Source organism: Bos grunniens, chromosome 8 (assembly GCF_055505025.1).
Source record: "Bos grunniens cultivar Pamir isolate PY7600 chromosome 8, Bosgru_T2T1.0, whole genome shotgun sequence".
Classification (NCBI taxonomy): domain Eukaryota; kingdom Metazoa; phylum Chordata; class Mammalia; order Artiodactyla; family Bovidae; genus Bos; species Bos grunniens.
In genome coordinates, this window is record NC_141172.1 from 5,225,574 (window position 1) to 5,369,752 (window position 144,179).

General features: G+C 39.0%; 1 protein-coding gene across 2 annotated transcripts; it reads right to left on the minus strand.

Moving 5' to 3' along the window:
* Window positions 1–15,010: 15,010 nt before the first annotated feature.
* Window positions 15,011–51,193, minus strand: HPGD (15-hydroxyprostaglandin dehydrogenase). 2 transcript variants are annotated; one of them, XM_086414716.1, is made up of 7 exons: window positions 51,072–51,193; window positions 50,679–50,802; window positions 48,015–48,121; window positions 36,663–36,759; window positions 22,030–22,106; window positions 18,721–18,884; window positions 15,011–16,731 (listed from the first exon to the last, which is right to left on the minus strand). In XM_086414716.1, the coding sequence occupies exons 1-7, from the start codon at window positions 51,162–51,164 to the stop codon at window positions 16,593–16,595; spliced, it is 801 nt and encodes a 266-aa protein (XP_086270842.1). In that variant the 5' UTR covers window positions 51,165–51,193; the 3' UTR covers window positions 15,011–16,592. The 2 variants fall into 2 exon arrangements, with proteins under 2 accessions (XP_086270842.1, XP_086270843.1); XM_086414717.1 differs by lacking the exon at window positions 18,721–18,884.
* Between the last annotated feature and the right edge of the window lie 92,986 nt (window positions 51,194–144,179).

Genomic DNA, 144,179 nt, shown 5'->3' on the forward strand with positions numbered 1-144,179 from the left:
ACCATCTGCAGTGATTTTGGAGCCCAGAAAAATAAAGTCTGACACTGTTTCCACTGTATCCCCCATCTATTTCCTATGAAGTGGTGGGACCGGATGCCATGATCTTCGTTTTCTGAATATTGAGCTTTAAGCCAACTTTTTCACTCTCCACTTTCACTTTCATCTAGAGGCTCTTTAGTTCTTCTTCACTTTCTGCCATAAGGGTGGTGTCATCTGCATATCTGAGGTTATTGATATTTCTCCCAGCAATCTTGATTCCAGCTTGTGCTTCTTCCAGTCCAGCGTTTCTCATGATGTTCTCTGCGTATAAGTTAAATAAGCAGGGTGACAATATACAGCTTTGACATACTCCTTTTCCTATTTGGAACCAGTCTGTTTTTCCATATCCAGTTCTAACTGTTGCTTCCTGACCTGCATACAGATTTCTCAAGAGACAGGTCAGGTGGTCTTGTGTTCCCATCTCTCTCAGACTTTTCCACAGTTTATTGTGATCCACACAGTCAGAGGCTTTGGCATAGTCAATAAAGCAGAAATAGATGTTTTTCTGGAACTCTCTTGCTTTTTCCATGATCCAGTGGATGTTGGCAATTTGATCTCTTGTTCCTCTGCCTTTCCTAAAACCAGCTTGAACATCAGGAAGTTCACAGTTCACATATTGCTGAAGCCTGGCTTGGAGAATTTTGAGCATTACTTTACTAGCATGTGAGATGAGTGCAATTGTGTGGTAGTTTGAGCATTTTTGGGGATTGCCTTTCTTTGGGATTGGAATGAAAACTGACCTTTTCCAGTCCTGTGGCCACTGCTGAGTTTTCCAAATTTGCTGGCATATTGAGTGCAGCACTTTCATAGCATCATCTTTCAGGATTTGAAATAGCTCAACTGGAATTCCATCACCTCCACTAGCTTTGTTCATAGTGATGCTTTCTAAGGCCCACTTGACTTCACATTCCAGGATGTCTGGCTCTAGGTCAGTGATCACACCATTGTGATTATCTGGGTTGTGCAGATCTTTTTTGTACAATTCTTCTGTGTATTCTTGCCACCTCTTCTTGATATCTTCTGCTTCTGTTATTCCATTTCATTTCTGTCCTTTATCGAGCCCATCTTTGCATGAAATATTCCCTTGGTATCTCTAATTTTCTTGAAGAGATCTCTAGTCTTTCCCATTCTGCTGTTTTCCTCTATTTCTTTGCATTGATTGCTGAGGAAGGTTTTCTTATCTCTCCTTGCTATTCTTTGGAACTCTGCATTCAGATACTTATATCTTTCCTTTGCTCCTTTGCTTTTCGCTTCTCTTCTTTTCACAGCTATTTGTAAGGCCTCCCCAGACAGCCATTTTGCTTTTTTGCATTTCTTTTCCATGGGGATGGTCTTGATCCCTGTCTCCTGTACAATGTCATGAACCTCAGTCCATAGTTCATCAGGCACTCTATCAGATCTAGGCCCTTAAATCTATTTCTCATTTCCACTGTATAATCATAAGGGATTTGATTTAGGTCATACCTGAATGGTCTAGTGATTTTCCCTACTTTCTTCAATTTAAGTCTTAATTTGGTAATAAGGATTTCATGATCTGAGCCACAGTCAGCTCCTGGTCTTGTTTTTGCTGACTATAGAGCTTCTCCATCTTTGGCTGCAAAGAATATAATCAATCTGATTGTGGTGTTGACCATCTGGTGATGTCCATGTGTAGAGTCTTCTCTTGTGTTGTTGGAAGAGGGTGTTTGCTATGATTAGTGCATTTTCTTGGCAAAACTCTATTAGTCTTTGCCCTGCTTCATTCCATATTCCAAGGCCAAATTTGCCTGTTACTCCAGGTGTTTCTTGACTTCCTACTTTTGCATTCCAGTCCCCTATAATGAAAAGGACATGTTTTTTGAGTGTTAGTTCTAAAAGGTCTTGTAGGTCTTCATAGAACCGTTCAACTTCAGCTTCTTCAGCGTTAGTTTACTTCATGGCAAATAGATGGGGAAACAGTGGAAACAGTGACAACTTTATTTCCTCGGGTTCCAACTGCAGATGGTGACTGCAGCCATGAAATGAAAAGACACTTGCTCCTTGGAAGAAAAGCTTGACAAACCTAGACAGCTTATTAAAAAGCAGAGACATTATTTTTCCAACAAAGGTCCATCTGGTCAATGCTGTGGTTTTTCTAGTAGTCATGTATGGATGTGAGAGTTGGACCATAAAGAAAGCTGAGCACTGAAGAATTGATGCTTTTGAACTGTGGTGTTGGATAAACTCTTGAGAGTTCCTTGGACTGCAAGGAGATCAAACCAGTCCATCTAAAGGAAATCAATCCTGAATATTCTTTGGAAGGACTGATGCTGAAGCTGAAACTCCAATGCTTTGGCCACCTACTGTGAAGAACTGACTCATTGGAAAAGACCCTGTTGCTGGGAAAGATTGAAGGCAGGAGGAGAAAGGGACAACAGAGGGTATGATGGTTGGATGACATTACCGACTGGATAAACATGAGTTTGAGCAAGCTCCAGGAGGTGGTGATGGACAGGGAAGCCTAGCCTCATGCAGTTATGGAGTTGCAAGGAGTCGGACATGACTGAGCGGCTGAACTGACTGATGCTTATGTTTCAATGATACTGTCTCTGTCCCAACCTCTCCTTCTTGGCACTCTGTCCCCAAACCTGTTCTCTGTTTCCATCTCCATTGCTGGCCTGCAAATAGAATCATCAATACCATCTTTCTAGATTCCATACACATGTGTTAATATATAATATTTGTCTTTCTCTTTCTGACTTACTTCACCGTATAATAAGCTCTAGATTCATCCACCTCATTAGGACTGACTAAACATCCATGAAAGGTCCCCCACTGCCAAAATAAATTGCAGATCACTTAGAATGAAACACAGGATGCTTCACACCAGCTTTCAACCCTATGTTTCATCCTGAACTCATAAGGAACTGCTTACAGTTTGTTGAACCAACTATGCACTTTCCCTCTCCTTGGAACATCTTCTGCCAAATTCTTGAAAATCTGTTAAAGTTGGGCTCAAGAGTCTTCTTTGTTACAAAGTCTCTCCTTTAAACAGTTTCCATTATAACTTCCTCATCTATCTGGTACATAAATCTGTTACAACCTTTATAATCTGGAATTGTAATTTTTTTCCTCTGCATGCTTGTTTTCCAAACATGATTGTGAGCCCCTTGAAGGAAAACACGCAATTTATTCATCTTTGCTGGCTTGCTTTTTAGGGCTGTGCTTGAAACAAGGAAGTTATCCAATAAATATATGTAACTGAGAGTAGATCTATTCATATTCTTGGCATTTACTATATTAAATGTAATTTAAATTTTAAAATTCACTCAGTGGATATCCTATTTCAGAGCTCTGAGAAAATTATTTCATTTTCCTTACAAATTTCTCTTTAACAGAGCATTATATTAAAGTAAAACAAGTTTGTCTCTTTCTTGAGATAGAAGGACAGGGAAGAATAGAAAAGTCCTTTACTGCTTTAATGTTTAACATGCAGGTTGAAACATCTTTAAAGTAAGATTTGTCACAAGCTGAAACACAACAGGGTTGATTGACTATAAGTTAAACAGGAGAGAGTTAAAGAAAGATTCGTTTTTCACTTTACTGATATTCGGTTTTGTTGTAGAAGGGGAGAAAGGGCTTCCCTGGTGGCTCAGCGGTAAAGAATCTGCCTGCCAATGCATAAGATGCAGGTTGGATTCTTGGACTGGGAAGATCTCCTGGAGAAGGAAATGGTAATCCACTCTAGTATTCTTCCGGGAAAATCCCATGGACAGAAGAGCCTAGCGGGCTACAGTTCATGGCGTCACAAAGAGTCGGACACTACTTAGTGACTAAAACAACAAAATGGGAGACCATCAATAGGGATGGACTTAGGGAAGCTTTAAGAATTCCTCTGGGGCTGACTCAGCCTCTTCTCTTCTATAAAATGCTTCAGGAACCAAGAGAAGGTCAATGAAACAAAGATACTAGCATTTGCCTTAGAAACCTCTACAAATGAGTAGCCTTTTAAAAGAGAAAATTTTAGAACTAGTTACAGATGTAGAGAACAAACTTATGGTTCCCAAGGGGGTGGGAGTGATAAGTTGAGAGATTGGGATGAACATATATACACTAACACATGTAAAATAGATAATAATGAAGACCTATTGCATAGCACAGGAAACTCTATTCAAGAATCTAAGGACCTATATTAGAAAAGACTCTTTTTAAAAAGAGTGAATATATGCAAACTGATTCACTTTGCTGTACATCTGAAACTAACACAATATTGTAAATCAACTACACTCCAATAAAAATTATTTTTGAAAAGGGTTGGAAGTCTGCCATTTCTCTTGGTTCTGGCTTTCCGCCCAATCAAGCCACAGGTTTGCGTGTCTGTGCATGAAGAGCTTGACAAATAGTGTTACTGTTCTTAGTTTATTTTTTTTAAGTTTTAAATATTTTACAGCAATGACAAAAAAAAATAGGACTGTTTGGAATTTGGTAATTGTTGTTAGTCACTCACCACAACTTATAATAAGAAGAAAAACGTAATGGGAAGCAGAGATCACACAGGGCTCTGTCGTCTGTGTGTGAAATGATGCTGAGTGACAGAGCAACCCCGCAACGCTGGCGCCTGACTTGTTTTAGATGTTTTAGGCACAAGAAGAAGGAATAGTCAGGGATCAAGTCCTATCTTGGATGGAACATATTGGATTATGACTGATAAGCCCTCGTCACTAAACAGGTCAGGTAAACCAGCAAGTATTAACAGTAAGCACTTTATGTGATAATCATCTAACCAGTGAGGTATTGGGAACCACAGAAAGGTATTCAATGCTGTGATTATAAGAAAATCTTATTCATTGTTCAGTTGAATCCCAATTCATAATGATGGCAAACATCTGTAGGCAGACAACTAGATTCAGAAATCTATTCCTTATGTTTTTATACTAGGCTAAATATGGAAACCATATTTTTCTGAAATGTATCCAAAAATTTTCCCCAAATTACCTTAAGACTTCCATTATTCCCTCCCTCTTTTCCCAATTTTAAAATTCTTTCACTTGCAGGAATTCTATCTGAAGCATACCCCTGGCATATTCTTTTACTCTCTTCAATATGATGGAGATTTATAGATGAGGATAAAAAGGAAAGAGAAGAAGCAAAAGCCAGGGTGGGGTCGGGGTGGGTTTGAGGAAGCCTATAATTTGATAAGGATGAGCCCAGATAAGGCAGGACTGATTAGTAATGGTTTGATTGAGAAAAGTCTGGAATGTTCAGCTGGAGATCTGGATTTTGTGCCTCTGGAAATAGGAGGCAGAAGAGTCTGAGCTGGGAAGTGACCCAAATGGAGCATGTGTTATGTTACACACTCAGTATAGGACTTTGGAGACTTGAGAGCAGTTAATGAGAAAAATAAAAGTAAATTAGCACATGTAAGATATTATGAGAACTTGATTTGGGGCAGTTGAAGTGAATCAGAGGGATGAGAGAAACAAAAGATCATAGACTAGAAAGATCCAACTTTCTGACTCAATTTCATATTCATCCCTATAAAACCCTAGGGGTCTGTGCTATTCCTACAAACTTACAACATCCCCTCATTGATAAGATACAGGAAGAGGAAGCAACCAAAAAAGATCATTTTGCCATAATACTTGAGCAACCATCAGATAAGGATGATAAAATTTCCTTAAGAAAACCGATGCTCAAAACATCCTTCTTTCCAAGGAACCCTCCCATTCCCATGGGCAGGAAGAAGGGAGCAGGCCATTCATCAACTAACATTTTGTGAGCCTTTTGCCACAAAATCTGAATAAAATAATCTTTGTATTTATCCAGTCAGGTGGCCATTATGACGTCCATTTAAGAACATCCTGCCAGAAGCTGAAAGTAGACACTTGGCTGTATGATGGGGGTAGGAGCCACAGAAGCAGCCTGTGTGTAGGGCTACAGAGTTTTGGAAAGCCTCCGTATGTGAAATAAATAGGGGAAACCAGACATTTAAAAAAAGTTAGAAAGGAAGCAAACTAGTGCAGGAAACTCATAACAATCTTTTGTGATTAAGAAAAGTATTACCACGGATCATATTTACTTTGTATACACTTTACTGCAAAGACCATTGCATAGTGCACAGAATAGAAATAAAGTTTAAAAGAGATATAAAACTCTTTTGGTTCAATTTCTCACTTAGGTAGAAATGCTGTGCACGAGATTTATAATGGGGGGCTAGTGGGCATCAGCTTCAACCATCTCACTGAGGAATGAACTGTCTGCTTCCAGGGCAAATGCATTCGATTTGCTATTGTTGTTCAGTCGCTAAGTCGTGTCTGATTCTTTACGACCCAAAAGACGTCAGCAAGGCAGACTCCTCTGTCCTTTGCTATGGCTCAAAGTTTGCTCAAATTCATGTTCATTGAGTCAGTGATGCTATCTAACCATCTTATCTTCTACCATCCCTTTCTCCTTTTGCCTTCAATCTTTCCCAATTTTGAAACAGTCAGGTTCAAACTGGTTCTATGTCTGGTTCTGTTACTTCTTGACTCACATACAGGTTTTTCAGGAGACAGGTGAGGTGGTCTGGTATTCCCATCTCTTTCAGAATTTTCCAGTTTGTTGTGATCCACATAGTCAAAGGCTTTAGCATAGTCAATGAAGCAGAAGTAGGTGTTTTCCTGGAATTTCCTTGCTTTCTCTATGATCCAATGAGTGTTGGCAATTTGATCTCTGGTTCCTCTGCCTTTTCTAAACCCAGCTTGTACCTCTGGAAGTTCTCGGTTCACATACTGCTGAAGCCTAGCTTGAAGGATTTTGAGCATAACCTTGCTAGCATGTGACATGAGCACAATTATATGGTAGTTTGAACATTCTTTGGCATTGCCTTTGTTTGGATTGTAATGAAAACTGACTTTTTCCAGTATCCTAATTCTGATGGTACCTTAAATCGCGTCCCTTAGACTTCTACTTATTTACAGTTCTGTTCCCTGGAGAAAACTTTGTCTATTCTATCTTCCTGACAATAACTCAAGTGAGAATTTTGTCTTAACCTCAGAGGGGAACCAATGGAGGTTGTAAAGAGAAGTGTAGGATGACATATTAGGATTTGCACAAACACCTAATATTGTTCTATTGGGTTCACCATTATATGTACTGTTTTTTTCTTCTTTTGTTTGGACTTATCAAATAATTATTATTAAAATTTCTTCTCAGTTAGATTACCAGTTATATATGATTTATCATATTTTACCCTAGGCATGCTTGATTTGATATCTAATATTAGTGGTTTTAGCAAATTTTAGAAAATATAAATACCTTAAATCTATGTACTCCTTAACATTTGTGCTTTCATATATTTTCATTACAATTTTAATATGATAATTTCACTGATTTAATTTAAATATTAGACCAGATTTAATTATTATACTAACCAACTTGTTGATTTCTGCCATTGTTTTGATGTGGAAGAATTTTTTTGCTAACTCATTGAGAATTTTTGTGTTTATGTTTATTACAGAAAAAGTGTTATTGGTCTATGCTTTTTAAGATAATATCTTTGGCAAGTTTTGGTGAAAATTAATAAAGAAAAACCTCAGGGACTTCCTTGGTGGTCCAGTGGATAAGACTCCATGCTTCCAAAGCAGGAATGCAGGGGGCAAGGGTTCAATCCCTGGTTGGGGAACTAAGATCCCACATGCTATGTAGTACGACCAATAAATAAATAAAACAACAATAACAAAACCTCCTATTAAAAAAAATTAAATTAAAACATAAAGAAAAACCTCACTAAGTCAGAGTCAGGAAGCTGGGGGTGGGGTGGGGTGGGGTGGGGTGGGGGGGTGGAAACTCTCAGGCAGTACCACCGGATGTCAATTACAGGAAGAATCGTTAATCACACATCCCAACAGAAGAATCACCAACAGGAAAGAACCCTCAATCACAGGCCCCAACAGGGAAAGATGTGTGTCTCCTATAGGAAACTGACAACCCCAGTAACTCAGTCAGTGAGAAACCGTCATCACCCTAAACATTCACTTTTCTCCAATAGACTTTTGTTCAAAACAATCCCTTTCAACTTGCCCTTTTCAACTTTCCTTTTCGTTGTGTTGGACTTGCCAACAGCTTTTGCCATAGCTTGTTTTTCCCAAATTGCTGTTTCTCTGATATTCCTGAATAAACCCAATTTTGCTGGTAAAATAATCAGCTATTTCATTTTTAAGATCAATATTTTGAAATCAAGGTTAAGTTGGAATTGACCTCTGGAAGAATCAGTGTAATGTTGGAATTGCTTCCTCCTTAAATATTTGAGAGAATTAACCAGTGAAGTCATCTGAGTAAAGACTTTTTTTATGGGAAATATTTAATTATAGATAAATAAATTGGCTAGTTTGTGATCCCTTTAGTAGTTATCTGACTAATCCAATTTTCTTTCCCTTCTTGTGTCCATTTGAATAAGTTGTATATTTCTAGGTGTTTTCCCATTTAATGTAAATATTCCAATTTACTATTGTAATTTGTTAATAATATCCTTGTACTATCTTTTCATTTTCTAAAGAACCTGTTTTTATTCCTAAAGTTTTATTCGAGAATTTTCATTTTATTTTTAACAGTGTGAAGTGTTTTACTCCCGTTTCACCTAATTTAAACTTCATCGACAGAGTGCTATTGAGTGAAAGAGTAACAGCTATAGCTAACAGTCTTTTGATAAGTTTCAGTTTATTAGTAATAGTCCTGGCAGGAAAGAAATGGCATTCTCTCAAACTGGGCAATTTGAAGTGAGTTTAGTAAAACAATTATTTATAAAGTTATCTGTGGTGTTCAGGGAAACCACAAGGGGTGCGAACTGCAGTGGATTGTTACCAGCCTTAGGCCTGGAGGAGAAGGAAGAGAATGGTCACCAGGACCCATGCATTGTGTGGAGCTGGGGGTGGCGGGGTGGTGGGGAAGGACTCTCTGACAGATGCTGACACCAACAGCTCAGGAATGAAGCCAAGGAAAAGTAGCCTAACCTCACTTTCTTTGGTCTTCCAACCTGTTTTGAGAGCCTCCTGTTGACTGGACCAAATCAGGTGCGGACAGGCAAAGGGTTGTTAGTCTTTATATATATCAGCAACCTAGGATGGCAAACAAGACATTCAACACATTTTGGATAGCCATTCTGTTACACTTCTCAGCAATTGGGACACTCACAGACTCCAAGCAAAGGATAACAAATCCTTTGGCAGGAAAACTGACCTTTCTTTACTTTCAATACAAATTGAAGGAGGAAATAACTGAGTTGTCAGTTAATAGACTTCAAAACAACACTTTTTTGAGGAGAGATTATTGCATGCTTTTGGAATAAAATTCAGAGAGAATTCAAAGACAACAAAAGTCCTTTTATTCCCAGCTATTTATTTACAAAGTTTCTTAAATCTTGAAATTATAATAGGAATAGATTTGATACTGATGCTTATTTTATCTACAAGTACTGTTTATATCTATTCTTGCATACATGAATAATTTCGGGGAAAATCTCAGTTTCCATATACATTTCTAATGTATTGTATTTTTTGAAAGTGGACTTGGATTTTTAATATTTTTAAAAGATTATATATATTAATAATGATGCATTGTGCTTTTAAGAATAATTATTACTTATAAAAATTTAATATACTTGTTATTAATAATTTTAATGTTACCAAATCCAAAGGAAATTTTTTACCATCTAGAGCCTTATATGCAAAACAAAAGTTAATTTTTAATTTGTGTGTGTGTGTATTTACACTTGTTGCAAAGAGTGATGATCATATAATAATCCCCAGGAAAGAATTCTTTAGGATAAAATGCTATAGAAGATATGAGTATAAGCTAAACAATTAAAAAAAACATAAAAATTATGAAATTTCCAAAAATATTTATTCTTGAATTTTAGAGCAGATGATATGCATAAAGTGGTCATGGTGCTTATTTTTCCCATTGGATATTTTTAAATGCCAATATTTAAAATATGCAAAAGTACATACTTTGTAGTGATTTAAACTTGTATATTTATTCACTTAATAATAATAATAAGAGAATAAACCAATTCACTTAATAAACCAATAAGAGAATTGGTTTATTATAAAAAGATATAACTCAGGAACAGCCAGATGGAACAATGCACAGGACAAGGAAAGAGAAAATGGTGCACAGCTGTTGTGACCTCTCCAGCCTTCTCTCTTCACATTTCCATGTGTTCACCAACCTGGAAGCCATACATCATATATTTTAACTTAAAACTGAGAGCAATATGGCAGAGATGGCTAGCTCTTTACCAAAGATTTATACCCCTCTTTCCAGGGAGTAGTGTTTTGCTGGAAAGTGGGTTCTCTGGCCAGGGTTACACTTCTCAGTTGCACCCCCACCTCTTGCATCTGGAAGGGGGTGTCTGAGCGAGTCTTCAAATGGTTTGTGGCTTGGAGTGCATAAGAAGCAGGTGCATCTGGCTACTCCATGAGTAGACTCTGAGGCTCCGAAAGATGCTGGAGATGGAGGATGGGAGGAAGCTGAATCCTTGACTCAGCCCCTTGGAAGGCTGCCCACTCCACAGTTGTATTAAATCTTTCTGAGAGGAACTCTATCTTATCAAGCCCCCCCCCAGTTTGGGGATTTATCCCTTATAGCTCTGAACACTGCTGCTGCTGCTGCTGCTAAGTCGCTTCAGTCGTGTCCAACTCTGTGCGACCCCATAGACGGCAGCCTACCAGGCCCCGCAGTCCCTGGGATTCTCCAAGCAAGGACACTGGAGTGGGTTGCCATTTCCTTCTCCAATGCATGAAAGTGAAAAGTGAAAGTGAAGTCGTGTCCGACTCTTAGCAACCCCATGGACTGCAGCCTACCAGGCTCCTCCATCCATGGGATTTTCCAGGCAAGAGTACTGGAGTGGGGTGCTGTTGCCTTCTCCAGCTCTGAACACTACCTTAGCTAATTCACTCGGTAGCAGAAGTAGAGCTGCCAAACACAACAACACTAATCAAACAAACCCGAAACGTGTGTCATTGACTTAGCAGGTAGATGGTGCTGCTGCTCAGCTGTGCTCAGCTGTATCCCACTCTTTGCGACCCCATGGACTGTAGCCTGCCAGGCACCTCTGTCCCAGGGACTGAACCCGTGCCTCCTGTGTCTCCTGCACTGGCAAGCGGATTCATTACCACTGTACTACCTGGGAAGCCCCTAGTAGGTGGATACTTAAGACTACAAAACTGAAAAATCCTGTGAAGCAAAGATGAAGCATCTGACAAGTATTTTGTCTTCCCTGACTCCTCAGGCCGATTTCTAGATGAAGAGGTCAGGAGATGGAATGCTAGTGATATCTTTTGGTGCATTCTGGTTACACTTAGCAAGGAATAGAACTAGGAGGTAAGTTCAGGTTGGTTTAGGTTGGTTAGTTTATAGTAAAAACGAAAATAAGGGAGAAGAGAGAATCCAGAAATGTGGAGCCTTTTGGGTTGAAAACTCAACTAGTTTTAGACTCCGAAAATGAAAAGGTCCGATTCAGAAATGTTTTCTGCATTAAAGATCCATTAATGCGGAGTTCTGCCACAAAATATAAGTGTTGAGTTCCCTCCAAGGTGGCTTACCTCAATGTAGCTGCACTTATATTGAAAGAAGAGAAGGAATGGGGAGAAAAAAAAATTATCAGGCTGGAGAATTATGATTATTAATTATGAATAAATATATTTGGGCATTTTTCATACAACTGAAATCAACTGGAAGCAAATAATCAGAAGCCTACACAGTTTTTCAAATTGCTCAGCTAAAGAAATCACAAGCCAGACTTTTTCAACCTTTAACTATTTAAGACTGAAAAAAACCCCTCAGGTTTTGAAACTTGCATTGACAGGATAGCATGAGTGAAAACTATACCACTTCCTAGAAGATCTGGTACCAAAAAAAGAAAAACCAAGAAGCCAAAAAACAAACAAACCATGGAGGATAATACAGGAAAAAGAACTCCCCTTAGGGCAAAGCCAGAGTCCACCTCACTCTCCCCCTTTTCCAGCACAATGATAAAATCATTTAATTACGAATTGACTTGTGGTTTTGGGGTACGGGGAGGATGGGGGGAATGGATAATTAGGGAGTTTGAGATGGTCATGTACACACTGCTATATTTAAAATGGATAACCAACAAGGACCTATTGTACAGCACATGGAACTCTACTCAATATTATGTGGAAGCCTGGATGGGAAGGGAGTTTGGGAAAGAATGGATACACGCATATGTACGGCTGAGTCCCTTCGATCGTATCACATTGTTAATCAGCTCTACCCAAATACAAAAATAAAAAAATTTTTAAAAAATCGTTATTCTCAAATTGAAGACTGCAGTCAAGTCAAGAAAGTTCCCCACTTTGGGGCAAAGATTTCACAGTGCCTGCTTGCAGGGTTTACCATGCCTACTGACCAGTGATCCCATTCTTCCCTTTTCTAAATGAGAGATTTGACTGTAGATTTTCTCTCTGCTCATGACTATAGCGTGTGTGCACAGGCCAGATAAATTGTCCCAGGATCATGAGAAGCCATAGAATCTTAATGGAAACATCAGTGCAGCTACTGGAGATCTGAATTCGAGTTGGATACAGTAACTGCATAGAATTTTAGGATGTTTCTCTGGAATGGGAGTGAATGTATTCAATGTGAGGAACAAGGGATTTACAGACATAGCAGATGTGGCAAAGACAAAAGATGTATTTGTCTCATAAAAATTCATGCTCCCTTTCTATGGTGTAGAGTTGTTTCTGGGAGGCATGCGTGTGTCTGCATCTCCCAGCATCTTTCGCTTTCAGGCAGGGCTTTTCCATTAGTTCTCATCAATGGGCTATGAGTAAAAATAATCACTCTTATTTCTGGGTTGAAATGTTTAAGAAGCAGGGATACCTTCTTCATTTTTTCTTTTCCAGTCCACTGGCTGGATTTGAATGACTCGAGTCCTACACGGTGGGGCGACAAGGCAGAAGCAGTCTAATCCACCTCATGGAAACATGCTTACTGAATATCAACACTGGACTCTTGTGTGACCAAAGGAAAACAATTCTATTATGTTAAATCATGAGCTTCGAGGTTTATCTAAATCCGCTGCTACTCATACTAGATAATTATAATGGACACATAGTTCTAAAAATTATTTTGTGGCTATAGGAACAAATATATATTTATATGTCTCTCCCTGTATATTTCATACACATATGAATTTAAGGACAAACAAAAATTTACTTAAATTTATACATTTAGATTTTAGAAAATGGTGCCTGACTAGCATGCAATTACTTCAGGGCAACCTAAATCTAAGAATTTACCAGTTTATCCTTTTAATTTAAACCCAAGAGGTTAAACATAAAAAATGTGATAGGATTTAATAAGGCAGGCAATGTGTTTTAATTATCATTGTATCCTTGGGGGCTTCCCTGGTGGCTCAGATGGTAAAGAATCCACCTGCAATGCAGGAGACCTGGGGTCAATTCCTGGGTTGGGAAGATCCCCTGGAAGAGGGCGTGGCAACCCACTCCAATATTCTTTCCTGGAGAATCCCCACAGACAAAGGAGCCTGGCAGGCTGCAGTCCATGGGGTCACAAAGAGTCTGACATGACTGAGAAATTAAGCACAGCATAGCACATCCTTCACAGCATCTATACAGTGATGGAAAGACAGTCTTTTTTGAGTATAAGATAAAGAAGACAAATGCTTTTATGGATTGGTGATAGGAATTAGTAGTAAATCCATACATCATGCAAGATGACTGCAGGGTCACTAGCTATTGTGGAGCTAGGCCCCAGAACATCACATCATTATAGTCTTATAGAGTTAGTGATATCTTTGGGCTTCCCTAGTGGCTCAGATGATAAAGAATCTGCCTGAAATGCAGGACACCCAGGTTCTATCCCTGGGTTCCGAAGATCCCCTGGAGGAGGGCATGGCAAACTGCTCCAGTATTCTTGCCTGGAGAATTCCACGCCCAGAGGAGCCTGGTGGGCTACAGTACATGGGGTCGCAGAGAGTCAGACACGACTGAGCGACTAACACTTTCACTTTATTCATGGCTCTTAAAAACAACTTTTAGTTGGTGCTAAGTGACAAGCTCAAGTCTATAGCAGGGACAATATCAGGGAAAATATCAAATGTATTTCATGCCTGTCATTTGTCTATTTATTCTCAAATCCATTCCTTTCCACTACACTGCTCAGTTCTGTATCACCAGGGGCTGACCCTGCAAACTACGTGCAAGAAAAAGCTATTCATAAATGATACTTAATTTGTGAAATGCCTTAAATTTTTATTAAATACGTACACTGTCAGACCTTTTCAGTGTCCTAAATTTATACACAGGGCAAAATTAAAAATTATCACATAATCACTTCTATTTTAAATGTTACTGCTGCTGCTGCTGCTAAGCCACTTCAGTCGTGTCCGACTCTGTGCGACCCCATAGACAGCAGCCCACCAGGCTCCCCCGTCCCTGGGATTCTCCAGGCAAGAACACTGGTGTGGATTGCCATTTCCTTCTCCAATGCATGAAAGTGAAAAGTGAAAGTGAAGTCGCTCAGTTGTGTCTGACTCTTAGCGACCCCATGGACTGCAGTCTACCAGGCTGCCCATCCGTGGGACTTTCCAGGCAAGAGTCTGGCGTGGGGTGCCATTGCCTTCTCTACAAGTATATAAAATTATGTTTATATGGGACAACTAAGTGTGTGAGACATTTCAGAGTCATTATCCAATCTCTTAATCTTTTTTCAGTACCCATACATTTTTAGTTTTGCTACCTTGGGAGCCCTACTTCACTTACTAAGAAAAATTTGTTCAAAAAATTTATTTACATTAGGGTTTTCACTGAAAAATTCCATTTAAGATTTCACCACTCCCTTCCCTGGAAATTTAATATTTATTTTTCTTAACCAGTATATACAGCACCATATAACATTATGATTTATTTAAAGTTGTTTATAGAACAAACATTTTAATGTAAAAATAATCTTAAAAAATAGAACACATTCTTTTCAGTTTTACTCAGTATTTGGGTTTAAATGTCTGCATAGTTTATTGATTTAAAAACAATAATTCAAAGCACAATGTATAGTGAAGGCCACCAGTACAAAGACTTCTCCATAAATTAAAAGCTTAAGCTACAGCTTTGAGCATTACAGTGGAAGACAGAGTAAGATAAATGATATTCCTCATACCTATATCACTAACTGGTTTGTTACCGCCACAAGTTATGAACACGATTGTGCCTAATTATACAACTTAACTTTTCTTAGATTTTCACTGATGTTCACTTCTTGGTGTTTTTCAAGTATGTGGACATCTAGACAACAGTTCCTCATATTCAATCCACTCCTTAAAAGGGAAGGTAACAGATCTCTATGGCAGAATTAAAACAGAGCCATAATCTGACAACTCACCAATATCTCTAAGAAATCCATACTAATCTCACATGGATAGATTTTGCTCCACCTGGGAGCTTAAGAGCTAGCAGGCAGAATGAGGTACTTTTCAATATTTCTACAAGGAAATGATTGATTTGGAAATCTTGCATGTCATTATTATTAGCATTAATTATTGCTTGCAAATAGCATTACCCGAAGCAGGTGCATTTAATGATCCTGTCTTAAAATACCTGACAGGGAAAATGGCAAAATACCACAGCTATTTTTACCTCTTGTTATTATGGCTTTGAAAACACAAAAACATCTTCAGTTGAGGCTGTCACAAAATTGGTTTCTTCTCAACATCTCTACATAGAACACTGAGTGACTCATGAAGATTAGAAGAAAAAAAAGTTTTACTAAAAGCAGGCATTTTTGAAATTGGCACAAATAAAGAAGGAATCTGAAAAAAATTACATTTGTATTTCTTTCTTAACAAGTGTGTCTTAAATACAACATTTTAGGAGTACTAACTATGCTTTTTTGCTATAGCTATTAAAAGTTTCATTCCTGAGATTTTTGGAGTCAAAATTTTTAAAGCAAGCACAGAGGAAAAGATGTTTTCACCAGATGGAAGGGTGAACTGTAGATCAGCACCCCAGCCAGTTATTTTTTTTTCATTTTTCCATACATTAGCTTTTTCATTTGGGATATATTCATACAATAATTTACTCCTTACCTACTGGGCCTACATATGCCATGTTCTCAAAGAGCTGAAAGATGGTGCATAAGTAAAAGTTATTGTTACTAAATATTTGCCATTGTAGGTACCTTCCTTCTTTTAAAGTGTGAACATAGAGACAAAATGAGCTTTTTACATCTGCTTTGACTTAAATAACAATTCAAGTATCTCCTTTAAAATGAAGTTCTGAAGAAATTAACATTTATGAATCACAAATTTAAATATATCTTCTGAAAGGCAGAATATTCCTGGAATATCCCTTGTTTAGACTATAAAGATCAAAACCTAGCTTTGGTTCATGTCATATTTTTGATAGTTCCTCATTTTTTAAAGTCTATATACTTAACTAATCATTTAGAGAAAATGAACATCACATGCGTGAAAGGAAGGCTTAAAACAGTAACATTTCACTTAAAAAGCTATATTCAATAGAAGATGGAGTATGTCATTTGTGCTTATTTTCAGTTAAAGCTGACATATAAGATGTTCACTGCATTTTCATGTGAAATGGGCTTGTGTCGTAATCTTGAAAATGAATTCCCTTAGAAGTTGTGATCTTCATAATAGCACCATTCAAAGCATCATCCTCGATGAGTGTTATTAATCCATTGGCAATCATTGAAGGGCTAAATATAAAGGGAAAATCAATATTTTAAAATTAAAGAATAAGCCATAATTGTCACATCACTTTGAGTTATTTTTGAAGTATCTATTACCTTTAACGAATAATTGGGAAATGTATGTTATGCAGCACTGTTACCTGAGTTTTTAATTCAATGAGATATTCACTGAATTATAAATTTCTGTAGATGTCCACACCTAAACTTCTGTTATTTTGATAAGAAGGATTCATAAATTTATCCTTATTATTTACATTGAGTAAATGATTATTTTCCCAACTTTAGCCTACAGAAGAATTTAGGCCTATCAGAAATATTCTTAGAGTAGAAATTTAAAGAATTGTCAGTTTAGTTACTCAGTCGTGTCTGACTCTTTGCCGTCCCATGGACTGCAGAATGCCAGGCCTCCCTGTCCATCACCAACTCCCAGAGCCTACTCAAACTCATGTTCATTGAGTCGGTGATGCCATCCAACCATCTCATCCTCTGTCGTCCCCTTCTCCTCCTGCCTTCAATCTTCCCCAGCATCAGGGTCTTTTCCAATAAGTCAGTTCTTCGCATCAGGTGGCCAAAGTATTGGAGTTTCAGCTTCAGCATCAGTCCTTCCAACGACTATTCAGGACTGATTTCCTTTAGGATGGACTGCTTGGATCTCCTTGCAGTCCAAGGGACTCTCAAGAGTCTTCTCCAACATCACAGTTCAAAAGCATCAATTCTTCGGTGCTCAGCTTTCTTTATAGCCCAAGTCTCACATCCATATATGAAGACTGGAAAAACCATAGCCTTGACTAGACGGACCTTTGTTGGCAAAGTAATGTCTCTGCTTTTTAATATGCTGTCTAGGTTGGTCAGAGTTCTTCTTCCAAGGAGCAAGTGCCTTTTAATTTCATGGCTGAAGTCACCATCTGCAGTGATTTTGGAGCCCAAGAAAATAAAGTCACTCACTGTTTCCACTGTTTCTCCATCTATTTGCCATTAAGTGGTGAGACTGGATGCCATGATCTTCGTTTTCTGAATGTTGAGTTTTAAGCCAACTTTTTCACTCTCCTCTTTCACTTTCATCAAGAGGCTTTTTAGTTCTTCTTCACTTTCTGCCATAAGGTTAGTGTCATAACATATCTGAGGTTATTGATGTTTCTACCAGCAATCTTCATTCCAATTTGTGCTTCATCCAGCCCGGCATTTCTCATGACGTACTCTGCATGTAACTTAAATAAGCAGGGTGACAATATACAGCCTTAGCGTACTCCTTTCCTGATTTGGAACCAGTCTGTTGTTCCATGTCCAGTTCTAACTGTTGCTTCTTGACCTGCGTACTGATTTCTCAGGAGGTAGAATTGTAGAAGGAGAAAGAATTTTAGAAGGAGAAAGAATTGTAGCCAACATTTGTTGAATGTCTATTATTTATCTGCTGCTGTTTTAAGTAACTTCCATTTATCAACTTGTTTGTAGACTTTTCAAAGTCCTGTAAGCTTGTTTTACGATCACTCCTATTCTACATGTGGGAAAACTGAGGTACCCAGAGGTTGACAGGTAAGTTTGTGGTCGGTGGTGGAGTCAGGATTTGATACCGATGACTCCATCCTGTGAAATGTCAACTGCTCTAACTCAGACATGGTTAGGAAAGTGGTTGAAGTTAGGGGGCCACATGAAATGTCACAAAGGGTATATTTAAACATTGCTTGAATTCAGGCAGATAAGGTATCACTTCTTCGAAAGACAATTAAACATCACCTTTAAAAAAAATACTTCCTTATGGCTAAAGGTATTAATAATGCATTCTCTACATCTAAAAACAAAATTCATGATATATAACTAAAGTCTATTCAGAAACCCAGAAAAAAGTTTTTTTGCAGAGATTTTGCCAAATCAAAACTTTGAAGCTTGCATGAGTTTCTCAGATGTAAAAGCTAATTTTTTTCCCTTTTGATTGCTCATGTTTAGATAGCCCTTTGCTTTGTCATATTAAAGGAAGATAGGTATAGCTTTACTTACTCCAAAATTCCATAGTATTTCATCATATCCTTGATAGGACCCATGTATTCTATATATTTCCCCATGTTTTCTTCTTTTTCAATGGATTTGAGGATGGGTGTATTAACAAAGCCTGGGCAAATTGCGTTCAGTCTCACACCACTGTTCATGAGATTAGCAGCCATCTGTTAATTGGAAGTAGAAGGTTGCAGGTTTCAGGAGTTTCATAAATGTATCATGTAGGATAAACTGATAATTAAAGCTAGTTAAAAGACTCTGATGTGAAAACCGCTAAACAGCTATCCTTCTAGCTCTATAAAGATGGCTCTGGTAAGGCTGATTGATGGCAGAAAGTAAAGGAATACAAAACTAAAGTGGTAAACTAATTCCCAAAAGCCTCACTTGATTACTTTCTAAAAAATTCAGTATTGTGCACTTCTGAAAATACTTGATTATCTAAAGTACTCTTACCTACTGAACACTGCAGGAAGCTGAAGGTAAGAAGCTAAGGCTTAGGTGGAAAGATGTATCTGTATGACTGAGCCCCTCCACTGTCCACCTGAAACTACCACAACACTGCTAATCAGCTATACCCCACCACACACATAAAAAGCTTAAAATAAAATAAAAAAAGAAGCTAAGGCTTTAGAATTGATATCCCAAGTTTTCTTTGAAATGGGTTGTATTAAAGTATTCTTACTTGCTTAAAAATACATTTAGTGGAAAATTTTAGGACTTTGATTATTCTAAAGACATTTAGTAATTGACACTATCTGGAAGACAATTTTTAAGTATTTTCAGACTAACATCTTTTGGCTTAATTTTCAACCTATAGATTTTATCTGAACTATTTGTAAAACAAAATGTAAGTCGTTTGTAGATTCTTTTTTCTTCCTTGCTAAAATTTACTCTTAAGACCTCAAATCAATACTCACAGCACTTTCAAGTTTATCTGTGGACAAACACAGAGTAGAAAGAAATCTGAGCTGCCTGATGTGGACTAGGGTCAAACAAAACGATGCTCTGCTTTCTCGTTTCAGCTCCTCTACCATAAACACGCATCCTTTTCAGGGTACTTGCCCAGGTTTTTCTCATCTTTATGCTTTTTGTTGGTGATTTTACTATTTGAAATGCCCTCAAGGCATAGTGCTGAAGTGCTGTCTAGTATTTCTAAGTGCAAGAAGGCTGCAATGTGCCTTATGGGAGAAAATACATACATTAGAGGAGCTTCCTTCAGGTGTGAGGTACAAATGCTATTGGCCATGCTATTAATAATACAATACATATTACACACAATACATATTAAATAAGGGGTCTTTAAATATAAATATACTTAATGCTATTGAACAAGACATTGTGACAAGTTCCTTGCAGGAACTTAACCCCAAATTTCCCTTAAAAGCAATAGTTCAGTATCCTCTAATTCAGTGTTTGCAAGTGATTTTACAGAACATAACTAATGAATCATGAGCATCAACTGTACAAGTTCCAGTCTTGTAACTGTAAATGCAACATTTCTGGTCTTTGCTTTGATTTACTTTGCTTCCCTGGTGGCTCAGCAGTAAAGGATCCACCTGCAATGTAGGAGCTGCAGGAGACATGGGTTTGATCCCTGTGTCAGGAAGATCCCCTGCAGGAGGGCATGGCAACCCATGCCAGTTATTCTTGTCTGGAGAATGCCATGGACAGGGGAGCCTGGCGGGCTACAGTACATGGGGTCGCAAAGAGTCTGACACCAATGAAGCAACTTAGCATGCATGCATGAATGTACTTTGCTTTGTAATGTGTTCATTAAAAGTTGATTTAAAGATTAAGACTTTGCAAGGTAAAATTTCCAATCAGTTTCAATTAACAGTGTGACAGCTGCTCATCTTCCTTTTTTACTGAACATTTACCATTCACCATCTGCTTTCTCTATGCCTATCATTTCTTGCTATTAATGATTTCCTCGTCATCAGGCCCCTCTCTCTGTCTCAACTAGACTAACCACTACAGAGGTCTCTCAACTGCTCTTTCGTCTTCTACTTTTGTCCTCTCTCATACATTTTCTTTGTTTTGTCTTTTGGCAGCACCACATGGCTTGAGGGATCTTAGTTCCCTGACCAGGGACTGAACCCTCACCCCTGGCAGTGAGAGTGCAGAATCATAACCACTGGATCACCAGGAAATTCCCATACATTCTCTAAATAGTAGCAAGAATGATCCTCTTCACATGGAAATATAATCTTGTCTCTCCTGTGCAGAAAAGACCCAATGACGGCTATACTTAGAATAAAGTCCAAGTTCATGACTTTGATCCATAAGTCGCCTTTGGTCTGGTTCTTGCTTACACCTCCGATCAATCATCCTTCTACTTTACCCTTGTTCATCAGACTCCACTTAAGCTGTACATTTGTTTTCAATTATTATAAAAAGGTACATCATACTATCAATGCATGTGGTCAGTTACGGCTAAAATATTTTTCTAAGCTCCTCACACATTTACCCTATATCTCTATGGGGAAAGAATCCTTGACAATGCTACCAGGTAAAAGCTAGCCTCACCCCTTTCTCCATCCTCCAGGCTCTGACTCATTTTTACCATATCGTCAAGTAATGCCTTGAGCATTTAAGGAAGTCTTATAGTTAATGGTTTTTTAATTTGGAGTCAATTTCAAAAATAAAGGCTATCTTTTTGTTTTTTTAATCCTTAAGGATTTTTTCAGTAACCTGTGTTTAGAATCTACTTCATGTTAAAATAATCTACTCTATAGTTGGTCCTTTATGTTACCTGGAAACTATTTTTAATAATAAATAAGGATGAGATGGTTAGCTAGTATCACCAACTCAAAGGACATTAATTTCACTATTTCACTAGTATCACCAACTCAAAGGACATTAATTTCACTATTTCTGGGAAATAGTGAAAGGCCAAGGAAGTCTGGCATGCTGCAGTCCATGGGATCACAGAGAGTCAGATGTGGCTTAGTGACTGAACAACAACACTGAAGTATAATTTACTTTTCTATCTTTAAATGTATCAAAAAAATTTTTAAAGCAAATTTTGTTGTTTTTTTTTTTTTTCATAAAAATGTAAACATACAACACACTCTACCTGCACTTTTTCTGCCCCCTTTTTTTTTGATCATACCATGCAGCATGTGTGATCTTAGTTCCTTGACCAAAGATTGAACCCATGCCCCCTGCATTGGAAGCGAGGAATTTCAACAACTGGACCACCAGGGAAGTCCCTAAATGTACTGAATTTTAACTCTGTTCCCCTCTACTTTATAGAGCTCATCTGTCACATTTGCCCAGAAAGAGAAAGAGAGATTGTGGCTGTGTTCTCACCGCTGCCGAGCGTGTGAATCCAACTATGCCATGTTTTGAAGCACAATAAACAGGCTGCTGTGCAACAGGCATGAGCCCTGAAACAGACAAATAAAAACCAAAAACAATTTTATTTAAAAAAAGCAGACAAACCTCAACAATTGCTGTGAAAATAAATAATCTGTGCCTGTTCCATTTTAAGATTAATCTTAGAGAATACTCTAAGGTCATCATTGGACAACTTTGTAAAACTCACTAGTCCTAGCATAATATACTTCTAGCATGACCTCTGCTCTATTGTTCTGAATTTACAGTTGGTAAGTTACAGCCTAGAGATACAGGCAAGGGTGATATAAAAGTTTATCTGCCTCCCTGACAAAGTCAAGAAAAGTTGACCTTATCTAAAACACCAAAAGAATCATCTTGAAATCCAGTAAGTTATTATCTAATTTTCAGTTTTTAAGCCTGGATTTTAAAAAGTGTATATTCTACATTTTTTAAGGCTGAAGGAATTTAGATAGCTTAAGCAGGATTTGGAGGGTTTTATTTGTCTTCATTTTAAGTTGGTCAGCGTTTCTCTGCCCTGAACTGCCCTGAAAGATGCCTCTAAGTGTTGAAGAAAATTAAAAATTAACTTCTTTTGATTCGGAGGTAGCAGATGCCTAGATCTCATTCCATGACTTAGGAAAAGAAAACCAGAAACAAAAATGTTTGATCCTATTTTATTTCCTTTCATAATTACATGCTCAACAACAGAATTCAAGCAATTTTACAATTGGCTTAATTTTCCATAGACATGCAATAGTAACTGTTCAAATATATGATTAAATTCACAGTCCAGGAAAAGATAGCATTGTAGCATATATAGTATCTTTTCTCGCCTACCTCCCAGCCCAACAGCACCTCCCACCCAAAGAAACGAAAAAAGAAAAACAAACTTTACTGTAGATATTTGTACTATCAAACATTTTTTTTTGAAAATTTTTTTTCTGTTTTATGGGAGTACAGCCAATTAACAATGTTGTGATAGTTTCAGGAAAATAGTGAAGGGTCTCAGCCATACATATACATGTATCCAGGAGAAGGCAATGGCACCCCACTCCAGGACTCTTGCCTGGAAAATCCCATGGACGGAGGAGCCTGGTAGGCTGCAGTCCATGGGGTCGCTAAGAGTTGGGCACGACTGAGTGACTTCACTTTTACTTTTCATTTTCATGCTTTGGAGAAGGAAATGGCAACCCACTCCAGTGTTCTTGCCTGGAGAATCCCAGGAATGGGGGAGCCTGGTGGGCTGCCGTCTATGGGGTCGCACAGAGTCGGACACGACTGAAGTGACTTAGCAGCAGCATTCTTCCCCAAACTCCCCTGGATGGGAGGGGATTTGGAGGGAGACAGTAGGTCCTTGTTGGTTATCAATTTCAAATATAGCAGTATGTACATGTCCATCACAAACTCCCTAACACAGGGAGGCCTGGCATGCTGTGATTCATGGGGTTGCAAAGAGTCGGACACGACTGAGCGACTGAACTGAACTGAACTGAACTATCCCTTCTCCCATCCTTCCCCCGAGCAACCTTAAGTCCGTGCTCTATGTCTGTGAATCTGTTTTCCAAGTAAGTTCACTTTTATTTCTCCTAATTGTCAATTCTCTATCTCAATCAACAGTGAAACTTAATTACAGCCATTTTTCTATCTTGGCTTTTAACTTCCTGAGCTAACGTGCTCTATCATTTTTAAAATTTGTGCCTTCTCCAAATCAGGAAGCAGTAATCCCTGATTACTATAATGTTATTACTATCAAATATCATGCTACTACTACTAAATGATTCTGCTGAGACGTGCTCACCTCCACCCAGCTAACTAGTCCCAGAACACGACGGATGGATCATGAGCCGGTTATGCCAAAGTTCAGCGAACCTTAACCACTTCCTGGGTGCCTGCCAGGTCTCAATTTATGAAGTATGTTTGCTCAAGAGCAGTTTAAATCCCTGGGATGGTAGATCACACAGAGTGCATCCACCCAGTGATCTCAAAGCATGGAACATGTGGTCTCCTTTTCGTTTTGTTTTTGTTCAGTAACATGTGCAAGTTAATTAAGGTCTTCAGTGTCAGTCAACAAGAAAGAATTAATGATTCTTTCACAGATGTATTAGGCATTCAGGTGTATTAAGAGATCAAGATAAAGCAAATAAACAGGTACAGTCAGACACTTCTTCTCGTTCTTGTAAGTTAGTTACTGTTCTACTGTCTCCCTCAATGTTTATGAGGCCAAGGCAATGGTTGAAGGTGGTGTTCACAGACAGCAGGAAATGCAGAGTGAACCTGAATCAGAGATGAGCTAGTTGACAGCCACAAAACCCAGAAGGACTCTGTTCACAGATGTTGTCAAAGATGAAGGTGGAGTGAATTTCTGTTACATATGTGGGAGCAGTGAACTTCCGAACCCAAACTAGTTCTAAGTGTCACAGCAGTGAAGGAGATCTAATATTGTTGTGTTGCTTCTAAGGAGCAAGCTGCGAAACGCACTTTGCTTTAAAGGTATATTGGAGACGCAATCAGAATTTGTCTGCATCTTTGAAGTGGCGCTTGGTCTTGTAACTCTCCTAGCATTCCAGTGATATTTTCACTGTGATCCTGCGAAATGTTTCCTCTTGCTCTGCTTTCACTTTCTGGTATTAGATCAAAGGCTGCATAAATCCTTTTCAGACATTCAAAAACCAAACATCCTTTTAAGATATTTTTACAGCTTGGTGGTATAACTGGCATAAAATAAACTGCACATATTTAAAGTGTGTGGTTTGATAAGTTTTGACATATGTCGACACCCACGAAACCATGACCACAATCAAGATAGGAACACAAACATCCCCCAAAAGTTTCCTTGTGCGTACTCTGTCATCCCTTCCTTCTGCCTTTCCCTCCCCTCTAAGCAACCACTGATCTGTTCTGCGTCACTATAGATTAGAAGTTTATATAAATATAAGCACACAATGTAAACTTTTCTATCTGGATTCTTTCAGGATAATTCTTATGGGATTCATCCCATGTTGTAATGTCTATCAATAGCTCATTTCTCTTTCTTTCTTTTTCTGAATAGTATTACACTGTAAGGGTATACCTATCAATTGCGTATACCTTGCTCTTTTGATAGATATATTCAGTTCGGAGGATGATAAAAGAAAGAAAATTCTATTTTTCAATTATTTTATTTAGGCAAGTTGTAGTTAACTTAGTTAAATAGTTTTTCTTTATCTCCCACTACATGCAGATTTTAACTATTGCTTTTTACGTTTCGAACAGCTAAAGATCCTACAGGGTTTTGTCCCCAGCTTGCCAACTGACTTTCAATGTTGACATTTGCTCTTTCTCCCTCAGTTTGCTGCTTTGGAAAGGAAGGCTAAAGGGAGAGAGAAAAGTGTTGTTTTTTTTTTTTTTTGACAATGACTTTAACTGAGGTTGAAATGTTTCAGAAATCCAACATTTTCTCTTGGATCTCACGATCCAAGTATAAACATTATTTCTGTTGCAGTCAACTTCAGTGTTGGTTAACCATACTCTGTTACTGACCTTAGACTCACAGCACTAACATATACTCATATATGGTTTCTACATGCTTCACATAAAAATCTGTTCTGAGGCTAGAAATAAGGGTCAGCACAGAGAATTGTTCAGGGTGTGTCCAATATGACTCTGGGATCACCACTCACATGGTAGTTTGTAGAAATTGTGCCCCACAGAGTTCCTGCAGTTTATAACCTGCACAACCATGCACGGAAGCCCTCTGTGGTAGAGGAAGATGAACCAGTGGAGGTAGGAAGAAAACAAGTTAAGCATCGTGTCATAGAAATTAAAGATGGAAATATTTTAAGAAGCCTATATTGGTTACTTTTATCAAGTGCAGAATCGAAAGAGAATCACTTTTCTTTGAGATATTAACAAGTCTCAAAATCTCTCATCTAAAAATTGTAGCTGTCACCCAAAAGTAAATAAAAATAAAAAACTGGTGCCAAAAAATCCATGATGAACAACAACAAAAAATCAAACTTAAATAAATAAAAATAGTAGCCCTCTTGGTTTCACCTCTCTCCAGCTACCTCTGCGTAGCTCCATAGTTCACCCTAATCAGGCTTTCATCTGACCAATCCAGTCAAACAGATCTTGTGGAGGTTGCCAGTGACCTATGTCTGCTAAGGCTAAGCCTTCATCTTCCTGGACACTTTCCTCAGCAGCAACCAACACAGTGAATTAAGCTCTCCTCAAAACACTTCCCTGCTTTCGCTGGTGTCCTTCTGCCTCACGCTTGCTAGCAGTTCCTCCTCCTCCTCAACCAGACCCAGGAATAGGCTGGAGGACCCAAGAGCTGACCTTGGCCCTCTCTGCCTTTTAAAATAATTTTTTTTATTTATTTATTTTTGGCTGCCTTGGGTCTTCCTTGCTGCGTGGGCTTTCTCTAGACTCAGAGAGTGGGAGCCACCGTCTAGTGTATAGGCTTCTCACTGCAGTATCTTCTCTTGTTGCAGAAATTGGATCTAGGTGCATAAGCTCTATGGTTGCAGCTCCTGGGCTCTAGAGCATGGCTCAAAAGCTGTGGTGCACAGCTTAGTTGCTCCAAGGCATGTGGGATTCTTTCTAGACCAGAGGTCAAACCCATGTGCCTGCATTGGCAGGAAGATGCTTTACCACTCACTGAGCTACCAAGGAAGTCCCTCTCTTTCTATGCACACTTTTCCCCTATGTGACTTTATCCACTCTTGTGGATGAAATTCATTCTCTCAATGTCTCTTTCATTCTCCCTCTCTCACACAAACACACATGATTTTTAAATTTAAATTCCACATTTCCAGCCAGGATCTCTTCCTCTGTCTCGAGACTTCCCATTAGTTTTCTTCCCTTAAAACACAGTGTGTGCTAATTCAAAAGCTTTTATAGGAGTGAATTCATTTTAGAAATATGTGTTTGGTACCAATTAGGTGCCAAATAGAATGAAAACATGTTTTAAATTGTTAGTTATAAATGTATAAAAACAAGGGAAGGATCACCATTTGACCAGAATGTCGTCTCTTATATTATTTAACCATTTAAAAATGTCCTTTTAATTGAATTTGTTGAGAGGAATTACAGGAGTTTGGATCTGGGGTGCCAGAGTAGCTGATCTCAAATCCTGAATCCACCACAGTGAGCTCTACCTTTGGAGGGGTTACTTCTGGATACTGTGGTGTTTTCCTTGTGTGAACTTGAGGAGTAATAGTAGCCATTGTGAGTCCTAAATGAGCTAATTTACACAAAATACTTAAAACTGTGCGTACCACATAAGAAGTTCTACCTACCATTTGCTGTTATTTTTCTATAAATGCAAATAAAATTTTAAGATGAAACATCTCAAAGTCTTGTTTTATTAATTAGTTTACCTGTTTCTCCACAGTGCACCTTTTTATGAAAATGTATCTTTTACACTAAAATGCCACAAATCTGGTACAGGATCCTAACTGGATTTGGTTTCTGACCCTTGGCCAACTGTGGACTGTTGCTAATCCTAATTCAAAAGTCTTTACAGAGTGCCTTCATTTAAGAACTATGTATTCTCAGTAACTTTAAATACAAAGGATAATGAAGTAGTATTTCAAATATGCTCTGTTGAAATGCGTAAACCAAACCGGAGGGCCCCTTGTGCAGGGGTAGGGTAGAACTTTGATATTCAACCAGCCAGATGACCCCATCTGACTTCACAGGGAGTTCTGCCAGTATAATGACTGCAGGCGCAGTTGCTGGAATGAATTTAGATATTTTAAAATCTTGCAAATTAATTCCCATATGCACAGAGAGATTCTTTTGTCTTCATGTTAAAGGATTTAAGAATAACAAAACAAGGATTGTGACCAGGAGAGAACAGTCTCTAAAGAAATGTCATTTTGTTGGACGTTGTGGGGAATCCTCAATTGTGCTTAAAAATAGATGTCTTAAATTATAAAAAAGTTAGGAAGAAACTTTTAATGCTTATTTATTCTAGGCCCAGCACTGTGCAAGTTTACTTAAAGAACTGCAAAATGGCTCTCTCCAAAATAGAACACGTCTAATTAGTAGCAGGCTTATGTCTGTCATAACTGAGATTAAGAAAAATAACATCAACAAAGCAAGACATTCTATCCATGAAACAGAGAAATATTTTCTACAACCACTCAGGATAATAACACCAAATGACACAAACTGATGGAATAACGATCAAAAAATGTTTAAATACTTGGAAATTAAACATGCAGTTACAGAATAAAGTCATTCATAAAGATAAAATATCATTTCCATTTCCACATTAGTTCTTCTACCTTTAACACTCTTTCTACCCATATTTACAAAAGATAGCTTCACTATCTACATTTCACGGAGAGTACAAAGCTCAAAAGCACCATTTCACTGGTGCAAAAAACTGAAATATGCTCAGATGGCAATTGTACTGAATCCATGAACATACTTGCTTTTAAGTGGATAGAAACCATGTAAAATAAACTATACAGAAGTGTTAAAGGAATTCGACTTAGGAAAGTAAATTCAGAGTCTAAACATACTGATGTCTTTGCATGATAAACTTTGGGCTCAGCAGCTAACTCTTCACATTTTCTACCCATCTCACAGTGTCTACCTATCTCTCTGCATTTGACCACCACTTCTCTAATAGAAGGGGAAGCGAGAACTAGTGAGAATGCATTTATCTATGTTTATGCAGAAAGCTAACTGAAGTAACTGGTGGATGTCTTCATTATATGATCTTTCACACAGTAGAACACCTTATCTGATGCTGCTATTTCCCCCTCAGTCTCATGCCTGCCATTAACAAATCATGCTTTGAAATGTGCCATGACATAAAAAGTGGCATAAATTTTCACAAAATGACTACATCTTCATAATAAAAATCTTTCCAAAAGGTAACTTCAGTAGCACTTTCCAGGGATTGTTAATTCTCAGAAAGTTGCCCCTAATATCCCATCAAAATGCCCCTTCCTAAAAGTTCAGTTATTGCCTATGCTGGGTTTAGAGGAAACCAAGATGAGCTTTTTAAGCCACTCGAAGAATGTCCCTGTGCAAACTTGGGGGCCAAGGACTGGCATCATAATTGCAGGACCCGCCCCAGAGTAGAATTTACCTCTAAACAAAGGTAATATCTTTCATATTGAATTCTGAAAGACTATTCATTTCCTTAACAGTCTTCCCCACCCCCAACACACTTGCTGCTGCTGCTGCTAAGTCACTTCAGTCATGTCTGACTCTGTGCGACCCCATAGACGGCAGCCCACCAGGCTCCCCGGTCCCTGAGATTCTCCAGGCAAGAACGCTGGAGTGGGTTGCTATTTCCTTCTCCAATGCATGAAAGTGAAAAGTGAAAGTGAAGTCACTCAGTCATGTCCAACTCTTCGCGACCTCATGGACTGCAGCCTACAAGGCTCCTCTGTCCATGGGATTTTCTAGGCAAGAGTACTGGAGTGGGGTGCCATTGCCTTCTCCGCCCAACACGGCTAGGAAATGCTAAATTTTTTATCCATTTCTCAAAGGCCAATATATAAATATTTGACCTTTCCTACTGACTCATTCTAGTGTGTGTCTTCTTAATAATTTTAAGTCATAAGACAGCAAAATGGCACCATGAAAATGTTCTTTGGTACTAAAGGAGGGAGGTGGCTCTTTGGATCAGTGAAGATCCAGATAATGCAGAGTCATCCATTGTACAAGATACACTAAAATCGTTGTTGTTCAGTCTCTAAGTCGTGTCCAATTCTGCGATTCCAAGGACTGCAGCATGCCAAGCTTCTTTGTCCTTCACTGTCTCCCTAAGTTTGCTCAAACTCATGTCCATTGCTTTCTTTACTAATTCTCACCACTTTAACCAAGTTATGCAACTTGTTCAAGATGAGTTGTTCAACTATAAATTGTAGATAATTAAACAGGCTTCTATTGTAGGGAACTGTGAAAGTTAAATGTGACATTGTACAGCCAATGGTTTATCACAATGCCCGGCATTTGTGGATATGACAGGAACTTGGCATTTGCTAAATATGTTAGTTCCCCTTCTTTAAAGCAAGAAGAGTTACAGAGGGTTGTACCATGTGATAACCTGAAATTTCTGGTCTGTTGTGACATTGCAGCCCAAATGCTTCTCTTCAGGCCATGTGAATCTTAAAGACTTTCACTGCTTATTATGTTTCTGCTTCATCTATGCCATGATAACTAATGGGTTGGCCAAAAAAGTTTATTTGGGTTTTTCCATAAGACGTAACAGAAAAACCCAAATGAACTTTTTTGGCCAGCCCAATATTTAGTGCTACATACTTACAAGAGACACTGACATATAGCTCCTGGGGTATAAAGTTTGCTTTCATACCCCAATACCTTTCTGTAGATGTTCAACACGTTTGGTTAACTTGAATGTGTTATTTAAAGTGGTAACCTTAGCACTTTTACTGTAACACAACAAATTATATTGTTCTAGATATGACATGGAAGAAAAGTTATGACCAACCTAGATAGCATATTGAAAAGCAGAGACATTACTTTGTCAACAAAGGTCCGTCTAGTCTAGGCTATGGTTTTTCCTGTGGTCATGTATGGATGTGAGAGTTGGACTGTGAAGAAGGCTGAACACCGAAGAATTGATGCTTTTGAACTGTGGTGTTGGAGAAGACTCTTGAGAGTCCCTTGGACTGCAAGGAGATCCAATCAGTCCATTCTGAAGGAGATCAGCCCTGGGTACTCTTTGGAAGGAATGATGCTAAAGCTGAAACTCCAGTACTTTGGGCACCTCATGCGAAGAGTTGACTCATTGGCAAAGACTCTGATGCTGGGAGGGATTGGGGGCAGGAGGAGAAGGGGACGACAGAGGATGAGATGGCTGGATGACATCACTGACTCGATGGATGTGAGTCTCACATGAGTCTGAGTGAACTCCAGGAGTTGGTGATGGACGGGGAGGCCTGGTGTGCTGCAATTCATGGGGTCGCAAAGAGTCGGACATGACTGAGCGACTGAACTGAACTGAGATATGACATAACTCAAATGGGTATGTCACTGGGCTAGTATTTAGCTACAAAAATTCTAAGATACCCAAATATTTTCACAGGACTCTTAATGTTTTCAATTCAGTGATATGACCTTCATAGTGTCACTCACAAAATGCCACTGAGTGCCTTATTTCTGAAGCACATAGATCACCTGCAGGAAACACCAAGACTGTGGTAGCTGAGCAGCCGGGAGCAGGTTTGGTGGGCTGATTCCTTTTCCTATGACGACTTCTCTTTTCCCACTATTTGAGTAACTAAGTATAAAGAAGCATACTTGACTCCTATTGGATGTCTTGGGCTTCCCAGACAGCTTATTAGTAAAGACCCACCTCCCAATGCAGGAGGCATGAGTTTGATCCCTGGGTTGGGAAGATCCTCTGGAGGAAGAAATGGCAACCCACTCCAGTATTCTTGCCTGGAGAATCCCATGGACAGAGAAGCCTGGCGGGCTACAGTCCACAGGGTCACAAAGAGTCAGACACAACTGAGCACTCACGCACACATATATGGGATGTCTTATGGGAGCAGAGCTGTTTGATTATCTGCATTAAACCAGACTTTGCTCTTCTCTGATGTTCAACTTTTCTTGCTTAATAATTAAGGATGAATGTGGCAAACTGAGTGCAGGTTTATATATTAGATTTATAGATGAAAGCTCATACAGAAGAGTCTATGTGGTTAACAGAGATTGGAACAACTTCCCTGGCTCCAGACTGGAGACACCTTTCCCTCAACACAGCAAAGAATCACTCTCTACTGTAACTACTCCTCTGTTTGTTAAACTTATTAATTGCATCTGATATTCTGTCTGCGTCAGTGGTCATTACTCATTAACTCCTCTGCCCAAACCAGTGTGTCAACTTGAGGTTTTACTATGACACTAAATGATTCCACTGGATCTGGACACGAGATCATGGGATGGACTCTGGTTGGACTGAATAGTACCCATTATTCCTTCAACAGAGAGAGCAGTAGGGGAAAGAGGAAAGGTCTATAGGGAAGGAACATCTGGAAAACACAGGAAGCAAGCACTAGAACTACTTTTCCTATGATTTCATTTGTCAGTTATATCTCATATAAGCTGAGAAGTAAAAACAAACAAACAAAACTTTGACTCTGGTAATTCTCAAAGACTTTTTTGGTCAGCTGACGTCTGCCAACATGCTCTGACTTCAAGGGCACAAAATTTTTGATACTAATTCTGAGGAAAGTGTGAAGATGTGAGACAGCTACAATTTATTCTCTGCTATACTATTACAAAATCTTGTATTTTTATCAAACTGATTTCATTAAGGGAAGATCAGAGGCTCATAATGAGTGGATAAAACACAAAACAGTACATTTTTATTCTTTCTGAGATGAGAGAACCTCAGTGTCAAAGCCAAGGGTCAGAGGAGGGCTAGCAGGGGTTGCCCAGATGGGTCAGAGGCAACAAGGAAATGGTGTTAGATGTTGCAGGTATGGAAGATGGGCATTATGAAGGTACCCAGACAAGTGTAATGGACAGAGATGAACTAATGAACCATCACCAGGGGAATTACCCTGCTTATCGGGAGGAATAACAGAGGGAGAATCATTTTGGATTGCTCTGATTTTCACTAGATTGTAAGAGTATCAGAAAGTAACTCAAAGGCAGAATGGTATCCTCATTGAATTTCCATCCATTCATTGCTTTGTCTACATGACTAGCAAAAGATTCACACATGCTTCCCAATATTAACTCCGGGATAATGAATAAGAGTTCATTAACACTCAGGATAAGAAGTGTGACAAACCAAGCTCTTAGCCAAGAAAGGCAAGTGGACATCTAAATTGCTCTTCTGTTTGGCATGTTTTGACTTGTGACATTGGTAATCTCCCCACATGGTTCCAGGGCTTTACTCTGTGTGTGTCAAACAGGGCAAAAGCTTAAGCTTTCACTGAAGGTTGAGTAAGTAGTCCTGAGATTAAAATAGTGCCCAGGAGTCCTGAATATACTGGGACATCACACTGGCTTAATTAAGCTACAGGACTTCAGTTTCTCTTTCTTTATAGTTAGGCTAAGAGAGACATGGAAACAGACACAGATTTAACAAACTTATAGACAGAAGAGATAGAAAATCTCCTATCAGGCTGCTATTATGAGAATTCCAACTCCCAAGCTTCCTTGCATGTAAGATTGTGCAAGATACTTATTATGCTCTCCAGTCTAGGCTCCCTTATCTTCAAGATGGAGATTATAGAAACTACTGCACAGGGCTGTTGAGAGAATTAAATGAGATAAGGACTTCCCTAGTGGCTTAGTCAGTAGAGAATCCACCTGCAATGTGGGAGACCTAGGTTCGATCCCTGGGTTGGGAAGATCCCCTGGAGAAGGGCATGGTAACCCATTCCAGTATGCTTGCCTGGAGAATCCCGATGGACAGAGGAGCCTGGTGGGCTACCATCCATGGAGTCACAAAGAGTCGGACACGACTGAGTGACTAAGCACAGCACAAGGTGTCCATAGTATTTAGAAGAGTATCCTGTAAATGGTGAGTGCTCAGTTAAAGTTAATTGCTGTTATATGTTTAAATAATTTCATTGGATAAGAGGCAGTACTACATTGCATTTCTCTACTCATGCTCTTGGGGGAAATTGAGCCTCTTCTGCTACAGAATCTCTCCCAGAGAATCCTATATTGTTCAACACTGAGGGCTTCTAGTCCTCTTGAGACTGAAATCAGTGCCTCCAATGATACAAGGTCAAGGGTCTCCCACTATATGGCATTCATGGTTCTCAAAGTGTTACTAGACCTCTTAACTTTAAGAAGGAATTCATGGAATTACCTTTTGATTGCCACCATAGGTTCTTTTCCACGTTTATATTTTAATAAACTATTAAACATTTTTCTTAATTCTCCAATCATTTATATATTTTTCTTAGGATTTTATTTCAAAGGTGTATAGATTTAGCCTTGACAATTTCCCTTTAGGATTCCAGTCTCTGAGAATCTAAACTTCAGCCCTCTCTAGGATCAAACATGTCTTTTAAGTACTTCCCATGCTTTCACCTTTTTCTTGGACTTGAAATATTATAATTTGTAAGTAGATGTCACATTAGGAAAACTAACCAGATTACCCTGAACAGTTTATATAACTATATTTATAATAACTCCAGAGATGTCATTTTTGTCTTGAAGCAACACAGAAAATGAAATGCTAGTTTATTTTTGAGAATCTCTAAAGAAGGAGATGTCTACATTTCTACTTGGGTGAAGTTCACAGTGGTTTAAGCACTATCTGACAATGATTCCCAATGGAATGAGAAAAACGCAGAGCCTCAGACAGGTATGTGATCACAGGCACCTCTAATGCTGATGCTTGCAATGGTACTAGAGCTGAGAGGTGGAGAACAGGAAGTGGGCACACTGTTCTGCCATTACCACAATAACTGAATCCAACCTGATGACTGAAGAAAGTCTCGTTTTTGGACAGATAGTTTAGACTTGGTGTCAATATTGGTCAGGTTTCTAAAATTTCATGACTCCACTTGAACTATTCAAGAACCATTCATGATGATTTTCCTAGAATTTTCAAAGTGAAGTCTTTTGCTCCAAAAGTTCCTGCCAAAAGGATTATAGCTGCTGCTGTGCTGTGCTGAGTTGTGCTCGACTCTTTGTAATCCCATGGACTGTAGCCTACCAGGCTCCTCTGTCCATGGAATTCTCCAGGCAATAATATTGGAGTGGGTTGCCATTTCTTATTCCAGGGTATCTTCCCAACCCAGGGATCAAACCTGCATCTCTAGTGTTTCCTGCATTGGCAGTGGGTTCTTTACCACTGTGCCACCTGGGAAACCCTAATGGTTTATGGCTTATACCAAGTAAAATGATATCAGCTGATCGCAAGTCACACAGCCCTGAATAAAACACAATTTGAATGGCATATTGTGGAAAGAATGATCAGCTCTCTGCTGATGTCCACCCTTAGGCACACAACTTGCTTGCATTTCCTAGACTCCCAGCTTCAGCCAGCCTGGTTTTCCAAAAGGCTGCGTACAGAAAAGGTTTCCTGCAGCGAGCATCTTGCCCTAGGTTGATCCAGGAGTGAGGAATAAGTTTGTGCTATATTTAAGCCACTACCCATTTGGGTCTATTTATGAAAGAAGTTTAGCACTGGAGGGAGGTGGAGTATGGCATCTCAAAGTATGTCACCTGGGCATAAGGGTGACTTTTGAGCTAAAGGCACTTGTAAAACAGCAGGTGCAAGGGAACACTTTAATTTCTCTTTTCTTCCTGAAAACAGGACACAGAACTTCCATGTAAAAGATGCTGTCCCAGTCCCAGGAGGAAGGAAACTTTATCATCAGAGACTGGTGTCAAGGAGAAGAGACATCTATACAGATCTTGTTAAAATAACTCTTATATTTCTTGAGTCTCCTCAATATTTTAGTTACTTTCCTGCAAATGCCTCGCTTCACTCAACCCAGTTTACAAACACTGAGGTTTCACCATTTCTTTGGATCTTCATTTTTCCCCTGGGGGCTCTCGTGGACATGTGAGAACCTGTATGCTTTGCTCCTCTGCTGATCTATCTTATGTCAATTTAATTCTTGCACTGGGCTAGAGACACTGAGAAAGAGATGAAGTTTGGTTTCCCCCACAGTATATCCCAACTAACTATATATGCCGTATTTTATAATTATACACTCTTACTACCATCACACATGAGTAGAGATACCTTAACTTCATTTTAGTCCTTTTTAGTTCAACAAAGGTGTTTTTACAAACTTTACTGTTTAGGAATCTCACAATAACCTTTGACAAATAGCAATGCTAGGAAAATATATATGTATAGTCAAAGCTATGGCTTTGTCAGTAGTCATGTTTGGATGTAAGAATTGTACCATAAAGAAGGCCGAATGCCAAAGAATTGATGCTATTGAATTAGGATTCCAGTCTCTGAGAATCTAAACTAAAGTCCTCTCTAGGATCAAATATGTCTTTTAAGTATTGCCCATGCCTTCACCTTTTTCTGGAGAAAAAGATCTTCTCCACCTTGTGCTGGAGACTTTTGAGAGTCCCTAGAACTGCAAGGAGACCAATCCAGTTGATCCTAAAGGAAATCAACCCTGAAATTTCATTGCAAGGATTGCTGCTGAAGCTGAAACTCTAATACTTTGGCCACCTGATACAAAGACAACTCATTGGAAAAGAACTTGATGCTGGAAAAGATTGAAGGCAAAAGGAGAAGGGGGCAGCAGAGAATGAAATGGCTAGATAGCATTATTGACTCAATGGACATGAATTAGAGCAAACTCTGGAAGACAGCGGAGGTCAGAGGAGTCTGGTGTGCTACAGTCCTTGGGTTTGAAAGAGTCAGATACGACTTAATGACTAAACAACAACATGTTTCTTGAAAACAGCACTGTATTAAGTAACTTTAAAGTCACAATTTAAAACAAAAGAAAGAAATTTTGAGTTCAAACTTTTGATATTATGAAACAGAAAATCCCATAGAACCAGTAAAAAGAAAAGTAAACCAAGTTGCCATTTCAAACCTGAGTTGGTAATAAATACACTTTGAAGAGATATTTCTGTGGTCCAAAAGACCAATAAGAAATCATTATTAACATCATAATTGTCCTTACCTGCTAACGAGGACATATTAATAATGATGCCACCTTCGCCTCCATTTTGCTTGCTCATGTAATCCAAGCCCAGGTAGGTTCCACTGATCACAGAAACCTAGTCCAGGGGCAGAAATAGGAAAAGCAACAGAACCATTATATTTTATGATATAGTCACACCCCAATGTTTCTATTGCTATCTCAGACACTGATGGAGATTCCTGCAAAAGTTATCAATGAAAGGTTATGAAATGGCTGTATTTTGGTTTTAAGCCAGTAATTAACTCTTTTGTTTGCCTAAACTTGTAGAGCTCATCACATTTCTGCAAAACTTCACTTAGTTGCCCAATTTCTGAGATTTTATGATAAATGTTATATTGCAACAGTATCTTATTAACTTTCATTAATTCATAGCATCTTCAAGAATTCTATATATTCTTTTTCTCTTCTAAATCGTGGATACAAAATTTATTCACCCTGTTTAGCCCATAGTTCTCTTGCCCAGGTATTCTGTGGCACATCCATCTGCTGTTTCATTCTCTTGCCTCTTGGAATATATCATAGTGGATACCCTTGATTGCCTGTATAGTTCTCATTTCCTTCTTTTTTGTATTTGTATCTACTTCTTCATGTAATACAAAGGAAGGCAGTCTCCCTTGCTTTAGTGCAGACAGTGGTTAATCTAATTGAGTCACAGAAATCCCATTCACCTTGCCTGTGACTGGTTTAGGAGATAAAAGTGACCCATTTCCCAGCCAGTAAGACCAGAGAAGGAGTCAGCCGCAAGTGGGGTCCAGATTGGGGAGGGTGATGAAGGAGGATGCTACAGAGAAATTTTTCAGTGCTTTTAAGAAAACCAAATGATTGCATTACTCCTTTTTCATTGCTTTGTACGCAGGGAATGGCAGGGACATTACTTTGAAAAGCAGAGATATTATTTTGCCAACAAAGGCTCAGTTCAGTTGCTCACTCATGTCCGACTCTTTGCAACCTTGTGGACTGCAGTACAGAAGGCTTCCCTGTCCATTACCAATACCCCAGAGCTTGCTCAATCTCATGTCCATCCAGTAAGTGATGCCATCCAACCACCTCAACCTCTGTCATCCCCTTCTCCTCCCACCTTTCCCAGCATCAGGGTCTTTCCAATGAGTCAGTTCTTCGCATCAGGTGGCCAAAGTAATGAAGTTTCAGCTTCAGCATCAGTCCTTCCAATGAATATTCAGCACTGATTTTCTTTAGGATGGACTGGTTGGATCTCCTTGCAGTCCAAGGGACTCTCAAGAGTCTTCTCCAAAATCACAGTTCAAAAATATCAATTCTTCAGTGCTCAGCTTTCTTTAGAGTCCAACTCTCTATCCATACATAACTACTGGAAAAACCATAGCTTTGACTAAATGAACCTTTGTCAGCAAAGTAACATCTCTGCTTTCCAATATGTTATCTAGAATGGTCACAGCTTTTCTTCCAAGGAGCAAGTGTCTTTAAATTTCATGGTTGCTGTCACCATCTGCAGTGGTTTTGGAGCCCCCAAAAAGAAAGTCTCTCACAGTTTCCACTGTTTCCCCATCTATTTGCCATGAAGTAATGGGACCAGATGCCATGATCTTAGTATTCTGAATGTTGAGCTTTAAGCCAACTTTTTCACTCTCCTCTTTCACTTTCATCAAGAGGCTCTTTAGTTCTTCTTCACTTTCTGCCTTAAGGGTGGTGTCATCTGCATATCTGAGGTTATTGATATTTCTCCCAGCAACCTTGATTCCAACTTGTGCTTCATCCAGCCTGGCATTTCTCATGAGGTACTCTGAATATTAGTTAAATAAGTAGGGTAACAATATACAGCCTTGACAGACTCCTATCTCAATTTTGAACCAGTCTATTGTTCCAAGCTCGGTTCTAACTGTTGCTTCTTGACCTGCATACAGATTTCTCAGAAGGCAGGTCAGGTGGTCTCATATTCCCATCTCTTTAAGAATTTTCCAGTTTGTTGTGATCCACACAGTCAAAGGCTTTGGCATAGTCAATAAAGCAGAAGTAGATGTTTTTCTGGAACTCTCTTGCTTTTTCTATGATCCAACGGATGTTGGCACTTTGATCTCTGGTTCCTCTGCCTTTTCTAAATCCAGCTTGAACATCTGGAAGTTCACGGTTGACATACTATTGAAGCCTGGCTTGGAGAATTTTGAGCATTACTTTGCTAGCATGTGAAATGAGTGCAATTGTGTGGTAGTTTGAACATTCTTTGGCATTGCCTTTCTTTGGGATTAGAATGAAAACTGACCTTTTCCAGTAGTCATGTATGGATGTGAGAGTTGGAACATAAAGAAGGCTGACTACTGAAGAATTGATGCTTTTGAACTGTAGTGTTGGAGAAGACTCTTGAGAATCCCTTGGATTGAAAAGAGATCAAACCAGTTAGTCCTAATGAAAATCAGTTCTGAATATTCATTGGAAGGACTGATGCTGATGATGAAGTGCCAATACTTTGGCCACTTGATGCAAAGAACCAACTAATTGGAAAAAACCCTGATGCTGGGAAAGATTGTAGGCAGGAGGAGAAGGGGATGACAGAGGATGAGATGATTGGATGGCATCACTGACTCAATGAACATGTGTTTGAGCAAACTCTGGGAGTTGGTGACGGACAGGGAAGCCTGCCATGCTGCAGTCCACGAGGTGGCAAAGAGTTGGACATGTCTGAGTGACTGAACAACAACAATGGCTGGAATGAAGTTATAGAGATAGCATCCTTAAGAGGGAACCACCATGAACAATGGCAGATGGGAGAGATGACAGGGACTGTCCTGATGATATCACAGAGCTGCAGCATCAAGCAGCCCTGACTCAGTGTCCTGTGAGATCACATAGCTGTTTCACCTAGACTGAGTGGGGGATTATTGTTCCCTGGACACATGGTCTTCAGTAATGAAATCACTTAATTTTGTTCATCACTCTTGCAGCTACCTTTTTGATAGCTTATTCTTATTACTGACACCCACATATAGGCACCTTTTCGGTATTATTCTAACATTTAAGAATTAATTGGCACTTCCATGGTGGTCCAGTGGTTAAGAATCTGCCTTGTAGTGCAGAACACACTGGTTTTCCCCCTGGTCCTGAAAGATCCCACACGCCACAGAGCAACTAAGCCCATGTGCCCAACTTCTGAGCCTGTGCTCCATGACAAGAAAAGCCTGTGCACTGTAACCAGAGACAGCCCCTGCTCTCCACAGTTAGAGAAAGCCTGCGTGCAGCAACAAAAACCCAGCACAACCAAAAATAAATAAATAAATAAGAACTAACCACTATCAAAAGCAACTTGTGACATGCAACGTATTTGAAACCTTACATTCCCTTTTAGATTTAAGAACGCCTCTCCCTTCCAACTTAGACTTTTAAGAGAAAATTTCCTTTTGACATCTTAATTCCTATGACTTTCATTTTTCACAATACTGCAAAGAAAACAATGTAACAGAGAATGGGATAACGAGTCTGAACCTGAGGGCATATATTGATGGTAACCTTCTTTTTATTTTAAAAATTCCTTGTGGAGTTTTCTTGACAAGCATCCAGAGTTGCCTCTATACCTAACAGTAGTTTTAGCACAAAGAAGTAAACTGAAGATTCTATTCACTCAAGCCATACATCAGTGTGATATTAAGCAAACTCAGGGAGAATGCATAAAACTTGCACGTGATTCCCTTTTAAAAGGAAAAAAAAAAAACCTTCAGTGGTTTATATAAGAAGGATTAACAAATGTACATGGCTGGAATTACTGAAGTCAGATTCTGTGTGTTTCTGACCAGGTCTCTAGCATGTCTGAACAGAACCTCTGTTTATGTGTATTGACACTACTCTTTTATTCTCAGGTATTTACAGCTTTGCTGACACCTGTTTTGGGTTTTCAACATCTACATGAGGCAGCCAGATAGAAGATTGGGGAATGTTTTTTTAAAAGCCAGATTTATTTCCTGGTTTTTGATGGAGGAGGAAAAATAATGGTCGTGCCATCTATTATCAGGTTAAGAATTGAGTAATTTTTCAAATGAAAGTATTCTTCAAATAAATCTACAAGAAAAAAACCTTAATGTTTTAGCTGAACATATATGATATTTTCACCTCTTTTCCTTTACTATGACAATCTCTTCCACATCCCAGATCATATATTAAGGAAAATTCAATGTCTAATTTTACGTGTGGTTAGTCACTAAGTTGTGTCCGACTCTTTGCAAACCCATGGACTGCAGCCTGACAGGTTCTTCTGTCCATGGGAATTCTCCAGGCAAGAATACTGGAGTGAGTTGCCATGCCCTCCACAGGATCTTTCCAACCCAGGGATCTAACCCAGTCTCCAGCATTGCAGGTGGATTCTTTACCAACTGAGCCACCAGGGAAGCCCTAATTTTACATAGTGAGAATAAGTAAAAACTTGACTATTGACAAAATAATCTAATGAGCACATGCTTACTCAATATTTTTGGTTATGAAGAGAGAATTTTTATATGTATACTGAAATTACAATTGTTTAGTATTCCAAATCTTAAAGTACTTTTTTTCATGAATTAAGGCATTCTGTAACTTAAAAATCACTCTCATAAATCCCCCTATCCTGGAAATAATTCTCTAGTAATAAAGATAAATGGATAAATGAACTTAACTCCTCTCATTAAGCATCATGTCTTCTATTATACACACATATATGTATAGATAGGCTTCCCTGGGGGCTCAGCAGAAAAAAAAAACCACCTGCAATGCAGAAGACCCAGGAGATGTGGGTTTAATCCCTGGTTTGGGAAGATCCCATGGAGGGGAGCATGGGCTTCCCTGGTGGCTCAGACAGTAAAGAAGAATCTGTCCGCAATGCAGGAGACCTGGGTTTGATTGCCAGGTCGGGAAGATCCCTGGAGAAGAAAATGGCTACCCACTCCAGTATTCTTGTCTGGAGAATTCCATGGACAGAGGAACCACAGAGTCACAGAGTCAGACACAACAGAGCAACGCACAGACACATATATGTATATATGTTCCATTTATATTTGTATGTGTGTGTGTGTTTACTACTGAAATTTTCTAATCTGTTATTTCCTTTATCTCATTTCCCTCCACTCTGGAGTTGCTTTCAGTTTATTTATGGTTCTTGTGCTACATAGTAAGTAAAGCAATTATAAAAAATTCTGTCATATAATCATAAAACTCTACCTTTTAGGTTCTTGTTTTTCCTCCAGTCAGTTTTCAAGGGATACTAATAGACATGATCATTTTTTCTGAAATCTATTTTCATCTTTTTTTTCTTCCATGTTCAATCTTTCAAAATTTCTGCTTATTTAGGGGGTAAATATGATTTTGTTCCCCCTTGCAGAAGCTACTTATAATTCAGGAAGCCTTGACTAACTAACTAAAATAGTTCTATAGGATCTTTAGATATGATAGAGATGCAATAACAGAAAGTAGTTATTAATTTAAGTTGTAATCAGCATGCTTGGGAGCCAAGAAAAAGGAGTATGCTTGACAACAGGGTTTCAATCTGTTTCCTCAACTCTTCATTAGAGGCAGAGTAGAGCAGAAAAGTCTACCTCATTTAGAAATGAGATGGTGGGAATGAAGAAAATGTGACTTCATACAAATTATGCTTTACTGAAGTTTAACCAACTTTAGAGGTAAAAGGATTATTTTCATCTTTTCCCAATCTGGGAAATACAAAATCAGAAAAATGAAATAAAAATTCATAAACTTTAAAAAATATTTTATTTATTTTACTTTTATTTATTTCTTCGGCTGTTCTGGGTCTTAGTTACGGCATGTGGGCTCTAGTTCCCTGACCAGAGATCAAACCTCGGCCCCCTGCATTGGGAGCATGGATGCTTACCTATAGGACCATCAGGGAAGTCCCAAAAGTTCATGAGTTTTAAATTCAGGTATAGAACAAATCCTTTTAAAGAATCCCCAGTGATAGCCATCAATTTTATTTAATTTTTATTTGAATATACTAGTGGAGTCAATACAAGTTAGTCATATGCCCAAATTAAGTCCTAAGTCCCACCCAAGTGTGAATGAGTTATTTAGGTTTATTAAAGTTTCAAATAGTGAAATAAATACATTACCAAATGACTTAATCAGTATTCAAATACTTTATCAGTATTAAGTCTACCTCTGCTCAATGGCCAGACCAACAGATAGTTATGTAAAAATTATTTCTTTCCTGAATGTTCCTTGTGAGTCTGAGCAGCTATAAATAAGGCTCCTGTGGCTGATTTCAGTCTGAAAAGGAAGGACAGAGAAGTCTAATGGGAAAAAAAAGACTGGGAAGAGGTTTACTGGAGCTCTTGTGTGGGACACATGGTGAGAACCACTGTCTGAAGAATGAAGAAGGGATAAATTTGGTAAGGAATAAAAGTGGAAGGATAGACGATACTGTTTGCAACACTGATGTAATAGGAAACCATACAAACATTGTACTGAACACAAAAATGAATATCTGTGTCTGCAAAATATCACAGGATAGCGATTTATTTTTCTAATACATTTTAATTGAACATCTACTAAGCATACAAAACAAAAATGTTCTGCCTTGAAAGAACTTACAGCATATTATCATACGTTGTACATGTATCAAAATAATTCTAATAAAATTTCAAAAACTGATACGCCCTATGAGGATAAGTTATGTTGTATAAGCTTTCAGAAGAGGGAATGATATGTGGTGAGGTTCTTTAACTAACTGGTGACTCTCTGACATGGACAAGAATATGGAAAAAACATGGAAAAGACCACACACAGAATTGTAAAATTCAAGGAAACAAATTATATTCAGTGCAGAATTGAAAAAAAAGTATTATACACTAACCACACACAAATATTTGCATTCTACTACCAGAGATAATCAAGTTAGGAGGACAATGATTAGTCAGACTCTAATCTACTCTTGCAATGCGTATTGTAGGTAGCAGTGAAGGAACTTGTTTTTAAGTTATATATGGGTGACAAAGGTTATAGCTTGTTCTCTTTCTGTAACATTAAACAAATGTCATCAGTCTCTGGAGTTAAGCTAAGGAGTGGCCTCTGTCAGCAGACTTCAAAGAAAAGTAAAGGCCAGCTGAGTTTCAATGAGGAAGAATCCTGGAGAGTGAGCTATAACCAAAGGGGACAAATAAAATTCCCGTCTTCCAGAATTCTCTATTTGCAGATACTGCAAGAACTTCCCAGCTTGGAGCAGATGTTTATTCACCTGTGTATTTATTATAATAAAGCAAACATGCCCTCTCTGCTGGATGAAAACAGATCATTAGAATCCAATCCTATCCCCCCTGTGATATCTCTTCACTATTTTCATGTTTCTTTATATTAACTCTAATCATTGCACACGTTTTCTGACAGCTGATTTCTCAGAGAAAAGACACAGTAGATACCCATTATGAATGAACTGAATATGGAAAATTTACATCCTAGGGACCTCTATCTATAAAATATCTGGAGTTTTACAGATTAAACTAAAAATCATAGTGATACACAAGGGAAAGTACTGTTGTGTGATTTTTTTTTTATTAGTATAGCTCAATTTAAAAAATTTGGTCACTTTATGTGGTTTCAGAGAGTGGCATAAGTTCATAAAAATATATCTTCTTTAAATTCCTGAAGTTTCCAATTGGTTGCATGTTCAAAAAAAATTTTTTTAAGTCTGGCAACCAAAGGATATACTGAAGTATGGTTCACAATCAGTCAGGGATAACCACCAAAGAGTACACATAAAATGTACTATTTTCTTACCAGCCAAAGAAAATTAAGGCTATCCAGTGGAATTTAAGGTAAGAATGGAAACAGAACATAGACAAAAAGAAAATTTAGTGAACATGAAGCATGAACTAAAGCAAAAGGAATAAATCCTAACAGAAGAGTAAAAATAAATGAGTGGCTTAAATTCACAAATATAAAAAGTAAAAAGTTCTAGGATGTGATTTGAAAAATAAGATTTTACATTATACTGTTAGCAAGAGACAAAATTAACATAAAAGGTTATTTTCATTTTCAAAATTAAGAAACAGAAAAAAGTATGCCTAGGTAAATGAGAATCAAAAGAAAACATGGATGCCAATTTTATATCTGGAAATAGAAAACACATGAAAATTCCCAGGTTGCAATAGGGTTATAACTTGAAAAAGTCAACAGTCGATAAATTATGATCACCAGCCATTTATGCAGAATTAAAACTGACAGGATGACTGAAAGAGGTAGGCGAATTGACAATTGTCATTTGAGATATAACTACATCCTATTCAGAAACAGACCAATGAAGGAGATAAAGTAAGCACAGGAATAACTGACAGCCAAATCAAATAGAAATATTTTCAGAAAATGATAAGATCTTATCATTCACAACAGAGACACAAATGTAAAATTAAATTAGATGTTAACTAAGCAAAATCAATGGTGTTAGACATTGATACACTGTAATAAAGTAAGATTTAGCCAAGAGATCTAACTATGGTTCACAGAATGAAAATATTTCATTTTACTTAACTATACTATTTGTGTAAAGTAGAAGAAAATCAAAGAGTTGTCTCAACTTAGAAACAGCAGTTGTGAGGTCTCTAAACGTACACACATCAGAAACATTTTGAGAGACACTTAACAAACACCTTTTAAAGTTATTTATAATACCATACACAAAAATAAACTCAAAATGGATTAAAGATCTCAATGTAAGACCAGAAACTATAAAACTCCTAGAGGAGAACATAGGCAAAACACTCTCCGACATACATCACAGCAGGATCCTCTATGACCCACCTCCCAGAATATTGGAAATAAAAGCAAAAATAAACAAATGGGACCTAATTAAACTTAAAAGCTTCTGCACAACAAAGGAAACTATGAGCAAGGTGAAAAGACAGCCTTCAGAATGGGAGAAAATAATAGCAAATGAAGCAACGGACAAACAACTAATCTCAAAAATATACAAGCAACTCCTACAGCTCAACTCCAGAAAAATAAATGACCCAATCAAAAAATGGGCCAAAGAACTAAATAGACATTTCTCCAAAAAAGACATACAGATGGCTAACAAACACATGAAAAGATGCTCAACATCACTCATTATCAGAGAAATGCAAATCAAAACCACTATGAGGTACCATTTCACGCCAGTTAGAATGGCTGCAATCCATAAGTCTACAAGCAATAAATGCTGGAGAGGGTGTGGAGAAAAGGGAACTCTCTTACACTGTTGGTGGGAATGCAAACTAGTACAGCCACTATGGAGAACAGTGTGGAGATTCCTTAAAAAACTGGAAATAGAACTGCCTTATGATCCAGCAATCCCACTGCTGGGCATACACACTGAGGAAACCAGAAGGAAAAGAGACACGTGTACCCCAATGTTCATCGCAGCACTGTTTATAATAGCCAGGACATGGAAGCAACCTAGATGCCCATCAGCAGATGAATGGATAAGAAAGCTGTGGCACATATACACAATGGAGTATTACTCAGCCATTAAAAAGAATACATTTGAATCAGTTCTAATGAGATGGATGAAACTGGAACCTATTATACAGAGTGAAGTAAGCCAGAAAGAAAAACACCAATACAGTATACTAACGCATATATATGGAATTTAGAAAGATGGTAACAATAACCCTGTGTACGAGACAGCAAAAGAGACACTGATGTATAGATCTGTCTTATGGACTCTGTGGGAGAGGGAGAGGGTGGGAAGATTTGGGAGAATGGCATTGAAACATGTATAATATCATGTATGAAACGAGTCGCCAGTCCAGGTTCGATGCACGATACTGGATGCTTGGGGCTGGTGCACTGGGATGACCCAGAGGGAGGGTATGAGGAGGGAGGAGGGAGGAGGGTTCAGGATGGGGAACACAGGTATACCTGTGGCAGATTCATTTTGATATTTGGCAAAACTAATACAATATTGTAAAGTTTAAAAATAAAATAAAATTAAAAAAAATTAAAAAATAGTTACTTTGAAATATGATACCCAGGAATGCTTGAGACAAATCTTAGATAGAACTAGAAGGAGGGTGTTTGCATTTTAAAATAGTACCTTTTGATCTGGGTCAAAGGATTTTAGGGATCTGTCAAGCTTGGGGTGCAACTCTGTACCTTAAAAAAAGTAGTGCTCACAGATTACCTTTTTTCGCGAGTTAGGGTAATTTTCATCAATTCTATCAAGTTATTACAGTTAAGTCATTACTCATGAGAATGTCAATTCAAGTCAAATATTTATGGACTAAGCACTATCTTCAGGATATCATGTTGATTAGTGAGGGAAGAACAAAGAAAAACATGACATGGTACCTATTTTTAAGAAGTTGGATATGGTGAAGTAGGGAGCACTCCCTATGTGTTTATATACACACCGTGGCCCGTCCGCACTTTACACATGCCTGCTTTGCAAAACTAATAAAAAAGATTACCAAATAAAACAAATTACCAAGGGCATAGTGACCCCATGCCCAGCCCAGCTCTGACATCTGGCTTTAGCTAAAGTTTCAGTATTTCTAAACCCCAGTGGTTTATGTCATATGTTTATAAAATGGGATAATCTGTAAGCTTGTAATACAATGCAGAAAAAAAATTTTATTTCCTAATTCTATATTTTCACAGTTCATGAAATAATTAAATTATCATCAAACATTGTAGAAATGATACACATACATGCACACACACACATACACTGACATTAATAATAAAAACCTTAATTATTACAAAGTACAATGGTCACTTTAGCCTTTGTAGTCCTGGAATTAAATTTAGTTTTTAAATAAATAATGTAAAGCAGAAATTGGAAAGATTTTTTCTGAAAAAACTCAAATGGTAAACATTTTAGGCATTGTGTATCACAGGGCCACTGTCACCATTATTCAGCTCTATTGTTATAGCAGAAAAGTAGCCAGGGACAACATGTGCATAAACAACCTTGGCTGTGTGCCAATAAAGCTTTACAGACACTGAAATTTGAATTTCATATATTTATACATTTCATTTTTTTCTTCTTTTCTTACTATTTTTTCAACTATTAAAACATGTAAAGCCCATTTGTAGCTTGCAGGTCATACAAAAACAGGTGGCAGGCTAGTTTGGCTGGAGATCATAGTTTGACAACTATTAAGTTATTTGATAAATGATGGTTTTTTTCCTATTTCCTTTAATATTTTAAGACAGATTTATTTTCATAATTGGAAATCTCAAATGTCTTCCTATTTGTGAAAGGAAGTGCTTTCTTCCCCTAGCTTTTTGTAAATTCCCTTTTTCTAAATTGTAGGTCATTATATTGTTTCCATGGAAAAAAACTCTTTTTTCCTTTTAAGATATCCTTTTATGAAATAATTGTAGAGAATGAACATGGTTTAGACAGCTTACCAAATTAATCTGCAGAGTTTTTTCCCAGTTTTTCTCATTATTCACTCCAGCATTATTGACCAAGATGTCCAGCTTTCCAAAGTGGTCTACAACTTTCCTAAAAGTATCTAATAAAAAAAGAAGACATTATAGATCTGTTCTTATTTTGCCCAGACACATTTATCACAGTGTATGCCCTGAAATGATGTTTTAACTTATGCAGTCTTCTGGTGAAAATTACACTCTTAGACTGTGGCTTATTGCCTTGCTTCTCAGTGTGGTTTGCGAGCCAGCACCATCAATCAGAATTACCTGGGAACCTGTCAAAAATGCAGAATCAGTGGTCACCACAGACCTACAGAATCAGAATCTTAACCTTAGTAAGATCCATAGACAATTTGTATGCACATTAAAGTTCTGTAAGCAGTACCTCAATGCAGTAAATTTTAGAGAGCTGAGGACCCTGTGCTAAGTGCTCTTGGAAGTCAGTTTGGGCAGCCAGCATCTCTGTCCCTGAGAAGTTACTGAAGTCCTGTGGCTTAGCCTCTGACAAACATCCTTTTAAAAATAAGCCATATTATCTTCAGAAAGTGTCATATTAAGCACTCGTGTATTCAGATCCATTACGACCATTTCCATGCATCTAGTACCTAGTGGGCTTCCCAGGCGGTGCTAGTGGTAAAGAACCTGCCTGCAAATATAGGAGGCACAAGAGATGTGGGTTCGATGGGGAGAAGGGCATGGCAGCCCACTTCAGCATTCTTGCCTGGAGAATCCCATGGACAGAGGAGCCTGGAGGGCTACGGTCCACAGGACACAAAGAGTTGGACATGACTTAAGTGACTTAGCAGGTACGCACACACTCTTCAGAACTCCACAACCACCTTACAGGAAATTAGGTTGTCAAATACTAATGGCTTCTCACTTCTGGGCTCAAGCAACTTACAATCTAGGTTTTGCTGACATTTAAATGCTGTGGCACCCTTTATACTTTGTCTAAACTCTTCCTGTTGCTTTTTTTTTTTTCCATCTGTAGGTCATCTCCAAGAACTTTTTCACCTCTGTATTTTTATGATTTCAATGACATCTCTTGGGCCATGTGTCTACATAGTTTTGAAAGTTGTAGGCCACACTAAATCCTGAAACTGGAAGAGCCAATGCCAAGTTTTCCTAAAATGCAAATAAACATTGATATCCAGAAAACATGTGGCTTTCTCATTGACCATCATGCCTTCTCCTGGTCACTCATTATGTGTCTGGTTTCCTCCTCCACAATCAGTTATCCTTAAGGAACATGTTTACAGCCAAGGTACTAATTTTAAATACTGGGAAGCAAAACAATTAAGGTTAAATGTCATGTGCCAAACTATATAAATTCAGACAGAAATAGCTTTCAGATGACCTCTACTGTTCCCTATTCTATCAGCATGGCTGTTGGGATTTGACATGACTTTACCCTTGAAGAAAAATACCCTGTGCAATCAGCAAAACTTTTTCCTCTGGCAAAATACATTCCTCTGGCACTGTGTTTACAGGTCTCTTCTGCTCACACTTATAATCCATGTTATGGGTCTTTATAAAATTTTCAGAGTTTAATTACATACTTTCCTTTAAAACAATTTCCCTGAACAATTTGTTTCCTTCGAACATACCACTTCATTTTCACTCTTTCACAGAACACTCCAACATTTAAAAAAAAAAATTACACACGGACTCATCCATTTTAAGAAGAGAAGTACTAAAGTGACTTTCATGAAAGTTTTTTGATCCGTTAATTAAAGATGTGCCTAACAAATTTTTTCACTTAGTCTTCCAAAAAAAAAAAACTTTGTGAAATACAAATGTTCTATTTTCTCATTTTTCCTCGAAATACACGTATTTTCTCATACAGATCTGTTGGACTTCTAAATGATCAAATCTGTTTTTTTTTTTTGTCTACACCAATACTATTTCTAGATTGGTCAAGTAGATCCATCTGTCTTAATCAAGTAGACAGAAACAGGAAAGCATTGAGGAAAGTCTGATAGAAACTTTTCTTCTGCAATTCTAACTCTGCAATACAACTATTACTGTTTTTAAAGTATTTCATAGGGGAAAAATCAGGGAGAACATCTGGTCAAAAGCATCCAGCACAGCTGTGATGACAACCCTTGACCTTGCATTCTAGCATGTTCCAAGGAGAAACACTGCCACATTTGATTGCCATTGGATTCTGCCGTCTTCCAGCTTTCTGGGAGAAGTAGTACGCCGTAATCCCCTAGCCTACTTTATCTTTCTAAGTTCCATTTGCAAGCTCAATCATTTAATAACTACTGAAGCAGCACTATCTTGGAATACACCAAGGAATTTTGATTACATTATGTGCTGCCAAATGACTAAAAGAAAAGGATTTCTCAAACATGCTTGGCTTTTCTTCCTCCTTAGTTTTTTTATGTCTATTGGGATGTCAGATATCCCTTCCTCCTTAGTTTTTTTTATGTCTATTGTGATGTCAGGAGCAGTCGGCTATCTCTTGGAGCTCGGAGGTAGCTGCTCTGCAGGAGGTAGCCCCTCTGCAGGAGATAGCCCCTCTGCAGAAGGTAGCCTGCCGCCACCCCAAGCTGGCTCTCTGGCGCAGGCTGCTTTCAGGTTGCTACTTGCTCAAGGCGCGCTCCGCGCTGATGGATTGATTTTCCCCTCGCTTACCTCTCAGTTGTTCCTGATCGGCCACATCGCACTGAATAAAGAGAGTCTTCTGAGGTTCAAACTGCTCATCCAGGGCGGCTTTACACTTGACACCTGCTTCGAGATTCCAATCGACCAGCGCTACCTACGGACAAAAGGGGAGGAATCGAGATCCTTCGCGCCTGGTAAAACTGACAGACAGACCGACAATACAGAGACAACAGGAAGCTCCTCGTTTGGACTTGAGATCGGGCAGTTTACAGATCGGGTTCTCTGCCAGCGCATTCGAAGTCCGCTGGAGTGCGCCAGCCTGGACAGCTCTGGAGGCGGCAAGGAGAGCACCGGGTCGCTCACTCTCCGGGACCTCGACTGGAGAGCGGGTCTCGGGTGGGCAGTGCGCCTCGCCGCGCTTACCTTGGCGCCCTTGAGCAGCAGCGCCTCGGCGAAGGCTCGCCCGATGCCCTGGGCCGCGCCAGTCACCAGCGCCACTTTGCCGTTCACGTGCATGTCGCCGCCTGCGCTCGGTGGGCAAGCTCAGCGTCTCCGCGCTGCCGCGGCTTTTAAGGACCCTGCGCGCGCGCATGTGTGGCCGGGCCGCGCTCGCCTGCCAGTGGGCGGGGATGAAGCTGTCAAGCCGCGCCGGCACCCAGGACTGTGTCACCTGGCCCTAAGCACTCGGCCCGTCGATCTTTGCCTTCCTGACTCGTAGCCGAGCCTAGGAGCCTCCCCCTGCACTAGGGCATGAGACATACAGTAAATAAACAGCTCTGCCTCTGTGGAGCTTGTAACCTAACTAGCTGGGGAGATGATGATTTGGACGCAGGCTGGCTGGTTAAAGAGCAAGCAGAAAGGTTACTCCCCAAGAAGAGATCCCTTCCGTGCGCTGAAGACCACCCCATAAAAGGAGGGCAGAGGAGAAGCTGAAGAACTTGGATTCCTCCTCTGTGCCCAGATCTTCCTCCCCCACCCCACTCTCCCCCAACACCCCCACCCTCCAAAAAATAGAAAAAGAAGGAACAAAGCAAAAAAACAAAAACAATAAAGCACAATTTTAGGGACTGCCCTTTTGTCTTAATCTAAGTTTTTAAATTCTTATCTCATGGACATCGAAGTGGGGATGGAGGGAGCAAAGGTGACTAACACCGTTTTTAGGTTTCTTCTTTTATTTTTTTCCTTACTGAACTGTGCTCTGAACAGAAACCCATGGATCCTGTCTTTCAAGGATGGAACTTTTAGGAGTCTTGTTGACACTCGTGTTTCAGATCAGTGTCAATTCTGGGTCACCCTGAGAGTGCCCAGCAAGAACTGTCATCACTGACTGCACTGGGCTTCCAGCCTTGCTGTCAGCCTGGTGAGGCGCAGGTTCAATGGAATGTTTGCTGGTTGAGTCATACTCGTTCTGGAGGCTTCCAGTTAAGTATGGGACCGAGGTTCCTGGTCCTCCTGAGCTTGAGCTGTTGCATTAAGATGCATTCAGTTGGGAGTATTCCGCTGACTTTGTCTTTCTGTCTTTCCTGTTGTCATCTGCAGGCTTCAGTTCTAGTTCTGTAAACTGAATACCTGCCCGGCATTTATTTTCATGATCAAAGAAATCTAAGTACTTGGGGAGACAGAGGTCAGGCAAAAAGCTTACACAACAGGGATGAATCCTTTGCGTACTTCTTTGTTGCTCCCAAGGGGCAGCAGATTAGGTAACTGGCACGCAGGCATGTATGGGGAGGTTGTGTGAAATATATGTTGTCAGCACACCACTGGGACAGAAGACTTTATATTGAAAGAGAACAGCAGAGGATTTAAAAAAAAAATTAAAAGGAAGCAAAGGAAAACCCAAACCTCTAGAAGCACGTACAGAACATAGCAGAAAGGAAATGTTTTTCTTTATCAGGAAAGAACTAACATAAGAGCCAGAGAAGGAGCCGCTGGAGTGACACAGGGACGTGTTGGAAAAGCATATGGAAAAAGAGTTTCAGGGAATAAAGGAGTTATTACTAACGCAAAGTACTCTGATAAGCACAGGGAAAGAAGGATGAAGAAATACTTTAAAATTTTCCAGATAATAATTGGTGTCAGTATATTTGCCTTTTAAATTTGATTTTTGTTCATCATGGATTTTTTAAATCAATGTTTATGTTTACTTATATTTTGGCCACATCCTGTGGCTTGTGGGATCTTAGTTCCTCAACCACGGATCAAACCCATGCCGCTGCAGTGGGAACACAAAGTCTTAACCACTGGACCCCCAGGGAAGTCCCGGCGTCAGTATATTTAGATGGCACAGAAACCAAATGCTGAAATTTAAGGACAAAAATGATGACAAGGTGAACATTGCAGAGGTTTAAGACCAACATGACATGGAAAGCAATAGATTGCACGGTGTTGGAAAGACTAGTAAGCAGATGAGTTATTCTTTTAAGAAAGGACAGGGATGGATTCAGGTTAAAAGCCAGTCAGTGAGAGTGAAAAACAGGAGAATAGAAGCAGAAAGGGGGTGGGTGGGTGCATGGGTGGGTGGGTACATCAGCTGGAGATTCAGACAAAGCTGGTTTGGGTCTTGTCTCTCTGCTCCTGCCTGATTGTGTGACCTTGAGCTAGTTGCTTCAACTCTGTGTTTCAGAGCCCTTATTGGTAAGTAGCAGTTCCTATCAGACTTTAGGGACAATGAAATTAGGTCAGGCATAAATTGATAACAATTTTAGCTCATATGAGATGGAGAAAACTGTGAGAAACAGTTTTATTAGTAGAAAGGAAAGACTGTGAATTCGAGCACAGTTAGTAACCTCCACGGCTTTCCTTCCCCTTGGTTTCCATGGTGACTGTCTTTGTTCAGACCCTTTATACTTTCTCTTCTGACACAAATAGCAGTTAGACTCCTGAATTATTTCTTTGCCTCCAGATAGCATTGACATATATACACTACCATGTGTGAAACAGATAGCTAGTGGGAACCTGCTGTATAGCACAGGGAGCTCAACTCAGTGCTCTGTGGTGACCTAGAGAGGTGGGATGGCGAGTAGGGTGGGAGGGAGGTTCAAAGGGAGGAGATATATGTATACATATAGCTGATTCACATTGTTGTACAGAAGAAACTAACACAACACTGTAAAGCAATTATCCTCCAATTAAAAAAAAAAAAACAATTTAGTTTCCACACTCCTTCCAATAAAAATCCTAAAACACAAATCTGATTATGTTTAGACATTCTTATGTTTAAAACCCTTAAAATATCTCAATCCTTGGCATGGCACGGGAGGCATTCCACACCCCTTATCTTTCTTGTAGCTCCTCTTTGCAGCCTGGGAAGCTGCATCCATTAAAAAACTGACCTCAGGGTCAGGCCTTTGGCATACCAGTACAGTATCTGCTCACCCAAGCATAGTCCTCTCTTACCTTCTTCACTCGTCTTCCTACTGAGCTGAAGAACTACAGTGGAAACACCGCTCACATTATTATAATTACCTTCCTGTCTCTGAGTGTCTTCAAGGACAGCTGTGTCCTGAGCATTCAGGGCAGGACCACCCAAAGTGAGTACTGAGTAAATGTTAGTAGTTTAGTGTTAGTCACTTGGTCATGTCTGACTCTTTGGACCCCATGGACTGAAGCCTGCCAGGTTCCTCTGTCCATGGAGTTCTCCATGCAAGTATATTGGAGTAGATAGCCATTCCCTTTCCCTTCTCAAAGGGAATCTTCCATACTCAGGGATCGAATCCAGATCTCTTGCACTGCAGGCAGATTCTTTACCATCTTTACCACCAAGATTGTATGAAGAAAAATAATAAGTGTGATATGTGAGATAAATGTGAGATCTGTGTTCGAGAAAAGACGGAAAATTTGAATTAGATGGTGAAAATTCCTATATAATGTGATTACTTTTTTACACAACTTAAACATAAGATTGGAAAAAAAAATGCATGGGTGTTATATCTTTGGAGAAGAATGTGTTGAAATCTTATTATATTTTATATGAAAGGTACATTTTCACTTAAAACTATCTATAGGATATTATGTATATTTGAAAATCAAAAAAGGTACTCTTTATTCAGTAAACAAATCCTCCATTCCTCTATGACTTTTTGATAAACATTTCTCATCTTCTGTGCTCCTAACCTTATTTAATTTCATTTACATTAACTTACTGTGATTCTATCATCAATGTAATTTATGTAATTAAAAACATAATTCTTAGTTAAAATTAGGCTAAATCTGAAACAAACCATATTCATATGATTTTTGAAAGCATTCCTATTGATAGGTTATGCTTTAGTTTGTTGTACAAAGTCCTCTTAAAATAAAAAACAAAAATTAAGAGTCAAATTAAGAGGATTATTTTTTCTTTAATGCAATTGTAAGTATTAGGTTATGACCAACATAGAGAGCATCTTAAAAAACAGAGACATTACTTTGCCAACAAAGGTCCATCTAGTCAAAGCTATGGTTTTTTCCAGTAGTCATGTATGGATGTGAGAGTTGGACTATAAAAAAAACTGAGCGCCGAAGAATTGATGCTTTTGAACTGTGGTGTTGGAGAAGACTCTTCAGAGTCCCTTGGACTGCAAGGAGATCCAAGAACTCCATCCTAAAGGAAATCAGTCCTGAATATTCATTGGAAGGACTGATGCGGAAGCTGAAACTCCAATACTTTGGCCACCTGATACAAAGAACTGACTTATTGGAAAAGACCCTGATGCTGGGAAAGACTGAAGGCGGGAGGAGAAGGGGACGACAGAGGCTGAGATGGTTGGATGGCATCACCGATTCAATGCACATGAATTTGAGTAAACTCTGGGAGTTGGTGATGGACAGGGAGGCCTGGCATGCTGCAGTCCATGGGGTCACAAAGAGTTGGACATGACTGAGCGACTGAACTGAACTGAAGTATTAGGTATTTACTCAGAGGCAGGCATTCCATAAAGGCTAAATGTACAGCCTCTGGAATCCAGCTCCACCAACTACTCCTGTGTGACTCTGGGAAAGTGACTTAACTTTTCTGAATCTCAGCTTCCTCCTCAGTAAAATGAAGCTGATGATAGTACCTATTTCAAAAACTTGTTATGAAGACTATACCAAATTGAATATATATAAGTCAAGTGCTTAAGCCAGTGACTGACACATAGCAAGTGTTATGTAAATGCTATTATCATGAAGCACTGTACGTATATAATTGCATTTATTATTTACAACCAAACCATGAGGCAGTTATTATTGTGTTATTTTACAGATGAGGAAAACCAGTTTGGGGAGGTTAGGGAATTTGGCCAAGGTCACTTATCTCGAAAATTGAAGGAGGTGACTTTGACTCTAAGTGTGGCTGACTCCTGAGTGGTGCTTCTTCTTCTTTTTTTTTTTTCAATTAAACTTTTTATTTTTTTGAAAGTATTGTAACTGAGCAGTACTTGTCACCATGATTGAATAGTGATTTCTTTAAGAAACACAAATAGACTTTAGTTCAAATCAGAGTTCCTTGTTCACTTTATATTTTCACACAGGCATGAGACTTTGTTTGCTCAGCTCTGACTTGTCGAGATGGGCCAGTCTCCACTTGATTTTCCTTTGTCCTGTTCTAGAGGTGAGCACAGACATCCCAAAAGCACCTAGTCACAGGCCCCAGCTTAGACAGAGGCAGATCAGTCACTTAAAAGCCTATTTAATTTATAAATGATCACATATAAATCAATAGAGAAATAGGCTTATTCTTTATTGAAACTGAAGGGCCTTACTGAAACAAGCCAATTTCTGCTGATATTGGCATCAAGGATTCTTTTCTTGGCTTTGTCTCTGAGACAAGCTACAGTAGAGGGGTTGACCACTTTTGAATATCTACTGCATTCTTATTCTTCTGCATATTATCTCATTTAATCCTTTTTCCAATCTTGCAAAGTAAATATCACACTATCCTCATTTTACAGATGAAGAAACTGAGCTCATGGAAGACAAATAATCTGACTTAAGATCAGACTTGGAGATTTAGCAACACTTCTGGGTTCAAGCCTTTGCTCCTTCTACCAAACTCAGCTCTCACAGAGATGCACTTTCAAATGTCATCTCTATCTTTGTGCTGATGGTATGATCTTGGGCTGGTTACTCAATCTGTGTGGTCCTAAGTGTCCTGGGCTGTTATGTGGAGAATAAATTGGCATTCATGAAGCACCCATTACAGGGCCTGCCCTGTATATGTTGACCAATGAATGAATCCTTGTTATTAGGTTCTTCCTTGATGTTCATATTTATTTCTAGATTTAGAGGTAAAGACAGTTGAAAATGGAAAAATAATGATTATATGGGTAGATTTTCAGCTCCAGAATGCAAGTTAAATATTTCTAACTTTTCATAATGTACGAGTCTGCTCGGATTGCCATAATAAAACACCATAGACTCTGTGGCTTCAACAACAGATATTTATTTCTCACAGCTCTGGAAGCTGGAAGTCCAAGATCAATCAAGGTGTTCAGTTCAGTTCAGTTCAGTCGCTCAGTCGTGTCCGACTCTTTGCGACCCGATGAATCTCAGCACTCCAGGCCTCCCTGTCCATCACCAACTCCCAGAGTTCACTCAGACTCACGTCCAACGAGTCAGTGATGCCATCCAGCCATCTCATCCTCTGTCGTCCCCTTCTCCTCCTGCCCCCAATCCCTCCCAGCATCAGAGTCTTTTCCAATGAGTCAACTCTTTGCATGAGGTCGCCAAAGTACTGGAGTTTCAGCTTTAGCATCATTCCTTCCAAAGAAATCCCAGGGCTTATCTCCTTCAGAATGGACTGGCTGGATCTCCTTGCAGACCAAGGGACTCTCAAGAGTCTTTTCCAACACCACAGTTCAAAAGCATCAATTCTTCGGCACTCAGCCTTCTTCACAGTCCAACTCTCACATCCATACATGACCACAGGAAAAACCATAGCCTTGACTAGACGAACCTTTGCAGGAGTGATTTCTTCCGAGGCCTCTCTCCTGGGCCTGCAAACGGCCACCTTCTCCCTGTGTCCTGACATCGTCTTTCTCTGTGCGTTACCTGATGTTACCCTGTGTGTCCCAATCTCTGGTTCTTATACAGATAATAATTAGATTAGGGCCCCATAATTATGGCCTTTACTTTAACTTAATCCCTCCTTTAAAAAACCCTATCTCTAAATACAATCACATTTTGAGGTCCTAGGGTTTAGGGTTCCAACAGATGAATTTATGGTTGGTGGGAGGAGAGAGTTCATCCCATAACAGGTTTTCCAGTTTGAAAATGGAATTCCATTTATTGACTCTACCAAACTGGGGAACCTTGTAATCTACATGGCATTTGAGGCTGAGTTAGTCTTGTGACTTGTAATTGACAAGGCATCACATTTTTCTGTGGGCGTTAAGACCTGGAAGGCAAAGGAAATGGGAGAAGGAGAGTTAAATGGTCAAGGTCACAGCTGCTAAATGCTCACTTGGTGGTGATCTATGATGGAGGTATAGGGAGCAGAAAAGGAAATTCCTCACTTGGTGATGATGGTGGGGGTTGAAGTAATGGCAGAAGGTAAGGCCAGATCCCAGGAACCTTTTAAGTAATAAAATGAACATCAGATTTCACTCTCGGACATTGACAAGTCACTGAATGGCCTTAAAAACCAGAGATTGCTCTCAGATTTAAGTGTTTAAAAGTTTATCTTTAGGAAAATTATTTTTAATGTTGGTTAAATGTTTGATGGAGGGGATGTACTACAATGATGTACCAACAATTCCTCAGCTGTTGAAAGCTAAATTCATCTCCACTTTTCAGTTAATGCTATGATGAATAAAGATTATTAGACAACAAATGCTGAAAAATTAGAGAATCTTCTGATATAGCAGTAAGCTGGAATCCTAATGGAATGGAGTGCTAAACTCTAAATACAGCCAACACCCAAATCTTGATTAAAAATTATGTCTATTGCTTGTGAAAATGGAACTGTTAGAAAATCTATCAATGCTTTAATGGTGACAGTTTTTTAGTGGTGAGATTTGGGGTAATTGCTATTTCCTTTTTTACCATGCTGTCTACTAAAGAGAATATATATATATAGTAACAACAATTTGAAATACTTTTTCATTGCTTTATGATTTTATGTAGTGGAATATAGTCCAAATGAAAGATTCATTAAGCATTTTTTAAAAAGTTTATCTTGATTCCATTTGGAGAATGAGTTGAAGTTGAGGGCAAGGGAATAAGATCAACTGTATTTATCTTGTTTTACACTGACAGAATCTAGGGGTTTGGGAGGAACAGTTCTGGTGGAGACAGCAAGAGAAGAGAAGATTCCTTCATGACACTGACCACAAGAATCCACCTGGCAAGATAGAATCAGGAGGATGCGTGTCAGTGAAACCTCCTGGGACAGCCACCTAGTCACATTTCCATTGAATTGTTTCCTGTTTTTGAGTTTGTAGCACTCTTGATAAATGACAAAAAATATGTTGTGTATGTATAATGCTGGATGTTAGGGCTTATACATCTGGTTTTTAATCTTGGGGAAGGAAATTTTCTTGGTACTTGGCTGAGCTGCTTTATCTTTGGAATATTATTTATTCTTTTTGAATTTTTAGGTAGTGTCCTAGAAAATTATTTAAGACTAGCCCTTTCCTTAAAATTTCTTATTTATTTTTACTGAAGCATATTTGCTGTATAATATTATGTAAGCCACGGTGTTCAATATAGTGATTCACAGCTTTCAGGATTGTTCTCCATTTATTAGTTATAAAATATTGGCTGTATACTCCCTGCATTGTACAACATACCCTGTAGCTTATTTTATACCTAGTGGTTTGTATGTTTTTATTTGGAAATTTAACCATTCTAGTCACAGAAGGGTAATCAGATTAGCCTTTTCTAGTGCCATAGTATGATGGGGAAAATGAGAGGCAAGTTTCCTGCACTGAGGGTTTTCTATGCAATTTTTAGACCCTCCCATGCACCGTGGAGAAAACACTTCCCCACTCTTTAGGTTCTCCAGTAGGAGGACTTACCAGACAGGGAGACTATGAAAGGTTCTAGCAAAACTGGCCTGTGCCTCACTATGCTCAAATACACAAGCAAAGTCTTCTTTGGAGGAAAGATTTAAGAGTTCAGAAGTGTATATGTTGCTCATGTTCCATTGGTGATCTGAGATTTTTTTTTTTTTGGTTGTCAAAAAGGGCCCTGCTCTTTAGCACCTAGTAATGGTTTTTGTGTTATTGTTCAGTCGTTCAGTCATGTCCTACTCTTTGTGACCCCATAGACTGCAACATGTCAGGCTTCCCTGTCCTTCACCATCTCCCAGAGCTTGCTCAAACTCAAGTCCATCGAGTCTGTGATGCCATACAACCATCTCATCCTCTGTTGTCCCCTTCCCCTCCTGCCTTCAGGACTTCCCAGCATGTGGGTCTTTTCCGATGAGTCAGTTCTTTGCATCAGGTGGCCACAGTATTGGAGCTTTAGCTTCAGCACCAGTCCTTCCAATGAATATTCATGACTGACTTCCTTTAGGATTGACTAGTTTGATCTCCCTGCAGTCCAAGGGACTCTCAAGAGTTTTCTCTGACACCACAGTTCAAAAGCATCAATTCTTCGATGGTCAGCCTTCTAGTAATGGTAGAGGACAACTTTCAGAGATATCTAGTGCCTAGACTTGCAAGGGACTTTTAAAATGCGTGATTTCCCATGTTTTGTAAATTTGGGGTCAGGGCGTTAAGGCAATCGATTTAATGGCCTTTATAAATGAAGGTTGAAAAATATTCCTCAGTGAAGCTATTTTTGGTTCTGAGAGTTAGAATATACAACAGAAAACCAAATTCAGAAACTTCTAGGATCTATGACTTGGAAGCCTGGAGAATTTGCCCCTCTGTAGGCTTTGTGGGTATTTGCAAAGTGAATCCTCAGTTTTCTGGTCCTGAAGATTAGGGCTTGGGGAGATGGGAGAGCTCCTCCCTAATCCCCCCATCTTCTTCCTTCTCTCTTTCTCTGCCTCTTTCCTCGCCTTTGCCCTGTACTCCAATTCAGGCTTAGAATTCCTTGAAAATAGGGAACAAAGAATGGAGGCAGGACAGGGAACAGGGTACCAAGTGGACTTCTTCCTTGGTTTGGAGGCTTTGCATGTGCAGGTTCGGGACAGGTCCCTCACTGTCCCATGAGTCCTGGCTAAGGTGGAAGATGGGAGCAGCCATCATGGAGAGTGGGGCAGACAAGTTTCAGGGGTTCACATATGTCCATCCCACCTACCACATGCTCTCTGCTCTTGAAATATTGGTGAAGATCAGTGACACATGACAGCAACACAGAGTCATTTGAATGAAAAAAATAGGTTGAACTCGATATAGCATTTGGAAGTACTACAAAATTCGAAGTGTATGTCTCAGTTATCTTGGATCTAATACCACTAACACATAATATATATTAGGATATGGAATCAGGACAAGCCATCTCTATACCAGAGGCCTACGATCAGACATCTATTTCAAATAGGGACAACTAGGTTAACTTTTATTTTGGAAAAAAAAAAAACAAAACATAATAAAGTCTTTGATCCAGAGCCATTAATATTTATGAACTGACTTCCTCAAGATGCTCTAAAGATAAAGGCTAGTTATGTGCTGTATAATTTATTGGTTACATTTCAGGAACATTCTCTTATTGATCTGGGAACACAGTGGAATTTCTGGAGCTCTATCTGACCAAAGAAGCCTTCTACATTCTCATTTGCTCTTTGACTCACAAAAGGCCATAAATAATTGGAGAAGTTAGGCAAGTGTATTTTTCCAGACACCCCTTAAATTGTTGTCGTTTGTTTAATTTTGTTTTAAAATATATCTGGACACACCTAAATAACTCAAACAATCAGGCTCTTTAATTGAAAACTGATACTGAGGTTGTCTTTTCAAGACTTTAACCTTTGGGAAAATATGCTAGCTTGCTTTCCCTCTGCTTTGGAATTTAGCTTTCTTAATTGCTGTCAAATTTTGGAACCGATAAGGTGAGACCTTATATTATGCTGTCTAAATAACAATGGAAGCTAATAATGGAAAAATTCTTGTTGACAGGCACTATGGGTTTTAACTGTAACTATGCAAGTAACCTGGGTATCTTGTGGAATTAAGGTCAATAGTCTGGCTTAGAAAGTGAGAGAGAGAGGACAGAGGCAGAAGCTGAAAGAAGACGGAAGGAAGGAAAGAGGGAAGGAAGGGAGGAAAGGAGGGAGAAAAGATGGATGGAAGGAAAAAATTTCAAAAGAAGGGGGATGTAATTAGATAAAATTAAAATCCAAATAGTTTGGCTGGGTTTCCCAGTAACTTTTTTTTTTTTCACAGAATGATAGATTTATTTAAAAAAATTTTTCCCAAACTTTAAACTTTTTATTTTGTTTTGGGGTATAGCTGATTAACAATGTTGTGGTAATTTCAGGTGAACAACAATGGGACTCAGCCATACGTATGTGCTCTGTGTGCATCCTGAGTTGCTTCAGTAGTGTTGGACTCTTTGCAACCCTGTGGACTGTAACCACCAGGTTCTTCTGTCCATGGGATTCTCCAGACAAGAATACTGGAGTGGGTTGCTATACCCTCCTCTAGGGAATCTTCCCAACCCAGGGATTTGAACCCGCATCTCTTATGTCTATTGCATTGGCAGGCGGGTTCTTTACCACTAGTGCTGCCTGGAAAGTCCAGCCATACATATATATGGATCCATTCTCCCTCAAACCCCACTTCCGTCCAGACTGGCTATCACCAAAAAAAAAAAAAAAATTCACAAATAACAAATGCTAGAGAGGGTGTGGAGAGACGGGAACCCTCCTATGCTGTTGATACAAATGTAAATTTGTTCAACTGCTATGGAGAACCGTATGGAGGTTTCTTAAAAAACTAAAAATAAAGCTACCATATGATCTAGAAATCCCACTCCTGGAGTATATATCTGAAGAAACACATGTTCCAAAGGATAAATGCACCCCACTTCTCACTGCAGCACTGTTTACAATAGCCAAGACATGGAAGTAACCTAAATGTCCATCAACAGATGAATGGATAAAGAAGATGTGGTACATATATACATTGGAATATTACTCAGTCGTTAAAAAGAATGAAATAATGCCATTTGCAGCAATATGGATGGTCCTGGTAACTCTTAAATGAAAGCAATAAGAAAATGTGACTGATTTGAAGTAATGAATAAAATGACATTTAAATGAACCAGAAAGAGGTGAACTAGATCTCCCTTATTACTGGGAACTAGTGAGATGACAGTCAAGACTGGAATACGGCAGGCTAAAAGCTTCCTTGTATTAGATCTCTAAGAACAGGGACAGGGGAGTAGACAGCATGTTCATAATTTAAATTCCAAGAAGGTAAAGAAGAAATAATTGGTCCAAGAAAGAAGGAACAAGAATATTCAATTCAATTTCACCTAAAGCTACTGTTCCCATTTATAGTCAGACTCTGCTGCCTAGTGGTGAGGATTTGAAAAAATGAGTGAATGAGTCATGACTTTAAATAACTTACTCCCTGGGAGCCGTGAGTAGAGCAGGTGGGCAACACTCGCCCAGAAGGAAGACAGGAAGACAGGATGATGGGGTAGTGGATTGTGTCTCTTTTCAACTGAAAGAGCAAGGCATGTGAAATATATTTGGTTTTACTCATTCTCAATCTCAAGAGAGATGAAGCAAAAAGAGGAAAAGTGCAACAATGTTGCGTTCTAATCTAAAAGGAAGAACTGATTTGTATACTGAGATTTTGTAATAAGTTAGGCCTCTTGTGTTCACATTGGACAAAGAAAGAAATGCTAGAATCAGAATCAGTCTTGAGACTTCCCTGGTGGTCCAGTGGCAGACTCAGAGTCTGTTTCTGTTTTGTAAATAAGTTCATTTGTATCATTTCTTTTTAGATTTTGCATACAAGGGATGTCATACACTATTTCTCCTTCATTGTGACTTACTTCACCCAGTATGACAGTCTCTAGATCCATCCGTTTTGCTGCAAATGGCATTATCTCGTTCTTTTAAATGGCTGAGTAATATTTCATTGTATATATGTACCCATCTTCTTTATTTAACAGCATTATTTTAATGACACACATTACTCCATGAAAGGAAATATCTTATTATTGGATATTTCAATTATTTGCATTTTTACTGAAAAAAACCCTTTCTAATTATTTCCTTAATTTAAATTCCAAAAAGTAAAAGTTCTGAGTTAGGATATACCAGATTAAATTTCCAAAAATGTGATACCAATGTATACTCCCACCAACTGGTATAAAAGTGACCATTTTCCTACTAGCTAATGCTGTCACACTTTTAAATCTTTGCTAAATTTGAGCAAAAAAATTTATATAGCTGGTTGTTGGTTGTATTTGAATGTGTATATCTTGATTGCTAGTGTAGTTGGGTATTTTTTGTATGTTTATTGGTCAAATTTAATTTTTGGTGAATTGTAAACTCCTTCACATTATCCATTTTTGGTCATAGTTTAAATATTTGTATTTTGTGTGATAGCTACTCAGGTTATGAAATTACATTTTAAAAATACACTCTGAAGAGGTTATGCATTAAGTGACAGGATGTCTGGACTTATAAGTAAAATAACCCTGTAAGGTGGTGGAGACTGATGATGCAAGAATGGCTGTGAGATGCCAGTCAGGGAAGGACTAGGGCTTCATAACAGGGTCCTCACCATTTGTATGGACATATCAATATCCACTGCAAGTGAATGTCCACTCTGAGCGTCCCTGCACCAACAATCTTACAAGTCACAAAGGATGGATTTAAAAAGGCTCAAAAGAGACTTTTGGTGTCAAAGATTTAAGCATGTATCAAAACATCAAATTATACATTTAAAATCTGCAGCTTTCTCTGTAATAGCCCCAAACTGGAAGGAGACCCAATGTCCATCAACAGCTAAGTAGATGAACAAGTAGTAGTATATCCAAACAGGAGAATACTACTCAACAACAGAAATAAGAAACTATTCACATAAATACTGTTTTTGAACCTGAAAATAATTATGAAGCATGAAGAAAACCAAAATTTTTTTAAAGCAAACGTTATGATTCCAGTCATGGAAAATTCTAGAAAGTTTAAATGAGTTTATTGTCAAAGAAAGTAAGTCAGTGGATTCCCAGAGGGCTGGTGAGGGCAGGATGAGATTATAAAAGGGCACAGGGTGAATATCGGGGCAATGGATGTGCTCGTTAGAATGGTTACAATGGTTTCATGGATTTATATGTACCTCATACAAATCCCAGAGAAGGCAATGGCACCCCACTCCAGTACTCTTGCCTGGAAAATCCCATGGGCGGAGGAGCCTGGTGGGCTGAAGTCCTTGGGGTCGCTAAGAGTCCGGCACGACTGAGCGACTTCACTTTCACTTTTCACTTTCCTGTATTGGAGAAGGAAATGGCAACCCACTCCAGTGTTCTTTGCCCAGAGAATCCCAGGGACGGGGGAGCCTGGTGGGCTGCCGTCTATGGGGTCGCACAGAGTCGGACACGACTGAAGTGACTTAGCAGTAGCAGTAGCATACAAATCCAACTGTACACTTTAATTATGTGCAGTCTATAGCATGTCAGATGTCAATAGAACTTTTAAAAAGTGATTCAGTATAAGTTTCTATCTATATTTTTTCCAGAAACCAGAGGCTTTGGCAAGCTTATAATTACTTGACCTTCTGCCTCTCCGTGCCTTGGGAAGAGCAACCCTCCTTAGTAGCTGGCCACATTGGCAAGCAGTAAAAATCACCTCTATCTGAGTCAACAAAACTCTGGCTGCATGATAAAAGACTATAGGATTTCTCTCTCCTCTATCTTCATTTTCTCGACTGTGCAGCAGTAGCCTTAAGGTGAACAGTCTGGACGCTATGAGAGTAAACAAACCCTTATTTGCTCTGTGATCTCAGTTCCTGGAAGAGTCCTAGTATGGGGTGTACACACTCATCTCTTATAGACTTAGTCACTGGGACAACTGTGGATGCACTTTCAGAAAAGGCACCTTCTCTCTAGTTCAGGGCAGTCAGCTCCAGACCTATTAATCATATGCAGTGTCTCTGCACCAATTATGGTTTCAGCCTGGCCCCTGTCAATAACAAGTGATTCTAGCAAACCAAATTCTGGACATCAAGGTGCACGCTCCTTTGCAGTATCCGGGAACGCTCTCCTCCTGTGTATGCCGGGTGTTATGTGACATCCCCTGAGGAAAAGAGAATCAATTCATCCTTCTCCTGAAAGCACTAGAGACTGTCACAGCTTCCCCCTCCACAGGGTGACCTCTGGACCCTCAAAAAACCATGGCTTCCGGAACACAAAATAGTACCACAGAGCCCTGTAATCTTTCCTAGGTGGGGTTTATCAGCAACTCAAATTAGATTGAAACTGAAAGAACATACATTTTTTTGCAACTTGCCAGCAATATCCAGTCTGGGTCTTATTTTCCAAAATGGGGTCAGAACCATGCCCTAACTAGTCAGAAAGGAGGAACGAGCTGTTCCTAAGAGGTAGGTTAGGTAATTAGATGCACTTTTGACTTTTGATATTTTCAAATTACAATGGGCTTATTGGGACACAACCCCATCATAAGTCGAGAGAAATCTGTGTAGTTACTGATCTTCATCAGAGGAGCAAAGACAATATAATGGCTTAAAGATAGTCTTTTCAACAAACAGTGCTGGGACAGCTGGAACACGTTTTTTCATGTGCAAAATAATGAACAGGCACAGACCCTTCACAAAAATTAACTTAAAATGGATCACAGGCTTACATGTAAAATGCAAAACTATAAACTCCCTGGAAGGTAAAATAGGTGGATATGTAGGTTGACCTTGGGTTTGATAATAAATCTGTACATCCAGCATGATCCACGAAAGAACTGATTAGCTGGACATATGAGGTTTCCAAACTTGCACCTCCAAATCTTCAGGCATTCTGCTTGCCTACCTGGCATCTCATTTTCTCTGATCCTCATCTTTTCTGGGCTTCCCAGGTAGCACAGTGGTAAAGAATCTGCCTGCAATGCAGGAGACATGGATTCAATCCCTGAGACAGGAAGATCCCCTGGAGTTGGAAATAGAAACTCAATCCAGTATACTTGCCTGGAAAACTTCATGGACAGAGGAGGCTGGTGGGCTACAGTCCATGGGGTTACAGAGAGTCAGACATGACTGAGCAACTGAGCATGCACACACATATTTTCTAGGATCCACAACCCATTAGTGCATTACCTTCTTGCCAATTACCTAAGCACCAATGTTCATCTACTGGATCTGTAATGACAAATCCATCCAACTTCTCTATTTTCAAATTCAGGCTGCTCGGGTCCTACGAGGGCGTCAACTCTAATGATAAGAGTGACCCTCTTGGCAATCCTCTCTCTCATGCCCAACTCTTTGCTGTCCTCTCATACTCAGGTGTAATAATTCAAAGTATCTGCTAACCCTTCTATCTCTATACTTTTCCTTTTACTGTCAGGAGGAGACCTTATAACTTCCCTGAAAGCCTAAACTGTTATTATCATAATATTATTATCTTATTATCTCTCTTATTATTATCACACCCATGACTTTTTATTCCTTTTTCCTTGCATTCAGATCACACTAGCAATGTCACGTCTTTGGCATAACTCTAATTTTTCCATCTGTACTTTATTTTTTTTAATTTTTTTTTTTTTTACTTTACAATATTGTATTGGTTTTGCCATACATCAACATGAATCCGCCAAGGGTGTACACGTGCTCCCCATCCTGAACCCCCCTCCCACCTCCCTCCCTGTACCATCCCTCTGGGTCATCCCAGTGCACCAGCCCCAAGCATCCTGTATCATGCATGGAACCTGGACTGGTGATTCATTTCTTATATGATATTATACATGTTTCAATGTCATTCTCCCAAATCATCCCACCCTCGCCTTCTCCCACAGAGTCCATAAGACTATTCTATACATCTGTGTCTCTTTTGCTGTCTCGCATACAGGATTATTGTTACCATCTTTCTAAATTCCATATATATGCGTTAGTATACTGTAATGGTGTTTTTCTTTCTGGCTTACTTCACTCTGTATAATAGGCTCCAGTTTCATCCACCTCATTAGAACTGATTCAAATGTATTCTTTTTAATGGCTGAGTAATACTCCATTGTATATATGTACCACAGCTTTCTTATCCATTCATCTGCTGATGGACATCTAGGTTGCTTCCATGTCCTGGCTATTATAAACAGTGCTGCGATGAACATTGGGGTACACGTGTCTTTTGGGTACACGTGTCGTCTTTTTCAATTCTGGTTTCCTCGGTGTGTATGCCCAGCAGTGGGATTGCTGGGTCACAAAGCAGTTCTATTTCCAGTTTTTTGAGGAATCTCCACACTGTTCTCCATAGTGGCTGTACTAGTTTGCTTTCCCACCAGTAGTGTAAGAGGGTTTCTTTTTCTCCACACCCTCTCCAGCATTTATTGCTTGTAGACTTTTGGATCACAGCCATTCTGACTGGCATGAAATGGTACCTCATTGTGGTTTTGATTTGCATTTTTCCGATAATGAGTGATGTTGAGCATCTTTTCATGTGTTTGTTAGCCATATGTATGTCTTCTTTGGAGAAATGTCTGTTTAGTTCTTTGGCCCATTTTTTACTAGAGCTAATCAATGAATATAGTAAAGTTACAGGATATAAAATCAACACACAGAAATCCCTTGTATTCCTATACACTAATAATGAGAAAATAGAAAGAGAAATTAAGGAAACAATTCCATTCACCATTGCAACGAAAAGAATAAATTACTTAGGAATGTATCTTCCTAAGGAAACTAAAGACCTATATATAGAAAACTATAAAACACTGGTGAAAGAAATCAAAGAGGACACTAATAGATGGAGAAATATACCATGTTCATGGATCGGAAGAATCAATATAGTGAAAATGAGTATACTACCCAAAGCAATCTATAGATGCAATGTAATCCCTATCAAGTTACCAATGGTATTTTTCACAGAGCTAGAACAAATAATTTCAAAATTTGTATGGAAATACAAAAAACCTCAAATAGCCACCTGTACTTTAAAATCCAGTCCTTTCCTCTTCATGGCAATGTTAGTTCACCATTTATCTGCTTTCTTTCCCCCTTATATTCAGTTCCTCTTTCTCCGTTGGCATCAATCCTATGTGAACATTTTAGAAAAAAAAAAAAATCTGTTGCTGCCACATTGGCTCAGCAGTAAAGAATTTGCCTGTAATGCAGCAGACCTCAGTTCAATCCCTGGGTCTGGAAGATCCCCTGGAGAAGTAAATGGCAACCCACTTCAGTATTCTTGCCTGTAGAATCCCATGGACAGAGGAGCTGGTAGGCTACAGTCCCTTTGCAAAGAGTTGAACATGACTTACTAACTAAACAGCAACAATAACAATTTTGATATTGGTATATACTAATTATCTTAAATTACTTCCTATTTATTCTTTGATCCATTAAAATTGATTGAAGAATATAAAATTTCTTTTTACATTTATAAAAATAAATACAAAAATTATTAATTTACAATAAAAAGTATTTTTATTGTCTGTCTTACCTAATTCTGGCAGGGATGCACCACAAGGGCAGGCGTTTGGGTCTTTTGGTTCTGATGTAGCCCAAGCCCAAAAGCGCATAAAAGAGCTCCTTTCTTTCAAAAAATTCCATTTCTTGGGACATAATAGACCCTCAAAAAATATTTTTTGAGCAAGCAAATGGATGGTGGATCCCAAGCTAGACTCCCCACTGAGAGTGGGGAGAGGAAACAGAACTGTCCTAAATTTCCCTTGAGGTGACAACAATACCCACACCACAGGCCCGTGCACATTTCAGTCTCGATCACATTTACTTATCTTACCCACCTGACCCTCTTTATAACTTACCTATTGAAACATTTTCTTGTCCTGAATTTTCCTGACCTTGCACTCTGCGTTTTTCCCCTCCAATTTTTGAGTCTTTTCATGGTTCTTTGCAAAGTCTTTTATTGATCTGTTGAAGTCAACTTCTAAATGTTAACACCTTCTCTTGTTTTCACACATTATGCAGACTCCCTGGTTATGCATATGCATTTTCTGGCATCAGTTTTATCTAAATATAGACCATTTTCAAATCTAAAGTCCAGTTCTTGAACCTGAAATTTCCTCTATATAGATCACTCTCCCCTTCTCACCTCGAACTTCAGAATTAGGTCCTGCTCATGTGTGCTGTGTCTCTATCACTTCCCCAAATCAGAAATCATTGTGATACACTTAGTATTTCTTCATCTCTTGTTCCCTTTCCTAATCATTTTTCTTATCCAGTCAATTCAACTCTGCAATATTTTCAGAATGACAATAAGAGCAATAGGTATGTGAATACTTTCTACTCACTAACAATCTTAAATTTACCCATTATTGTAGAAATTATTATGCTGTAGTATAATTGTTCATTGGTCCCTTTCACTCAAGAAAGTGTAAATTCCTTAGTGATAAGAATGTTCTCTTTTATATTCCCAGCTTCTTGCACCTGGTCTGGAAGTTATGTAATTAAAAACATTTGTTGGAAGGATAAGAGATTCTAGATAAATTATTCAGTTCAGTTCAGTCGCTCAGTCGTGTCTGACTCTTTGCGACTCCATGAATCACAGCACAACAGGCCTCCCTGTCCATCACCAACTCCTGGAGTTCACTCAAACTCATGTCCATTGAGTCAGTAATGCCATCCAGCTATCTCATCCTCTGTCATCCCCTTCTCCTCCTGCCCCCAATCCCTCCCAGCATCAGAGTCTTTTCCATAGTCATGAGGTGGCCAAAGTACTGGAGTTTCAGCTTTAGCATCAGTCCTTCCAATGAACACCCATGACTGATCTCCTTTAGAATGGACTGGTTGGATCTCCTTGCAGTCCAAGGGACTCTCAAGAGTCTTCAACACCACAGTTCAAAAGCATCAATTCTTTGGCACTCAGCTTTCTTCACAGTCCAACTCTCACATCCATACATGACCACTGGAAAATTATAATCCTATTTAATTGTTTCAGTATTTTTGAGCTTAATAGTATGGAGTACATAATAGCCGAAAGTGTATATGGGTCAGATTTTAAAGATTTATTTTGATAGATTTGATAGATATATATTTTGATATATATTGCTGACAGTTTCAGCAATATAGATTCGAGTCAATATATATATATACATATATATGTGTGTGTGTGTGTATATATATATATATATATATATATATATATATATATATACTATTTGAGGGACTTCCCTGATGGCTCAGTGATAAAGAATCCACCTGCCAATGCAGGAGACATGGGTTCAAACCCTGGTCCAGGAACATCCTACATTTCATGGATCAACTAAGCTTGTGTGCCCCAACTATAGAGCCTCTGCTCTAGATCTCAGGAGCCTAAACTACTGAGCCCACGTGCTGCAACTCCTGAAATCCGAGCACCCCAGAGCCGGTGCTCCACACAAGAGAAGCCACCTCAATGAAAGGCCCATGCACTGCAATAGAGATTAGAAAACCCCCACTCACCCCTCACCCCCAGCTCACTGCAACTAGAGGAAGAGCCCATGCAGCAACAAAGGTCCAGGACAGTCAAAAATAAATAAATATTGGCATACATATTATTTGAATATAATCTATTAGTGTAATAAATTCATTATACAGGTTATTAAAAAGTTCACATAGAATCCTCAAATACTACTACAACTAAACATGGAACTCTTCCCTTGCAAAAACATCCACTGTGAACATTAGCAGGCTGCTGACAGGCAGAAAAGCATGTTTAGAAGCAGGGAAGTTTCCCTAAGGAGAGACTTGCTTTGCCAAGTAATGATTATTGGCAGTGTGTCAGAAATGTAAAGAATCTGAGATAGTCAAAATATAGCTTGGCCAAATTAATCTTAATATGCTGACACTGGAGTTTTTAAATACTCTAATGGCAGTCGTAAAGTTTAAGAAAAAAATTTAACACAATTAGGGATGTGAAACAAAACCGTGACCCCCACCCCTTACGCATTCTATTTTTCAGGACATCTTCTAAGTGAGTAGATTTGAATTTTTAGAGCACTTTCAGGTTTGCAGAAAAATTGAACAGGAAGTAGAATTCCCATGTAGCACAATGGAAACAAATTATCTGAAGAGGTGGATAAGTGGAGGGTAGTTCAGTGTTTCCCAGAGGAAATGATTTTTAAGCTGGGTTCTGAGAGGATGGGGTTTTGCCAGAACGAAAGAGTCATCCATCTCTTCTACTCTGACAATTCCAGGGGCCATTTATACCATGTTTCACACACACCACAACTGGAAAACCACACCCCTTCTGTATCTCCTTGATACAATCTGGGATTATAGCGACAATGTTACCTGGATACAGGACAAATTGAAACAAGAGAGCAGGATTTAAAAGTCTTGCAGTACATATGCAAATCATGATGTTATTGGCCCAATCTGCATGTACTTTGACTTGGTTTTCTGTCGCTGATGATATATTTGTGATAAATACAGCTGGAATCCTTTAAGGATGTCAGAGATTATAAAAGAAAGTCACCTGTCACACAAAGAAGCTAAACATATGACCTTTAGCCCTATGCCAGAATAAACTGTTAAATGGCTTAAGGGTTGTTTGTTCAAACATAAATATATGTACAATATATATCCAAAAATATTCCTGATTTTTCCTCTAGTCAACTTCTTACAAATTTACAAAAGTCTACAATTTCTCACAAAATTAATCCAATAAATCCTGATAGACTATTTTAAGTATTTTTATTAATTTCCATGCCCCTTTAGTATGCTTTGAGTATACTGTATACTCAAAGTATACAGTGTATATGTAATTATAAATGTGAGTTGGGTTAAAAAAAACTCATAAATATATGTTGGATAAAAACATAAATACAAGATTCATAATCCAGAGAATAAAAAATGGGAAAGTAAATATCACATGGAGATTTTTTTAACTTTTTTTTTTTTATGTATTTCCTCCAATTCCTTATTCGTACCCTCTAATTTGGACCATATAGTCTGGATCATTGCAAATAACTCTGAAGACATGGGGGTGGGGGTCTTAGCATTGACTTATTACTTGAGGTAATTGAAGTAAATAACTCTTTGGGTTATTGGGCACAGCAATCTCATGGAGAAATTTGTAGGTGATGGGCATGGCTTTAATTGGCTATTTGCCTGAGATCTGGAAGACTCAACCTTTAGTCATGCTTTAACTAAAAAGAAATAGAGTGGCTCCAGTCATTTCCTGTACTTAAAACATTTGGCAAAACTGAGTTCCAGGGTTGTTAAAGCTGGCCTGTTCTATTTTGGCAGCTTCTTTTGTCCTTAGGGTACGTTGTAACATCTGCTATTCCATAGAGCGTATGCTAATCATGAGATGTCTTGCTTTATTACTGGCTTTTTCAATCCTTAAATATAAGGGAAAATAAAACTTACAAAAGCCTTCTAGGGTAATGATATGGTAAAATTAATTTATTTGTAGACAAGGTAGGGAAAAACTTTTTTTTCTTCATTTAAATCTAAAATGTATGAATTGAACATCTACAAAATAAAATTTCCTTTTTTATGCAAAAAAAAAAAACCCCTTAATAAAATGAAGAAACACATTTCCTGAATTGCGTTATTGAAGACAGTTTGTGATGACTGTCAAAGGTAGAAGATGCTATCCCAAAATATGTCCCTTTGGCATAGTGATTTTTTGATATGAAGGTAAATGAGAAGTAGACATAAGAAAAGCTCTCTACTCTCTCATTATTTGCCAAGATCAGGATATAAATTTGTGTAGATGTCTCCTCTCTCCTTTCTACCAGGAAGATCAGATGATAATTACCTGAGACAATGCTAGACCTATGTCAGCCCAGAGGCAGCACTAGAAGAATCTATACAACAAACATTGCTAAAAGTAGCTCTGATCTACCATCAAGTTCCCCTATATATTAAGTCCCCTACATATGAACCTTTAAGCTGCAAACTTTGAAAGAGGCAAATGTTCATTGACCTGTCCAATCAGGTGAGTTAGTTCACGTGGCTGGTGTACATTGTTATGTGCATGAATCCTCTACAAGTGGCTGTGCTTTTCTGTGCTTTCCTGTATACTCCTATATAGAGTACAGTAATACAGTATCTTTATTTCAAGCCCAGGATGTCCAGAAGCAAGGGTAAAAGCAGCGATTATGTAGGTAGTACAACTATGCTTTTCAAGGTACTGTACTATAAGAGTAAAAATGTTTTCCTTATTTTCTGTGTTTGTTGTGTATTATTTATATGAAAAGTATTACAGACCTATTACAGTACAGTGTTATATACCTGATTATGTTAGTTGGGTATATAGCTGATTCTGTTAGTTGGGTATCTAGGCTAACTTTATTGGACTTAAGAACATATTGGACTCACACGCATGCTTTCAAAATGGAACTTGTTCCTATGGAGGAGACCTCCTGTGTTTGCCTTCCCAGAATTCGGTTCCCTTAGAAGCTCAAAGCGGGGCTTCCCTGTTAGCTCAACTGGTACAGAATCTGCCTGCAATGCAGAAGACCCCAGTTCTATTCCTAAGTCAGGAAAATCCCCTGAAGAAGAGATAGGCTATCCACTCCACTATTCTTGGGCTTCCATGGTGGCTCAGATGGTAAAGAATCTGCCTGCAATACAGGAGACCTGGCTTTGGTCTCTGGGTTGGGAAGATCCCCTGGAGGAGGAAATGATAACCCACTTCAGTATTCTTACCTGGACAATCCCCATGGATAGAGGAGCCTGCCGGGCTACAGTTCAGGGGTTGCAAAGAGTTGGACATGACTAAGCACAGCCCAGAAGCTCAAAGTCTTTCTTCTGATTTTCCATTTCTCTATAATATCATCCTTTTTTAAGATGCTATATAAACCCAAATTCTAACCACCTTTTAAAGTTACTTATCACTGGGTGTTTCCGTTTGTATATGCAATAAACATGTTCATAAACTTCTGCTTGTTTTTGTCTTGTTAGTTTTTTGTCAGTCTGACTTACAGAGCCCTAGCCAGATAACCTAAAATGGGTAGAAGGAAAAGACATTTTTGCTTCCCCTACAAACTGAACTCCCATTTATATGCTCTGAGTATCGGTTCTTAATGGGGCTTCCCAAGTGGCACAGTGGTGAAGAATCTGCCTGCCAATACAAGAGACATGAGTTTAATCCCTGGGACAGGAAGATCCCCTGGAGTAGGAAATGGCAATCCATAACAATATTCTTGCCTGAAAAAAATCCCATAGAACAGCCTTGTGGACTACAGTCCATGGGGTCACAAAGAGTTGGACACACACACACGTGCGCACACGCACACACACACACACACATCAGTTTGTAAGATATTTCTTCCCAGATTTGGGCACTTCTTTTCTCTCTAGCTAGGAAGGATATGTCCCGTGAGCCACAGAAGCCCTTGTGCAGCTATCTCTGTGATTAAAAAACAGCTACACGTTGAACTGAACTACACGTTGAAGAGAAATTGCAAGCTACTCCCTTGCTAACAAAAAGTCTTGGGTTTTAGAAAGCAGCCTCTCTCATAGTCCAAGGAACAAGGAGATGTAATCTTTAGCCTAGGCATCCTACAGCTCTGGCATGTGCATAGGCTGGTGTACTTTAATATGAATTAAACTTAATATAAATAGGATTTCACATGCATAGTTTGCTAAGGGATCATTTATGCCTATATATAAACAGCTATTTTTCAAACAAATTTCATTTTTGAAAACAGTTTCAGGTTTAGAGAAAGATCATGACAGAACTGAGAGTTTCCCTATAGTTTGCATCCAGTTTGCGCTATTATTAACATCTTAAATTACTAGCATACATTTGTTACAGTTAATGTACCAATGCTACCTATTACTGTTATTTTAGGTTTTGCTTTTAGATATTTTTTGATGCATTCCACTTTAAAGTCTTTATTGAATTTGTTACAATATTGCTTCTCTTTTATGTTTTAGTGTTTTGGTAGGGAGGCATGTGGGATCTTAGCTCCCTGACCAGGAATCAAAGCTGCACCCCCTGCATTGGAAGTGCAGAGTCTTAACCACTGGAGTGCCAAGGAAGTTCCACCTATTATTATTAATAAAGTCTATATGTTATGCATATTGTCTTAGTTTTTAATCTAAGGTAGTTTTTTTGTTTACCAAAGTCTATCCAAGATACTCCACTGCATCTGGTTGTCAATATCTCTTTAGCCTCCTCTTGGCTGTAATAGTTTCTCAGATTTTCCTTGTTTTTGATAACCTTAGGAGTTTCCGGGAAGGCTGGTCAGGTTTGTTTGTTTGTTTGCATATTTTTTCCATTAACGACTCTCCTAAGAACTGACTCTGGCCATAGCCAGTGGGTACATTTCGCTTAGTGTAAGTTTAGGGATGTAGCAGGGTTGGCAGTACTTTCCTTGAGGTGAACTCAATGTCCCCATTGCCAGATCTCATTTGCACGAAGCCTCAAGAAGCCTTTTTGGTATAAGGGCTTCCCTGGTGGTTCAGACAGTAAAGCGTGTGCCTGTAATGCAGGAGACCCATGTTCGATCCCTGGGTCAGGAAGATCCCCTGGAGAAGGAAACAGCAACCCACTCCAGTATTCTTGCCTGGAGAATTCCGTGGATTGAGGAGCCTGGTAGGCTACAATCCACGGGGTCGCAAAGAGTCGGACATGACTGAGCGACTTCACTTCACTTCACTTCTTTGGTATAAAAGATTAGATTTTCTTCCAGAATTTCTGCTGTATGAAAACAGGAATTTTATCCTATTTCAAATTCCTAAAAGATCCTCACATTTTTAGGGGCCTTCTTTTTAAAATACATTTTGTGCAGTGTCCTTGTAAACTGTGAAGGTACTTCTATGATGACCTAAGTGGCTATTGAGGCAATCAAGGGCTTTTCAGTTAACAACACTCAGGTATTTGTTGTTGTTTAGTCATTAAGCCATGTCTGACTTTTTGCAACCCCATGGACAGTAGCCTGCCAGGCTCTTCTGTTCATGGAATTTTCTAAGCAAGAATACTAGAGTGGGTTGCCCTTTCCTTCTCCAGGGAATCTTCCTGACTGAGGGATTGAACTCATGTCTCCTGTGCCTCCTGCATTGGCAGGCAGATTCTTCACCACTGAGCCACCTGGGAAGCCCTTTTGTATATTATACCAAAGTTTGCAGCCATCTTTTATTCTAAGATATCTGAATTTATGTGTTAAAGAAGGATGCATATATTTGTAGATTCCTGGGACTTGAAGTCTTTTATTCAGGGACCATGCTAGGTCATTCTAACTCTTTCTCATATATTTAACAAGAAATGTGTTTCTCTTTTTAAGGACCCACCTAAGGAGTCTGTGGGCAATTTTCTTTTCATCAATTATACAATTGCCCCTCTGCCTCTTAAGAAAGTAATAATGACTCAAAACACTTATTTTTCTGGAGTGGAGAGCCGGGGAATTCTTCAAAGTAGTGTCACTATGGGATCTGTCACCAATCCTTCCCACCCCCACGGAATTTTTCACCTTCAAGCAGAAGGCGGAAGCTTTGTGGATAAAACCTAAATACTCATAGAACACCGCATTTATAAATGTGTAATGAGAAATGAATGAGCACATGAAGCCCATGGGCCAATTTCTTTCTTTCAGCATCAGAAATGTACTATCCTATAGAGATCAAAAGAATGAAAGTGGTGCCTAACTCATAGACAGGAGCTCCCTCTAACTTTGTGCAGTTCCCAGTTAGTAACAGTCATGTTTCTCCAGCTCAACCAGCCATAGAAAGTCTTTCCTTATTCAGATGCCAGTAAACCAATAAAATGTAGCAATTTCTGGATCAAGGTCCTATGCGATAAAAGCAGAGACTTTAATAATAGCAGTTTATTGTATTTGTTTGCTAAGGTTTCCATAGCAAATTGCTCTAAACTAGGTGCCACTTATAGCTTTTGGGATCCTCAGTTCCCCAACCAGGGATCAAACCTGAGCACTTGGCCATGAAAGTGCAGAGTCCTAACCACTGGATCACCAGGGGAGGAATAGATTGGGAGATTAGGGTTGACATGAACAGAGGAGTCTGGCAGGACATAGATAGATAGAACTCTTATCTATCCCACATACATAGCCAGTGGGAATTTACTGTATGAAACCTACAGTCAGTGCTCTGTGACAACCTAGAGGGGTGGGATGGGGTGGGAGGTGGGATGGAGGTACTAGAGGGAGGGGATGTATGTATACCTATGGCTGATTCATGTTGATGTATGACAGAAACCAACAGAATATTGTAAAAGAACTATCCTCCAATTAAAAAAGAAAAGAAAGCTAATAAATTCTTTAAAAACCTAAAATAACATGTTGTCTTTTCTGCTAGGATCTATCAAGATAGTTCCTGAGGCATATATAAGTACGTTTCTATGTAAGAACCTATTTCTGAATCAGGACAAATTGTGATGAACATTATGGACTCCTTGTTTCTTGTTTAGCAATAACTTAAACAGGCATCGCAAGATGTTCAGAAATGGTTTCATGCGTGTAGCTACTGACTAAGCAGGAAGGCAGAGAAAACAGCTAACAGGCCCCGCTGGTTTCTCAGAAGCAGCTCTGAATATTTTAAGAGGCCTTCCTTAGGAATCCTGCAGCTGAAAGTCAAACAAGCTCACGCCTCTGCTTTCAGTTTCAGTGCTGCAAAAAAATCTGCGCAACTATCACCATCCTAATGCGATCATTTTGTAAGAGTCCTCATCCATCGTTTGCATGCCTTGGATTGCATTCCTCATTACTATCTACCAGGCTTCCTTTCACACTTTCAGAGTCCTAAAACGTACCTCCCCTCCCCCCATCCTGGGCATCTGCACTTTTGTTGACTAGCATGGACCATTATGAAGTCGTTTGTTATGTTGAGCAGCAAAATACTTCCTAACTTGAAAAAGGTCTATTGTTTTAATTCTATCCCCAGGGATGACAGAGACCCACTCGGCTTCCCCCTTCCTTGTGTTCTCTCAAATACTTGGAAGCAACCATGATTTCTGCCTAGATATTCTTGTTTTCATCACAGCTATTTATAGTTTATTCATCAGGATGTTTCAAGTCTCTTTACAGTCTTTTCTATTTTTTTTCCTCTGACCATATTTCAAATTAGACGATATCCCAATCTGAACACTAAATTCTAATAATATGTGTGCTGTGTGTGTAATAATGGGGGTGGGGGTGACCCATTAGATGGTTTGATTCTTATGATGAATGAAATGTTAAATGAAAGTGTCAACTATTTTTCAGATACATTATCTTACCTCTTTCTCTGTATTGCATTTTAAAAAACAAGCAATTTGCTTTTTACTCAATATTTGAATTTTAGGGACCTCCCTGGAGTCCAGTGATTTTCGCTTTCCAAAGCAGGGAGTGCAGGCTCGATCCCTGGTCAGGGAGCTAAGATCCCACATGTCTTGTGGCCAAAAATCCAAAACATAAAACAGAAGCGATATTGTTACAAATTCAATAAAGACTTTAAAAAATGGTCCACATCAAAAAAAATCTTTACAAACATTAAAATTTTTTAAAAATTTTATTCCCAACTGTGTGAAATCTGTTGTTATAATGTAATCTTCCATGGATACCTTGGGTGTCAAATTTCTCATGCAAAACTTGTCTCTCTTGGTCACCTTATGGCAATTTGGTTTTCGTGTGTATTTGAAGATTAGAGATGCATTGGTTTCGCTTCACCCATTTCACAGTCTGTGAAGTTGTACTGTAGGCTTGTGGCTGGAGCCTGTTCTCATTTCTTGATGCTTAAGGCAGACCAGTTCTTAAATATTTTGAATATCATCCACTCCTGCTTTTAGATATACAGCAAAGGAACTGAACATGGATTGAGAGCTAGATTTAATATTGAGAGCTAGAGCTAATTTTAATCAGAAAAATACCCCTAGTACTCTCCTCTGCGTGACGGAGAAAATAAACTTATAAATTCTATATTGTCTCTAACATCCACATTAAGAGCTGAAAAAAAATGATTTTAATTACTCAATTTATCCATTTCTGAAATGATGCTAGTTACAAAAGTCACATATTACCCAACCTTCTAGAGTACACCTATTTGATTTTTTAATATTTCATCTATTTTAAGTAAAGTGTATTTTTTGAAGTGTTGAGTTCTCTCTGGATAGTTTGGTGAAAATGTAAAATAATACATTGTTTTCAGCTCAATGCTTCTCCGTGACTATCGTCTATCAATCTTTGTCGTGCGTGCAGTTTTGAATCCGGATACAAAATTTTCCTGCCAGAAGTCAATGCTTACTTCTCATTTGTTTTCATTTCCTGTTGCCTTCAGAGCTCCACACAGAGAAGGTGCTGGATCTGCTATCTCTAAGACATGCTCTTTTCCCAGGCAGATTGTTTATTTAATGAAAAAGATAGAAGAAAGGTCCACTCTATTTGTTTGGAGTTATATAAATATTCTTAAAAAGGAGGATTTCCTCATTTGTTCCACTTCAGCCTTCCTGTTCAGGAAGAGTTTTAAATGCACTTTTCATCACTATATGATGACAGCTAGAGTTACAGTTTTGTAATTGTACCAAATATATTAGAGACATTGGAAATAAGGAAGGCAAGATGCAATAATAATTCTGAATTTCTTTCCATATATATTATAAACTCAGGATTATCACATATATATTCAAAACCAGTTTATCATTATAAAGCCAATAATAAAAAACAGTAAAGTGCTATAATAATAACTAAAATGTGGGTGTAAATTATGAAACAAGAAAATGATAAATCATTGTTCTGTATGTCAGTATTATGGTTTTATTTTCCTCTTTATTTCACATTCTTCTTCACATGGAGTTTGCTCACCAAGTTGTCGTTGCTGCTTAGTGGCTAAGTCATGTCTGACTCTTCTGTGCCCCTCACGGACTGTAGTCCACCAGGCTTCTCTGTCCATGGGATTTCCCAGGCAAGAATATTGGAGTAGGGTTCCATTTCCTTCTCCATGACCACATTGTTGCTATTGCTAAGTCACTTCAGTCATGTCCAACTCTGTTTGACCCCATAGACGGCAGTCCACCAGGCTCCCCCGTCCCTGGAATTCTCCAGGCAAGAACACTGGAGTGGGTTGCCATTTCCTTCTCCAATGCATGAAAGTGAAAAGTGAAAGTGAAATCGCTCAGTTGTGTCTGACCCTCAGCGACCCCATGGACTGCAGCCTTCCAGGCTCCTCCATCCATGGGATTTTCCAGGCAAGAGTACTGGAGTGGGGTGCCATTGCCTTCTCCGACCACATAGTAGTTGAAGTCAAAAAATTCTGTAAAAAGGATCATAATAGAAGAATATTCTCAATTGGAAACAATTTATTTTATATTCCCCTAGACATTATCTTGTGACTTAAGTTTTAAAATAAACATAGAACTCAGTCCAGTTCAGTTCTGTTCAGTCACTCAGTCCTGTCCAACTCTTTGCGACCCCATGAATCGCAGCATGCCAGGCCTCCCTGTCCATCACCAACTCCCGGAATTCACTCAGACTCACCTCCATCGAGTCAGTGATGCCATCCAGCCATCTCATCCTCTGTCGTCCCCTTCTCCTCCTGCCCCCAATCCCTCCCAGCATCAGGGTCTTTTCCAATGAGTCAACTCTTTGCATGAGGTCGCCAAAGTACTGGAGTTTCAGCTTTAGCATCATTCCCTCCAAAGAAATCCCAGGGCTGATCTCCTTCAGAAGGGACTGGTTGGATCTCCTTGCAGTCCAAGAGACTCTCAAGAGTCTTCTCCAACACCACAGTTCAAAAGCATCAATTCTTTGGCGCTCAGCCTTCTTCACAGTCCAACTCTCACATCCATACATGACCACAGGAAAAACCATAGCCTTGACGAGACGGACCTTTGTTGGCAAAGTAATGTCTCTGCTTTTGAATATGCTATCGAGGTTGGTCATAACTTTTCTTCCAAGGAGTAAGTGTCTTTTAATTTCATGGCTGCAGTCACCATCTCATGACATAGAACTCAGTTACCATTGTTAATGTCTTAAAATATTTTACATGATTGTAAAGACAATTCTCAAATATTTAACTAAGATGGGACACACGGCACTACAGAAAGAAGAGAAATAGCAATGATTAAAATAATACTAAAAATATCACCTCATAATAAATGTCAATATTTCCTGTAATATTTGATATATACTATTTCTATATATTCCATACACTGCATTTAATATTTATAATGCATATATTGCATTATATTATATATTTAATACATCTTTTATAATGTATAATAAAAATTGTACTATTTATAAGACATATCTATTTAATATAATAAAATAATAACATGATAGTATTTTGTGATTGATGTGTTTCAAGACCCATGTAACAGGCTTTACAGATCATCTCTTTAATGGTTGTACTTCTCAGTGAGGTAGGCCCTATTTATCTCCTTTCTTCACAAGGGGAACCAGGAGGAAAGGTGTTAAGCGTTATGTTGACAGCAAGACAGATAATAAGTGGCCTGGGTGAGGCAGTGTGCCTGTTCAGTTGCTCAGTTGTGTATGACTCTTGCGACCCCTTAGACTGTAGCCCACCAAGCTCCTCTGTCCATGGGATTTTCCCAGCAAGAATATTGGAATGGGTTGCTGTTCCCTCCTCCAGGGGATCTTCCTGACCCAGGGATCGAACCTGTGTCTTCTGCATTTCCACAGTGCAGGTGGATTCTTTACCACTGATCCACCAGGAAAGGTGGGGTGGAGAAGCAGACAGTTCAGAGAAGTATTATCCTGACTTTGTGATTTGTCACAAGACCTTAAGTTTAAAATTAGATTTACCTTAAAAATTATGTTTAACTTAGTATAATATTGAATTGATTTTGCCATTCAAGAGCAGAGAATTTGCTGAGTGACTAACACTAACCAGGGTTGGGATTGTTACCTTGCAGGGCTAACCTACACAGTAAATTATTAACCTATAAAGTAAATAATTGTGTGGATAATGGCAAGGACTCCCATTAAAAACTGGGAGAGAGGATTTTTTCCCCCACTTTTTTAAGGTCTTTATTAAATTTGTTATAGCAGTGCTTCTGCCTTATATTTTGGTTTTTTGGCCATGAGGAATGTGGGATCGTAGCTCCCCGATCAGGGATCAAACCCACACCATCTGCATTGGAAGGCAAAGTCTCAACCACTGGACTGCCAGGAAAGTCCCCAGGACAGAGGATATTCTGAATGATGGTTTTGACAGGACTACCTCTATCCATTAAAAGTGATTTAATAACAATAAAAGAAACTTGTTCTAAGAATAGGTTATATTTACTATCATGTCTATTATTATTATTATAGATAAGGAAAAAGGTCCAGATGAAAATAAAAGTAATAATCAAGCAGAAGTTATAAACCATGACCAATGTTAGTACAATAGATATCAATAGATACTGTGTTTTCTATTTTATTGAAAAATCTCTACAGGCACTGATGGTAAAATCATTTGATAATAAACTTATATGAGAGCATAGATGTGAAAAATGCAAAATCTCCAAGAGTTCATTATCAGACTACATTTAATTTCCAGAAATTAGCATACAGATAACTTTGAGGCACTGCTGTGCAGGAAGAGTAAAAATGGAGACCAGATCATGAGGTATATGTAATTCAGTCTTTAAAAAATTACATCTGATTTCTATTCAGTTAATAATATGCTTATTAATCTGGATTATAAATATCACTTACACAATATCTCTGTTACCTGATGGAGCTTTAATTTATACTTCTTCATTATTAAGGAAATAAGCATAATTTAATTTTCTATTTGAATTGAACAGTTACATTTAATCTCAGAATTCCTAAAGAATAAGGGCCTGTATCCTTTTATATCAGCTTTATCTTTTGACTCTAAGACAATATGAGAGTAGGCTAGATGTGTTGGAATTTTGTTCTGTTGAGGTTTGAATTACATTAGGGCTTTTTCATTCTATAGGGTGAATTAAATTGTAAAGATGGATATCAGCTACTTGTGTTTTTTTTTTTTTTTAATTCTCAGAACATTTTTAAAGTACATTAAACATTCTAGTATAAAAATAATGAAGTAAAAATCACCAAGCTGATTATACTAGCCAGCATAATTAAAGAAAATAAGGCAATAGTAGTAAATAATTTTATCTAAATCATGATACCTTACTTAAAGAGAAAAGGAATATATTCAAACCACCATGACACAGAAGAGAAAGAAAAAGGTCATGGATTCAATGTCATGTAAGACACAACATGTTTTCTTTAAATAATAAAAAGAGATTGTCAGGTGTTTTGTCACAGTCCCTTGAAGTTGACACATGGCCTTTAGATTTGTCATGCATGGTACATGATTTTCTTGTTTGGAGTTGTACCAAATAAGTTTCCAGTTTGCAGTTTTGTTCTGCAGTGAATTACATTAATTCACTTCTTATTTAGAATTTTGGACATTATTCCAGAAGAGTCGTAGTTTGAAGTGCCTCAAAATCTTTGAACTCAGAAAGGTAAAGGAAGTTGCTTTATGTCAAAGGCTATGATAAAAGCAAAGTAAAAAGCAAACAAACACTGAATAAATATTGGAAATCTTTAAATAGCTTTCTTTGTGTTGATCTCAAGCATGCGAATAACTCTCATTAAACTGTATTGTGGTGTTAGTTTAGTCGCTAAGTTGTGTCCAACTCTTGTGACTCTGAGACTGTAGCCCACCAGGCTCCTCTGTCCATGGGAATTTCCAGGCAAGCACACTGGAGTGGGTTGCCATTTCCTTCTCAATGGGATCTTCCCAACCCAGGAATCGAACCTGGGTCTCCTCCACTATAGGTAGATTCTTTACTGACTGAGTTACCAGGTATTAGTTGGTGTAATAAATGTAAAAGAATCATGACTTTTTCCTTTTTTTTCCATGGAAGCTTCCTTTTGGTTCCTTTAGGAAGAACAGCATCTGAAATAAACTGAAGTAAGAAAAAGTACGATTGTGCAAAAGAAATGAGGAGAGGATTTTATGCACTCCCTCAGCAACTGTTTCTATTCTGCTCACCTGTGCAACTGCACTGCCCAGTCATTTGTCCTTCCTTTCTGATCATCTTCCTTTTTCTGTAAGTCATGATATGTTATTGCTTTCTCCTCTGTCCCAGGTTTGGGTCACGTGAATCCACCACTAACTTGTGCCAGATGCTTCTCTGACCAAGATGGCTGATTCTTCTCTTTCTCCTCTGGATGAAGAGTTACTATTGTTTTTTTCTATCCTCCAAATATGTTTTTTTTTTTTTAATCATTTTTATTAGAGTATAGTTAATTTACAATTTTGTATTAGTTTCATGTGTACAGCAAAGTGACTCTGTTGTACATATACATATATTCACTCATTTTTAGATTCTTTTCCCATAACAGTCATTACAGAGTACTGAGTAGTTACCTGTGCTATACAGTAGTTCTTATTAGTTATCTATTTGATATATAGTAGTGTGAACTATAATTGCTGGAGGCCATCACTGGAATTCTTTATCAAACCTTTCATCACCATGATGATTTTCTTTTATGCCTTTTCAGAGTCTTCCTCAGCTTTGGAACCTAAGCCTAGTTATCACTGACATAAATGGCCACCTTGATTTCCTTGTTATGGTTTTCTTGATAAGATATCTCTTCTTATGATGCCTTTGAACTATTTCTACCTACTGACCTCATTATTTTATGACTTCTTTCTTTGCGTTTTCTAAGATATTAGGACAAGAAAGTAAATGTGAATGAACTCAGTGTGGAATAAAGCTGAATGCTTTTACTTTATTTTTAAATTTTTTATACTCTTTATTTTATATTGGTGTATAGCCGATTAACAACATTGTGATAGTTTCAGGTGGACAGCAAAGGGACTCAGCTTATACACACGTATCCATTCTCCCAAACTCCCCTTCCATCCAGGCTGCCATATAACATTGAGCAGAGCTCCCTGTGCTGTACAGTAGGAACTTGTTGGTTATCCATTTTAAGTGTACCAGTGTGTACATGTCAACCCTTAACTCAAATGGTGTGGAATACAGCTTGAGTGCTTTTAAAGAGAAGGCTCACGCACTACTGAAATTTTATACTGTCAGAATGGAAAGACAGTTTATTCCTTATTTTGCAAAATATGAGACCTGAATCACAAGACTTTCATTACCTCGAAAACATCCACTGTACAGAATATTTCCAGCTGACTATTATTAACAATTAGAGTATCAGTAATATCATAGGGATGTTCAGTTCAGTTCAGTCGCTCGGTTGTGTCCGACTCTTTGTGACCCCATGAATCGCAGCACGCCAGGCCTCCCTGTCCATTACCAACTCCAGGAGTTCCCTTAGACTCAACGTCTTTCGAGTCAGTGATACCATCCAGCCACCTCATCCTCATAATGATGTAACTGTTGCTATATAGATCAGCTCAGAGCCTATTTCACAAAGAAGTCTACTCTCAGATCTAACCTATTTTGTTCTGAGATTGATTTGGAAATTTTGCTTAGATTTTCTTCTCCTAACTGATCTTCAAGTGATCTTTGCTGCTGTAACCTATAGCCACCAGGTTCAGGTGATCGTTGGAATTCGTCATTGATTCCTCTCAATCCGTAAATATAGTGATTTACACCTTAAGTGGGTGGTATGTTCTGCAATTAGTCTACAGAGCAAAAGTCACACAAGCTAAAAATTAGTGAGACTATTTTAAAGTGCCCATGAAATACACTGAACATGATTGTGCCTAAAAAGGTTGAGTATGTTATTATTTTCATACACTAAAATATGAAAACTACTAAACTAGACTAAAGAAGAAAACTAAGGCAAGATCTATAATGTGAACGTCTGTCCATTCAAACTGGTCTTCTTTTACGACAGACATAGAATTCCTAGTAATGAATTGGAGATGAATGGAAGACTTTGAAAGTTGTCCTGCTTCCTGGTCCATTTTTACTGTATTTCTGTTTTCACAGTAAGCTTTATTCATGTCAACAGTGTTAAGATGAAGATGAAAAGAGATATAGTGAAGTCACAACTATGCATGTGGATGAGATGATCATCAGGTTCCCAAGTTAGGGAGTAGGTTAATTGGGTAACATTACGTCTTCCCTGTTGTGGTCCTTATTCTGAACTGTCATATCTTTTAACCTCTAACTCCTGTATGGATTACCATATTCTCTCTTGTGATTGGTAGTTATTTTAATATTTGTACTATCTGTCTGTAGAGCCAAGGTCTTAAATACATATTAATATTTTGATTCAATAAAACATAGGCATTTGAATAGCTAATTTCTCACCTCCAATTTTCTAATTTTTTCTCATCAGGAGGAAAACAAAGTCAATATGTATAAGAAGTAATGAATATTTTTTTAGATATATCATTTTCTAATTCATTCTTCAATATTCTAGTGCATGTCAACTCACATACACTGTGGTTCTTTTTCTTCCTTCCACCACTTCTATTTTTTAATAATGAAAAAAATTATGTATTTATTTACTTAATTATTTTTGAGCAGAAAATAAGGAGAGTTTCCATATGTCCTTTCCACTCCCAGGCACCCCCATTATCAATACCTCCCACCAGATAGTGTGTTTGTCACAAGCCATGAACCAACATTGATACAGCAGTATCACCCCAAGTTTATCATTTGTATTAGGTTCACTCTTTATGTTATACTTTCTATGAGTTTTGACAAATGACTAAACACGTGTGTCTACCACTATAGTATTGATGTTATACAGAATACTTTCACTGCCCTGAAAATCCCATGTTCTACCCATTCAACCACTAACCTCTGGCAACCACTGATTTTTCTACTGCCTCCATAGTTTTGCCTTTTCTAGAATGTCATATAATTAGAATCACACAGCATAGAGCCTTTACAGAATGGCTAATTTCACTGAATAATGTGATTTTTTTTCTCCATGTCTCATTGAGTGTTAAATGGGAATTTTAAGGAGCCATTAATAGCAATGTTTTTACTTAACTCTGAAAAGAGATGTAAATGTGCTTTTTGGACAAAATTATTGATTATTTGAATACCTCCTTCTTCTTTGAGAAAAGAGATGTAAATGTGCTTTTTGAACAAAATTATTGATTATTTGAATACCTCCTGCTTCTTCAATAAAGTGTGGTCAGGAAGATATGAAAATTATGACACATTAATTATTATAGAAGCTAAATAATAGAAAATGTAATGAAAACGAGATAATTAATTCTGACCTAGGTTCACTGGACAATATGAGCTGTTGTACAGTAAGTTTTTAGTATTAATCAACTCTTGCTTGTTGCAAGTAGGAACTGATTGTATGTTTGTAGAATTGGATTGAATGAACTCTAATGATATGTTGATGCTGTGAAAGTGCTGCACTCAATATGCCAGCATATGGAAAACTCAGCAGTGGCGACAGGACTGGAAAAGGTCAGTTTTCATTTCAATCTCAAAGAAAGGCAATGCCAAAGAATGCTCAAACTACTGCACAATTGCGCTCATCTCACACGCTAGTAAAGTAATGCTCAAAATTCTCCAAGCCAGGCTTCAGCAATACGTGAACCGTGAACTTCCAGATGTTCAAGCTGGTTTTAGAAAGGGCAGAGGAACCAGAGATCAAATTGCCAACATCCGCTGGATCATGGAAAAAGCAAGAGAGTTCCAGAAAAACATCTATTTCTGCTTTATTGACTATGCCAAAGCCTTTGACTGTGTGGATCACAATAAACTGTGGAAAATTCTTCAAGAGATGGAAACCCCAGACCACCTGACCTGCCTTCTGAGAAATCTGTATGCAGGTCAAGAAGCAACAGCTAGAACTGGACATGGAACAACAGATGGGTTCCAAATAGGAAAAGGAATACTTTAAGGCTATATATTGTCACCCTGCTTATTTAACTTATATGCAGAGTACATCATGAGAAACACTGGGCTGGAGGGAGCACAAGCTGGAATCGAGATTATCGGGAGAAATATCAATAACCTCAGATATGCAGATGACACCACCCTTATGGCAGAAAATGAAGAAGAAATAAAGAGCCTCTTGATAAAAGTGAAAGAGGAGAGTGAAAAAGTTGGTTTAAAGCTCAACGTTCAGAAAACTAAGATCATGACATCTGATCCCATCACTTCATGGGAAATAGATGGGGAAACAGTGTCAGACTTTATTTTTTTGGGCTCCAAAACCACTGCAGATGATGATTGCAGCCATGAAATTGAAAGATGCTTACTCCTTGGAAGGAAAGTTATGACCAACCTAGATAGCATACTGAAAAGCAGAGACATTACTTTGCCAACAAAGGTCTGTCTAGTCCAGGCTATGGTTTTTCCAGTAGTCGTGTATGGATGTGAGAGTTGGGCTGTGAAGAAAGCTGAGCGCCGAAGAACTGATGCTTTTGAACTGTGGTGTTGGAGAAGACTCTTGAGAGTCCCTTGGACTGCAAGAAGATCCAACCAGTCCATCGTAAAGGAGATCAGTCCTGGGTGTTCGTTGGAAGGACTGATGTTGAAGCTGAAACTCCAATACTTTGGCCACCTGATGCGAAGAGGTGATTCATTGGAAAAGACCCTGATGCTGAAAAAGATTGAGGGCAGGAAGAAAAGGGGATGACAGAGAATGAGATGGTTGAATGGCATCACTGACTCAATGGACATGGGTTTGGGTGGACTCTGGTGGTTGGTGATGGACAGGGAGGCCTAGCGTGCTGCGGTTCATGGGTCACAGAGTCGGACACAACTGAGTGACTGAACTGAACTGAATGTTATGTTGCCCAAAAAGAAGGCAAGTATTTAAATGTTATATTTTTTTATATATTTAATCCAATTATTTGCATGGATTGAAAACAATAGTTTTATTCTAATTTAATTAAAATGCAGCATAGAGAATTAGGACAGTCATTTGAAGTTCATGGTTAAATAAATGTAACTATGGTGAAATCTGTCACAATAGGAAATAAAATCTGTTTTTCTATGCTTTAATTCTTTATGTCCTATGTTTCTTTAACAGTAATATTCAGACTCTTAGTTTTTAAAGGAATTTAATATGTCATCAAACTTGAGGAAATAATCAATTACTGTTTGACTGAATGTTCCCTTTCTCAGGTGGTTGTTTTAATGCATATATTAACTATGATACCGATGAAGAACTGCTATTGAATCTAAGTCATGAAATCTGTTCTTCAACTTTGCTCCAATCCTATCAGGGGATTTACTCAGTTAGAAGCTTGGTACACATCACCAGGGTACTCAGGGAACTGAGTACATGATTATTGTCAATGGTGAGAAATTATTTCTGAAAATATGTATATAAGCAAAGAACAGACTTCCAGTTTTTTTACAATTGCTTTAAAAATAATTTCATATTATTAACCTTAAAAATGCATTCCAATATACATGAGGTGCAGACAAATGGTGTTTGATTCCAATGATACAAAAAGTACCTGCTGTTGCTGCTAAGTCGCTTCAGTCGTATCCAACTCCGTGAGACCCCATAGACGACAGCCCACCGGGCTCCCCCATCCCTAGGATTCTCCAGGCAAGAACACTGGAGTGGATTGCCATTTCCTTCTCCAATGCATGAAAGTGAAAAGTGAAAGTGAAGTTGCTCAGTCGTGTCCAACTCTTCTGCAACCCCATGGACTGCAGCCTACCAGGCTCCTCCGTCCATGGGATTTTCCAGGCAAAAGTACTGGAGTGGGTTGCCATTGCCTTCTCCATAAAAGTTCCTAGAATAGTCAAATTCATAGAACCAGAAAGTACACTGGTAGATGCCATGGGTCAGAGGGTGGGTGAGAGGGAGGGAGAGAGAATGAGGAGTTAGTGTTTAATGGGAACAGAGTTTCAGTTTGGGAAGGTGAAAAATTCTGGAGATGGATGATGGTGAGAGTTGTACAACAATGTGAATGTTCTTAGTGCTACTGAACTGTACAATTAAATATGGGTAAAATAGTATGTTTTATATTATGTGATTTGACTAGAATAAATTTTTTTTATTTTTTTCAATAGTATTTACTAGATATTGTGTTTGTTTTTAAAAATTAGTTTTGAGCTGTAGCTACCTGTTTTTAGTTACCATCCAGTCTTTACTTTAAGGCAAAATTCAATTGAAATTTACATCAAATCTGTCAGACACATATAGCAATTGTGTGAAATCAAGCAAATCCATTAAGTATAACTTTTCAGCATCAATCATTCTGATAACAATTGTTCAAAAGACCTCATTCTATACAGAGCTTGATTTATTTTAGAGAAAATGAAGTAGAAAGATTAAGTGAACTAAAATAAACTCAACATCTCTATAATATTTTCTTTTATAAACTATTTATATATCAAGAAAAAACACTGGCTGGAAACTGCTGAAATCAGATAACAGGGCCCTATGAATCTCTTGACTCTAAGAGGGTGCAATTAACTGATAAAGGGGGTATGTTTACACATCTTCAAAACTATCACCACCCTTTAAAAAACAGATCCGTTTCTTCTTTGGCAGTTATATTCTATGGGAAAAGAATACAATTCTATTTTGCTTTCTAATTTTAACTTTGGAAGACAAAGTCTCAAAAGACTGTTTGATTTAATTCTAAGTAATAAAGTTAAAAATTCAGGGACTTCCCTGGTGGTTCAGTGGGAAAGAATCTGCCTGCTAATGCAAGAGACCTGGGTTCGATACCTGACCCAGAAAGATCCCACATCCTGTGGAGCAACTAAGCCTGTGCACCATAGCTATAGAGCCTGTGCTCCAGAGCCCGGGAGCTGCGACTATTGAGCCCACATACCCTAGAGCCTGAGCTCCAGCAACATGAGAGTCCACTGCAATGAAAAGCCCAGGTCAAAGAACAGCTCCTGCTTACCAAAACTAGAGAGAAACGTGTGCAGCAATGAACACTCAGGCACCCTACTCCAGTACTTTTGCCTAGAAAATCCCATGGAAGGAGGAGCCTGGTAGGCTGCAGTCCATGGGGTCGCTAGAGTCAGACATGACTGAGCGACTTCACTTTCACTTTTCACCTTCATGCATTGGAGAAGGAAATGGCAGCCTGCTCCAGTGTTCTTGCCTGGAGAATCCCAGGAACGGGGAAGCCTGGTGGGCTGCCGTCTATGGGGTTGCATAGAGTTGGACATGACTGAAGCGACTTAGCAGCAGCAGCACAGTAAAAAAAAAAAATTAAAAATTCAAACTTAAAAAAAATCAGCGTTCAATTGTTGAAATATAATTAAAAAGAAAACCTTTAACTCAGAAAACCTCTTTACAAAGATAGTAGAAAATAAATCCGTTTTATTCATGATCAAAAGTGAAACCAGAATGTGATACGCATCACAACTGGTTAAGAGACTGCAAAATCAGAAAGAAACCTCACCTCTCAGTGTATCCAAGCGGATAAAACCCATCAAAATAAACATCACTAGTTCTCAAGGAAGTGGACCTGATAGCACTTTTTGTTTCACTGATTCATCCTAACTTTATCACGATAATTGGGGAGATCCCCTGTGCTGTCTATCTAGAAGAGAAAAAACAATTCTACTAAATTCAAGAGGATACAAGAGAGTTAGACTCTTCCTTTCCCACAGGACTGAGGAGACAGGAGTGCTGTCTACCTCAACGTTTGCCTTTCAAAAAGATGGCTCACAGAACCTTGTGAAAACATTCCCTAGCTATGAGACTGGCAGAGACTTATTTAGTCATTATTAAGATTTACAAACATTTGAAAAGGACAGAGGAAAAAATTCTGGAGCCAAACGCAGAGAGAGGGAGAATTAATCATTGTTTTTTAATTGGAGTATAGTTGCCTTCCAATGTTGTATTGGTTTCTGCTATACAGCAAAGTGAATCAGCCATATGTATACATATGTCCACTCTTTTTAGAATTTTCTCCCCATTTAGGTCACCGCAGAGCACTGAGTAGAGCTCCCTGGGCTACACAGTCAGTTTTCATTAGCTATCTATTTTATACATAGTACTGTATATATGTCAATCCTAATCTCCAAATCCATTCCACTCCCTCCTTCCCCCCTTGGTAGCCATACATTTGTTCTCTATGTCTGTGCCTCTATTTCTGCTTTTCAAATAAGTTCATCTATACCATTTTTTCTAGATTCCCATATATGCACTAATACACAATATTTGTTGTTCTCTTTCTAACTTACTTCACTCTGTATGACAGTCTCTAGGTCCATCCACATCTCTGCAAATGGCACAGTTTAATTCCTTTCTACGGTGGAGTAATATTCCAATGCATATATGTACCAGATCTTTTTTACCATTTCTGTGTAGATATAATCTTCTTGTTTTTAATTCATATTTGCCTTGATATCATGTGAAGGAATAGAGAAATACTGTTATAAATTTATTATAATTCCCTTCCTCCTTTTTCAATCATCTGGAGAGCTTTCTTCAGGTGCTACCTATTTTTAAAAACAGCTTTATTAAGGTGTAACTGACAGGGATGTACAATCCATTGCAATATTTAAAATGTACAATTATATTTGACATATATACACACCTATGAAACTATGACAACATTGGGAAGGAAAAAGCTTTCCTCTACTCTTCTAGGTTCTTTTGGCTGTTTGAATAATTAAGTTGGCATAAGACAGATTAACAGGATAAAAACAAATTTAATTACATATGTACGAGAGCCCCATGAGAATACAAGACCCATGGGCAGTCATGCAGTGAGGCTTACACACCATCCTGAGCTATGGAGAGTATATAAAGGTCTGGGACTTCAAAGAGGGAGGAAGACAATTTACCGGAAGATGGGAGAGGCAAATGTTTGGCAAACAAATGTTTGTAGTGCCATCTGGAGACATGCGGCCCAGAGAGGAATTTGAACAAACCAGCTTGCCTGAGCTCCCCGAAGCCAACTCACCCTCTCTGTAGTTCTCCCTGGTGATCACTCTCTTCCTGGACTAGACCCTCCATCCAAGTTCTTTTAGTCAACTAAAGAGGGGGTTAAAAAGCTCCTCCTGAGTCTTTCAAGCCTTGTTTGTCTTCAGCTCAAGATAACCCATGTGCCAAAGTGGCAAATTTTGGGGAGGCTCCTTCTGAACCCCTTCTATCACAGTCCACACAGTGAACCTATTCATCATCCTTGAATGCTTTCTCCCACTTCTAATTCCTTCTCTCCACCACTCCCACTCCTCCCTTCTCCAGGCACACACTGTTCTACTCTCCATCACTATAAATTAGTTTCATGTTTTAGAGTGCTATATAAATGGAATTATTCATTAGGTACTTTTGTAGGTCTACTTTTTCACTCAGTGTAGTGTCTCAAAGCTCATCCATGTTGTCACAGGTTAGATAGGTCTTTCTATTCATTGCTGAATAGCAATGAAAAGTATATACTAAAAATGTGCTAATGCACACATCTATTAATAGACATTTGACTTGCTTCCAGTTTTTTACTATTACGAATGAAACTGCAGTGAACAGTATGTGACTGGTCTTTGGATAGACATGTATGTTCTATTTTCCTGGGTAAATACCTATTAGAGAAATGACTGAACTATATGGGAGTAAAGAGTAGCAGAATGATGATGTCGTTGTTGTTCAGTTACTCAGTCATGTCTGATTCTTTGCAACCCCATAGACTGCAGCACACCAGGCTTCCCTGCCCTTCACTATCTCCCGGACTCAGCTCAAACTCATGTCCACTGCATCAGTGATGCCATCCAACCATCTTGTCCTCTGTCACCCACTTCTCCTCCCGCCCTCAGTTTTTCCCATCGTCAGGGTCTTTTCCCATAAGTTGACTCTTTACATCAGATGGCCAAAGTATTGGAGCTTCAGCGTCAGTCCTTCCAATGAATATTCTGGGTTGATTTCCTTTGGGATTGACTGGCTTGCCATCCTAAAAATATGCCTCTTTAGCATAAGGATTATTTTGAGTGATTATTTTTTAATATACAGCTGACACAGGAGAACCTCTGAAAACAGTAGGATTTACTTTTTTGTGTGAAATTTACATTTATAAAGGAAATCTCCTTTGGTAAGGATGTCTCCCCTTTCTTCCAGGAAGGAAGGATGACTCTGAAGTCCAAGAAAATTTTATCACTGGTGAAGTCAGTGACTTACACCTGCCTAACAAACATTCTTGTTTATCTTGCTTTTCTAGGTGCCTCCCCATATCTATACCTGCCCCCCAATGCACAGTTTCTTTTCTTTTGTTTTTAGCTGATGATATTCAAACTGGAGTTCTAAGCCTCCTTGGAGAGTTACTCTTTTTTCTTGGCTAACTCCCCTGTATGCCTGAGATATACATGTTAATTGTGTTTTAAGAGAAGATTCTCAGCCAAGAACTCAGAAGAGTAGAAGGAAATTAGGAAGGAAAATTATTTTTCTTTTCCTATAGGAGGCATGGGCTTCCCCAGTGGCTCAGCAGTAAAGAATCTGCCTGCAATGTAGGAGACGCAGGAGACTGGGTTTGATCCCTGGATTGGGAAGATCCTCTGGAGGAGAAAATGGCAACCTACTCCAGCATTCTTGCTGGGAAAATCCCATGGACAGAGGAGCCTGTGGGCTGCAGCTCATGGGCTCGCAAGAGTTGGGCATGACTGGGTGACTAACACTTTCACTTCACTTTTACTTTAAATATCTAAGCAATGTATGGCACCCACTCCAACATTTGGTATAATATGTTTAGTTTTTTCTTTTCCTTTAAATTAAGCCAAATTAATAACTTTGGCATCTCATTGTGGTTTTAATTTGCATTTTCTTAATTATAATGATACTGAACACATTATAATATTCTATGAAGTGCATTGGAATAGGCCACTCCAAATATGCCACTCTGGTATAAGGGTTACTTTGAGTTGAAGGTAATTGAGAAGCAGCAGACACAGGAAGAACACTCTGTCCTCTCTTGTTCTGCCTGAAAAGCAGGACATAAATTTCCCTTTATAAAGATGACATAAATGTCCATATGTGAAGGCGTTCCCCTCTTCTGTACCAGGAAAGAGTGAACAACTCTTATCTGCTTAACACACCTTACTAAACAATCCTTATGCCAGTTTCCTAGTCACCGTTTCCACCCCTGGGAGCCCAAAGCTTCTTTTATCCTATATCTTCACCAGGGGCTTCCCTGGTAGCTCAGACGGTAAAGCGTCTGCCTACAATGCAGGAGACCTGGGTTGGATCCCTGGGTAGGGAAGATCCCTTTGAGAAGGAAATGGCCACCCACTCCAGTACTCTTGTCTGGAAAATCCCATGGACTGAGGAGCCTGGTAGGCTACAGTCCATGGGGTCACAAAGAGTCGAACATGACTGAGCGACTTCAACCTTTGTTAAATGATAAATAAGCTCTGAGTCAAGCCACCTCTCGGTTTTCACGTCTTTCCTGTGAATTCTCCATGCATGTAAAATTAAAAACATCACTAAAAGTTATATGCCTTTCCTCTGTTCATCTGTCTTTTGTCAGTGTGATACTCATGCCTTAGATGCTGTACCTAAGAGGATAGAGGAAAAAGATTTTTCTCCCCCACAGCATCCATATATTTGGTGAAGCATCTGTTCAAATTTTACTTTTACTTTTTTTTTTGGCCAAGCTATGTGACATTTTTTTCCCTAACATCTTCAGCATTTAATCAATGAATTGTTGCATCTGCCTGCAATACAGGAGACCAGGGTTTGATTCCTGGGTCTGGAAGATCCCCTGGAGAAGAAAATGGCAAGCCACTCCAGTATTCTTGGCTGGAAAATCCCATGGATAAAGGACCCTTGTGGGCTACAGTCCATGGGGTCCCAAGAGTCAGACACAACTTAGCAATAAAACCACCAAAGAATGTTCAAATTATCACACAATTGCACTCATCTCACACACCAGCAAAGCAATGCTAAAAATTCTCCAAGCCAGGCTTCAAGAGTATGTGAAGTGAGAACTTTAAGATGTTCAAACTGAATTTAGAAAAGGCAGAGGAACAATAGATCAAATTACCAATATCCACTGGATCATCAAAAAAGCAAGAGAGTTCCAGAAAAACATCTAGTTTTGCTTTATTGACTACAACAAAGCCTTTGACTGTGTGGATCGCAACAAACTGGAAAATTCTGAAAGAGATGGGAATACCAGACCAACCTACCTGCCTCCTGAGAAATCTGCATGCAGGTCAGGAAGCAACAGTTAGAACTGGACATGGAACAATGGTCTGGTTCCAAGCTCAGAAAAGAGTACGTCAAGGCTGTATACTGTCACTCTACTTATTTAACTTATATGCAGTGTACATATTCCAAAATGCCTGGCTGGATGAAACACAAGCTGGAATCAAGGTTGCAGGGAAAAATATCAATAACCTCAGATATCCAGATGACACCACCCTTATGCCAGAAAGCGAAGAGGAACTAAAGAGCCTTGTGATTAAAGTTAAAAAGGAGAATGAAAAAGCTGGCTTAAACTTCAACATTCAATAAAGAAAGATCATGGCATCTGGTCCCATTGCTGCTGCTGCTGCTGTTGCTGCTAAGTCGCTTCAGTCGTGTCCAACTCTGTGTGACCCCATAGACGGCAGCCCACCAGGCTCCCCCATCCCTGGGATTCTCCAGGCAAGAATATTGGAGTGGGTTGCCATTTCCTTCTCCAATGCATGAAAGTGAAAAGTGAAAGTGAAGTCGCTAAGTCGTGTCCGACTCTTAGCGACCCCATGGACTGCAGCCTACCAGGCTCCTCCATCCATGGGATTTTCCAGGCAAGAGTACTGGAGTGGGGTGCCATTGCCTTCTCCGATCTGGTCCCATTACTTCATGGCAAATAGATGGGGAAACAATGGAAACAGTGTCAGATCTTATTTTCTTGGGTTCCAAAATTATTGCAGATGGTGACTTCAGCCGTGAAATTAAAAGATGCTTGCTCCTTGGGAAAAAAAAAAAGTCATGAGGAACCTAGATAGCATATCAAAAAGCAGAGACATTCCTTTGCCCACAAAGGTTTGTCTAGTCAAAGCTATGGTTTTTTCAGTAGTCATGAATGGATGTGAGAGTTGGACTACAAAGAAACCTGAGCACTGAAGAATTGATGCTTTTGAACTGTGCTGTTGGAGAAGACTCTTGAAAGTCCCTTGGACTGCAAGGAGATCAAAACAGTCAATCCTAAAGGAAATCAGTCCTGAATATACACTGGAAGGACTGCTGCTGAAGCTGAAGGCAGGAGGAGAAGGGAATGACAGAGGCTGAGATGGTTGGATGGCATCACTGACTCGATGGATAAGAGTTAGAGCAAACTCCAGGAGTTGGTAATGGACAGGGAAGCCTGGTGTGCTGCATTCCATGAAGTGGCAAAAAGTTGGACATGCCTGAGCGACTAAACTGAACTGATGCGACAGGTGAGAGATTAGTTTTCCAACCAGGGATCACACATGTACCCTCTGCACTGGAAGGCAAAGTCTTAACCACTGAACTGCCAAATTTTACTTTTAACTGGGTTGCATGCTTTCTTATTATTGAAATTTGAGAGTGCTTTACATACTTTTATATAAATCCTTTAACAGACATACGTTTTGCAAACTTTTTATTCTAGCCTGTGGCTTATCCTTTCATTCTTTTACCAGTTACTTTTGAAGAGCAAAAGTGGTTCATTTTGATGAATTTTTAAAAATCAGTTTGTTCTTTAATGGATTGTACTTTTAGTGTCATTGTTGTCCTTGTTTAGTCACTAAGTCATGTCAGACTCTTTGTGACCCATGAACTGTAGTCTGCTAGGCTCTTCTGTCCATAGATTATCCAGTCAGGAATACTGGAGTGGGCCGCCATTTCCTTCTGTAGAGGATCTTCCCAACCCTGGGATCAAATTCATGTCTCCCGCATTGGCAGGCAGATTTTTTTTTTACCACTAAGTCAGCAAGGAAGCCTCTTCTAGTGTCGTATCTAAGAACAATTTCACTAACAAAATCACAAAAGTTTTCTCCAATGTGTTCTTGAAGTAGTATAGTTTTAACATTTACATTTAGCACTAAACCCATTTTGAGTTAATTCTTTGCATATGGTACAAGATATCAAGCAAAGTGGGTTTTTTCTGGCTTTTTTTTTTAACTTTTGTTTTTGTTTGAGCATATAGATATCTATTTATTCCAGCACCATTTTTTGAAAAAGCTGTTCTTTGACCACTGAAATGCTTTCATACTTTTGTCAAAGCTCAGTTGTCTTTGTATCCATTTCTGGATTCTCTATTATGTACCATTGATCTAGTTATCTCTATTTACTTCCATAAATATGTTTTAATTGCAGTTGGTTAATATGTCTTGAAATCCAATAGTGTTTATGCTCCACTTTGTTCTGCTTTTTCAAAGTTGCTTTGGTTATTCTGTCTTTTGCATTTCCTAAGAATTTTAGAAACAGTTTGTTAATTTCTATAAACTTTTCTATCAAGGTTTTGTTTGGGATTGCCTTAAATCTAGGCAATTTGGAGACAACTGACATCTTAACAATACTGAGACTCCAACCCAAGAATGAGATGTGTCTCTCTGTTTATTTAGGACTTTTTAAACTTCTTTAATTTACACACAGATCACAAACATGTAAACCAATAATTACAATAAGCCTATGAGCCCACAAAGGAGAGGCTACTAAATTCTACCTGCAGTTTCAGAGAAAAATTTTGAATAGAAGGTAATCTTTCTTCTGACTTTTACAGTAAATATGTGAACATTAGGTAAACAAGTGAGCTCAGAGACAAAAGAAAATTCACTGGGGTGTGAGTTAGGATTAAACATTTAAAGAAATATGTAGTTATGGTTTGACATGTTGGAAGTCATTACTGGGTATGAGAATTAAGAACACAGATATGTGTTTAGACCTTGATCTTAGTGCTCCTGGAAGATAACCAGTCTTATTCCTGTGAGCAATAGGGGATATTAAAGAATTTTAGCAGAGGAGCCACAGCATGTTGAAACCATCATTCTGAAAGTTGAGTGACTTGTTTAAATTTTTTTAAAGATGTTTATATTTTAACCCATATAAACTCCCGGGGGGTAATCTCCATATTTGTGGAATACCATGCACATTGTATAAATATTATTTATTTTTGTTTGACTTAAATTTATCTCTTTTTAGCATTATAAAATACATCTTAGCTGTGTTGACATAGGACTCCAGTGAGCAAGTTTAACCCTAACAATGTACTTGATTCTGATGTTTTTCATATTTTCTAGTTTCAGTTATTTTTTTTTTTTTTTTCCATTTCAGTTCTTTTAAGCTTATTCTCGGGTATCATCATTTAACTGTACAAAAGAGTTCCTTGTTTTTTTGTTTTTTAACTGTACTGATTTTGTTTGTTTTTATTACGTTCAGTTATAAACTCCCTTATATACTTAGTGGGTTTCCCTGGAGGCACAGACGGTAAAGAATTCACTTGCAATTCGGGAGACCAGGGTTCTATCCCTGAGTTGGGAAGGTCCCCTAGAGGAGGGACCAGCAATTCATTCTAGTATTCTTGCCTGGAGAATTCCATGGACAAGGAGCCTGGCGGGCTACAGTCCATGGGGTCACAGAGTTGGACACGACTGAGCGACTTTCTCTTTCACACTTAGGTGTGTTAGTCACTCAGTCATGTCCGGCTCTTTGTGACCCCATGGACTGTAGCCTGCCAGGCTCCTCTGTCCCTGGAATTCTCCAGGCAAGAATACTGGAATGGGTTGCCATACCCTTCTGCAGGGGGATCCTCCCAGCCTAGGGATCCAACCAGGGTCTCTCGAATTGCAGGCAGATTCTTTACCATTTGAGCTACCCCAATAACCCCTTTATTCATTCCTTACCCCTGATCTCTGCCTATGCTCAACACTGCCAGCTATTTTCAGTGTCATGTCATTTAAATATATATGACGGTTTTCTATGACATTATTTCTTGCAGTTAACACTCTTTGTGTAAACAACTCAGTTGCTTTTACTCCTTAGGCTTTTCTCTGTAGGGGGACAACATCCATTCATTGTTCAACTTACTCTCCCCTTCACTATGGTCTAAGCAAGGGTAGGAGGATGACCTCTTAGTACTTTTTTGAATTCCTGTGTCCCTTCCTAAAATCCTGCCTTGCTATCAACATACATTTTGTCCAACTTCTATAATGCAAGTGAGTCCATTTTATCACACACAGTGATGACTCTATAGAGAATGCTGACTAGTTAGATAACCCAGGTATTATGGGTTAATAGTTGAGTCAAGGTTTGTTGTGTTGTTATTGTTTAGTTGCTAAGTCTTGTCCGACTCTTTGCAACACTATGGACTGTAGCCCACAGGCTCCTCTGTCTGTTGGATTTCCCAGGCAGGAACACTGGAGTGGGTTGTCATTTCCTTCTCCAGGGGGACTTCCTGACCCAGGGACTGAACCCACGTCTCCTGCTTGACAGGTCAGTTCTTTACCTCTGAGCCACCAGGGAAGCCCCTGACTCAAGGTTTCAGTCAGTTCAATTCAGTTCAGTTGCTCAGTCTAGTCAAGGTTTAGAGAAAGTAAAATCCAGGCTTCTGAATTCCCAGTCATGTTTCCTTTTCACCTTTCTGTTTCAAAGTTAATTTCTACTGTTCCAAAGAAAATTGTGTTTTTCTCTAGCTAAATATTGCTCCTTGATATTTTTTTCTCTTCCCTGTATCATTTATTTTGGTTCTTGACTATTCTTCCATCTTTAACTCTGAACTTCTGATTCTCCTCTCTAAGTAGTTTCCTCATTGGTCTTAAACAACTTTGTTTCCCACCATATCAGCTTTGTTTGTATCCTTTAAAGAAGGTGAAATAATATTTCTGATTGAACCTCAGTCTTCTTTGACCCAGCTGTTGACCCAAATACTTTCAAATACAATGATTCCTAAATTGACTATGGGATCTCAGAACACATGTTCCTGAACACATTTCATATTTTCCCTACAAACCTATTGCTTATTCTCTCTAATCTTTCAAACCTTTGACCATAGAGTTTTATCTTAATGCCTAGTTAGTATATTCTTGCTCTTTCTTAATCAAGTATTGCTCTAGTTTTTTCAAGTATAGAATATTTTTTTAAGTATATAAAATTTTAATTATAGAAATTTGAAAGCCCAAATTTCACTTTGGGCTTCCCTGATAGCTCAGTAGTAAAGAATTTGCCCGCCAATGTTGGTAAGATCTCCCAGAGAAGGAAATAGCAACCCTCTCTAGTATTCTTGCCTGGAAAATCACATGAACAGAGGAGCTTGGCGGGCTACAATACATGTGGTCACAAAAGAGTCAGATACGACTTAGCGACTAAACAACTCTATCACTTAACTGCATTTTGATTACTGGAATGCTTTTTTGGATTTTTATTAACTTGTATAGCTATCTACATTTAATATATAGTTTATATAAATCTATTTAACAAAAATGCCAGTCTTTTGAAATTAATCTCTAGTATGACCTATGGAATGATTTGGGTCTAAAGAACTCTTCTGCTTATATTATGAACAGTTGTCATAAATAATTAGCAATTACCCCTGATTGAGTAATAAGATGTGTGTAAAGGTCGGAGAAGGCAATGGCACCCCACTCCAGTACTGATGCCTGGAAAATCCCATGGATGGGGGAACCTGGTGGGCTGCAGTCCATGGGGTCGCTAAGAGTCGGACCTGACTGAGTGACTTCACTTTCACTTTTCACTTTCATGCATTGGAGAAGGAAATGGCGACCCACTCCAGTGTTCTTGCCTGGAGAATCCCAGGGATGGAGGAGCCTGGTGAGCTGCTGTCTATGGGGTTGCACAGAGTTGGACACGACTGAAGCGACTTAGCAGTGGCAGCAGAGGTAATAAGTAGTTAAGTTTTCTTTTTCTCATGGTACTTTGGATAAAAGTCAAACTAGGTTGCTAAATTTAGTGTGGTTCATAATCAGAGTAATATGATATTTGTTGAAACTTTCAACTAAGTGAGACAGACTAAAATACAGATCAAATATATTGTTCTACCCGAGACTAAAACAACCACTGTAAATAATAAATTGGCCTTTTTCTCTTGATACATACTTCAAATATTACATCAAACTCTCCCTCACTGTTTTTAAATATTGTTAGGGTGAGATAGTCTGAACATGGTAGTAATGTAAGTTTCAGAACTTTTTCATGTATGCAAAACATTGTAGAGTCAACTGCCTAAAAATTAAATTGTGACAATTTTTTACTGTTAATCCAAAAGCATTTTAAATGAATCAATATTTTACAAATCATAACAGTACTCTCATACATTTAAGGTAGGAATATGCATACATAAGGGGCTTCCCTGGTAGCTCAGCTGGTAAAGAATCCACCTGCAATGCAGGAGACCCGGTTTGATTCCTGGGTTGCAAAGATCCCCTGGAGGAGGCCATAGCAACCCACTTCAGTACTCTTGCCTGGAGAATCTCATGGACAGAGCAGCCCAGCGGGCTACAGTCCATAGGGTTGTACAGAGTCGGACAGGACTGAAGCGACTAAACAGCAGCAGCAGTATTTATAAGGGCTTCCCTGGTGGTTCAGATGGTAAAGAATCTGCCTACAATATAGGAGACCAAAGTTCTATCCCTGGGTGAGGAAGATCCCCTGGAGAAGGGAATGGCAACTCAGTGCAGTCTTCCTGACTGGGAAATTCCATGGACAGAGTAGCCTGGTAGGCTACAGTTCATGGGGTGACAAAAGAGCTGGACACAACTGAGCAACTAACACATGCATATATAAAAATGTGAAAAATCTACCTTTTATTCATCTTCAACATTTAGAACCAATGTGAGTTCCCAGATACCTCAGATGATTAATGAGTAGAAGACAGATAGGACAGTGGGGTTTGGCAGGGGAAAGAAGAGTGGAACTCAAAAAACTGGGTCCAGGGGAGTTAGAAATGATTGATTTCCTGTGGCAGCTTTTGGTCAGAGATCCACACATTTAGTATCCCTAAAACAAGGAATGTAATGGGCATTTCAGGACAAAGGGAGGACAGGCTGAATGTTGAGATATGTCAGGCAAAGAATGCCATGCAGTCAACGCATAGCTCTGTGTTCTTATTTTTATTTTCAGAGTCTCTGTCTCTGGGTAGACCAGAGATTGCAGTACTTTGGGAGATCTGTTATAAATTTGATTGTATCTTAATGTTTTCTCTTCCGGTGGAGTTTTTACTAGCTTCAGCCCCATTGAGTTATAGCTAACCGAACTGACCACAGGCAACATTTTGCTCCAGAGTTCAAGGGTATGGCTCAATTAATGGAAATAGATTTGTGGCGCCTCCACATAAATCCAAGGAATTCTAGAAACCAAGCCAAGTCAACCACTATAAGTGGGAGCCAATAATAAGTGAAAATAGCTCCTCAGGCCACTAAGTACTACTTGGCATTGAATAGCAATAATTTGATTTATATTGCCTTTATGTTTTTACAAAATCAAAACTCCTTTTTTAAAGAAAAAAATTTTTTCAAATATACTTTGAGGAACCATGAACAATCTCTTTAACCGAGGAAATCTTGGGAAAGGTGTTGTGCCAAATTATTCAAGACTAGGGTAGAAGCTTTTTTCTGCCTTTGTTTCATGTTTTGATCTCAATAAGCCGTTTGTTTTCCCTTTTCTAGGCATTTAGGTAAAAAAGATTTAACTATTTCATAATAAATAATGTCCCCATCTCCCTGAAAATTTCAGACACTATTACTTTTCAGTGTAATTCTTAAAATCCAAAATGCAATTTGAATTTGCATATGCATTTAAAAGGGCTTCCCAGGTGGCTCAGTGGTAAAGAACCCACCTGCCAACACAGAAGACATGGATTTGATCCCCGGTTGGGAAGATTCCCTGGAAGAGGGAAAGGCAACCCACTCTAGTATTCTTGCCTGGGAAATCCCAAGGATGGAGGAGCCTGGCGGGATACAGTCCATAGGGGTGCAAAGATTTGGACATGACTGAATCGGCTTAGGACGTGCGCATGTATTTAAAAAAAGATGATGAGGGGTAGATGGAAGCAATTGATATCAGAACACCCTTCACAAATCCTCTGCTGCTGCTGCTGCTGCTGCTAAATCGCTTCAGTCGTGTCTGACTCTTAGCGACCCCATGGACTGCAGCCTACCAGACTCCTCCATCCATGGGATTTTCCAGGCAAGAGTACTGGAGTGGGGTGCCATTGCCTTCTCCACACAAATCCTCTTCTATCTTCCAACTGACTCCTAGTTGATTCTAAGTGCATTTTGAGGAGCCATTAAATCTAGGTTTTATTTTATCAGTGATATAAAAGCAGAGAGAAGACTCCCTCCCAATATTTAATTTAAAACCTAGAAAAACATTTTGTTTAATCAGGGTAAATAAGATGAAATGCAGTGCACTGGACTTTAAGGAAAAAGTTAAGATTATATTTAGATTTAAGTTTTTTGCAAGAAATGCTGTATTAGTTTAGGTAATTGCTAGGATTTCCTTTTTTAAATGTTAACGTCATCTTAGTCAAAGTGACGAACGTGCACAAATTTAGAAAATACTGAAAGTACTGAATAATTATAAACAGCTTCTTGTTCCAGTGTTCTTGGCATCCAACTCTATTCCTCAGAGGAATGTATTGTCAAATCGTTTAGCTATTTTTAGCTTTATTCATGGGCTTCCCTGGTGACTCAGATGGTAAAGAATCTGCCTACAATGCAGGAGACCTGGGTTTGATCCCTGGGTTGGGAAGATCCCCTGAAGAACGGAATGCTACCCGCTCCAGTATTCTGGCCTGGAGAATTCCATGGACAGAGGATTCTAGCAGGCTACAGTCCTTAAGGTCGCAAAGAGTCGGACAGACTGAGTGACTTTCAAAAAAAAAAAAAAAAGCTTATTCATATATGTTATACTAGCTAATATTAAGGGTGAGAGAGGCAACAGACACTGACTTCCCTTATGATATTAGGGATTTAGATCTGCTATATAACATCTAGTATCTGATTTGAAAGAGAAAATGAGAAAAAAAATTCTAGTACTTTTGTTTGTAGCTCCCTTAGCATGCAACAATGAAGAATCCTTGTACCATTTAAACACCATTTGCCCCAACACATCATTAATAAATGTGTGCATGTGCTCAGTCATGTCTGACTCTTTGAGACACCCATGGACTGTAGCCTACCAGGCTTCTGCATCCATGGAATTCTCCAGGCAAGAATACTGGAGTGGGCTGCCCTTTCCTACTCCAGAGGATTTTCCTGACCCAGGGATCGAATTCCCTGCTCCTGCATTGGCAGGCACAGTCTTTAACACTGCGCCACCTGGGAAACCCCATTAATAAAACAGACATATAAAACACTCCATTGTGCAAACTTAGAGTTATTTGCACTATCCTGAAAATAGCAAGAATTTTACCCCTTTCTCTCTCACCCTAGAGTATCTAAATGCAAAATATCTAAAAGCATATCTAAATGCAAATGATTGTGAGTAGAATTATTAATAAATTTAATGTATTAAAATTTGTGCCTTAAGGTAAATAATTTGTCCATTGAGGGAAAAGTTTACTACCTACCTCATATCAAAATAAAACTAATTTTAAATGGATTGCCAATCTAAATATAAGGCAACACACTAAAACTTATGAAAGAAAATACAAAACAATTTCTTCACATCTTTGGAAGAGGAAAAGATTTCTTAAACAAGACATAACATCCACTGTGCATAAAGAAAAATATTGAGAAATTGGACTATATTAAAATGAAAGATTTAAGGACATTTTTATTAGATTGGACAGACCAGAAACAGACTTGTAGAAAAGATCTGAAAATTATTTATCTGACAAAGAACGCAGAGAATATTGACTACCCAGGAAATCAGTGGGAAAATTCTGAGTCCCTGATAGAAAGTGGGCAAAAAATTTGAATGGAAGCATCACAAAAAGGGTTATCCAAATGGCCAAATTATTTATGAAAAAATGATCAACCTATTGACCATCAGGGAAATGCAGATGAAAACCACAATAAGATACTACTACACACACACCAGGATAGAGTTTTCAAATTTAGCAAATAAAATATAGAATTCCTAGATATGGGTGAATTTTAGATAAATAGTGAATAACATTTTTGATGTAAGTATGTCCCTTGCATGTGTGCTATCCAACTTTTTGTGACCCTGTCAACTGTAGCCCACCAAGCTCCCATGTCCATGATACTCTCCAGACAAAAATACTGGAGTGGGTGGCCATCCCCTCCTCCTTCGCAACCCAGGGATTGAACTCAAATCTCATACATTTTCTGCATTAGCCAGTGGGTTCTTTACCACTAGCGCCACTGGGGAAGTCACAAATTTCAAATGTAAATGGAAGTCCTGTATTCTCTGATAACACTAAGAACAAAGGCTGAAATGGAAATGATGAGTCTTACCAAGCATTGATGGCCATGTGGAGCCTCTGGGACTTTCCAACATTGCTGTGTGGAGTGGAAATTGGTGCAAGACTTCTTGGGAAAACTCTTAAGGAATTATGTATTAAGTTCAAATCCAGTAAGTCTTAGGACTCAGCAATCCCTCTCTAAGGAATACAAAAACATATGTACATAAACATTCACCACGCCATTCTTTGTATCAGAACTATTTTCAAAAAGCAAAGCAAATAGATGTTTATTAATAATACAATTGACAAATAAATTATATTAATATAATAATATAATGATACATATGCTTCCCTGGTGGTTCAGGCAGTAAAAAAATCTGCCTGCAATGCAGGACACTCGGGTTTGATCCTTGGGTCAGAAAGATCCTCTGGAGAAAGGCAAGGCAACCCACTCCAGTGTTCTAGACTGGAGAATCCCATGGACAGAGGAGACTGGCAGACTACAGTCCACAGTGTCACAAATAGTTGGGCACAACTAAAAGCAACTTCAAACAGCACAGCATGTAGAGCCTTTTGACTTGTGTCCATTTCTTTGTGCAGGTTATTTCATCAGTAAAAAGGTTTTTTTTTTTTTTTTAATCATTCACAAAGTTAGCAATTTGTTTTTAGTGGTAGAAAATTATTTGTCACACACTTGACAAATGATTTACCTGGTTCATTGTGATGATGTCTTTGAGGTGAGCCCCTGGGAAGCACTGGACCCTCTGTGAGAGAAGGGCCTCACTCTCTTCCTGTCCCCGCAGGGTGAGGGGAAGAGAAGCAGAAGTGGCTGTTCTGGGCAAACACTCACAGATGCACCTGTCAGCTTGTGGAAAATAACTGTTCCACAGGTTTAGGTCATTCTACTGTAAATCTGTCTGCTTCAGTCTATTTTAGACTTTACTCCCTCTCTGGTGTGCTCTCTCTAGCTCATGTCCTTTGTCTGAATTCCTAGCAGTCGGCTGGGGCTTTGGCTTTGCTTTGAGGCTTAAATGTTTCCCCTTTGTCTGCCTTGGCTTCATGACTCATGCTTGTTAGTACTTAGGATAATCTGAATTGATACCTATACCCTTCCTCCATCCTGTGCCCTGGGATGCTGTCTTTCTGGGATGCAGTAAAACTGAAAGTATCACCATGTAGAGAAGGAACATTATTACCCAAAATATTTTAATGATGGAAGGAAATCTATGATATAATTGTAATTTGTTGTTGTTCAGTTGCTAAGTTGAGTCCAACTCTTTGCGACCCCTGGGACTATAGCCGACAGGTTCCTCTGTCTACGGGATTTCCCAGGCAAGAATACTGGAGTGGGTTGCCATTTCCTTCTTAGGTGGTCTTCATGACTCAGGGATCAAACCCTCAGCTCCTGAATTGGCAGGTGGATTCTTTACCACTGAGCCACCAGGGAAGACCCAGAGTTGCAATACTGTACCACATTTTTATTATTGAACATTTATATAGTTCCCAGGTTTTATTACAATAAGCACATCAAGAAATTTCTTTACACATAAATCAATATATATAGTTATTATCATTGCCTTTGAATGTATACCTACACTGGCTGAATTGAGGATCAAAGCTTTGTGAACATTTTTGAGCTTCTTAAAATATATACATATTTAATTTATTTTATAGATTCCACCAGCAACATATGAGTCTCATTAATGCCAAACCTTACCAGATTGAGTTGGACCATAAGGCTGAGTGCCAAAGAATTTATGTTTTCGAACTGTGGTGCTGGAGAAGACTCTTGAGAGTCCCTTGAACAGTAAGGAGATCAAACCAGTCAAATCTAAAGGAAATCAACCCTGAATATTCATTGGAAGGACTGCTACTGAAGCTGATGCTCCAGTACTTTGGCCACCTGATATAAAGAGCTGATTCATTGGAAAAGACCCTGATCCTGGGAAAGACTAAGGGCAGGAGGAGAAGGAGGTGACAGAGGATGAGGTAGTTGAATGACATCACCTACTCAATGTACCTGAGTTTGAGCAAACTCCAGGAGATTGTGAAGGACAGGGAAGTCTGGTGTGCTGAAGATCATGGGGTGGCAAAGAGTCAGACAGAACTCAAAGACTGAATAACAATGACTAGATTGAGTATTGCTTTTAAAATTTTAATAATTTCACACATGAAGATGGTATTTTATTATTTCTATTTTTATTTCTCTGATAATCATGCCTTCGAAGTAACTTCTGTTTACAGCACATGAAAGTCTAAGCCACTGGAAATATTCAATCTGAAGCTGCCTTACTCAAAATGATATATTTAATGAGAATCTCTTCTAGTGTTTTTGTTTTTTAATTGTATTTACTATGATGGTTGATTGGTAATTTTTATCAGGAAGTCTGGACCAAAACCATGTCCACTTCTGCTGATGGTCTATAACTTTACGGCATTGATTTTTCTTTTTAAAAAATTCATTTATTTTTAATTGGAGGATAATTGCTTTATAATATTGTGTTGGTTTCTGCCATGTATCAAAGTGAACCTGCCGCAGGTTGTTAATGGCTTTTCATTTCTTTTGTGTGCAGGAGAGAACTCAACTATCTTGTAAACACAAGACTGACCTGTTGGGAGCCCACCCTCTGTCAGTTCCATGTGGTGCCAACCCTGGGTTTCTTGTCCCCTTGCCTTTCCTGTGAGTGTCACCCTAAGGACTGCCTTCCCTTACTGGCACCAGTTCTTCCTCGTTTAACAGCAACTGAATCCCATTTGCAGCTTTTCCAGAACTTGCAGAAGTAGCCCCATCACATCTCGTATTATTAACTGCCCCACCAGGAATTGGGGTGCCTCTCCACCCTCCAAGGAGTTCTTCTCCAAGCTCAGGGAACCACCATCAGCTGTCAGCAAGTTCCTCCTCTTAAGAAGTGTTGCTTCACAGAGCTCCTCCTGTAAATCTCTACATTTCAAAAATCTTAACCTTTCTTCTCGTTTCCCCAGCAGTAAGGTATAAGCTGTTTCTTGCAGTTACCTCCTCTGTGGTTACCTTCCAATTCCCTTTTTACCCTTTTGTTAACTGGTTAATGACTTTCTATCTAGTTAGCAATTCTGTATATTAAATTATTTTCCCTTTAAATAACTGGTGAGATTTCTTTCACTGGACTGGACCTTGGCAGGGGCACTCCAAAAAAGTCAGTCACAGAAAATATGATCATATTCTCTTTATTGAAAATAAACATTGTATGGCAGAAACCAACACAACATTGTAAAGCATTCTTCAGTTAAAAATAAATTTTAAAAAGGGTAATCCAAGTGAAAATACTTTTAAAAAGAGAAAATGAAGGGCCAGATGCCTACTACAAAAAAGGGTCAGAGAGATGACATTTATTAATGTGTAGATAACTTTAGGTTAATTTTGCATTGTATAGTTTAAGGCATGTAAAATATGATAGTATAACACCTTTTAAAGTTGTGAAGATTAAAATGGCAAAACTAAAATTAGGAGTTTCAATGGGTTCCCTAGACTGAATTGCGTTGTCCCCAAATTCACATGTAGAAGCCATAACATCCGGTGTGATGGGATTTGGGGATGAGACCTTTGGGAGGTAATTATGGTGAAACGGTATCATGAAGACAGAGGCCTCATTCTAAAACGAGTGCCTTTTTAAGAAAAGCCACAGGGAGTTTGCTCTCTCTCCCTGCCATGGGCATACACAGAGAGAAGGCAGCTGTCTGTAAGCCAAGAAGAGTTTTCACCAGAAACTGGCCTTGCTGGCACCCTGATCTTGGACTTCCCAGCCTCCAAAACTGTGAGAAAATAATTTTCTATTGTATAAGCCACCCTAGTCAATAGTATTTTGCTGTGATGGCATGAGCAGACAATTACAGCAGAAGATGTTCCACCTCATTGGAAAGAAATTATTAAAATTTGATGGTTTGGAAATGAAGCAATGAATGAAAATGTTTTTAGGGAAAAATCCAAAGTGGAGAAATGTTTTTACACTCATTGATTCAGAGGAATTCTGTGGTCTGGGATGTCAGAAATCTAGGAGATTCTTACAACTGACAGTCATTAATTGAAATCACTGTGAAATTTTACTCACTTATAAACCTATACCATTGGCTTTCTGATACGGTCTTCCAGGGATTGTGCTATGTTTTCCCAGACTCAGTCTTACTCTCTCAAACAGTCTACCTCAGTGACCAAGAAGCTGTAAGAAATTATTGAAGAACGTATGGAAAGGGGTTATTTTGATCAGAACCTGACGAAAGCTGCAGCTGCAGTTTCTTCAGCACTGTGCCCTACTGGGCTTAGCCTTGAAAAAAGAAAGTGTTGGTCACTCAGTCGTGTTCAACTACTTGAGACCCTATGGACTATAGCCCACCAGGCTCCTCTGTCCAAGGGATTTTCCAGACAAGAATACTGGAGTGGGTTGCCATTCCCTTCTCCAGGGGAACTTCTTGATCCAGGGATCAAACCAGGGTTTCCTGAACTGGGGACAGATTCTTTACCATCTGAGCCACCCAGGAAGTGGCTGCCTTAATTTGTAGTATTTCAGTATTTTGAAGGGCATGATCAAATTGCTTGGATTTGAGAATGCTTACCATTCTGGGAAAGAGTTTTGGGTCACAGGACTCTGAAAGGCAGGTTAGAATGACCTTTTCTCTGGCAGTTAACATAGGCCATCATGTGTTAAGAAAAGAACAGGAAGCAGAGCACACAGAAAGCCAAAAGAAGCATCTTGGGGGTACTATTTATTACCAAGTCAACAATGTAGGAATAAGGCTGCAAAACCTATGCAAACCTGCAGAGGGGAGAAACATGAGGGCAAGTACTGAAGTAAGATGTTTGGTTAAGGAAAAATAACATATAAATGAGATAACCATTAAAAAATGAGCAAACACTTCTCAGTACACATTGAGATGTGTGCCACATTCCAGGTTCTAAGAAAGCTGACATTTCAGCCTCTGGTCTTCTGGGGTGGGGGGTGGGCATGTTCTGTGGCTATGATACGGCAGGTAGAGTGGAGAGAGAATGTGAATTTGTAGCTGTGATTATCCTCTTTGGCTTTTCATTTTTATAGTTAAATCCATGTTAAGAATAAACCACTTTTATGGCCGAAAGCGAAGAGGAGCTAAAGAGCCTCTTGATGAAAGGGGAGAATGAAAAAGCTGGCTTAAAGATCAACATTCAGTGAACTAAGATTGTGGCATCTGGTCCCATCACTTCATGACATATAGATGGGAAAACAATGAAAATGGTGAAAGACTGTTTTCTTGGGGTCCAAATCATTGCAGATAGGGACTGCAGCAATAGTGACTGCCATGAAATTAAAAGATGCTTGCTCCTTTGAAGAAAAGCTATGACAAACCTAGACAGCATGTACAAAGCAGAGACATTCCTTTGCTAACGAAGGCCCATATAGTCAAAGCTATGGTTTTTCCAGTAGTCATGTATGGATATGAGATCTGGGCCATAAAGAAGGTTGAGCACCAAAGAACTGATGCTTTTGAACTATGGTGTTGGAGAAGACTCTTGAGAGTTTCGTGAACTGCAAGGAGATCAAACCAATCAATTCTAAAGGAAATCAACCCTGAATATTCATTGGAAAGACTGATGCTGAAGCTGAAGCTCCAATACTTTGGTCACCTGATGTGAAGAGCCCACTCATTGGAAAAGACCCTGATGCTGGGAAAGATTGAGGGCGGGAGGAGAAGGGGACAACAGAGGATGAGATGGTTGGATGGCATCACCGACTCAATGGACATGAGTTTGAGCAAACTCTCGATTCAGTTCAGTTGCTCATTCGTGTCCTACTCTTCGCAACCCCATGGACTGCAGCACGCCAGGCCTCCCTGTTCATAACCAACTCCTGGAGTTCACTCAAACTCATGCCCATTGAGTCAGTGATACCATCCAACCATCTCATCCTCTGTTGTCCCCTTCTCCTCCCACCTTCAGTCTTTCCCAGAGCAAAGGCTGGGAGATGGTGAAGGACAGGGAAACCTGGCTTGCTGCAGTCCATGGGCCACAAAGAGTCAGACACGACTGAGAGACTGAACAACAACAAAGAATGAAAATATAGTGCAATCTGCAATGCTATACATTTTTTCTAGCATCTGAGCTAAATAAGGTGGTTTCCCACTTTTTTTTTTAAGAAGAAGGCTATATTTAGAGCTATCATTTCACAAATCCAGAGATGGAGAGATAGAGAAATAAAATGCTGGGAAAATAATAAAAGTATTTGTATAGTAGTACTTTGTGAGAGCTTAATTTTTTTTGGAATTACATAAAACTAATCTTTGTTTTATTAAATCTTTCTCAGTGCTCCTTCATTTGAAATCTTATAAGTCGCAGTCAGCACACATGATATGGTGTTTCTGCAACAACTGCACAGCAGTTACTGGCAGAGTGAGTTATCAGTATCCCCTTATAAACTACTAACAGATTCACAGTATGGCATCGCTTGTTTTCAATACAGTACATGAAATGAAGAGGCCTTATACGACTGCAGTCTTGTGTTGTGCCAGCTTGTGTCCATGACCAGACCATCCACCACTGTCCCAAAACCAGAGTGAGAAAAGGAGCAAACCCCAGGGTCAAAAGACAACGAGTAGCTAGGAAGGATTCAAGCTTTCCTTCTATAATTGAATGTTCTACTTGCTAACCTATCAATGATCAAGCATTGGCTTCTGGTTAGAAATTATCAAGAAACCCTACCCAGGTTTTGGAAATCCTAAAGCAAGAGGGCAGGATTACATGGATCAGGGAATGTATAAATAAAAACAAGCACATAAATGTCAGGCCTGACCAGCAGCTGGTTATCTGAAGCAAGTCAGCAGAATGTATTCTACTTATTGAAAACATTTGTGACTCATGAGCCCTCTTAAATGAGATTAGTAGCTGTTTCTCTATATCTGATCTACAAACATATAAAGTGAGTTGTGTTTCTCCTTATTTCTTTATTTGTTTACTTATACTAAAATTACACAGACGGATGCATAAAAATGAGGGAAAAATAAATCACCTGCAAACCCAGAAAGTAATCTACTATTGTTTAATTGATTTTCTTCAAGTTACTTTCATATATATATTCATATAACAGCAATCTTGGTGAAAATATAATTTTATTTTATTTTATTTAGTTTATAAATTAATTGAATTAAAAATTTATATTACTTTCAATTTAATGACTATATAACATATACCATAACTATATATTAATATGGTATATGTAGGATATATTCTATAATAATTATAGACTATAATTTAAATAGTCTTTGTTAGTAAACAAAGCTTCCATTTTGTTTTTATTAGAAACAATAGTTCTACAAATACCTTTATTCTTTCACTTTTGGGGCTTATAGTTTTTTCCTTGTTACCAAAGACAACAAACATGAAAGTCCTACATGGAGATAAAGGCTGTGGCTTGGAAAACATTGCTGTAGTAATGGGATTAACTGATATATATGTTATACATACAATATATATGTTAGCTAGAATTTCTTATGTATTTTCCATTAAATGAGCTGGTGCTTTTTAAAATACGATTTGAAAGAATTATAGGACGAGAGCAGGAGTCACTTCAGGCAGATTCTACTTCTCAGCTTCAGTTTCTAACTCTTTGTAGTTCCCCATTTGCTTCGTGGAGCCCCCTGGGTATGGTAGGATCTGACCACCATGGAAGCTGAAAACAGGGCTGGGGGTGGGGGTGGGGGTGAGAGTTGGGGGAGGGGTGGAGTCTAAATGGTGGTTATTTTGGATGGGATACTAGTAGGCTCATTGTATAAACTTAAGGTGACTTGGAAAGATAAAGAAAATGAACCTCAAGAAATTCCAGTGAAGGTAGAGAGAACCTGAGGTAAGAAAAACAAATTCTAGGAAGTTTTTCTTCAGAGAGTTTTAGATTTCATGACCAGGATGGTATGAAAGGAAGCACAAAGAAGAAAAGGAAGAAGACATTATTACTGGCATTTTAGCGTCTCCAACTGCCATGAAAGTATGTGGTGTAGAAAGGAAGTCTATTCTGTCTAAGTCCAAGAGAAATTAATTTTGATTCAGTCGGGACTATTTAAGACAGACATCTGGCTACTTCATAGTGACCTGAGACCAACAAAATCTGTTTTTCCCAATTTTTCACTAGCTCAGTTTGAATCAAACTGCCAAAATGTTATTTTATGAATTTTATTGGTCGACTTCAACTCTAAGTTAAATATAAACATACTGCATCTGTTGAACCTCAGTTTGGTCTTATTTATAAAATACGTATGCCTCATGTATATTAAAAAAAAAAATCTTCCAATAACTGAATTAATTAAGATAAGTTGAATTTACTGACTAGGTTTTTCCAAGAAGGGTTTCCATGGATTTTTGAAAATAAATGTGACCATAAAAATAGGACATTATTAAGATATTCTTCCTGGTCCTCCTTTCACTCTTTCCAAAACAAAAATTGAAACTTAATTTGACCTCTTGTACCATGGTGTTTGCCATGTATTCCAAAACCAATTATCATCACAAATAAAACATTCACTAAAACAGCTGCCATGGAAAACTGATTTTGAATGAGATGTTCCAGAGTTGCGTCTTATCCTCAGCATCAGCTAATACTTGATCCCTTCACAGGGTGTTTGGTACTGTAATTGGCTGTGTGTGCGGCTGTGTGTGCGTGTATACACACACACAGCCACACACACACAGCCACACACACACACACACACACACTCATATATATACAATTTTTAGTAAAGTGCGACTAGTATTATTTAACATAATATTAAGTAACACCACTTTGTTACCTAAATGTAGTTTTTAATTTTTTATTGGAGAATAATTGCTTACAATATTGTGCCAGTTTCTGCTGTGCAACAAATGTGAATGAGCTATATGTCTGTGTGTGTATATATGCATATATTATATATATATATATTTATATATATATACTCCCTTTTGAGCCTCCCTCCCATGGCCCCCATCCCACCCTTCTAGGTCACAGAGCACCAAGCTGAGCTTCTTGTGTTATATAGTGGATTCCTAGTACCTATCTATTTTACTCATGGTAGTGTATATATATATGTTAATGCTGTTTTCTCAGTTCGTCCCACCCTCTCCTTCCCTACTGCATCCACAGTTCATTATTTACATCTGCATATCTATTCCTGTCCTGCAAATAGGGTCATCAGTACTGTTTTCCTAGAATCCACACATGTGTGTGTGCCCTGTCATGTCTGACTCTTTGTGACCTCAAGGACTGTAGCCCACCAGGCTCCTCTGTCCATGAGATTTTCCAGGCAAGAATACTGGAGTGGGTTGCCATTTCTTTCTCCAGGCGAACTTCCTGACCCAGGGATGGAACCCACCTCTCTTGAGTCTCCTGTGTTGGCAGGCCAATTCTTTAACACCCAGGCACCAGGGAAGCCCTGTTCATGATTTTAAACATTGTTCCAGACTTTACCACAATTTAGATGTGGCTCAGGGAGGCAGAAGGTAATACAAGACAGGTTAGCCCATGTGGACCCTGCCACTTTAAAATCCCTGGGATGTCCTGTGATACCTTCCACAGGCCATCATCCTTATGTGACTTTGCAGTAACAGATACCAGTGTCACAGAGGAAGGAGAAGAGCACATATGAAATCCTCATCAATCTGAGGAAGAATACATTGAAATTTCATAGCAAATGGCTGCAAACAGTCAAATTTCCATCTTAGTCTTTCTGTGCATCTAAATGCTTGTGTAGTCTAAAGACTTTCAAGTTATTAGATATTCTTCCCTAATATAAATTAGCAGAGATTTTAGGGGCTCAAAGTAAATGAATAGCTAAGCACAATAAGAACTCCTAAGGTAGATAAAATTTTTCTCCCTAGAGAAAGAAATTATCTTTAGAAATAATATTTACCTGAAGTCTGTTATCTTGTAGGAAATTGAGTCTCTACATCTCCTTTCTCTCCTTTCTAGATCAGGAAATTGCAAACACTCTCAACCAATTGGGAAGACATTTCTTTTCTTTGAGCAAGTTCCTCCTCCTGCTGCTGCTGCTGCTAAGGCGCTTCAGTCATGTCCGACTCTGTGCGACCCCATAGGCGGAAGCCAGCCAGGCTCCTCCGATCCTGGGATTCTCCTCCTGCACCCTTGTCAATTTGCTAGCTAAGTGTCCGTTGTTGTTATTGTTGTTTGCTCACTCAGTTGTGTTGTTGTTTTTGTTCAGTCTCTCAGTTGTGTCTGACTCTTTGAGACCCCATGGACTGCAGCATACCAGGCTTCCCTGTCCTTTACTATCTCTCAGAGTTTGCTCAAACTCATGTCCATTGAGTCAGTGATGCCATCCAACCATCTCTTCCTCTCTCACCACCTTCTCCTGCTACCCTCAATCTTTCTCAGCATCAGGGTCTTTGACAGTGAGTTGCAACAGTTACATCAGGTGGCCAAACTATTGGAGCTTCAGCTTTAGCATCAGCCCTTCCAGCGAATATTCAGGGTTGATTTCCTTTAGGATTGACTGGTTTGATCTCCAGCCAAGTGTCCATGGCTATGCTTATTTGTCCATCCTTATTGTTCTCTAGGACTCTGACCTTCCCTTGATCTGGGTTAATTCCCCAGCCTTCATTTTTAAGACTTATGTTTGTGACAATGTATGTGAAAGCATTTTGTGCAATTGTGGACCCATAGTTTTGCACAATTACAGGGTTTGTGTGTGTGTGTGTGTGTGCGTGTGTGTGTAAGAAAGGTTCATGGCAGTCATCTTTTTGAAGGCAGTAACTAGGGGATTTATCCTGGAGCTATGTGTGCCTGGAAAGTACTTGATTTTACTGACATTTCATGTTTATCTGTGGTAGATTTGGAAAGGCTACTGGGGCATGTGGAGGGACTAGAGGTCTCAATGATCCTCTCCTAAATTAATGAGAGTTTTCTTACCCCAAAACAAGTGTTTTAGAGTTTGTTGAAATTTATCTAAGCCATTTATTATGATACAGGAGATGAAAATTTGAATATTTGACAGAAAGCATGAAAAGAATGACAGAAAACATATTGGTTAGCTTTCAGTCAATGAAAATTGACTTTTTTTTTTCTTAATAGAACAGTAGAGCAATAACATGGGTGACATTACTGTTTAATTTCTCATCTGTTAATATTAGCAGAGTATCTTACAATTATATTCATTGGAAGGACTGATGCTAAAGCTGAAGCTCCAAACTTTGGCCACCTAATGTGAAGAGCTGACTCACTGGGAAAAGCCCTAATGCTGGGAAAGATCAAAGTCAAAAGGAGAAGAGGGTGACAAAGGAAGAGACGCTTAAGTAGCATCACTGACTCAACGGACATGAATTTGAGCAAACTCTGGGAGACAGTGAAGGACAGAAGAACCAGTGTGCTACAGTCCATGAGGTTGCAGACAGTCCCACATGACTTAGTGACTCAACAACAACAACAACAAATCTTACAGGTATAGCAGGTTCCTTATGTAAAGACTCCTTTTACTCAGCTGACTTGTGTGAAATAATGGCTATAACTGAGTTATAGTGGAGACTGTGTTCCCCATCTGTGCATCCATCCTGCCCTTCCTTTATTGTGTAGCTGCTATGTGATTTGAGTCTGGTCATCCTCTCTCCAACTCTAGGGGTGAGCCCTGATTGTTCCAAGACAACCAGAGCAATCCCAGGTCCTTTCCCTACAGAAATCCTTTCAGAAATCCAGTGATCCAGACAGAAACCAATCCACACATGGCTCGAGTTCAGGGTTTGATTCAGAAGTTAGCATCTTATGAAGAAGGAACTGATTAGAATTGAGCTTGGAACTTTTTGTTTTTTAAAGGAAATTACAAAAAATTTTTTAATTTATTTATTTTAATTGGAGGTTAATTACTTTACAATATTGTAGTGGTTTTTTCCATACAGTCACATGAATCAGCCATGGGTGTACATGTGTTTCCCATCCTGAAACCCCCTCCCCATCCCATCCTTCAGGGTCATCCCAGTGCACCAGCCCTGAGCACCCTGTCTCATGCATCAAGCCTGGACTGGCGATCTATTTCACATATGAAATACATACATATTTCAATGCTATTCTCTCAAATCATCCCACCCTTGCCTTCTTCCACTGAGCTTGGAACTTTTTTTGATGACTGTAAGAAGAGAAGAGATACAAGCAAGGTCAAATACACCCAGCAGTGCCATATTCTTCCATAATGAAGTTGGTACAGAAAGAATACAGAGCCTAGAGAATTAGTCACAAATAACCCTTGAACAAGTAATGCCTATAGTTTGTCCTCCTGGGCTCTCAGGCTCATAAATGAATAAACTACCTGGATTGATTTTTGTTTTTATTATTTGCAACCATAAGCCTCATGGCTGTCATGAGTGTATGTATCCAGTGGCATTTTGATAAACTTGCATAAGGATAATAATGGTATCTTATCTTGGGTGAGGAACTTTGGGATTTGTTTTCCAGAATTTGCATACATTTCTTCATTAATATTTACAGTGGTTGGTGCACAGAAGTCTATAGTTTTGTGATTATCTTTGCTTCAAAAAGAAATTGTGATACAGAGAAATTAAGCAGTTTCTTTCAGTTTAATCCATAATCATGTAGAGTTAAGAAATTAAAGAAGTTGTACAGGAGAATAGAGTGGAAGAGTTGAAATACACACAGTAATTTAAATGGGGCGAAAAAACCAGAAATGGCATGGGGAAAGTTTCTCTTTTTACAAAATTAAAGAAAAGCATCTGGGTTAGATCTTACAGTTGAAGAGAGAACATTTATGTCTCTAGTCTCATTTTAATGCCTCAACTCCACAGGAATTACTTTCCTTCAAAACTTAACATATTGAAGTGAAAAGGAGCACACAGTCTTAGCTGCAAGCTGGATGCAAAGAAGGATAATCAGTCAAATGAGAAGATGATGAGCTTCTTAATATCTTTTTTATTATTCCAATTTTTAAAATTTGTCGTGTTCACGTTATGAGTGAATAAAAATGAACAATACTTTTTCTTCTCTAGTAAGCTGTTATCTGATTGTAAGTTATTTAAGGAATCCTGGCTCAGAGTGGTATTCCTCCCCGGACTGAGGGTCTAATCCAGGAGAACGTTTCTCTAGTAAACAGAAGAAACCTGGACAGGGGGCTGTGGCTACGACCTACCACCAGGTCAGCTTCTAGTTTTTATTTTCAGCGCACGACTAGAGACACAAAGCTGTGCTGTGTGAGTCATTAGCTGATGGTCACTCTGTTGCTAGAACGTTCCATCCTGCAAATGTCAACATTAGAGTGCTCGAAAGTCCCAAGAGATTTCAGAATGAGTTGCCAATTAAAGCTCAGCATCTGTGTAGATTAATAAGAGAGGAGATACTCTCCAGAGCACCAAAATATGGGTGGTTTGAGACAAGCAGACATGTGGCATTATCAGTCATTTTTGTAGTTACAAAATGTTGAGCCTCTGTTTGCAGCTGACATCCACATTGCTACAATTTTCATAAGACAAATTGTATTATTTGAGATATTTTTCTTCACTGCAGTGCCTCTAAAATAAAAGGCATTAATTTTCAAAAGATATTAAGACTACTCATGTTTGGCTATATGTAATAATGAATCATCTTATTAATAATTGCAAATAGTTTCCTGGAAAATTACTAAGTTATCTGTTGTATTCAAGGACATTTGTCACCTCTATACTTTAAGCCTTGAAAGACACTGGTATTTGCATATAAAAGCTCATGATAAAATGCATGTATCGGTATTATTCTCTAGGTAATGCAGATGGCACAATTCTTATCTCTGACCTTGACCAAAAAGATTTCATTGCTTTATTGCTCATGATTGTAGAAGTATTCAGGTGTCTGGTTTTCCTTAATTCAACCTTTTTTAAAAATTGAAGTAGAGTTGATTTACAATTTTCACATATACTGCAAAGTGAGTTAGTTATACACATACATGTGTATATATATACACACACACACACACACACACACACACACACACACAGGCTTCCCTGGTGGCTCAGATGGTAAAGCATCTACTTGCAATGAGGGAGACCTATATTTGATCCCTGGGTTGGGATGATCCCCTGGAAGAAGGCATAGCAACCCACTCCAGTGTTCTTGCTGGAGAATCCAGCAATAATCCCCACGGACAGAGGAGCTTGGCAGACTACAGTCCACGGTGTCACAAACAGTTGGACATGACTGAGCAATTAAGCACAGGATATAGGCAGATACTGCTGCTACTGCTGCTGCTGCTGCTGCTACTGCTGCTGCTGCTGCTGCTTCTGCTGTGGCTAAGTAGCTTCAGTCGTGTCTGACTCTGTGCGACCCCATAGATGGCAGCCCACCAGGCTCCCCCGTCCCTGGGATTCTCCAGGCAAGAACACTGGAGTGGGTTGCCGTTTCCTTCTCCAATGCATGAAAGTGCAAAGTGAAAGTGAAGTCGCTCAGTCATGTCCTACTTAGCGACCCCATGGACTACAGCCTACCAGGCTCCCCCGTCCATGGGATTTTCCGGGCAAGAGTACTGGAGTGGGGTGCCAGTGCCTTCTCTGAGGCAGATATTAGATATTCTTTTTCAGATCCTTTTGAAAAAGTTTTATTTTATATTGGAGTAAAGTTGATTTACAGTGTTACATTAGTTTCAAGTGTAGAGCAAAGTGATTCAACTATATAAATATATACGCAAGTATCTATTCTTTTTCAAATTATTTTCCCATTTGGTTTATTACAGAATATTGAACAGAGTTCCTTGTGCTATACAGTAAGTCCATTTTGCTTATCTATCTTATATATAGTACTATGTATATATTAATTCCAAACTCCTCACTTATCCCTTCCCCTTCCCCCTTTGGTAACCATCAGTTTGTTTTCTATGTCTGTGTATTTTATTTTTTAAATTGAAGCAGAGTTAGTTTAAATATTATATTAGTCTCAAGGGTACAAGATAGTGACTCGCATTTTTTATATATAATAGTTATTATAAAATGTATATTTCCTTTGATCTAGCAATCTCATTATTAGCAATTTTTCTTGTGCACACACAGAGACAATTTCCAATACACATGTAAAAGATATTTACTGAACACAGTTTGTTAAAGAAAGCAATAAAAAAGATAAATAGAAATGGCCTTTGGTGGGTGAATGAGAAAATAAGTTTAATCAATACATACTGTAGAATACTTTCTAATCACTAAAAAGAAAATAAGTAGATCTATATGTACTAAAAATACACACACATAAATACATAGAATATATATATATTTAGAATAAATATGTATATATTTGGTGGCTCAGTGGTAAAGAATCCATCTACCAATTCAGGAGATATGATTCGATCCCTGGTCCAGGAAGATCCCCCTAGATGAGGAAATGGCAACCCACTCTAGTATTCTTGCCTGGGAAATCCCATGGACAGAGGAGCCTGGTGGGCTACAGTTCATGGGGTCATAGAGCTGGACACGACTTAGTGGCTCAACAACAACAATATATACTTGTCGGGGACTGGGAGAATAAGTGCTGGAACTACTGCTTAAAAACAAAAGAGAAGTTGCTAATTGATGACCATTTATCTCTCAATCTCTCCACTTTTTCCTGGACAGTCTTGGTAGTAAACGTCCTGGATTTAGTGGGCAATGTTGCTATTCCCCCAGATTTCTTGGACACCCTTTTAAGTCTTCTCTGAGGGTAGAGGGCGTGCCCTGAGATCTGCATTCAGTGGCCAGGGTCCCCTTTCAGAGAGCTGCTCTGGGGCCTCTGAAGCAGATTTGCCAGCAGATGCTATGAGAAGAAGTACCTGGAAGTTTCCTACTCTTCACCCCAACTACTGGTAAACAGTGGCTGTTGAGCAGGAGAATTTATGAAAGCCTGGCTTCCTCACCTCTGGAATACCTTTTGAGCCATCACTTTCATTCCTGTTGGTCTCTGGGATCAGGCTAAAGCTTATCCAGTGGTAGGACTCAAGCCTCTGGTCCCCTCTGTGCTTGGCTTCCCCTTTTTACTCTGACCTGCTTCCCTCGTCTCCTTATCTACCCATCTCCCCCAAGTGTCCCTCCTTAAGGAATCCCTTGCAAGTGAATCCTGGTCTCAGCATGTGCTTCTGGGGAACCAGACCTAAGACCCTCTCCGCTCACATGCTGGTCCCATGCAAGAGCTGCTTCCTGCCAGCCTGCCTTCCCTAAAATATGGTAAGACCTTGGACAATTCCAGATCTCCTAAAATATTTAATATGAGACAACAAAAGTAGTTAATTCAGAGGAGATAGTGCAATTCTATCTTTAAAAGTATATGAACGTTGTTGCCTACCAAGACAAGTTCCAACTTTAGATGTTGGCCTTTTCATGATATAATGCCAAGTTCTCATGAAGCGATGATACGATAGGACTGCTCAGACCAAGATGCTGGCCCCGCGCCTTCCTTTCTGGAATTGCTCAGCCAGTGGATCTAAGACATAGATGCCTTAGGCCCTTTCTTTGGGCTTTCTCAGCTTTCTCTGCCAATTATGCTTTGGTTTTGTACCATTGTTCATCAGGAACCAGTTTACCGCATTTAGTATCAAGCAAGTGCCAACCAAACTGAAGTGGATTTCTTCCCAGGGATGAGAGATGCGTGGTTAAGAAGAATCAATTTCATGAGTAATTTCTCAGCTCCATCTGATGACTTTTAGTAATCACAAACTGAGAGTGTGAAATGAGATTACATTGTAGGAAAAACAATTTTTGTTGCAGCAAGTTTGGTGGTCTCTGCTGACGTTTCTTTAATTATTCCAAACAGCTTTATCATGATCATATTTGATAGAATACAAGCTAGCACAAGAGCTTGTCGCCTGTATAACATGCTGGAGACTAAGCCAAATATATAATTAAAGTAGTTTCATTCTATGGGATTTCCATTCTATGGAAAAATTTTTTTCCACAGAATTTGTAATTTGGGGTGTTTTGCATTCACTACAGAAGTTGTAGTGTATACAAATTGTACATTACAACCTATTGTCAGTTACCACCTATTTTTTAAGGTAAAAGGTAAAGATAGACAAAAAGGTATACAATACCCCAAAGGTAAAAGGATACAATTTCATGAGCTTTGAGAGATGCTTATACCCATGCAACCACAACTTTATCAAGGTAGAATGTTACTATTTCTGGAAAATTCTCCCATAGCTCTTCTTGGAGAGTTACCACCTCTCCTCACAAACAGAGGCAACCAATGTTATGTTTGTTTGTCTCAGTTGTTTATACCATTAATTTTGTCGGCTCTAAAACTGCAAATCCCTGGACTCATACAGTACCTACACTTTTGTATCTAGTGTTCACTTAACATAATATTTTGGAGAGTCTTCTATGTTTTCGAATGTAGCAGCAATTTGTTTCTTTCTATTACTGAGAAACCATCCATTAAATGAAGATACTAACATTTGCTGATGCAATATGTTGTTGATGGACATTGGGGTTGTTAAGAGCATTTGTCTATTATGAATAAGCCTGCCATGAACAGTTTTTGTGGATGTGTGGTTTCATTTCTCTTGGATAAATATATAGGAATGCAATGGCTGGGTCATACTCTTAAGTGCATATTTAATTGTGTAAGAAACAGCCAGGGCTTTCCCCAAGTTTATTGTATCATTTTACATTCTTACCAGCCATGTATAAAAGTTCTGGTTGCTTGCAACATAGCATAAGATGTTGGAGAAGGCAATGGCACCCCACTCCAGTACTCTTGTCTGGAAAATCCCATGGATGGAGGAGCCTGGTGGGCTGCAGTCCATGGGGTCGCTAAGAGTCGGACACGACTGAGTGGCTTCACTTTCACTTCTCACTTTCATGCATTGGAGAAGGAAATGGCAACCCACTCCAGTGTTCTTGCCTGGAGAATCCCAGATACGGCGGAGCCTTATGGGCTGCCGTCTATGGGGTCGCACAGAGTCAGACACAACTGAAGCGACTTAGCAGCAGCAGCAGCATAAGACGTGAGGATTTCCACTTTAGCCAATCTCATAGGTGCATGGTGGTATTTCACTGTGGTTTTAATTTGTATTTCTCTGATAACTAATAATTTTGACTCCTTCCTAAGTGCCTTTTAGTCATTCATAAATTCTTTCTGAAATATCTATTAAAAGGCTTATAAAATGGAATTACTTGTCTTTTTAACTACTGAGTGGTAGATATTCTTTATGGGCTTTTCCAAAGGCTCAGTGGTAAAGAATCCACCTGCAATGCAGGATGTGTGGGTTCGATCTCTGGGTTCAGAAGATCCCCTGGAGTAGGACATGGCAACCCACTCCAGTATTCTTGCCTAGAGAATCCCATAGAAAAAAGGAGTCTGGCGGGCTACAGGTCCATGGAGTCTCAAAGAGTCAGACATGACTGAAGTGATTTAGCACACACAACACAGGGGTTCTACAGTATAATGTTTTTTTCACTTTTGAATTTTATGACCATGTTTACAAATTCTGTGGCTTGCTTGTTCATTTGATTAATAGAATCTTTTGATGAAAATATTTTAATTTTAATAGTCGTTTAGTCATTTTTTGCTTGATTGTTATTGCTTTTTATGTCATACTTAAGAAATCTTCACCTACCCATAGTCAAAAAGACACTCTCCTATGGTTTTCTCCAGATTTGTGACTTTAGCCTTTATGCTTAGGGCTATGATCCATCCCAAATTAAATTTTTCTGCTTGGTATGATGCCTGAGGGTGGAGTTGAAGTAAATTCTTTTTTTAAATTTTACTATCCTTAGAGGATAGTATTTCAACACTATTTGTTGATAAAAGGTTCCTGTAATTTCAGGATAGCTGAAGACAGCAGTTGCTGCTTTGGTCCCTGTCTTCTAATACTTCCTCCTCAAATACCACAGAAAAATAAAAGGATTTGAAAAAACTACCTCCTCTCAAACTTGAAGACAGAGAATGCTTATCCCACAACATAACTGGAGAATTTAAATGCAAAAGGGTAAAATTCTAGTGAACAGTCTGTCCTTTGCTTATCCTACTTTAAAGTTTTGTGGCAAGAAAAAGCAGGCCAAGAAACTGTGGGAAGAAACCGGGGAGAAAGGGATGGTCCTAGAATTGATCTTAACCATCACCAAAAAGAGGAATGCACTCTGAGTCTGAAGAAAATCAAAATACAAAATGAAGGAGTTTCCAGGACTTCCCTGGAGGTCCAGTGGTTACAGGTTTGACCCCTTGTTAGGGAACTAGACCCCACACACTGTATGATGTGGCCAATAAAGTAATTAATTAATGCAATTACTTTATTTAAAAAAATGAAGGCATTTCCTGGTAGACCAGACATGGAAGGGATGTAAACATATGCATGAAAAAAATAAAATTAGAAAATAAGCATGATGTAAAGTGACCTTTGAAGCACAACTTCTAGAGAGGAAAATTGTAAAACCCAAAGGGAGAAGCAGCACTTCAGAGTTCGGTGGTGAAGGAGGAAAAAGCAAAGGGAGAAATTTGGCAGGAGTCCCACAAGAACACACGAGACAGCAAGTATCAGAAAACAAGCCATGCCTCTCTCTCTCTATCAGAATAACCCACTGATGAATCTCGACTTTGCCTCACTGAATGAAGTTAATACCTGTGAAGCAGGAATCTTGCAAACCTTTCCAGTGCTGTAGACATGAAGAGAAAAAGAAATAAATCTTTACAGAATTTTGAAAAATTAGAAAATGAATTCCAATACACCTTGATGAGGGGCATTTCTCCCCTCTAAAAAGAATCATGAAGCAGAGTCACCCAATAATCCCTCAGAACGGTAGCTGACTTTATAGTTTGCAGACCGAAAGGGATTTACTATTTAGTACTGCTATGGCTGAATGTTTGTGTCCCCTCAAAATTTGGAAACTGAATTCCTAATCTCCAAGGTGATTAAATCATAAGGTAGAGCCCTCATAAATGAGATTAGAGCCTCACAACCAGTCAATCCTAAAGGAAATCAACCTGAATATTCATTGGAAGGACTGAAACTGAAGCTCCAATACTTAGGCCACCTGATGGAAAGAGTTAACTCGCTGGAAAAGACTGTGATGCTGGGAAACATTGAAGGCAAAGGAGAAGGGGGCAGCAGAGGATGAGACGGTTAGATAGCATCACTGACTCAATGGACATGAATCTGAGCAAACTTGGGGAAATAGCGAGGGACAGAGGATCCTGGTGTGCTGCAGTCCATGGGTCAAAAGAAGTCGGACATGTCTTAGCAACTGAACAACAACAGATGTTGGGCTTTAAGGAAATGGAAGAAGATATGTCATGGTTACTAGATACTAAATACCAAATATTTTCTAACAGTGATACCGAGTTTTTCTCAATGAATATTCAGACAAAATATTAAAAGAATGGCCAGAAAAGACTTTGATACTGGAACTAAAATCCAAGAGGAAATATCACACATATGAGGATAACAAGATTTTACATAAAATAGACTGGGAAGACTTCCACCTAAGAGAATTTAGAAACTTGTGCTACCACTAAAATTTTAAAAATGTTCATATTTGAAGGAAGATGAAAATCTAGGTTGCAAGTGATACGTGACTGTAAGTATAATATTGGGAATTGCAATATGATATTTTCAAAGGCAAACCAAAGAATGGTTTTCACATTGTCTGAGAGGATATGACTGTTTACTAAGAATTTGTCAGCGTTATAGACTGCAGACATAACAACAGTCTCCTCCTGTTTGGAGGACACAAATATTCAAGTCATTAGCAATATGCCCTTTGAGGAAGAAAGGCAGTTTAACACTGTCATGTTTCGTAATTAACTGTTCAGTTCAGTTCAGTTCAGTCACTCAGTCATGTTTAACTCTTTGAGACCCCTGGACTCCAGCACACCAGGCTTCTCTGTCCATCACCAACTCCCAGAGCCTGCTGAAACTCATGTCCATCAAATCAGTGATGCCATCCAACCATCTCATCCTCTGTCATCCCCTTCTCCTCCCACCTTCAATGTTTCCCAGCATCAGGTCTTTTCCAGTGAGTCAGTTCTTCACATGAGGTGGCCAAAGTATTGGAGTTTCAGCTTCAGCATCAGTCCTCCCAATGCATACTCAGGACTGATTTCCTTTAGGATGGACTGATTTTATCTTGCAGTCCAAGGGCCTCTCAAGAGTCTTCTCCAACACCACAATTCAAAAGAGTCAATTCTTCGGCACCCAGCTTTCTTTATAGTCCTACTCTCACACCCATTCATGACTACTGGAAAAACCATAGCTTTGACTAGATGGACCTTTGTTGGCAAAATAATGTCTCTGCTTTTTGATATGCTGTCTAGGTTGGTCATAGCTTTTCTTCCAAGGAGCAAGCATCTCTTAATTTCACGGCTGTAATCACCATCTGCAGTAAATTTGGAACCCTCAAAAATTGGAGAAGGCAATGGCAACCCACTCCAGTACTTTTGCCTGGAAAATCCCATGGATAGAGGAGTCTGGTAGGTTGCAGTCCATGGGGTCACAAAGAATTGGACACAACTGAGCGAGTTTACTTTCACTTTTCACTTTCATGCATTGGAGAAGGAAACGGCAACCCACTCCAGTGTTCTTGCCTGGAGAATCCCAGGGACGGGGGAGCCTGGTGGGCTGCTGTCTATGGGGTCACACAGAGTCAGATACGACTGAAGAGACTTAGCAGCAGCAGCAGCAAAAATAAAGTCTCTCACTATTTCCCCAACTATTTACCATGAAGTGATGGGACCAGATGCCATGATCTTAGTTTTCTGAATGTTGAGTTTTAAGCCAACTTTTTCACTCCCGTCTTTCGTTTTCATCAAGAGGCTCTTTAGTTCTTCTTTGCTTTCTGCCATAAGAAACATAATTAACTGGTTTTTTTAATTATTATATTTATATATAATATATATAATTTTAAGTTAATATAATTAACTGTTACTATTGTCTAAATGATGTGCAAACATAAGAAACATCCATCTTCCCACTGTTGATTCAACAACCAAAACTACACTGTAAGTACTTGAAGGTTGTGTTTCTCTTATCACTGCAGCATCAGTGCCAGGACACTGTCTAGAAACTCAGAGACACTCAACGAAATTAGTTAAAAAAAAAAAAAAACACAAAGAATAACACTCAGGTGCTCTTGTTTTCATCTTTTTACCTCCATTACCTGGCATCTGGTAGCAGTTCAGTAAATATTTATGGAATGATCCTAACCCGTTTTCCTTAAAATGGTGAACTGCTACTGCTGCTGCTAAGTCACTTCAGTCGTGTCCGACTCTGTGCGACCCCATAGACGGCAGCCCACCAGGCTCCCCCGTCCCTGGGATTCTCCAGGCAAGAACACTGGAGTGGGTTGCCATTTCCTTCTCCAATGCAGGAAAGTGAAAAGTGAAAGTGAAGTCGCTCAGTCGTGTCTGACTCTTAGCGACCCCATGGACTGCAGCCCACCAGGCTTCTCCATCCATGGGATTTTCCAGGCAAGAGTACTAGAGTGGGGTGCCATTGCCTTCTCCGAAAATCGTGAACTAGAAACTGTAAATTTAAAATAGGGATATACAATAAAATGTCAGGAGTCATTGGCCAAGGAAACCATGTTTTGAAAGGAGCCCTAAAATATGACTTTATTCTGAATAATGCATTGAACTTATCCTACTGATGCTTTTTGATGATTATCTAATTTAATCTTTGTTAATAAAGGCCTACTTATTGGTAGAAATTATGTTGATGAAGGTTTCTACCCCTCAACTGTACATCTAGTAAAATCTAGTGTTTGTATTAATAAATCTGACTTGTTTTGCTGTTTTAATAATAGAAGAGATGTGGATTTTGAGTGATCGCTCCACTCGTGTGGTTGTATGAACCACCTACAAGCTAATTGTTCTACAACCTGTAAATTTCTGCTTCTCTCAAGTTCTACACTTATCAGTCCTACAAAGAGAAATTTTCACTTTCATTCTTTATGAAACACACCAGATGAGCCCAGTGTGGAATTTGCTGTCTTCCTCCCAATCATTCTCCAGGGTCTAGTGTCCCCATGCCAATTCATGGCTTCAATAACTTCCCCAAGCTAGTAATTTTCAGCATCTTTTTGCTATTTCCCTCAGGATTACCCTTCACTGGACCTGGAGTAAAACATATTAACAAGATAATGTGATACAGAGCAAAGTCAAGAGGTGTCAGATGTGGGAGTTGATAACTCCTTGTTCCTTCCCAATTTAACATTGACTCTTTATAAAAATCTCTCTTAGAGAGTGGATCAATACCTGAATTCATTTTGTTGCCAAATACATATGGAAGGACTGTGCTTGACAGTTAATTGCAAAAAAAACTTTTATTACTGAAGAGGAAAATCCCTAAATTCTCTTTTGATCTGTGGGTTTGTGTGAACAAAACTTGGGTCTGCTCGCCCACACATAGTAAAGCCAATGTACTGACATTAAGTTGTGATGAAGGAAAGTACAGCGCTTATTGCAGGTATGAATACAAGGAGACCAGGATAGCTGGGTGCTCAAAAAGCCTGAACCCTCCAATAGACTTTGGCAAAGCATTTTTTTTTTTTAACTTTTTATTTTGTATGGGTGTGTAGCCGATTAGCAACATTATGATAGTTTCAAGTGAACAGCAGAGTAACTCAGCAATACACATGCATGTATCCATTCTCCCCTATACTCACCTCCCATTGAGGCTGAAAGTCAAAGTGTTAGTTTCTCAGTTGTGTCTGATCCTTTGTAATCCCATGGATTGTAGCCACCAGTCTCCTCAGTCCATGGAGTTCTCCAGACAAGAATATTGAAGTGGGTTGCCATTTCCTTCTCCAGGGAATCTTCCTGATCCAGGGTTCAAACCTGAGTCTCCCATATTGTAGGCAGATTCATTACCATATGGCAAAGCATTTTTAAAAGCCAGGTGAAGGAAGGGGGTTTCAGGGTATATGATCAGCTCATGCACAGTTCTCTGACTGGTTGGAAGATGTGGTAACAAGACAGTGTCATGGGGGTCAGCATTATCAGTCCTTAAGCTCCCATAGGCCTGGGGGCTACATGCTCATGGTCATCAAGTAGTTAATATCTTCCATTGGGTGCGAATTTCAGCATCTGTAAAACAACTCAGGAAATGTGCATCAGATACTATTAGGTGGGTACTTCAGGGAGGAGCTACAGCAGAGGATATGGGGGAGGAGGTCTGTCCCCCTAGGGTTCTGCTTGGGTACAGGTTTTGAAATATTTTTGCAATTTCCTGTCCTCTGATGATGGGATCTTCTCATTTTGAGGGCCAAAGAGGACTGTTTCCTCTAACTACTGAAATCTGACTGTTCCTTCAAGGCTTACTCAACCTCTGTCATGAAGCATTACTGAATTATTCAAATCTTCCCTGGGACTTCAATGCCAAAAGTAATCTCTACCACTTAAAAGATACCAATCATACACCACTTCCTATTTCAAGTTACTAGTAAACATTCTTGGATGTTAGGCTTCTGAATGGAGGGTTACATGTGTGTAACTCTAGGTGCCCCATGGCTGCAGAAAAATAATTTACACAAGATAAGAATTTATTCAATGCACTGAATAGTTTGGTTTTTGTGTTTTTCCAGGGATGGCCGGAGGGTTTTTGTTTCACTGTGATTATACCTATCTTTTCTTGCATATTCCTTTCTATAAATTCTGTAAATTCTGGCTTGGATTTATTTGTTGGATAATTTGTGAGATAGTGCGGAGGTTCAGAGGGAAGCAGGCTGTGCACATAGCATCTACAACTGGTCGTTGCTGTTGTTGTATAGTCACTAAGTTGTGTCTGACTCTTTGCAACCCCATGGAATGTAGTTCATCAGGGTCCTCTGTCAATGGGATTTCCCAGGCAACAATACTGGAGTGGGTTGCTATTTTCTTCTCCAGCGGATTTTCCCAACCCAGAGATCGAACCCCAGTGTCCTGCATCTCCTGCTTGGCAGGCAAATTCTTTACCACTGAGCCACAAGGGAAGCCCTCTAAAACTGGACTTTAGCAAAATGGTCTGTCCTTAAACAGATGAAGCTGCCGTGTCATAGTTAGGAAAACTGCGACAGAAATTCTGTCTTTGACTAAACTCCAATATGATTTTTGGAAGCGGAAGACTGTTCCTGGGTTGTCCTAGCCCCCGGCACCGCCTGGAGCTCCTGTCTGGAAAAGCTTAAGGCCACCAAAACAATTTACCTTTGTTCCAGCTCACACCTGAGGATAGGCCCCCAGAGCACTTATTAACAAAAACAAACAAACTGACTATAGTCAAGTCTTCCTCTGTCCCTTTGAGGTATATATATATATGTCTCCCCTACAACCAAAGGTGTCTTTTTCAAGGACTTGAAAGCCATTCCTTTGAAATGTAATCATCAGGAAGAATGGGGCCCCTGTCTGCTCTTTGTGGGAAGACAGAATCTCAACTTCAATAAGTGCTAGCTGGAAGGCACAGCTGGCCTCAAGGCAGCCTTGACATTGACCTCTTACCCAATTTTTAATAATGTTTCAATTCCCTGACTCTGCTTGGGTCTCTGCTTATCCCCACTCCACTCCCTCACTCTTCCTTTAAAATCCCCAGTCACCTCCCCACCAATCCAAGTAGAGCTAAACTTACTCTGCAGTCTTTCCAATTGCAGGAGTTAACACTATCGAAGATGTTTTTACCATCTTTAGTATCTGGCTTTGTCTTTGACAGGCAGCTGTTGTGCAGCTTGTGGAAAATACTTTGCTGAACTGCTTTGCGTGGTTAACTGTACAATCCACTGAGAGACAGTCCACTTTTTGCCCTCTGTGTATTTCATAGTCTTGCAAATACTGTCTACAATTAGCACAGTTTTAAATCTGTCCTTACCACTACTGTTCGGACACTACTAGTCTAGTTAATCTTTCTAGTTATGGATTGGTAGAACTCTGAACTGAATGTAAAAATATTTTCTCTCCCCTTTAGTGATCAGCAGAATTGAGTTATTCTGCACATGGCTTTAAGGTTGGTAAATACTTCCTCATTTGGAAGCCAATTGTTGTGTTCAAAATATGCAGATTATTTGTTGCAGTCATGTGGAAGTTAGAGTGACTATTTCATGTCTGACACCCAATAAGAAACTATTGCTAATGTGATCAACTGTGATTTGTTCTGCCAACATAAACATGTGTATTTCACAATTTTTAATTTGACCCAAGAAAAATATATCTATATAGTATGTATGTAGGTCTGTATGTTTGAGTGCGTTTTGTTTTAGTGAGGAGGTAAGGAGAATAGAACTTGTTAAGCTTTAAGATTTACCATAATAACAGATGTTACTTATTATTTTTATACTATGAGTACATTATATACATTTATGTACATTATACTTAATCATTACAACAGGAAAGTAGGCAGTACTTTTCCAACTTCAAAATAAAGGCAATGAGACACAAGAGAGGCTTGTAGTAAGGAATTTAAACCTAAATCTGTGCTCTTTCTACTATACCTCTTTCTACTATCCCTCCCGACTAACGTATAGTCAGTAGTTTGGAAAGTGAAAACTTTTTGTTGAACTGTTCTCATGAACTTGCTGGCAGAGTCCACAACACTGAAAAACTATAAAGGGAAATCCCTGACTCAAACTTAGAAACCAAAAAAAAAAAAAAAAAAAAGCATTTATTGGCTGTTGCTTAACAAACAGAGCCAGAATAATTTCAAAAATAATTTAACTACGTTCTATGATGACTGTTTATTCCAAATTTAGAGATCCAGAGGACTGTGGAGAAAGGTGAAAACTTGGCTGTTTTGCACACTTAGAGTGAATATGTTGTATACTGTTTTTTAATGTTGCAAAGAATTTTCCTAGGAGGTATGTTAAAATTAAACAAAGGAAAAGACAGCTGTGCCAAAGGAAATTGGTGAGAAAATAAAATAAAAACAAAAATATCATCCATAAATAGAAGTTAAATATTCAGCTTGTTAAGTTTTGACTCTTTTATAGTCGGTAATTTATTTTCTTCTCAGATATGGTGCTAAAGTACAAACAACTCTGCCTTTTTTTCCCAGTGTGTTATTACTTATGTTTGCCTCTGCTGTGGCTTACAAGCCTCTGTAGTTAAACTTCACTAACATACTGAGAGCAGTAGCAAATGTTCCACACTTAATAAAATGAGTTTGCCTGTTTGATATAATAAGCTGTCCCTGGGACCTCCCTGGTGGTCCAGTGGTTCAGACTCTGTGCTTCCCCTGCAGGCAGTGTGGGTTCAATCCTTGGTGGAGAAACTAGGGTCCCCATGCAGCAGTTCCACCAAAATAAATGAATAGATACGTAAATAAAATACTCTTGAAACACATAAGAAACAACTCGTTTTTTTTAAAGTTGTCTTATACAAAGAATTACTAGTCTTATGAATAAAATATATATTATATCAGAGTTTGTCATAACTTTCTAAGGTCAAGTGTGACATAAGCATTTTTTTTTAAGTCAGGAACTGAATTTTATATCTCTGAAGGCTTCTAGATGACACCACTAGATGGGACTTAATTTTAAAGATCAATGTAAAATTAGAATCCCTAATAAGAACTCTTTTAGACTTTAGAATTAAACATAATTCAGCACAATTGTGAAATTTCTCGTTTTTGGCTTTGTTTTTCACCTGCCATCTTAGGTTCTTCATCTGGAACTCTAAACATTAAACTGGTGAAAAATAGATTGCTAAGAGAGAACATGAACAGAATTTTAGTAAGGTGCGTGACACATATGCAAGTGAGAATACTCAGTGATGAGTAACCCAAAGGAGTGGTTAGAAGTTTGGTGTGTGTTTTTTTTTTTTAATCTTTATTGAAAATATTGCAATAGTATTGTTTCTGTTTTATGGTGGTTTATTTTTTGGGTGGGAGGGCCTGAGGCATGAGGGATCTTAGCTCCCCAACCAGGAATCTAACCTTCAGCCCCTGCACTGAAAGGAGAAATTTTAACCACTGGACTACCACGGAAGTCCCAGAAGTTGTGTTTGTACACCATCCTAGGCTAGAGGAAGTAAATAGGTTATGAGGGTTGGGAATTCTGAGTAAGCACAAGTCATGGGAAGATGCCCAAGAAAAGTATGGTAAACAAGGATCATTCAGCATTTGTAACGCAGACCCGTCAGAGTCTACTGCTGAGCTGAGCTGTCTTTTTCCTGGTACAGGAAAGCAATATACCTTTACAAATGGAAATTTCCTTCACACAGGGAAAACTTGTGCCCCATTTTTAGAGCACTTCCCCAGTTTCATGGTTCTCACTGGCTTTTAGCTGAAAATAAGTGAAAATGTGAAAGTGTTAGTCGTTCAGTCATGTCTGACTCTTTGTGACCCCATGGACTGTAGACAGCCAGGCTCCTCTGTCCATGGAATTCTCCAGGCAAGAATACTGGAGTGGGTAGACATTCTCTTCTCCAGGGGATCTTCCTGACTGAGTGACTGAACCTGAGTCTCCTGCATTACAGGCAGATTCTTTACTGTTGAGCCACCAGGGAAGCCTTGGCTCAAAAAATCTATATGCTACAGAGGCAAATGTTGTGGTGGGATATTCTGGTACAGTTCAGTTCAGTTCAGTTCAGTCACTCAGTTGTGTCTGACTCTTTGCAACCCCATGGACTGCAGCACGCCAGGCCTCCCTGTCCATCACCAACTCCCGGAGTTCACTCAAACTCATGTCCATTGAGTCGGTGATGCCATCCAACCATCTCATCCTCTGTCATCCCCTTTTCCTCCCTCCTTCAATCTTTCCCAGCATCAGAGTCTTTACTGACTAAACAACAACAACAATCTCTTTAAATAACCTAGAAAATCCAACTCGTTGTTGTTTTATCTTTTTGTACATAAAGGCAGAGCAGTAGAATGACTGACTAATGAGGGAGTCTGGTATCTGTCAATGTTCTTTATTGCAGGACTCATGGGCATCATGGCAGCTTGGCTTTGGATGTCTAACTTTGGTTTGAGACAAGAAATATAACTGCACTTTTTTTGCTTCTTATATAATAATAATTTTTTCATTTTCTCTGTTAATAGAGAGCTTCTGCTTAGTTTCATAGTTCTTCATCAAATGCTTTTTTAATTTCTCATGCTTTGTATCTTCTTATTGTATTTTCTAATCAACCTTTAAAGTGAAATCATATCATTCATGGTGAAAAACCCAAAAAGCTGAAATAATTTTCACTACCAAGAAGGTTATTTTTTCAGTCTTGTTTCCTTCCTCCTCCTCTCTCTGCCTCCCTCTCTCCATTCTTCTGCTCACTTCCTTCCTTCCTTGTTTCTTTCCTTTCCCCATCTCGACACTTTTTTGAATATATTTCAAGTACATTGAATGTTAATGTCTTCTGGACTTTTGGCTCTGTCCCCTCCCTCCCCCAAGGAATCTAGTTTCATCTTGAAGAGTTCTCCCAATTGTCCTGTTTCTCATTGCTCTCTTATTCAGCACATGTTATAACTAAAAGAAGTCAGGATTAGCATTGTATGTGATATAAATTGCTGGGTCCTCTAACTTGATTACTTAAACTATTCTCAATTATCTCTGCTCTTGACTTTTTTTCCCTCCTGCCCTTGACCTTATTTTACTTTTCTTGTCCTATGAAGTTGTATGTAAACATATTTTAAAGAAGACAACTTTATTTTTAAACTTTCTCATTGTTGTGGTTTCTCAAAAATGGAAACAAGCCCTGGTCTAAAAGCCCTAGTTGGGCAGTGTGTGGACTCTTTGCTACCCCATGGACTGCAGTATGCTGGGTTTCTCTGTCCTTGACTATCTCCTGGAGTTTGCTCACACGTTCATTGAGTCAGTGATGCTATCCAATCATTTCATCCTCTTCTTCCCCCTTCTCCTCCTGCCTTCAATCTTTGCCAGCATCAGGGTCTTTTCCATTGAGTCAGTTCTTCGCATAGGTGGCCAAAATATTGGAACTTCAGCATCAGTCCTTCTAATATATACTCAGGGTTGATTTCCTTTAGGACTGACTGGTTTGATCTCCCTGCAATACAAAGGGACTCTCAAGACTTTTCTCCAGCACCTCAGTCCCAATCTCCCAATTCAACCTGTCCCCCACTCATTCTAGCTTTCTTATTTCTTCTCTCTCCACCTTTGCAGAATAATGTGATTTGTTTACAGTGTGTTATATAAAGCTTCTTTTTTTTAAAAAAAAAAGTCTTCTTCACATATATATATTCTTCTTTTTCCAATACTTATTTTTGGATTCTATTCAGTGGGATATATTTGACTTTATGCTCTCAGATTTCAAATAAATGCAGTCTTATAGACCACAAAGGAATAATTATTAATTATATCAAGTGACTTTGCAGGAGGGAAATACTTAGAAACCTAAGTGGAGCTTTTAAGGACCTTCAAAATCTAATCTACAGCACTTTGTCATCTTTTTATCAATTCTCTTACAGAGAAATTTACTGTATATTTGAGGAAATGGATAAATATAAACAGAAGATAGAGATTAACCTAATTCAGGTTGACTAAGAAAAAGAAGGCATACTTGAATTTGTTTAAGGGATGACTGAAATTTCAATAACTCCAAGTAGATTAGTACTATCCCAGGTGTGAAAAACTGTATGAGTAAATTTTGTATGACATTTTGTCAAGATGTCAAGTTTCCTGGTATGGTTTGTTTTAAGGGTAGTTGTACAGGTTGGACAAAGAAAAATATTTATTGCTTTGGGTTGATGATAAAGAGCCTTGAAAACATACTCAGAGGTTAAGACATTACTCCACTGTCTCCAGAAAAATCATCAAATATCTAGAATGAGGAGAATGATAAGATTAAATCTGTACTTTGAAAAAAAAATGCTCTTTTCTTAAGCGCTGCTGCTGCTGCTAAGTCACTTCAGTTGTGTCCGACTCTGTGCGACCCCATAAACAGCAGCCCACCAGGCTCCCCCGTCCCTGGGATTCTCCAGGCAAGAACACTGGAATGGGTTGCCATTTCCTTCACCAATGCATGAAAGTGAAAGTCATTCAGTCGTGTTCAACCCTCAGTGACCCCATGGACTGCAGCCCACCAGGCTCCTCCGTCCATGGGATTTTCCAGGCAGGAGTACTGGAGTGGGGTCCCGTTGCCTTCTTAAGCCCTAGCAGCCTCTAAAAGACCATGCAATTTATTTATGTACTATGTTTATTTTCTGTTTTTCAGTCTGAACAAAAAATTTTTTGTCTGAGTTTTAAAAATGCTTCCAAATAGTTAGTACATGCATGGTTCAGAGAAGATACTCAGGAAACATTTGGTAAATGAGAGAACAGATACACAATTTGGGAACTTAATTCTGGTGATACGGTGAAGGGCACGCACATACACATTGTCGGGAGATCCTGATTGTATTCAGTCTCCAGCTTGACAGGTTCACTTACTCACTCTTGAACTCACATCCTGCATTTCCTTCTTGCTAATCCTCTCCCTTTTACTCATAGGAAAATTTTCAATGGCCCAACCCTGCTCATCACCTGCTTGACTCTCACCCATGGGAAGGAATAGCTTGAACCTCATACACCTGGGTTGATACATTTTTTTTTTTCCTTCTTAGGGCAATTACTTTACCTATGTGTGAAATGCGCACAGAAATACTACTTCATAGAATTTCTATGAGGCTAAAATGAGAAGTCATAAAATTCCTAGCAAAGTATCCAGCATACTATATTATTGTTTGGTCTCTAAGTCACATTTTGTGATCCCATGGACTGTAGCTTCTCTGTCCATGGGATTTCCCAGGGAAGAATACTGGAGTGGGTTGCCATTTCCTCCTCCAGGGATCTTCCTGGCATTTTATAGATGCTCACTAAATGTTGGTTTCCTTAACTTTCCGTCCTTCACCGGCTCAAGTTTCTAGCAGATCCTTAAAGTCTTTCCTGACCATCAGAGATCACAGCAACTGTTGTCACTTTTGAAGTATTCAATACACCCTTCATCACACCCTCTGCGATGATGTCATTTGATTAGCATCTGACTCTCTTTGATTCAGAACCGGGCACAGCTATGTATTCTAGCTGTTTCTGAATATGTGTGTGGTACATCACTTCATTCCTGTTTGACTCTTTGAGATCCTATGGACTGTAACTCATCAGACTTCTGTGTCCATGGGATTCTCCAGGTGAGAATACTGGAATGGGTTGCCATTTCCTTTTCCAGGGGATCTTCCTGACCCAGGGATTGAATCATTGTCTCTTATGTCTCCTGTATTGGCAGGTGGGTTCTTTACCACTAGTGCCGGGGAAGCCTGGTAGAAGAACGGAAGTAGCTCAGAATGTACACAGATTCAAAGTGTTACCACATCTGATCTTTGTTTTTGGTCATCAGACTGAAGCTACTGGCACATAACCTTATGCACAGTGAATGTTTGTATGTGTTGTGTTTGCCTGCATTGCACTAGTGATATTAGTGAAAGTTGCTCAGTTGTGTCCGACTCTTTGCAACCCCATGGACTATACAGTCCATGGGACTCTCCAGGCCAGAATACTGGAATGGGCAGCTGTTCCCTTCTCCAGGGGATCTTCCCAACCCAGAGATCGAACCCAGGTCTCCTGCCTTGCAGGCGGATTCTTTACCAGCTGAGCCACAAGGGAAGCCCAATAATACTGGAGTGGGTAGCCTTCCCTTCTCTAGGGGATCTTCCTGACCCAGGAATCAAACCAGGGTCTCCTGCACTGCAGGTGGATTCTTTACCAACTGAGATATCAGGGAAGCCTTGCATTGCACTCAGTTCAGTTCAGTTCAGTCGCTCAGTGGTGTCCGATTCTTTGCGATTGCACTACTTTATATTTAATCTTCCTAACATTTTGTTCTTTCAGTATTATCAGGTTGACCAAAAAAGTCATTGTGGTTTTTTCATAAAATCTTACAGAAAACCTCAAATGAAACTTTTGGCCAACCCAGCATTTACAGAGACCCTACTATCTAGGTAATGGAGATAAAATATTTTCTCTACCTCATGAAATTTACAATACCGTAGAATAATATATATATATATATATTTTATTTTTTAGCTACTTACTCTTATTACTAATGTAACTGCTTTACCTACATGCAAAGAATTCTCTGGAGAGCACACCATGAAATTTCAATAATTTCAATAAACCTTGCTGGGGTTTTTTTGTGTGTGTGTGTAATAAAGTTTTATTAAAGTATAAAGGAGATAGAGAAAGCTTCTGACATAGGCATCAGAAGGGGGCAGGAAGAGTACCCGCTTGCTAGCATTGACAATGAAGTTATATACTCTCCAATGAATCCAAAGAATGTCTGGAGGTTGTAAAGACCTCATCAGACCTACTCCCATAATTTACATTATCCAAAGACTGTCCTTAGGCAGGATACATTATTGTTATATAATCCTAAGGAATGTGGAGAAAGAAAAAAGTTTGTCCTTTCTTCCTCCTTGAGAATTCCAGACCCCTCTCTCCTTGGGGACCCCTAGACTCCTTATCAACCTTCCTAGGAAATGACTCTCTCATTCCCCGCTTTTCTTTTAGGAGAATTATGTTGCCTAGGGAAAAGGGGCATCATTCTCGTTCTATAACTACTTCCGAGCTGACAAGGGGCATTGTCCCTAAATTGGTGAGACAACATATTCTCCTAATCCTCATATTGAGGATATTTGATCCAGGGGCCCCAAATAGTAGCTGGAGGAAGCTACAGCAGTAGCAGGAGTTTGAGCAACCATTTGTAACTTAAAAGCTTTCATGCGGCTAGAAACAAATCCAGTTATACAATTACAGATGCAGGGAGCAAACAGCAAAAACACAACATTCAGAATCAAAATTAAAAGTCACATTATGTCCATAGTTAAAGTGCAAAGTATTGCACCAGTCCATTTTAGGGTTGGTAGATGTCATCAGATGAATAAGAGACATCGCATGTGATTGTTGTCGAAGGTATTCACAGACTTGGAGAAAGTGTTTTCCTTGAAGTGAAGATGTCCACCTCCAGAAGCCTTCCACTGATGAAGAGGGGACCGCTCCGCAGACCCAGCAGTTAGACGGATTGTGGAATGCAGCATAGGAGTGAGCCCAGGACAGGAAGGCATTGTCTTGAGGATCCAACGGCAGACTCAGGATATTTGGAGTCAGCAGAAGTAGACTCACATAGATTATCAGGCCCATCCGCTGCCCTTTGCTTAACTCTAGAGCTCGGGTCAGGGCCACAAGCTCCGCCAACAGAGCAATGGTTCCCTGGGGGAGAGATTTTGCTTCCAAAACCTGTTCAGCAGTCACCAGGGCGTAACCTGCTTTATGCTTTCCATCCCGAACAAAAGAACTGCCATCTGTAAATATTTCCATGTCACGATTGTCTAATGGGGTATCCTTTAGATCCTACCAAGCTCCTTGCTGGGTTTTTATCTGAAGGACAACACAAGAAAGTTAGATTGTGTTCTTATCAATTTTTCTTGCATCTATATGCTGCCGTTGTTAGGTAGATTTCAGGTCTTCTGGGCTATTATATCAGTATTCAGTGATACTGGTTTTGTAGTCTCATTGTTTTTCAGTCACTCAGTTGTGTGTGACTCTTTGTGACCCCATGGACTGCAGCACTTGTCCCTCACCATCTCCTGGAGCTTGCTCAAACTTATGTCCATCCAGTCGATGATGCCATCCAACCATCTCGTCCCCTGCCGTCCCTTCTCCTCCTGCCTTCAATCTTTCCCAGCATCAGGGTCTTTTCCAATGAGTCGGCCAAAGTATTGGAGCTTTAGCTTCAACATTGTCCTTCCAGTGATTATGCAGGATTGATTTCCTTTAGCTTTGACTGGTTTGATCTCCTTGCAGTCCAAGGGGCTCTCAAGAGTTTTCTCCAACACCACAGTTCTAAAATATCAATTCTTTGGTGGTCAGCCTTCTTTATGAGTGTGAGATTATTTTGGCTTTCATTAATCAAGTCTTTAAATTATTTAAATAGGAGTATTAGATCTAATTCTGTCAGAGTTGAGTTGCTATTCTTATTCAAGATGCTATGTTAACATATATGTTGCTTTTTTAGTGTATTTATATTATGTGAATTTATGCATATATGTATTTATACTGTATGCTTATTGTTTGCTATTTCTCTGTTAAATTATGAGCTACTTGAGAACAAGTACTCTATTACTCATTTTATAAATTATTTTCGCTTTCTGCATGATGTCGCATTTGAAGTAGATGGTCATTTCCTCTTAGAAGTTGCTGATAATGAAAGATGACAGAAAATTTATTTTTCTCTTACTTGAGAATTCATATTTTAGTTCTATACTTGGAGTAAGGAACGTGAAGATGCATATGGTTGTTTATTCTAAAATTTGTATTTCTCAATGTTCATTTGGAATTTAAAATCTTAAGATAACAATTCCCACTTATTACATTGTATTTCTACACAATAAATATATTGAATTTCTATATATTAGAAATTCAGAGAGCCAATCAGAATTGTTTTAAATTTAGATTATAATAAAGGAGAATCATTATCTAACTTTTAATGCAAGATGAAATATTCATTTCTGTTCTTTTAACCAGGTTTTAACACAAACTGTGCTTTGAAAAAATATTATTATACAGTAGTATTAATAGCTCAATTTTCTTCAGTTCAGTTCAGTTGCTCAGTCATGTCCAACTTTTTGCGACCCCATGAATCACTGCACGCCAGGCCTCCCTGTCCGTCACCAACTTCCGGAGTTCACTCAACTCATGTCCATTGAGTCAGTGATGCCATCCAGCCATCTCATCCTCCCCTTCTCCTCCTGTCCCCAATCCCTCCCAGCATCAGAGTCTTTTCCAATGAGTCAACTCTTCACATGAGGTGGCCAAAGTACTGGAGTTTCAGCTTTAGCATCAGTCCTTCCAATGAACACCCATGACTGATCTCCCCTAGGATGGACTGGTTGGATCTCCTTGCAGTCCAAGGGACTCTCAAGAGTCTTCTCCAACACCACAGTTCAAAAGCATCAATTCTTCAGCGCTCAGCTTTCTTCACAGTCCAACTCTCACATCTATACGTGACCACTGGAAATACCATATCCTTGACTAGACGAACCTTTGTTGGCAAAGTAATGTCTCTGCTTTGGAATATGCTATCTAGGTTGGTCATAACTTTCCTTCCAAGGAATAAGCGTCTTTTAATTTCATGGCTGCAGTCACCATCTGCAGTGATTTTGGAGCCCCAAAAAATAAAGTCTGACACCGTTTCCACTGTTTCCCCATCTATTTCCCATGAAGAGATGGGACCTGATGCCATGATCTTCGTTTTCTGAATGTTGAGCTTTAAGCCAACTTTTTCACTCCCCTCTTTCACTTTCATTAAGAGGCTTTTTAGTTCCTCTTCACTTTCGGCCATAAGGGTGGTGTCATCTGCATATCTGAGGTTATTGATATTTCTCCTGGCAATCTTAATTCCAGCTTGTGCTTCTTCCAGCCCAGCATTTCTCATGATGTACTCTGCATAGAAGTTAAATAAGCAGGGTTACAATATACAGCCTTGACGTATTCCTTTTCCTATTTGGAACCAGTCTGTTGTTCCATGTCCAGTTCTAACTGTTGTTCCTGACCTGCATATAGGTTTCTCAAGAGGCATGTCAGGTGGTCTGGTATTCCCAACTATTTCAGAATTTTCCACAGTTTATTGTGATCCACAGTCAAAGGTTTTGGCATAGTCAATAAAGCAGAAATAGATGTTTTTCTGGAACTCTCTTGCTTTTTCCATGATCCAGCAGATGTTGGCAATTTGATCTCTGGTTCCTTCGCCTTTTCTAAAACCAGTTTGATAATCTGGAAGCTCACGGTACACGTATTGCTGAAACCTGGCTTGGAGAATTTTGAGCATTACTTTACTAGCGTGTGAGATAAGTGCAATTGTGCGGTAGTTTGAGCATTCTTTGGCATTGCCTTTCTTTGGGATTGGAATGAAAACTGACCTTTTCCAGTCCTGTGGCCACTACTGAGTTTTCCAAATTTGCTGGCATATTGAGTGCAGCACTTTCACAGCATCATCTTTCAGGATTTGAAATAGCTCAACTGGAATGCCATCACCTCCACTAGTTTTGTTCGTAGTGATGCTTTCTAAGTCCTACTTGACTTCACATTCCAGGATGTCTGGCTCTAGGTGAGTGATCACACCATTGTGATTATCGGGCCATGAAGCTCTTTTTGTACAATTTTGTGTATTCTTGCCACCTCTTCTCAATATCTTCTGCTTATGTTAGGTCCATACCATTTCTGTCCTCTATCGAGCCCATCTTTGCATGAAATGTTCCCCTGGTACCTCTAATTTTCTTGAAGCGATCTCTAGTCTTTCCCATTCTATTGTTTTTCTCTATTTCTTTGCATTGATCGCTAACAAAGACTTTCTTATGTCTCCGTGCTATTTTTTGGAACTCTGCATTCAGATGCTTCAGTTACCTTTAAGTAAACCCAAGTTAGAGAAATACTCTGGTACTTGAATGGTACTTTTAAAGCTAGTGCAGTAAAAAAATCTCCAAAAAAAATTAATGATTAGGTGTTTTTAATGATGGCAATGTATACATCTTCTGACATTTGGCATAAATATCTATTGTTCTATGAGAAAGTTAATGCAAA

What these genes read in the sequence shown, in the direction of transcription:
- HPGD (XM_086414716.1), bottom strand. Translation starts at nt 51,164, where the DNA reads ATGCACGTGAACGGCAAAGTGGCGCTGGTGACTGGCGCGGCCCAGGGC. An exon ending in TGCTGCTCAAGGGCGCCAAG is followed by an intron (nt 50,803 to 51,071) that starts GTAAGCGCGGCG and finishes TTTTGTCCGTAG; the next exon opens with GTAGCGCTGGTCGATTGGAA. An exon ending in AAACTCTGCAGATTAATTTG is followed by an intron (nt 36,760 to 48,014) that starts GTAAGCTGTCTA and finishes CCCCTGGACTAG; the next exon opens with GTTTCTGTGATCAGTGGAAC.